Raw genomic sequence first — 108,851 nt, 5'->3', positions numbered from 1 at the left:
ATAAAGATGGGACTTTAGGAGGTTTGGGGAGTGAAGGAGTGAAGATGCAAAAAGGGGTGAGGGTGCGAAGGGGCTGAGATGCGAGCAGCTGAGATGAGGGGAGGGCTGGGAAAAGAGAGAGACATGCGAAGGGGCAGAGATGCGAAGGGGAGGGAGGGAAATGGGAGAGGTGCAAAGGGGGAGGTGAAAAGGGAGGGATGCAAAGGGGAGGGATGAGAAGAGGAGGGATGCAGAGGGAAGAGGTGGACGGGACGGGACGGACGTGCAAAGGAGAGAGATGTAAAAGGGTGGAGATGCAGAGGGCAAAGCACTGCCCTCACTGGGCATCCCCTGAACGCACTGGGAACATTGGCAGTACCCAGGGCTCGGGGAGGTGGAGGAAGGTCTTGTGGGGATGGCAGGGACTGCGAGGGAGATGCCAGATCCCACTTTCCATTTCCTTTCCTAGAAGCCCTCAACTCTTTTCCAAATGTAGCTAGCTGGTGAGAAAGGTAAAAGGAAAGAGCCGGATCTCTCCGTGGTCACTTCCCACCGTTTCTCCCTAGAGCCGTGGCACTCCGGGGCATCTCCAGCTTTCTGGCAGATGGATCTGCCCCTCTTCTGGCACACGCACTGCTGCAGAGCTCCCGAGCATCCCCAGGGGCCCCGCACCATCTGCAGCCCGAAATAGCTCCTTCCAGTTCAGTTTTGTCCTTTTCCCACATTAGATCTCACTGGCAATAATAGGGCCAAGAAAGAGCTTGGGATGCTGAAAAAAAACTTCTGTTGGAATATGAATATCATGCAGATGTGTCCTGGTTAAATCTCTCCCTGATGTCGACAACTACTGAAAGTTTGACTGTAAGTCCTGGCTGATTCCTTTAATCTCCTCTGTCTGTCTCCATCTGCTTCTGCTCTCCAGAAGGACTGGAAGCATTCAGGAGCAGAAGTTGTCTTTTTTGTTCCTTGGTGCTGTGCCTGGCGTGGGGGGTCCCCGTGCATGGCCGGGGTTGGAAGCAATGTGCTAAACAATGAATCACAAGTTAAACAACGCTAAGCCAGCTTCATGACAGTGAGACATTTCCAGTGACAAGTGTCTCCCTAGGGAATAAGTTCATTAGATTCAGCTGTTTGTAGAAAACAGTCTGAGTTTAATAAAGGTGATGTTCATATTTCATGATGGCACGGTCCCATGATGAATTTAATTGTAGTTTTATGCAAGAGCAGCGAAGTTGCTAAAACAGAAGCAGACTTTTTTTTTTTTCCTAACAAATCCTCCAGAATGATAAATGTAGCTTTTATAGTATTTTTCACAATCTGTTTCTTGGAAATCAACAAATTGTTTCATAACTTTCGGAAAAATCTGAGCAGGCAATCTGAAAAGACTTCTTTGAAGAAAACATCCTCAGGAAATCCCAACAGATCTACAAGTTTAACTTTTATTTTTTTAGTGTTAACCACCAGGAAAAACTGTTTCTGCTTTGGAAACTGAAGGAAATAAATTGTGGTGGAGGAGGCTTCATTCAGTATGTTTCAGATACGGAACAAAGGAGGAAAATAAAGATCTGAGGCTGTTGCTGACTTAGAATCATGGAATCCTTAATGTTGGAAAGGATCATTAAGTCCATCTAGTCCAAAATCAACCCACTCCCACCATGCCCACTCTCTATGTCCCTCAGTGCCACATCTACCATTATCTTGAATGAGACACTGACTCTACCATCTCCCTGGGCAGCCTGTCCCAGTGCCTCACCACTCTAAGAAGAAGTTATTTCAAATATCCAATCTGAACCTCCCCTGGCACAGCTTAAGGCCATTCCTCTCATCCTATTGCTGTAACCTGGGAGAAGATGCCAACCCCACCTCACATATTCCAGGTAGTCACAAGGCTAGGGCAGTCCTCAAGGCATTTTGTGCAATACAGTGTACACAGAGGCCTTGGCACTAACCTCATAGTTGGGTTTGTTTTAAGAAAGAATGCTTTGAGATATGGGTGAATACATCGGGAGAGAAAAGGAGAAAAGTGCTGCCCATGATGGCAGAGGTGTTCAGACCCTCCATACAGCACATTTGGAGTTGGAGCTTGAGGGCTACATCAGCTTGAATCCCATGTTTGGTGTAGGCAGCAACATGCAGGTGCATCATCACTCCCAGCTTCTGCAGATCCCGAAGAAGCTGATGCTATATTTGCAGCCATACGTTATTTTATTCTGGGAACCAAATTCTTATGGTCGCATGAAACAGAAGTGCTATTTCTTCTGTGTATACGTACATAAGAGATGGATGTCTTCTGGAAAGAAGAGAGCCAGATTTGAGCTCCATCTCCGTTTACTGCGTGTTGCAAATGAGTAATGGTCAACTGTCCCCAAACCAATTGGAAATATTGAATCTCAGCTGAGTCTGTTCTGCTATTGCTCACGTTTTTGTTAGCCACCATGTAATAGCTGGGAAGAGGACAGGGAGAAAGAGAGAGGAACGCAGGCAACTCAGAGCCAAAATGTGGAAGTGTCTTTAATTAACACCACTGTTAATTGTCTGAATTAAACTGCTTACATGTGACCAGAGTCCTGGAATCAGTGAGCCATCTCAGAACAAACAATAGCAATTGCTAGCACACACTGGCTCTGTTTGATGCTTTCCAGTTCTCCTTTTGGCGGTGATTACCAGAGTGTGGAAGCAAGTAATTAGTGTCCTTTGGAATTTCTCTGCGATCCTGCAGAGGTGGTAGTGTCAGCACTGTGAGGACACAGAAGGAGTCCATGGGGCTGATTCAGAGCTGAATGAGCTGAAATGAGGTCTTGGCCCCAATTCTTGAATAGATACAGTACACACAAAATTAAAATACCTCTGACCTTAAAGTGCCTGGCTTGTAAAGGTTTGGAGGGGCTCCTCTTGTGCCCTCTGTGAGATGTCCCCTGCTGGGACCTCTCTCTGTCAGAAGCTCATCAGTGTGTAACTTGTTGCTTCCAAGCAAGCTGCTCCCTTGGGCTGTTTTCCTTGAGTTCATAAACGACGTTCAGATCAGTATTTTAGTAAATAATTACAGCTGTCTGCACTTGGATCACAAAGATTAATGACATTTTGCTCTTAAGTTTTTTCTACCAAAGTCAATTTTCCCTATGCCATCAATTTTCCTCTCCCTCCCTTTGTTTCTGAGGTAGTGAAAAGAAGCACGAGCACATGAATCCTTTCCAGCAGCCCTCTCACAGCTCTTGATAACATGGAATCAGTGACACAAAGTAAGGATTTAGGAACCCTCCCTGGAGGCCACATCCTTCAGATCTGCGTGAGCTTTCTCTGCAGGGACCCACCATCTGATCTGAGACGGACTTCAGTACAGCGTGAATATTTGCTTGCTGTGAACTCAGCATGGGTCTGACAAGTGCTGCAGCCAAAACGAGCTAATCAGAGTAGCGTCAATAGGGCCAATTAGCACTCAGGCCATTCATGCATGTGCCACAGTTACTCGCTTTGAGACAGGCTTGTGGCTTTCCTGGGCAGGAGCTCTTCTTTCTCTTTCACACATCTTTACAGATAATCAGACCAAAGGTTTCTCCCTCCAGACTGGATCATCTTTGCTGTTGATGATACAGATGATCTAAGCCTCTTAATAAAATGTAGTTTGTCTCTGTCTCTTTTTGCCTTTTAAAGTATTGACAGAGCTGAGTGTTAGTCCAGGCATCAAACAAGAGCACAGTACTCAGAGTCTGGTTGCCTTTCTGACGGGTGCAGGTGATGTGAAACCTCAGCTCAGCAATCTTTTATTCATATACCTGCAATGATTTGTAGCCCAGGCTACAGAATATCAAAACCAGATTTCTTCTCCCACATCCACCCCTCTTTAAACTGGCTCAGTTACCAAGAGGAGTATTTGGCTACATTTGTGATCCAACAGGAAGAGATGCTTCCATTAACTTCTGCCTGTGCTTCTCGAAACTGAGTCATTCTTCTCATACATTTTGATGTTTGTTCCATTATATTGAACTATTTTTATGCAACTGTCTGGTCTGGGTGATTTCTATTACAAAAAAAAAAAAAAAAAAAAAAAAGATATTCCCCATAGTTCTTTTGGTCTCTTTCTCTCTTTTGAACAGTAACCATGACTAAGAAGACACAGTCCTTGCCCTTGGGGATCTGCTAGGAATACACTATCTTAAGGAGTTTACATAAATGTACTTTATGCACAGCATTGAGAAGGTCTTTTTAATACTGTTGAGAATTTGGATGGAAAAAGGATTAAAGACCTAGTATGGATTTTTTCCTACACCTTTTTATCATTCTTTCCTTTCTTAGACACTGTATCACAGTGTGCTCTTTCCTGTCTCTACCTTCCTCCGTCAGCCTGGTCATTATGCCTAAAGCTCATGCAGATGGTGAAACTGACAACGATCCTTCTCAGGACTGATAACAATCGAGATAAGGCCCAGACAGATAATGACCACAATACTGCCTCAAACTGGGTACTCAAAGAACCGATAACAGACACTTGGTTCAATGGGTGCCAATTGAACATGAAGAAAATACTATGAATCTTATCCATAAGATAGCAAGGGACTAGGAGCAAATCCAACTGGACATGGGTTCCTTACCTCTGTGGTTCAAGGAGCTTAGAAACCAAAGGGGTTCACTCTGAATCTCATGACTCAATGGGAGGGGCTCCTGGATGAGTATGTTTAGCCCTACCCTATGCTGCAAATAACCAATGGTACCTTGCCATCTTGAACCTTGTTAAGAAGCTGTTTTATTTATGATTAAGCTTTGTTAGATAATTGTATTCTATCAGTCAATATATACTTGCTTATCTCTTATGAGTGAGGTGTATTTTCCATCTGTGACACCCTTTGGTCTTTTCTCTTCCTCACTGTCCATCCTGCACTCATGTATCCACTCAGTCCCAGTCTCTTCTCTCTCTGTCCCCAATCTCTTACAAATCATAGAATCACAGAATGGTTTGAGTTGGAAGGGACCCGTAAAGGTCACCTAGTCCAACTCCTCTGCAATGAACAGGAACATCTACAGCTAGAACAGGGCGCTCAGAGCCCTGTCCAGCCTGATCTTGAATGTCTCTAAGGATGGGACATCTACCATGTCTCTGGGCAACTTGTGCCACTTCCTCAATACCCATATAATAAATAAATAAATAAATAAAGTCTAAATCTCCTCTCCTTTAATTTGAAAGCATTTCCCCTTGTTCTATCACAACAGACCACACTGTCTGTCCCCTTCTTTCTTATAGCTCCCTTTTAGACACTGAAAGTCTGGTATCAGGTTACTTCAGTGCCTTATCCAGGCAGAACAGCCCCAGTTATCTTATCTTGTCCTTGAGAGCGAGGTGTTCCAGCCCTTGGCTCTGGATGCACTCCAACAGGTCCACATCTCTCCTGTACTGAGGACTCCACCTCTGGATGCACTACTCCAGGCAAGGCCTCACCAGTGCAGAGTAGAGGGGCAGCATCACCTCCCTTGATCTGCTGACCATGCTTCTTTAGATGCAGCCCAGGGTACAGTTGGCTTTCTGGGCTGCAAGGGTTCATTGCTGGCTCATGACCAGCTTGCCATCCACCAGTACCACCAGGTCTTTTTTGTCAGGGCTGAGCTCCATCTTCACATCCCCCAGCTTGTACTGTGGGTGGAGTTGCCATGACCCAGGTACAAGACCCTGCACTTGGATGTGCTGAACATCAAGTTTTTTTCCTGGGCCAACTGCTTGAGTCTGTCTAGGTCCCTCCGGATGTTATCCCATCCCTCCGGTGGATTGACTGCACCACGCAGTTTGTGTCATCTGCCAACTTGCTGAGGGTGCACTCAACCCCACTGTCGATGTCACCGATGAAGATGTTAAAGAGCACTGATCCCAGTCCTGACCACTGTGGGACACTATTTGTCACTGATCTCCATCTGGACACTGAGACTTTGCACGCCACTCTCTGGGTGCTGCTAAATTGGAGAGAAGGATGTTATGGGGGATCACATCAAAGGCCTTACTGAAGTTCAGACAGATTACATCAGTGATTCTTTTCTTGCCCACTGATGCAGTTACACTATCATAAAAAGCAAAAAGACTGGTCAGACAGGATCTGCTCTTGGTGAACCCATGCTGGTTATTCCATATCATCCCCTGCTCTCCCATGTACCTTAGCATAGCTTCCAGTAGCATCTGCTCCATGATCTTCCCCAGCACTGATGTGAAGCTAAAAGGTCAGTAGTTCCCTGGGTTCTCCTTTTTAAAAAGGAGTGTGACATTGCTTTTATACAGTCACCAGGGACTTCACCTGACTTCCACGGCTTTTCAAATATCATTAATAGTGGCCTGGTGACTATGTCAGATGATTCCTTCAGGACTCCAGGATGTATCTAATTGGGAGCCATAGACTTAAGGATGTTCAGGTTCTTCAGGTGATCACAAACCTGATTTTTGCTTGCAGCAGAAGCATCACCTCCATTGTTCTCATCTTCTGAACTATACGCTCCAGGGCTACGTGTAGAAGAGTTGCTAGTGAAGACTGAGGCAACAATTTGCTCAATAAATCACCCTTCTCCTTCCCAGTTGTTACCAACCTACCTGTATTGCTCACTAGGGAGGGTACACCCTCCTGGACCTTCCTTTTCTGATTGATGTATCTATAGAAGCCTTTCTTATTCTTCTTTGCATCACTTGCTAAGTCCAGTTCCAGTTGAACCTCAGCCTTCCTGACCCCATCCCTACACAGCCTAGCAGCATCCCTATACTCCTCATAGGTTGCCTGTCCCTGCTTCTATTGCCTGTGTATTTTCCTCTTGCTCTCCAGTTTGACCAGCAGCTCCCAGTTCAACCATGTAGATCTCTTGCATTCTTTTCCTGACTTCCTAAACCTGGGGATGGAGAGATCTTGTGACCTAAGGAAGACTTCTTTATAGAGCTTCCAGCTCTGTTCTGCTACCTTGTCCCTGAGGACAGATTCCTAGAGGGATTTCTTGACTAACTCCCTGAAGAGATGTAAGTTGGCTTTCCTAAAATTAAGCTTACTGATTTTACTCTTTACCTGTCCAATATCCCTCAGGAGTGTGAACTCCACCATCGCATGGTCGCTACAGCCCAGGCAGCCTCCAATCCAGATGTCACCAACCAGTTCATTAGCACTGGTGAGCAACAGGTCCAGCACTGCATCAGCCCCGGTGGGGCTGACTATTACCTGGCTCAGGTTACCCTCAGTACATTCCAAGAGGTTCTTGGATTGCCTACAGATGTTCAGTGTCACTGATGTAAATGCAGTTTCCTTCTGACACAGAACACTCTTCCTCAGCTGTGTCCTTGTACCAAAACTTCATGCTCTTCCTGGTACTCTGACATCTGGGAATGTCTGCCCTCAACCCCCACTCATCATAGCTAAAGAGGAATGGTTACTGTCATTCCAGACCCTTTCTCCCTTTCCCAGGCACTGGCACTCACTTCATCTTACCACCACTTGGACTGATAGCCTGGATGTCATCCTGAGCTTCTTTTCTCTCCATTCTAAGTATCAAGTAGACCAGATGTGACCTTTCTGACCTCTCATATAATTAAGTTGCTGTTCAGGCTCTTTCCTCTGATGTCTTTAGTCCTGCAGCATCTTTTCCTGTGCCCACCACTGTCCACCCAGCTTGCTGCAGTACCTAACAATTTCCTGTTTACAACCCACCTCCATTGTCCACCTACATCCAACCCTTGCTTTATGCAAGCTTCTACAGACAATTTCTGAGTCAAGGACCTCCTCAACTCTGTATTTCTCCAGCATCTGGAACATGAGTCATGACCATAAGTCCAAGAATAAGAATAACAATGTGCAGGCTTATTCCAGCTCAAGTCAGCAGAGGCCAGCAGTGCTGCGCTCAGAAGGCTGTTCATAAATCAATGTGAAATGTGCTGTCTGAACGTAGCCCCCAGTAGACACACATCTGCATAACACATATCACTGACACAACTGGTGATGGGAAAAAATATCTTAACATATCATTCCCACAGCCATGGAGGAATGAATAAAGATGTCTAATTCTCCTGTCCCTGGGGTGAACTCTGGTCCATGTAAATGCAGTTCTTAGGAGGTAGAAGTTTTAAAGGCAGAGGAGAGGCACCATTAGAAAAATCTGATCTAACCACACTGGCTAGAAAATGTCCCTTAGGGATTCTTGTATCACAACCACAACTGAATTTAGAAGAAGAAAGCTGAAATTAAAAAAAAAAATAAATAAAAAAGGCCATCTAACCCTTGCATTAAAAGTTCAGAAGATGAAGAAGCAAGTTCACCACTGGGTGAGTTCTTCCAATGCTAAAATCTTACATTTTCTCCAATTCTGGATTTGTCTATCTTGAGCTTCCAGCTGGGATCACATTGTGCTGTTATCTTCTACATCAAAAGAAAAGAAAAATAATGAAAAGAAACATCAATCACTTACAAGCTGCCCAGGGAAGTGGTGCAGTCCCTGAAGGTGTTCAAGAAATGTGTAGATTCAGCATGGAGGGACATGGTTTAGTGGCAGGGTGGAGATGGGTTGATGGTTGGACAAGATTACCTTAGTGTTTTTTTCTAACCTTAATGATCCTGTGATTTTTTCCTCATCCAGATTCAGCATGTATAATCCAACCACCAAAAATTCTCTTGAACATATTGAATATAACCAGCTTCTGTCACTTGGTGACAGGATAACCAAACTACCAGTCATTCTTGTAGTATGCTTGCACCAGATTTTCAATGTCCTTCCAAAGAGCCACCAACATCCACCCCTCACCCAAGAACGGTATTTATTCTGCTAGTAAGTGCTGCATAAAGATGGAACAGTTAGAATTGGTCACTCCTACAGAAAAAAATTGTACTCAAAAAGTAAAGTTTGCACTTCAATTGTATCTCAGTCAAATGGAGGTAATTCTGACCAAATTTTTCGCCACTTGTGCCCTGCACCCTGTTGCTCACTCTGGGTCTCTTTGGCTATAGGATCATGCAAAGAAAGTAATGCTGGTCAAGTCTGAATCCTAATGCAGGACAGAGACAAGAGGAGAGGCATCTATAGTGAGCAATCTTGGCACAATGTATAGTTAATGCAATTGAACTCACGCTGTGCTCAGTTTTCACAACTGGGTTCTTACTCTGATGAGTTAATTCCCTTTGATGTCTCTTATGATCCTCCCCTGATTTCCCTGAGTCTAAAATAACCTAACTGTCCATCTTGCTTATGGAATTACTGAACTTTTAAGAGAATACAAAGTGCACTCACATGAGGATTTGGGATTAAACCTCTCTTGTTTATGTTAAACATAACATCTTAATTCTTCCACTGCTAGAGGGCAAATGAATCTCCACAGCCCCATAGAAACCTGCTTTCATGCCCTAGAGCAAAGGTCAGTGTGATTTATTTCTCATTAGAGATAGCCCTTCCGGTAAAGTTGTCTCATGGTATATGACAGTCCTCTTACAAAACACCTCAATGCAATTTACCACATTTTTACTTAAATGTAGTCTATTGTAAGGCAACATATGTTTAATATTCACCATGTTTCTCCTCTCCAACTGCAGAAATCAGAGGAGTATCTGACTCTTCAGGGATGTGTTAAGGAACACAACTGCCTGCCAACTGTATCTCACCCAGCACCCAAGGAACTCTGGATTTGGGGAGTGAATCCCTTTGAATCTGGAAGTTATTCCAGAACAGGTTGGGCTCTGGCCTACAAGCTCTGGAGATAGTGAGGCAGAGGGGAGGTGGGAGAAAAGGCAGCAAAAGAATTAGGGTAAGAGAAAAGGGTAGTGAAGGAAGTAAGTGGTCAAGGAGAATTTAAGGCATTGTTGGATTGAGCAGATCTTGCTCTTCTCAGTTATGATAGGGCTTTCTGGATGTTTGGTAGAAGATCCTTGTGTTTGCTGAGCAGCTGAGATAAAAACACATCACCACTGACACTGTGCAGGAGGTTTATTTGGATTTTAGAAACTGTCCTTAGCAAAGGATAAAAAAAAACCTATGCTTTTGAGCTGACCCAAATATGGTAGTGAAACAGCCTCTGATTCGGTGCTCCTGATGGAGGTTGCTCCCTCCTCTCATGAATCAGATGGGTCTCTGCTCATCAAAACTCCTCCTGATGTGGGAGTTGATGACATATGTACAAGACAGGTGATGCTGAAGCTAGGTCTTGATGCTGGAATGAGATCTTGAAACATTTAGAAGGGACTTTTGCAAGGTGGACATCCCGAAGAAAACATCCCCATTACTTGGAAGACCACCATTTTGGAGGTTACTGGAAATCTGAGTACAAAGTCACCCACAGCCCATTTGTCCTCTCACCACTAGTTTGGTGCTGAGGTTCAGCCCTGAATCACATAGGTGATAACATAACCCAAAGAGGAAGGAAAAATCTCTTTTTCACAGAGATGTATGTCAATTCCAGCTCTGATTAAATATATCCCAGCTGCTAGGAACAGCTGTGAAAGGTTTTTCTCCTTTGCTTTTTTCAAGTGTGATGTATTCCTCCTCTTCACCATCACCTCGTGAAGGAGGGGAAGAAGAGCCTCAGATAAAAGCCTTGCTCCAGGGCAAGCAACAATCCCAACTGCAGTTTTGCATAAATCTGTCACTTGGATTCTCTGGAGAGCAACTGCAAACTTGAAAAATAGCGTAGTGCAGTAGGCACAGGTGTGAACTCCTTTATATATATATATATATATATATATATATTTTTTTTTTTTTTTTAATAAAACTTGCTGAGAACAGCCCCAGAACATGATTTTTTCACCCAGCTTTCAGCTCTTTTAGATCTTCAAAAACTAATCCTGTGTTGATAAACATGTTATTAGTGAACCAGAAGTGAAACAATAATGAGAAAATCGTCCTGTAAACAAAAATTGTCCACAGTAAAATCCACAGCAACCACCCCGCAGTGCTTCTGCTGTTTTCTTCTCCCTCTAGAATGATTTGTGAAGTAGCTTGTGCTCTCTCTTACTTTTAAATGCAAATACATCCAAGATTTGCTGGGTTTGGCTTGGGGCTGGGAGGGCAGCTTGTGAGGAAGCTCAGTTATATCTTTCACCCCCGGGGTCAGCTTTGCATCCCACAGTAAATTTGGCTGCTTCACTTGAAACAAAGACACAGTGTTGTAACATAGACTTCTCTCCTCCATCCAGGCACTTTCATCCCCAAGTGCTTTGGCTCCAAGTAGCTGGAAAACGGGCCAGCAGAGGTGGCTGTGTGGGCTGAGCTCATCCCAGGCTCCCGACAGGCTCCTCTGGCCCCCCACACTCTTACCTTTGTCCCTAAATCTTTCATGTTCTCATCAAGCAGGAAAGTGTTTGGTATTTGGTTACTGTCTCCACTGTAGAGGAGGAAATTGCTTTTGCAACTGCAGTCCCAGAGGCTGTACTTTTCTTTTGCAATTAAACCTTTATCAGACCTCATGCTGCAGTGATAATGTTGACTGAATAGGTGTTTGCTGACAGACATTGACCTACAGCCTAAATAATATAAGGAAAATGCTTTTATTTTTTTTTCTTTTAAGTTATTGCCTAGTTCATGGGTGAAACCATGTCTGCAGTAAATAAAGTGAAATTATTTAGGATTGCATTGGGTACTACTAGCATCCATGTCCAAGCCATTCTCTGGGCATGTTGGGGTGACCACTTCTTTGACTGTTGTGGGAGTACAACCTGCCAGGCTGACATCAGTTTCTCACCCCAGCATTTGTACTGAAGAGGCAGAGCACCCTGCTTGCTCTGGCAATGGGAGAGCTATAATCCTACTCAGCTATTGTCTGAGAAAAAGGTCCATCCATCTAAAGGGCAGTTTTGCATTTCAGTGCTGTTGTGTTGAAAGCCAAATTAATAACAACGTTAGGCCAAGTTCTGCAAAAGTTGAAACCTGACTTCTGGCTCACTTTCTGTCTGACAAAGAGCAAAATTTTGATGTTCCTTTCAGCAGCATTGCTTCCCATTCCAGCATGCAAGTTGTGGGTGGCTTCTCTTCAGATTGAGAACTCCAGTGGGTCTCATGAGTCATGGTGAGAAGGTGACATGAGGTTGGATATAAAAATGTGAAGAGTCAACATTTGTGAAGTATCTGCAGCCTGTGCATTTAATCTGTAAGAACAAAGCTAGCAAAAATCCTACCACTGCAGCACAGCACATGGTAGCACCTGGTGATGTGGCTGTGTGGCTGGGAGAAGTGCCAGAAAAACAGAAGAAAGCAAATGTCACTTCTTTCTTCATGAAAGGGCAAGAAGGTGTACCTAGGGAACTGCAGGCCTGTCAGCCTCACTATGATCCCTGGGAAGGTGATGGAAAGCCTAATTCTGGAGACAATTTGTAGGCACATGAAGGAGAAGAAAATCTCCAGGAGTAGTCAGCATGGATTCACAAAGGGCAGGTCACGCCTGACCAGCCAGATAAGCCTCAATAATGAATTCACCAGCCTGATGGATGAAGGAGAAGCAGAGAATATTGTCTTCCCACTCTTCCTTAAGGCCTTTGACAATGTTTCCCATAAGATCCTTGGACCAAGGAGTCGTGACAGACATCAAGATGAACTTGAGGAAGCAATGTGCCCTTGCTACTAAGAAGGCTGATGGTACTCTTGGCTGAATTAGGGACAGTATCAGCAGCAGGTCAAGAGAGGAGAACCTTCTGATCTAATCAGCATTGATGAGGTCCCACCTACAGTGCTGGTTACAATTCTGGGTCACCAGTACAACACAGACATGGACATGCTGGAGGGAGTCCAACAAAGGGACACCAAAATGAGTAAGGGACTGGAGCACTTCTCCTGTGAGCAGAGGATGAGAGCTGGGATTGCTCAGCCTGGGGAAGAGGAGGCTCAGGTGATCCCATCAATGTTTAGAAATACCTGAAGGGCCCAAAGAGAACAGAAGCAGGCTGATTCCAGTGGTGCTCAGTGCCAGGACAAGAGACAGGACAACAGGCACAAACAGGAACACAGAAGATCATCTCTGAAAACCACTAAGCACTTATCTGCTGTGTAGGTGATGGAGCACTGGCACAGGTTACCCAGAGAGATTCTCGAGACTCCTCCTTGGAGGTATTCAGAAACTGTCTGCTCCTGAGCAGCCTGAGCTACGTGTCCCTGCTTGAGCAGAAGTTGGACCTAATGGACCCAGGGGTCCCTTCCAACCTCAAACTTTCTGTGATTTTGTGATTTGGTATTGCCCACTTTATTATGCAAAATATGTTTTTCCACCCAATATTCAGAAGTGCTAAAAGAGGATTCCCCATGAGGAACCCTTGGTTCTTAAAACTGTTTCCCTCTTGGTTCATCTTTCCTTATAGGCATTTGGCAAAGTGATGAGTCCTACACGGGTTGGAAAACGCAGAGCATTTTATGAAGGACAAAAAAAATGCAAAGAAAGAAAGTAAAATAAAGCTGACACAGCTGGGGTGTCATTGTTTTCTCTGCCACTGGCTTCCTGTGACACTTTAGACTGGGGTACTGAAGGATAAATAAGTAAACATATGACTTTGTCTCCTTATATCCCAGATTCTCATTTGTAAAGTAGAGTTAACACCATTTTCTTTGATCAAAATGGTGTGGTAAAGCAGATATCCTGGGGTTTCACAGTAACAACAGAGTCATAGGGACTATATGAAAAAAGCTCTTCTGGTTTTTACTACGACTAACAAAGAATTTATAACTAGCAAATTAAGGAAAAGAAATACAGTAAGGTTCAGAATTACTAACCATGTGTTGAAAGGTTTAGAAAAATGCCTGGAGTTGTGAGTAGGTACCAGAGAAATTAATTATGATAATAAAACTTCTGGGAAGATGTGGAAATGCTAGAATGATCAAATCATGTTTAATTATGAGGAACATTTTTTGTCTTGCTAACACAGCACTGTAAGGAATATGAGCGTTGCCTCCAGAAATGTTAGGGGCCAGGGTGTCATTCTTTCAGAAACAGAACAGACAAGAACTAAAAGGTAATAAAAAAGAAAAAAAATCAAAGAAAAGCCAAACCAAACAAATGCCTCACAGGTCATGACAGAGCACCCAGAGCTTCGTAAGGAAGGCCAGGGAAAATTTCCTGAGAAGATACACTCTGCTCAGATAGGAATTCCTCTTTGCTACCTTTGTAGAAACAGACAAGCCTCTTCCCTTCTTTCTTCCTGTCCTCCTGGCTCTCATAGACAGCTCTTTAAAAACTGGGTTTTGTGCTTGGAGCTTCTTTTCCTCTGACAGAGCCACACTGAATCCCAAGGGCAACGGGCAGGGTCACGAGGCTGACAGTGCTTGCTGCAGTGGAGAACTACACAATCTCTACTTCACTGACATTTGAAGGTGTGTTCAACAAACTGTTATTCATTGCAAAAAATAAAAATAAATCATTCATAAAAAGCCCAAATGGCACGTTGGCAGCACAACTACCTAAACTCTGTGTAGGAAGTCCAGGTCACCAGTGACTGTTGAAGGCCATGCAGTTTCAAGATGAATTAATTGCCTCCTGGGTTTGTAGACAAGTTTGTAGATCGTCCACCCCGTTAGACCAACACAAACCTCAGAGCAGCCACCTGTTCTCAGTATTTATAAGCGTGTTTCACCTGGATTCCCAGAGCCATTCCTTTTAAGGAGGACACCACAAAGGCTGCTTCTATTTGTAAACTGCAAAACAGGGACATCTAGCTGTAGATGTCCCTTCCAACTCAGATGATTCTGTGAATGTATGAATATCCACTGGGCTGGTATGGCAATCTGACATGCCCTCCTACTGCAGCCCTTCCCAATGGTTTACTGTGATTGAGAGACTCTTCCTTTAGCACTGTGCAATTTTACCAGGGTTGTTAGAAGTTCACTGCGATCTCCTCCAGTGATGTTAGCACTTCAGCAAGGCGATGCTGTGAAGCACTGCGTCCTGGTTGTGTTCTCACCCTGCATTGCAAGAAAATGCCCTTCAGAAACTCCTCCCACAGAGTGTCTGTCATTTGCTGCAGGTGTTTATTGCCTTTTTTTTCACTCCCCAAGTTAAAAACTAGTATTTGTTAGGCTCATTTTTTCTTCATGTATGTTATCAGCTCAATGAACACATCATTTAAGGTTTAGGATGAAACATGGAAATAATGCTCAGGTCCCTGGGGAGATCATTCCTAAGGACTAAGAGTGTTTTCAGACCACTCTGCCTGATTGCATCCCAATACCAAATAAATCAAGAGAGCAATCCTTACTCACTTCTGCTGCTCTTACAGTGAGAACCACAATAACGCAGCACAGGGAGGAGCAGGCTGTTTGGCTTTTTAGATGTTGGTGGTTTTATTCTATTTAACTCCTCTCTCTGCACCTAACTCTCAGATATGTTGGCTCAAGCAAGGAATAACTGCTCTGATTTCAATGAGACAGTTTAGTCATCTGGATCCCTGCTTTGCTCAATTATTCGTGTTAGATCACTATTGATTTTGCCTCTCTGAGCTTAGTGGCAAACAACTTCTGAAAAATGAAAGTGGAAAGCAAAAGAACAAGGATAAGGAAGTTTCAGGTTATGTCATGTATAATCCAAGGGGCCCAAGTATTATGTTAATCTATGGAAAAGGGGAAGTTATTTTCTTCTTCTCGGATTTGTTCTGTTACTTTCACTCAGTGCATCCTTCTCCAGGTCCCGTGTTCAAGGATGAGGTGCTTTGGGGTAATAGCTCCAGGAAAATGATACATTTATGAGAGCTGCCTGTAACCGAGGAAGCTTTATGAGGTTTGGTACATAGATACCACACTGAAGCGCATACAGAAGAAATTAGTTATAAAATTAAAGTGATACATCAGCCCAGCTCTCGCTCTCAAAAGCAATCTTCCTCATTCAGTCCCACAGTGCACTTTATCGGCTGCAGTTTCAGGCTGCCCAAAACCTCAGCTGACCCCTTGCTTTCAAAGAATAAAGCAGAGAAAATGTCTCTGAAGTTCACACTCACGAGCTCCCCAAGCCTCAGCCCTAAGCTTACATGTCCTATACAAAAATCATTCAGGGCTACGCAGCAGCTTTCAAAAGGGTATCTCTGCTCTGCAACACATCTCTGCTGCCAAAAACAGTGGTATCCAGCTGGGACTCCAGCCACCAGCTTCAACCTGGAGGAGGAACTGCTGGGGCTTTTAAAGAGGTTTGTTCTAAATCCTCATCCAGAGCACAGCCTATAAACGAAGGAGGTAGCTCCACAGGGAGAGGCATAAGATCAAGGAAAGTTCTTTGCAGAAGTCAGAACTGGATCAGTAGGGTTTTACTATAATATTATGAAATGTCTAGATCCTATGGTGATGTAGTACAGGAAAAACTGCAAATAAAAAAAAATCCCTAAAACTGAAACCCTGTTGCAAATGGTGCTAGATCATAGTAATATTTCACCCTGAGGTCAATCCAGATTTTATCACAGGTCCCATTCCTAAAGAATTGCCTAAGCCAAAGCAATGGGACCTGGATGGGAGCTTTGTCATTTGGGCCTAATTACAACAACATAATATTAATCACTGTATAACATAAAATATATATTAATATCTCAAATGACTATCCAAACCCTTCAGAAAGAATAAGTCCCTAAAAATCATTACACTTCCTTCACTTTTCAGAATGCCTTGCATAAACAACCCTCTTCTCACAGACGTAAGGTATGACATAATGCAATAAAAGACAAGCCTGACTTTTCTCTTTGCAGCACACAGATTGAGGCCAGTTACCCCTTTTCTGCCTTGAGAAAGGAGCCAGCAGAAGAATCAGGAGAAAGGAAAGAGAGTAAAAGAGATGTCTGCAGGTGATACAGTGAGTACCATAGAGATAACTGCAAAGAAGCTGCTTAAGGTCCCGCTCAACTCCACCAAAAACTATGCAACTCTGCACTCTGGGGGAGTTTAGCGAATGGAAATGACCACATCTTTAACCCCTATATCTCCTGTTCATCAATAAAACAATTATTATTATTATTTACAAAAAGGGAAACAAGCAAGTGAAGAAAGGGGAAAAAATAAAATGCATAAAGCAAGCTTCCACTTAGAGATTATAACCTATGGCTTAAAGAGTTTTTAATAAGTTGTTTCTTTGTCCTCACAGAACTCAGCATGTCTAGAAACACGTTTTTTACAACAGGCTTTCTATAACATCAGCTTGTTCTCATGTCTGTGGCTGGTTTATTGCAGAAATTATAATTGATCAACATGTAAACCTGATTATAAAGTCTGCTCCCTCATCTGTTTTGTTCTTTGACTGGCTCTTGTTTTTGAGGGCAGTGAGGATTTACAGTGGAGGCTGTCTGCAGCATCCATCCCCTCCCTGGCTTGCCATTAATGTTGCCTGGTTCAGCTCCCAAGGAGTAGCTGAGGACATCTGGTTACAGAGCCTCCAGCCACTAACCCCACCTTGATCTGGTCCTAGTTGAAAAGTAAATATCAAAGTTGCAAATGGAGTCAGGAAGGCAGGAAGAGGTGAAGAAATGCTTTTGTTTTGTACTCAAACATCTCCCAGTCCTCATGGATCACACTAGTGAGATACTGACACAGAAGTGGATGCTTTTCAAATAGCCCCCAGCATCAGATAGTCATGTCACTGATAAAGGCACCTGAAGAAAGACAATGTATTAAGCAGGAGATGATTGAGAGGAGCCATTTACTCCTGCGGACACCCACAGGCTGTCCCTTGAGATATCCAAACTGAATCACTCCCAGCAGACCTGACAGACATGAACAGCATTCAACAAAGTGTTTGGCATCTGGATATCACTCTGCATCTCTTTAAAAAACTGGACCTGGTGTCTGTGTGCCCCTTCCTTTAGTACCCTCTGGAGAAGCAGATAGTTACTGCACTGCGCTGCTGCACTGGGAGCAACTTTCTGAAGCCATTTTTTATCTCACTGGAAATGCTGAAACGTGTTGGTGGTTCTGGACTGATTACCAGGAAATTGTGTTTCCTCAGCACAAATTGCAGAGAGGCGTGAAAGAGATATCTGCCATTTCTCTGTAGCCCTCACTGGGGAAATGGTGGAGTTGAGTGGCTGAAGAGCTGTGTTCCACACTCAGAGATGATAGTGACAATCCAGCAGTAGGTCTCCATGCCAACTGAAGCTTGGCTGTCTGGTTGGACCTCTCTCACCATCCAGAGAGAGGAAGACATTTGTTTTCCATGACACAGCAACACAGGGACTCAGGTGCTGGGACAGAATGAAGTAGAGTAGCTTCAGTAGTGCTGCCCATGAGGCTTTCACAGCTTATGTTAGGAAGCACTATCACAGCCACCTTCTCATACACAAACTCTAAATTAAGCAATTTATTTCTGCATGAAGGAACTTGCCATGCACACATCTACTTAAAAGAGCTGGATTCCCAGTGTCAACCAGAATTGCCATCAATAGTTGTTTTATTTAATTACCAGCACTTGAAAAGCTAAAGCAAAGTCTCTGTGAATGGGAGAGGTGGTGATGGACTGACGTAATAATCACTAACTCTCCAAAACAAGATGTCCCTTTAGAGATAAAACAGCCATAGAAATAACTGCCATGATAACAAGATCTTTCATCTTGAGGATGTGTGATATCCAACTAGCAAGATTTTCATGGCAATATTGACTTAAATAGACCCCAGGAACTGGAATATGAGAAGTTCCATACTAACACAAGGAAGAAGTTATTCACTGTCAGAGAGATGGAGCACTGGAACAGTCTGCCCAAAGAGGTTATGAAGTTTCCTTCTCTGGAGATATTCAAGACCTGCCTGGATGACCTGCAGTAGGGAACCTGCTTTAGCAAGGGTAGGGGGACTTGACATTCTCTAGAGTTCCCTTCCAACCCCTACAATTCTGTGATTCTGTGAATAAAATAAGTGTATTTAAGAAGTGTACTTCAGTAAAATACACTGATTTTTATTTATGCCACTACTGGTAATACTAATGGTTAACAACTCAGAAGGAAGCATTGTTTCACATCCTGGGGAGCTTTACAAGAACTAACGTCTAAGCATTTGCTCATAAAGAATAGTGAATAAACAAAAATCACAGAGGAATTTTAGAGTGAGCTACATTAATCAACAGAAAATAAATGTGAAGCTAGAGAAATTGGATTAATATAAACCAGGTTTAATTACCTAAAAACAATACTGCAACATGGACTGGGTGAAATTACTCCGTGAGTTTGTTTCCAGAACTGGACAGATGTCCCCACCACACAGAACCCAAAGCAACAGAGGTCCTCTTGCTGAGGTATCTGGAACAGATATAGAGGGTGATTTTGGCTGAGGGGTCTCATGCCAGGAAGCAGATCACAAAGGCAAGAATTGAATCATTATAAGAGAGAAGTCCAAGATGAAAGTCTCTCACTGCATACAAATTTCCAGGTATGTTAGCCTAACACCTTCATCTATGGTTACTTTTATGGAGATACTTGAAACTGTAATAAATAAATAAAATCCTGCTGCTTCATAAGGGTAAATCTTCTTTCAAGGTACCATTAAAATTAAAGCATTAAATGCACGTGTGTGCTGAAGCATGCAAGTAGTTATTTAACAACCTCTGTGTCTTTTGTTTTTCAGTTGCTAGCAGTGTTAGAGCCTAAATCCCTACTCAGGCTTTGTTCATTAGCAGCACAGCATTGGTCCGAGCATGAGAGTACTTCAGCGCTGTGTCTTAATACTCACAGCAACTTCTTTCAAGAAGGGCTGAGCGCCCTCACCTGTCTAAAAAACAGTTCTGCCAACATTTACAGCCTTGAAAAAAATTCACATTCTCTTCCTTTTCTTGCAAACCGAATTCTTCCCAATATTCACTACTATTCCAGCTTCCTTTTGGGATCCAGAGCATCACTGAGAGCTGGGGTACCCCACTGTGTTCTGCAGGGCAGAAATACATCAAAGTCTTCTTGTTCTCGTTCAGTGATGATAACATTTTCCTGATCCCATTGTGTTTCTCTGCCTTGGGATTCACACTGTAGTTTCATGTAGAGTTTATGCTGCCTTACACCAGCACGACTGCTGAAAGAATCATCCCTTCTTCCCCTCTACCCAAAGCTACTTCTTCACAGTCTTCCACTAAATCAGTGTGAGCATGCAGTGAGCCGGCTCAAGGGAAATTGATTTGGGTGAAAACTGAGACAGGTTAAAATCTCTGATCTGGTTCACTCTGATCAAGCTGTCCGTATGCCTCCATCTAAACTTCATCCAGCGGCAGTCCTTAAACTCTAAATAAAAATATGCCTTCTATTCTTTTTTGTTTTGTTTTGTTTTTCCATGTTTGAACTCTGGTTGGCTTGGGAAGAATTCTCAGTGGTTTGTGTCACTGAAGACTTTATTTTTATGTGTGTTATGACTACAAGCCCCACTTGAACACAGGAGCCTCAAGCTCCATGGATTTTGCACTTCAGCAGTTCATGCACTCTACCTACATGCCAAGGCCCAATAAAATGATTGTACTGTGGATAGTCCAGACAGTGCCAGAAAACAAAAAATCTCTGACTGCATTCTGAGAGACAGATTTGCAGTGAGACTTTATAACTCAAAATCAATTGACTTAATAAGAAAAAAAAGCAGCACAATTTACATTCATATCATACATATCAGCTCTTCACTCCTCCAGGTTGTGTAGAAAGGAGAACAGGGGAGAGTGCACCTTCACAACCCACCGAAAGTGGTATTTTCAGACCTTGTAGGAGAGCAGCCTGTGGAGTCACACTGAGCCAGTCAACCAAATACCACAGAAAGATGTCTGAGGTGAAAAAAAAGCAAGATCTGCAACTAAAAACTATTAGATTTTCAAATGGATTTAGATGGTAAGATTGATGAAGAACTGGGTGTCAAAATGCATGTGCCACCAGGCTTTATTTGAGAGTTCTGCCTTTTAAAATCATGCCATCCTTCCATCCAAATGTTGTTGTTTTGACCGTCTCTTTGCACCTCAGTTCTGAATGCTAAAGTGCATGATGGGAGCATGGGTCACCTCTCTCTGTGGCCTGTACAATGGTATGGAGCTACAGACACTGTTCTCTTTCACTGATGAACAGGAGAGCATTTCAGGATAAAGATAGGGTTGTAACAGGGTTATCTGCAAGGGATTTTCTGCTCTCTTGCTTTGCCGTGGTACTTTCAGAAAAGAGGTTTCCTTGGCTTCATTCTGGCTTCTGATTTCTTCTTACAGCTTTAAAGAAGCTACAGTTCTCCACATACAAAATAACACTGGGAAACCACTCCTTCCAAAGGGGAGCATGATGCTCTGGGCCACTGCTCTCCCTCATCGAGGTGCACAGTCATTGCTCTTTGTCGTGAAATCTCCATTTAGCCTGGAATCCCCATGTTTCAGTTTCCTCTTTCCATGATTCTCCAATTCCCAGTCCGTAGCTCCCTAAAATAGTCACACTTTTACTTTTGACCATCCTTAGTCTTGATCTGCCTATGTTTTCCTGGCACAACTGTTCTTGGCAGCAGCACCACATTCCAAAGGGCTTCAGATATTTTCTCAGTCTGCTGCCTTCTTGGTCCAAATTGCATACTCGGATACAGCAAAAGAAAAGGGCAAAGATGCTGCGTTTTTAAACACGTACGGTATTCCGGAGCTCCTGACCTATTCAGCTAACGATGATCTGGAAAGAGAATTGGTGCCACCTATTGGAAGGAGAAAACAAGGACAGCTGTCAATTTGGTTGCCCTTTCTTGCACGTATTTATTTTTATTTTTTCTACTTCCCACTCTATCCTTAAGGGTATAAGGACAAAAGAAAAACCAACCACACTTGCTGGCATAGTAGACGATGACAGAAATTTACTGCTGTCCAAGAGGATTTAGTATCTGTTGAGAGGTCAAGAAAGGAGAAGCTCCTTAGGCCATGGGTCCTATAGCACTGTCAATGGCAGATAGGAGACATTACTTTGGGAGCAATCTACACCTATACACAGACCAAGACTATTCATCTTCACCCAGTGTTCCCCAGACAAGCCAAAAGATTGGACACTCGTGACATAGGACCACCCAAAATTCAAACCCTTTATCTGAAAGTGTCATCCAAACACTCCTTGAGCTCAGGCAGCTCAGGGCTGCACACACTGCCCTTGGATGCTCCCTAATAGTTTCCTGTTTTTATACTATAGTATCTAAAACTGCACCCGGTGCTGGAGTTCAGGCCGCACAGCACAGAGTGGGACAGTCCCTCCCATCAATCACTGGCAGTGCTGAACCTGGGTGCACCCCAGGGTACGGTTGGCCCTTTTGGTGGCCCACCATATCCTGGCTATTCTGTAGTTACCCTATGGTCACAGTTTGTGGTAATTGTTTTGCTATTCTTCTCAGACAAAAACAAAACCAAAAACCTGAGGCATCTAACTGCCAGGCAGCAAATTACATTATCAAGCTTCCTATTGCAGAACATTGTTCTTGAAGGACATTATATGCAGTATTTCCTGTGGATGTGGTGGTTCTTGATGGACTGAGAATAAATGAGGATTTTTTTGACAGTTTTACTTTGATCACTAAATTTATTAAAAAAAAAGAAAAGAAAAAAAAAAGATTGCAGACTTTTTATCTATTTTTTTTTTTTTGAATGGTGACAGAATGAGACACAATGAATCTTCCATCATGGGAGAGCTGATGGTGAGGAATTCCAGCAACTTGGCACAATCAAATCCCAACTCCTCTCAGGGCAGGGGAGAAAGCTGAAAAGGAAAACAGTTACATTACAATTTTTCTACATAGCAGCAAGCCCTGAATTAGATCATCTAAAAGCTGCACTAGAGGCACTATTTTTTGTCTTCTGTGTCATTGCATAGAGACGTTATATAATTGCAGTTGTAAAAGGAGTCATCCATTCAGCTGTATGTGGGAGGGAAAGAGGTCTATAACACGCTGTGTATTCAACTGTGCACAATGAGCCAAAAGCAATCAATTAGACACATTCTTTGTCACTACCATTTGCTTCACATACCCTATAGGGATCCCTGACCATGACAGGTTTATCAGACTAGAAACATGTCCCTTGGTCATTTTTTTCCTACAGTTTTATTTCTGTCTTGGCTCCCTGAGTTCAGCATTTGATAATTCTCTCTTTCAAGGTAATAATAGCATTAATAGACATCAGTTCAATGCTGGACTGGTAATCCATGAGATCTGGGACTGAATATACCATACCATCTGTTCATGGCAGATAAACATTCAGTTCATAACTTTGAATTTCATGTTCTTTGCAGCTGTTCTACTGCAGATCATCCTGTAAGTTATGATACCTTTTAACAGAACTTTTACCAATTGGGTCTGAGCCATCTCCAGGCCATTGTAGGCCTTAATTGTTGTAACAAAAAAATGCACTTCATTATCCCACGTCTCCCTAGGTTATGGTGACATTCATCATGCAATATTGCTGACTATAGAAGTTGGATGCACTTCACAACATCCCTTCTCCCCCACAAGTCTGTGAAGAACATATCTTTATGGTGCTTTCAAATTACCTGCCAATTGAAAATTAACCTCAATCAGCAAATCTGAAGGCACAGCAAACTCTCTAACATTTACTTGGGCAAGGAGCCCAGATATTAATCAAGGGTAGTGGTCCTTCCACAGACCTTCTGTAGATAGAATAAAATAAAGCCCTTTAGGAACCTGAGCTCTTCAGAGGAAGCAATCCAGACTGATGTAGTGCATATTCATAGTGTACTGAAAGAGCAGTCAGTCTTTGGGCTGTCTGTACAGTATCTATGGGATCCTGGCCAAAATCAGGAGTTTCCAGCAGCTACCACAGCACCAGTCAGAAGCAAGAAGGCAACACAGACTGGAAAGACAGGAAGAGCAGAGCCAACATAAGAGAGTCAGAGGCAGAGTAAGTTCCACATCATATAAAACAGGCACAGACAGATAAAACTTAAGCACTCTGTATATATGCACAGAGAAACATATAGATGTTCTTCCTATCCGAGCTTTCTGAAGTTCAAGCCTTCATCCCAGCTTTGTTAGATTCTCAGGGTTCAACTCCTGGACAACTGCAAAAACAGCATCCAAGCCTGGAGTAATGTGAAAATCATTCAGTGCAACCCCCTGTCTTCTCAGACTAAGCTAAGCTGCGTTATCTCACATGTTCTAATACACAATGAGTGTTTCCACAGCTCAGCTGCCACAAGGGAACTTCTTAAGCAACTTGGCTGAATCTGAGCCCTCAGACCTGGAGCTGACCAATGCCTATTTTCACAAATTACTCAGGAAAAGCTAGACCCTTTTACACATCTGTAAGCCATGCCTGACAATATTTACCCTCTGTGCAGTACAGGCAGAAGTAGATGAACTGTTCGTAACTCAGCCCAGTAGTTCAGGCCATCATGGGAAGAGTTAGAGCAGGAGTTTCCTTCCTTCACTGAGTGAACACAGTCCATGTTACTCATAACTGGCAGGATGGACAAAACAAAATGTGACAAGCTGTAATGAAAAAAAGATCTGAATAAACTAGGTTGGCCCAAACAGTTGCTTTCTCAGTTGTATGACCACTATGCTGGATAGAGTATTAAAATAGAGTTTCAGGCAAACACTTTAACATTCCCTAGTTATAAACAATTTTTCTGTTCCTATAAAAAGAAATTAGAAGTTTTGTGTTTGGTTTCTTTTATTTTATTCTTTTTATTTCTCCTCTAGGCTTCTTCAGTTATTTCCCTCCCATATCTAAAAGAACATTCATTTTCTTTTGACTTTTAAAAACTGAAGTGTTCCATTCCAATTAAAATCAGATATATCACTTCTGATACCCAAGGAACCTCCATTCATTTTACAAATGCAAGTGGAAATGTTCTTGCACTTGGATCTCTCCAGAGAGCTGCAAGATACACAGATTGTATCTTGGCTGGCATTGAAGCACATATCTAAATCATAAATTGTTCCCCAAAAACTTGGATATTTTGCTTTCTGCATAAGATCTGTTCCCAAAAATGGACTGTTGGTAGTAAAACTGAATCTGTGAGAACACTATCAGAAGCATGATCAAATAGAACTGCTCTGTCAAGTAAAATTCAGTTGATCTTTGTTGCACTTATTTTGCCTTTGTTTCACATAGAGTAAGGACCTCCAGTTCACAGGAATTTCACTCAGAGTTCAAATAAAAAGTTGCAATGAGCTGCTAGTATTTCTGCTCCTTGATCTCACAGAAGCTACCTTTACTGCCCCTCTATGTCTTACACATTCTCATCTAACATAACAGCCATGGACAACATGATGTGAGACAACAGTAATTTAAAGATCTCATTCCCAAAAGCATAGAAATCACAGTGTATCTACAAGTAAATGGACTCTCTTTGCAGTATAAGCAGAAAGCACATGGATTATAGAAAAAATCTGCTATGAAACCTGTTCTTCACCATGCAGATGGTCCCAACTGTTTGCTGGTTTGATTTCTGTTGGTAACCAGCACAGAGTTTGAATGCTGAAGTTTCTCAGCTGAAAACCTAGTAAAAGGCAGTTATTTAATGAAAGACTGATGTTTTCCATATGGGAAGCTAACATTTTAGCTAAAATGCCTTTCTGCATTGAAAATGAAGGGACCCAAATGCCATAACTGGCCCTAAGAACAGTCACACCATGATAATTCCAGCCCACTGCGCTATTATGGACAGTTTTCACTGTCTCACACATTCCCAGAGTTTATTTTTGTAAGGGGGATGATAGGATGAGAGGAAATGATCTCATGTCATACTGAGGGAGATTTAGGATGAATTTCTTCACAGATGGGGTGGTCAGACACTGGGACAGTACGTCCAGGGAAGCAGTGTTGTTCCCGACCCTGGTGTTATTTAAGAGACAAGTGGATGTAGCACTAAGGGACATAGTTTAGTGATGGGACTCTGTAGGACAGGTTGATGCTTAGACATGATGACACCGAAAGGCTTTTCCAACCTAAGTTATTCTATGATTTTGTGCGTGCTGAAGATTCATATCTTATAGTTTTTGGCTGCATGGGCCTTGGCTGCTCTTCCACCTCCAAGGCTTCTACTCTGACAGGAAAAATACGGAGATCTATGAAGCAACACCCAAAGGGGTGCCTAGGACGTCCTTGGGCAGACATGACCTGTCCCCAGAGAAGTTTGCCTCCCTCTATATTCCCAGGGTTGAACTCAGCAAGATGCTCTGGCCTGGGCACCCCCCCCTCTGCAGGGTATCTGTGACTATTCTTGACACGGACAGTGGGATTGAGAACACCCTTAGAAAGTTAGCAGAGCCGTGCAGCTGATCGACATCCAGCTCTTGGGCCCCAACCTAAGAAGGACATGGACAGGCCACGGTGCACTGAGCAGCCTGGTCTAGCAGAGGGCTTGGAACCGTGTGATCACAGAACAGCTGCTTTGGAAGACACTTTAATAGCACACCCGCTTCCAATAGACCTGAAGGCCTGCCCACCCACTGCTCCGGGTTACATCGGGGCCCCGCGCAAGCCGGCCCCGGCACAGGAAGCGCGGAGCTCGGGAAATCCCCGCGGAGGAGGCGGGGACGGTGCAGTCAGCTGAGCCCGGGCCATGGGCGCGCCGTGAGCGGGTGAGCGCTGCCCGGGGCCGGGACGGGGAAAAGCGGCGGGGAGCGGTGGTCGCGGCCTCGGACCGAGGCCGAGCTTGAGGGCCCGGCAGCCGGGCAGCTTTGCTCGCGCTGCCCGCAGGCGGTGACTCAGCGGCTCCGGGGTGGGCCTGCGGGGAGGTTGGGCCGCGCTGGGGAAGGGCGAGAGGGAAACGGAGTGGCCGTGGCGGAGAAAGGCGGCCGCCTGAACGCTTCCCGTCCCCGGGTGCCGGTTTGGCCCCGGGGGGGAGCGGACGGGGACGGGAGCCGGGAACGTCCGGGGAACAGGTGGGGCCGCTGCGGCCCAGGATGGCGAGTGCCCCTCGTGCGCTTTCTGTGCGTTATTCAGTGAGGAATGGTCTCTAGGGGGATAAGACTGAGTCTGAGAGATGGGTTGGGAGTCTGAGGGGTTAACGCGTTATGGGGGCACGTGGGTGTTCTGGCGGAGTGGGGTCGGGGCCGTTGGCTGATGTGTGTGTATTTGCTGGTCGCATGTGCTGCTTGCTCGTCTGGGTACAACTGAAGTGGGGTTATATTTTGCGCATTAAAAAGAGCGTGGCTAGCAGGTCGAGGGAGGTGATCCTCCCCCTCTACTCTGCCCTGGTGAGGCCTCATCTAGAGTACTGTGTCCAGGTCTGTGCTCCCCAGTATAAAAAAGACAGGGATCACTTGGAAAGAGTCCAGTGCAGGGCCACAAAGATGAAGGGCCTGGAGGATCTCCCCTATGAAGAAAGGCTAAGTGAACTGGGTCTCTTTAGCCTTAAGAAAAGAAGACTGAGAGGGGACCTGATCCAGGTTTATAAATATCTGAGGTGTGGGGGACAAAGTGTCGAGGCCAGACTCTTCAGCAGTGTGTGGAGACAGGACAAGGGGAAACGGACAGAAACTGCAGCACAGGAGGTTCTGCACGAATGTGTGTGGGGACCTCTTTACGGTGAGGGTGACACAGCACTGGCACAGGCTGCCCAGGCGGGTTGTGCAGTCTCCTTCTCTGGAGATATTCAAGACCCGCCTGGATGCCTACCTGTGTGACCTGGTGTAGGGAACTGCTTTGGCAGGGGGGCTGGACTTGATGATCTCTTGAGGTCCCTTCCAACCCCTACGATTCTGTGATATTTTCTGTCCCTCTGCACTCAGCTCTGGTGAGGTCACACCTTGAGTATTGTTCGTTTTTGGGCTTCTCATGGCTACAAATCCTGGAGTGTGCCCAGAGAAGGGCAACAAAGCTGTGAGGGGTCTGCAGCACAAATCTGATGGGGAGTGGCTGAGGAAACTGAGATTGTTCATCTGGAGAAGAGGAGGCTCAGGGGAGACCTTATCGCTCCCTACAGTGCCATGAAAGCAGATCTGGGGGGAGGGGGTCAGCCTCTGCTCCCAGGTAATAGCAATGGAATGAGCGGGAATGGCCTTATGTTGCACCAGAGGAGGATCAGATTGGATATTAGGAAAAATTTCTTCTCAGAGTGGTGACGCATTGGAACAGGCTGCACAGGGAGGGTCATTGATTGGTGGGCATGGTGGTGATCACAGCATCGCAGAACTGTAGGGGTTGGAAGGGACCTCTAGAGATCACTGAGTCCCACACCCCTGCCAGAGCAGCTCCCTAGCCCAGGTTGCACAGGTACGAATGAACTTATGAACTTATGAACTTATGAGGTAGGTGTCCAGGTGGGTCCTAAACATCTCCAGAGAAGGAGACTCCACCACCTCTCTGTGCAGCTGTGCCAGTGCTCTGTCACTGCACTGTGAAGGAGTTCCCACACACATTTGTGCAGAACATCCCATGCTTCACTTTGTGGCCATTTCCCCTCATCCTGTCAGCACACGCTGCTGAGAAGAGTCCAGCCTTGTCCCTTTGCCTCACTCTCCTTAGGTATTTATAGACATGTATCAGATCCCCTCTGAGTCTTCCTTTCTCAAGGCTGAACAGCTCCAGGTCTCTCAGCCTTTCCTCATAAGGGAAGTGTTCCATGCCCTTTATCATCTTTGTAGCCCTCCACTGGACTCTTTGAGGAGATGGCAGTTTCTGGTCTAGGTGTTCTTAGTGGTCTTTTCCAACCTTAATTATTCTATGATTTACTTATCAAAAAAATTGTCTTTGTTAACCTCATAGTGGACTTCAGAGATGTCCAGCAAACCGCAGATCCGTCCTGCTGAAAATGGAGAGCATTGCAGGAGTAAAATGGAGAATGGAATGGACAGTGTGGGTCCCCCCACCCTCAGTACTTACACCCCAGAAGAGATGGTACAGCAGATGAAAGAGCTGATCACTGAAAACAACGAGTTAAAAGGTGATTGTGAATGTGAATCAGTCTTGAAATGCTAAACACCTGAGTCTCTTCTTCAGCTCTCAATCTCTTTTTGACCTATGGGTATGAATTCTGTGTTCATTTGGTCTTTCTAGATAACTTTTTATATACTTTTTATATATTTATTTATATATAACTTTTTATATATAGCATTCTCTCTATAAGCAACTACCTGTCTGCAAATGATAAGGCTGACTTGATAGGGCACAGCAGATGTAATTGGTATGGAGGAGTGGAGTAAGAATACCCCCTAAGCTAAGCTTCAGAACTATACACACAGTGTATTTTAAGAGGCAAAATAAAACATTTCCTGCTAGGATGCACAATTTGATTATCAACTTTTAAAAGTATGTTTTGGTTTGTATTTCACAGTGGTTGGGTCTCTCCATTACAGATAGACTTAACAGTCTGCAATGGCTCCATCAGTGGAGTAGGTACTGTACAGTGCCCAGAGTAGTTTGGGTTAGGATGCTTTCTCTGTCTCTTCACAGACAGAGAAGGGAATTGAAGCAGAGTGTCCTGTGCTGCTGAGTAGTAACCATTAAAGTTTAGATATTGGAGCACCTTCTGTGCTGCTAAGTATGCACCCATGGCTGAGTCTGTCTGGGAGAAACCAATAGGTTTCCCTGAAAACACCTAATGATTGATGCCTTCTAGGTAACATTGCTTTATTTCTGAATCCTTAAAGCTTAAATGTTAGATATGGTTTTTTTAATTATTATTATTGGTAAATGGTTAGAGTGAAACCCAAGGGATATGGGGGATTTCTATGTAAAATACAGGTACCTCACTTTTTATATCGTGACAGGCCAGGAAGTCACATGTCTTGTGTGCTGCTGTTTTGAATTGGTGTTCAAATTCAACCTCATTCTTTTCTGGACCTGATCCGAGTTCTCTCTCTAAGAGTGTCATGGGTACCTGGCAGGAAAGTTGCTTCAGGAAGCACTCCTGGTGTTCTGCTACAGGGTATCATACAAGACAGTGTTCCAGGACAACAGTCACGGTTGCTGTAACTCATGCTGTGCAGAATTATTCTCCAGGAGAGTAACCTATACTTACAAAACATTTTTTGTTATGTCAAGGACTTTTTGGCATTTTATTATATGATGTGAAGGCATAAATTCTGGAAAAAAAAATGTATAGAAGATTTTCAAGCAACTGGCTTCCAGTTTGTTGCTTTAAAAAGCAAGTCTAAGGTACTTTCATTGGCTTCATAAAAATCTTGTCAGCGTTTTGCAATAGTGAGACTGGAGTTGCTGACTCACTGACTTGGTTCCCAGTCAGGGTGAAATGACTTCACTGTAAGTTGCCAGTTACATTTTTTTTAATGCTTTTAATCAAATCTTAACTGAGTATTCAGGCAGAGCATGGTTGGACATATTGGAGACTTTCAGTTTAATAGCAGCTGTTTTCATGTGTTAATTTACCACTCTAGGAAGTTCACTTTCCACAGTGGATCTCAGTAGTTTCAGAATCTTAGTTCACTAGTTTCATTTGTGCTGATTGTATACAAAACATGTGCAAGATAATGAGTGCTTCTTGTAAGCAGTACCTCTTGCTTGTACTCCTTGGTTTAGGAATAACTCAGAGAGACAGTGTGAGCGTGTTATTTCAGCAGCGGTTTTAATGGTATTTATTATAGTCCTAAGGAGCTATAATGAGCTTCAGTTCACTAAGACATATGAGAAGGTGGTTTTCATTTCGTATCTGATTACTGCTTATCCTTTGATATTGAAGGAAGCTGAGGTCGATGTAGAGGAAATCTGCTGTTTCATTGACAGAGCACTAATAGGAATCAATAACTTGTCTCTGGCTATCGTTTAGAAGCAATGAAGTTGCATAACCAAGCAATGAAGGACCGCTATGAGGAGCTCTCCATCTGGCGGGAGAAGCAAAAGGAAGAGCGAGAATTTTACGAGACAAAGTTTAAAGAAGCTAAGCAGTGCTTGCTAGCCAAGTGCGTTGAAAATGAGCAGCTACAGCAACAACTTCAGAGCTTAAAGGAGAGAGAAGAAGGAGCTGAAATGGTAAATAAGAGGAAGTTGTATTTGCTTACGTTCAAATTGAGTGTCAGTGAATGGGTGAGGTCTTACCGACTTACCCTTGGCTCTATAACAAGTAGTTTAACATTGCAGGTGAGTGCTTAGGTAACATCAGCTTGCAAGTTGTACCAAATACACCCATGGAGAAAGTCTGTTAGAACAAAACCTACTTTGTGTCCCGCGTGTGAAGAGATCTTGTTAAAGAAGTCTCATGCAGAGCCAGGTCAGTGAGTCCTGGCATATGGTACTTCCAGAGCTCATGTGGATTCTCTGTTGCCTGTTGGCATATAACTTCATCAGTCTTTTTTCCATGGTCATTGGTAGAGTGTCTTTTCCTCTTGTATGTGCTTGTTTTATGGAACTCTGCAAGAATTCTTGCAGGATATAAATCAGAATTGGCCAGTTGGTTCCAAAGTTATAGAGAGGAAAAAGGCCACGTGTAAGCAGTGTGATTGTGCAAGTATGACTTAGTTAGGAAACCGGGCTAAAAGTTGTTTTTCGGGATTGTCAAGGAAGTTCAGAATTTCATGAATCTGGAATAGATTTTAAGGGGAAGGGGGTACCTATTCTGCCCATACCTCTTTTAGAGGATGTTATTAATACAGTGATCTGGTCTTCTTGATCAATCCAACATCCAGACACGTAAAAATAAATCTCTGTTAATTATCTGTAAGAGCTCCATAAGGTCAGCCTCAGTTCTTCATTGATTCTTTGCAGTTTTACCTGTCAGTGGTAATGGTAATTAAGACAGAAACATTCTCATTTCTGATGATGATGTTCAAGCTGATGTGTCATTTAAACCGCAATGAATTTCTCTTTTGAATGCTTTAGCCATGCTTTAATTCCATTTTTAAATTATTATTATTTCTAAATGAACAAATATTTATCTGAATTTGGAGAAGGCTAACTAGGATTTGTCTAATTTCTCTCACCTCTGTGCTTCACTGTTTACTGAGGTGGACTATAGTCCTTTCCTGCTAAGTGGCACCTGTGTTTCACTCAGAGGAAATCACAGACGTATACTGTTACTTCCCTAGAGGAAAAACCATTACTCACAGGAGGGTTTATCTTGAAACCATACATCTGAGAGTGCTGGTGGATGTAAAGCTCCCTCCTGTTCACTGAAGCTGACTTCTTTTGCATCGCTTCACAGCTTGAGCACAAATTTATAGTGAGTCAGGTGTGTATGGGAGTACTGCAAGGTGAGACACTGTCAGCATAGCACACATTCAGAGATTTGGCATGAATGATAGATTAGAATGTCATTCAAACTCTGTGAGTTATTTGGAATTTATATTGAGGTATGTGGTATAATAAAGCGTTACTGGGAGGCTTGGGTTACAAAATGGGGAAGAAACAAATGCACAACAACTGCAACTTCTTGTTGTCCAGTGAATCAGAGCAGTAGAAAGATTTTTCCAGGCAAACTTCAAAAGAAAAGGACTGTGGAACACCACTGTTATATTCAGGCTCTGCGTTCTTTGGCTGCTGTTTCATTTTGGTTGGTTAATGCAGGTTTTTGTTTATCTCAGGAGGGCTGTGCAGCTCCTGAAAAGGAAGTGAGGCAGCTCAAGTCCAAGGTGCAGCGGCTCCAGGCTGAGAAGGCAGATCTGTTAGCCATTATTTCAGAGCTGCAGCTCAAGCTGAACATCGCCTCAGCAGAAGACTCCTTTGTGGAGATTGGGATGAATGTAAGTAAAGGGAATAAAGCTTGCATGGTGAGCTGCAGCCAGAAGCTTTGTTCCCAGGTTGGTCCTTTTTGCAAGCTGGGTTTTCTTATTGTACCATGCTAACTGATGAGAAAGTTGGGTCTGAAAGTGGTTACAGTGATGGTGTGGTTATTTACCTGATGACGTTTTTACAGTGAATACTTGTCTTCCTTTAGTAAAAAACTTGAATCTATACCAACAGCAGTGATGTATTTTTTTTTTTCCTATTTGAGAGGGAATAGCAAACTGCCAGCAACAGTAGTAACACAAGATACAGGGGGCACAGTGGATGTGGGAGAAGTGTTTCAGGATCTTGTAGACTACCTGACATAGAGCACCTGTATGTTACGAGATGTAGTGATAAAGGACTAGAGAACTCACTTCTGTTCTTCCATTTTCATGCCCAAAGTAAATTTTCATAGAATTTCAGAATATCTCAAGTTGGAAGGGATCACTGAGACCAACTCCTGGCTCCACACAGGACCACCCAAAGTACAAACCCTATGTCTGTGAGCATTGTCCAAATGCTTCCTGAACTCCTGTAGCTCATTCATCACCTGTTCCATGCCCACTGCCCTCTGGTGCATAACCTTTTCCTAGCACCCCCTGCCCCTCCTCTGAGGCAGCTCCATGCCATTCCCTTGGACCCTGTCACTGTCACCAGAGAGCAGAGCTCAGCACTGCCCCTCCACTCTCCTCATGAAGAATGGGGCTTCTTTTTCTGCTGGCAGACGTATACAGATGCAGTCAAGCAAATCGAAGTCTAAAGCTGTAGAGTGTTCCCTAAAGGCACAGAAATGTTACTTTTCTATTGTTCTTGTATCTGAGAAATCTTCAGAGGAAATATGTGAAAATGTGGATCTCTGCTGTCTCCACAATAGCACATCCCTCTCTGGAAAGGACAAGTGCAAGCAGAATTTAATTAATATTTAGTTGGAATTGACAGAGAAAACTTCAGACTGCAGGAAAGCTTCAAGGACACTTCTTTTTCTGCTGCAAAGATAGTCCTTTGAACTACAGAGATCAGAGTGAGCTTTGCAGTGGTAAAGAGGAGCTACATTCAACAGCTGTTGGCAGTGCTGGTTATTGTTGCTGTGTTGTCTTTATAAGAGAGAGTGGCCATGGAGGTTTGTTGATGAAAACAGAAGCCCTAATCTTGCTCGTCTTCCTTAATCAGTCCTGAAGAGATGCAGGGAAAGGCATGAGAAGTATTTCAGTTAAGAATTTACAAACATGATATTTTCTTTCTTAAGTAAATAAAACTGTCCTGCTTAGTTAAAATAACAAGCTAATATTTCGGGGGTGGGGGTTCTTCTTCTCTTTTTTAGGAAGAAGTAAATAGAACTGCAAAAGAAAATGAAGATAATAGCAGTGAAATGGCCAGTAACATCGCAGTCTACATGTATGTAGGTTTTTGTCTGATTCAAACTTGTGCATTGTGTTTTGTTTGCACTGTAAGGGAAGCTTTTTCTTTGAGTAATGTCAATCCTGTTTTTCTGAGGCCTTGCATCCCTCTATTGTAGTAGCTCTGCTTTCCTACCACGTTGGAAAAACCTGCAGTTCTCTGGCGATTTGCCTTCTTGTTTTCACTAGCTGACAGAGTGCATACTGTGACCAGTTGGACAGCTGACTTTGCCAACTGGTTGCTGCTTTTCAGGCTTTTTAAAGAAGTCCAAAAAGGAAAGATAAAGGCTCCCATGCGTGCAGCCACTCTGAACTCTATTACAGTACTGTCCTCTACTCGATGATAATGATATCCATAACAATCAGAGTTCTTATAGCCTTTCAAACACGAACCCTGCTTGCTCAGTTTGTTAGTTGTGGTGTAAACCATATCATGGTCGGGTGGGCACATAGTGCAGTGGCATAGTCCTTATTTTTTAGGTGACTAGACGTAAGATGTGAGCATTCTGTTTCAATTACTTCTCAAAAGTTGCTCTTGACATCAGCTCCAGGGCATAAGGGACTTTCTTGCCCCTAGCACAACCTTTACACCTTATGGACTCAGACAGCTGATACCATGAAACTTTCCATTTTGGATACTGCCCAATTGAAGAGCTAGATGGTTGTGACTGAGCACTCTTATCCACTTAGTGGCCTTTGCTTTTGGAAAGGAGGGATATAGAAAATGCAGAGGGCACAGCAGGCAAGAAGGCTGTGCTCCGTGTATGTTTTCCCCTGAACTCTGTCACCCCTTACCTCACTGCAGAGGCATTCAGCATGTTAATATAAGAACATAAAAAACTTGTCCCTTGGCATGAAGTTAAGATGTTCAAGGAAGAATAGTCAGGGATGTAACAGAGGGATGCTGATCGTAAGCCAGGCTGCAAGCATTCAGATTGTCATTAGCCTGCAAGAGCACTCTGATCATAAGAAGACATCGTCTGTGGGATTTGCTTCCCTTTTGATGAGTATCTGGGTCATGTCTACAAAAACAGGAGGTGTATATATATCTCTTACGCTATTTCCTGTGTCACCACGTGTTTCTGTGCAGCACTGAAACCTTAGAGCGGTGCAGTTAACAGCTCCAGAGGAATGTGATCCACTCAGGATGAGTTTATTTCTGTAACTGTAGACCTGTACGCTAAAAATCCCCTGATAAAAGTTAATTACTTAAAATATCTTGACTGAGAACTGTCTTTGGAGTATTGAATTTTGCTCACCAAATATAGCTAGCTGTCAGAAGCACATGGGGGCCTATGCTTCACATTTTACTCTGAACTATGAAAACAAAGTTGTGTGCACATGCTGCTTCCCAACTGAGCTTCTGAAATGTACAATGTGTAGTATATCGTACCATATAGTTGGGGGATTTTGACCTTCTGTCTAGATAGGCATACAAATAGAGGGTACAGAATGCAATGTCTTATCACCAGGAGATTGACAGACCTTGTTTTTCAGAGCTGTGTATTTGCTTTGGTTTGTCTCTAAGGCAGAATTTTAAAAAGAGCTATAGAATATGATGGAGGAAGAAATTCATCTGATATTTTGCCAAAAAAGAAAGTAATTTCCAATGCCCATTTTTGGTGGAACATGCCTTCTTTTCTTGGAAAGGAATGAGACTGAGATGAGAGATGTTGTCTGTTTCATTGGAAGAAATATTTTGGGACCAGATAGTAGCACTTAGTGGAAGGAGGTGCAAAGTAGGTTGGAATAAATGCTCCAAGCTTTGTTTTGTCTTGATCGTTGTTGTTTTCTTTGCTTAAATTCCAAGTTGTTCACCCAGCTTGATAAAAAGGGACTGTTTGAGCGCTGCAGAAAGCGAGGGCTGCATTTACACACTCAAGGACTCAGGCTAGCAGGTTGTGGGAAGGTCATGCTTCTTGGGAATGAGCTCTTTGCCCAAAATATTGACTTTTTTCAGAACTGTGTGAAATTGTCCAAAAAAAACAGGGGTAAGGGAGTGCTCTAGTAAAATCACAGCTGTCGTTACTTACATCTGGTTTGGTTTGAAGCAGGAGCAAGTCTGCAGATGAATCCAAAAATTTGGAATCTGAGGAGCTGACCGTGAGCCAGCTGCTCTGCTGCCTTAGAAATGAAACTCAGAGGAGGGAAAAACTTGAGAAGGAGCTGCAGGATCACAAAGAGAGGTATGAAATAGGTGCACTGTAAAGTTTTAAGCTGTTTACATTCAAGACTGTTGCAGTTACCAACTTTGGGCCTGGTCAGAGACATCAGAACTATCAGCGTGAACTGGATGGGCAATTCCTGAGCTCTCACTAGTAATAATATTTGTCATAGCTCTGATAGGGATAAACTACGTTCTGTTCTGCGAGCACAACTTTCTCTATTTTCTTATTACCTCCTATAGTACCACAGATCAGGACAAATTACCTGTTGCCTCTTGGGTTTGAACTTTCCACGGGTGATGTGAATCAAAATGAGGACTAGCTGAGAACATTCTTTCTTCTCATTCCTCTGTCATTATTTGCTTTTGTATGAGTCATCTACACGTGGGGCTTAAGCAAATCACTTTGTATTAAACAGCTATTACAGACCTCTTTGTGGTACTGGAAGGCTATGTTTAGGGATGTGAGCCTGGAAAAGATCCCTAGAAATCATAAAATCACAGAATTGTAGGGGTTGGAAGGGAGCTCTGGAGATCGAGTCCAACCCCCTGCCAAAGCAACTCCCTAGCCCAGTTTGCACAGGTAGGCATCCAGGAGGGTCTTGAATATCACCAGAGAAGGAGACCCTACCACCTCTCTGGGCAGCCTGCTCCACTGCTAAGTAGGACCAAGCAGCACAGTAGATTCAGCTGCTGTAAGTACTGCAAAAATGCTTCAAAAAGAGTTTAATTCCAGACTTACCTAAGAGAGAGTTTTTTCTAATGAGTCTTGCATACGTGTCCTTCTCAGCTCAGTCATAGATACATCAGCATGACTGTTCAGGCATGGAAGACTGCCTAAGCAGTAGCTGTTCCAGCTCCATCGTTTGCAGAGACAGTAAGACTTCCTGGACATTACTTATGATGAAAGCTTAGTGTCACAGTAATTGTTTCTGCATGGTCTTCCTAGAAGAGGTAATGAGCCATAGCCAAATGATTCTTAGAAATCTCAGCCTCTGTAAAGATCAAAGGAAAGTAGAGGCAATATTAATCACTGGGTTCAGTGAACAGAGCCATTTTCAGAGGATTAGCAGTTTTGGACTGTATCAAAGATTGATGACAGTGGACTGAATCATTGGCCTCCTCTGCACCTGCACATCCATTGTAATTAAATATACATGCTGAGTGTCCTGTGGTAGTCAGATGCTGCCATGACTGCGCAAGCTTTCCTGCATGTCTGTACTTCCAGTATTTTTCTCTGGTTCACAGCTATGTTAGAAGGACTTGGATGGAATCCTTGGACAGTCACAATCTAAATTTTGTCCAGATCCATTGTTACTGGATTCTTCTGTTTTCCAGACTTTCCAAGATGGAGAATGAAACAAGCAACTGCCTGGAGAGTGGGACGCAAACTAACCAGGAAGAAGAGAGTCCAGAGGCTGTAAGTACCTGTCATCCTGAGCTGAGTTTTAGCAGTGTACAGCTTACTTGTGAGGCCAACAACTTCGGGGCCTGGATTTCCACTTGCACACAGAGTACAAGGGGTAAATATCTTGCATGAGCTATGGAAGTGAATTTTGAAGTCTCCAATCCACATCTTAAAGGTGATTCCTTTCAAATTACACCAGTCTTGTAAAAGGGATAAGACTAATGGCCAAGAATTAGGGAAGTGTGACATAGCTGCAGATATGCTGTGTTATCCTGGCCCTGTCCACTTAATTAGAGGGAGATACAGACATTCCTATCTCCACAGAGTCTTCTGAACAGGTTGAATTTCCTCACTGCTGGCTAGGTCAGCTTCTCGACCAGAATCTACTGGCAGCCTGCTGTAAAACAGACGCTATATGTGGAGCTCATGTGGCACCTGATATGACTTTTCTCCTGGTAAGATGGATTATGATGGTAGAGCATAACTATCCTGGACTGTGACACAGACTCAGGGAAGCTTAACGTGATGGTTTCAGTTTAGGCTTCAAATGGATATTGGGGTTGGAACTGAGCTCCAAGTTCAGCCATCTGAATTTATGTGCCTGCAGTTGTAGCTTCTCCAACTGGGGTAAGCGTGTGAAAATCACAAAGTTAGAGAATGGCTGAGGTTAGAAGGGACACCTGGGTTCATCTAGTCCAATCCCTGCTCAAGCAGGGACACCCAGAGCTAGTTGCCCACAATCACATCCAAGAGGCTTCTGAAAATCTCCAATGAAGAGAGTCTACAGCCACTCTGGGCAACTTGTGCCAGTTCTCCATCAGCCACACAGTGAAGAAGTGTTTCCTAATGTGTTCCTCCTAATGTGTTCCACTTTGTGCCCATTCCCTCTTGTCACTGGGCACGACTGAAAAGAGCCTGGAAAGTTTCCCTGATGGTAGAGGTCCCTTCTAGTTCAATACGATTGCATAATAAAAGCAAATAAGAATGTCTGTAAGGCATTGTGGGTTATCTGAGGTACTACGTGGGTCTAGCAAATATGACATGAAGACCTTCTGAAGGCCATAACAAGTAATATAGAACAGGGCTGGTTAGTTATATGTTCTTGTACCAGTTTGTGGTCAGCCCAAGAGAAGTCCTTTCTACAGAAAGAAGGTGATTTCTCAGTTAATTATTTCCAGTATTTTTTTTCAACTTTGTCTTAGAGTTTGAGCCAGATGCTTCTTATCAAAAATGTTACTATTAAGGTCAGCGTAGATGCTTCTTTCTGATAGCACTCATAGCTTTTGATGTATATGCCTCTTTTCATGTATATGCCCCTTCAGAGGATTCCTGTCATCCAGGCTTGTGTTTTCTGTTCCACACTTCTGCTGTGAAGTGAAAGCTGAAATTGTTCACAGGTCTTCATGGATGAATAACTTCTGTTGTTTCAGTTGCCCAGTGAGGTGGCAGAATTTCCCTGTTAGAAAAGTGGAAGTTCTCACCAGCTCAGGCTGCCCAGGGCCCCATCCCACCTGGCCTTGAGCACCTCCAGGGATGGGGCACCCACAGCTTTTCTGGGCAGCAGTGCCAGTGCCTCACTGCCCTCTGAGTAAAGAATTCCTGCCCAACATCTAACTTAAGTGTCCCCTCTTTTAGACATCTACTTGCAAACTGCTGCTTCTGTTCTATGTCTGCTGTCACACCTCTTTCTAAAGAGGCTCCCTATGGTAGGTGTTCAACAGATCATAACTGCTCAGAGGATTGGCAATAATCACTAGTTGTCTGCTTTTCCCATATGTTTTCAATCTTGAACTCTGAGAATTAGCGTATGCAGGTCACTCTGAAAGCAATATCTGTTATTTATTTCCATGGAAACTACAACTGCTACAAAGAGCACAATAACACTGTTAAATAGAGCAGATTGTCAGCTACAACACACTCTTTTTTTCAACAGTCACTGTCGTTAGCTATGCATTTTTACCAGCAATGAACAAGAGCCTGCATGCCACACTCCTAAAAATCCACAGCAGAGGAGATGTCCCACTGACACCAGTGCAGAAACACACAACCTGCTGCCTCACTGTGCTCACATCCACTTCATAAACGTCCAGTGGACGTCCATGAATGTCAGTGGATGCAATTTGTTCTGCATGGAGTTCGTTGACACACCTTTGCTTCATATGCACTTCCATATCAAACACTGTTTTGTCGCTGTCCCCTTGCTGACATCTGTCACATGGCAACAGAATATGATGGAGAAGAACATCGGTGGGAAGGTTCAGCCCCTACTGTTATACCACCAACATCTGCCTGTGATGTTGTGGGCCAACATAATAAAGGAGGAGACTTTACTTTCAGAGCATCCCTTGTGCATGTGTTACCTGCTTGCATAACAAGAGGAATAGAGTTATCTTTGAGTCACCCAGATTTTGTGTAAGTGTTAAAATCGCAGCATGATTCTGCCACATTTAGGAGAAATTGGTAATTTTGGAGCCGAGCAGAAGGGGCCTTACTGCATAGAGTGTGATGATGCAGACTGACTCATAGCTGTTTTCTCTGGAAAAAGAGTAGTGCTTCCTGGTTAAAATTCTTATTTAGCCTGCAATTTTCCTGTCTCAAATGGTCCATGTGTAATTTTCCTTATTTTTTTTTTCCTAAAAGATCGGCAGCGAAGTAGAAAGTCTGAAGGAGCAGGTTTGTGCCCTGTTTAAGGAGCTCCAGGAGGCCCACGAGAAGTTAAAAGAAGCAGAACTGATTCAGAAGAAACTTCAAGAAAAGTAAGGCTCAGAAGAACAACAGTTGTGCTGTGATACCCAGTGAATGTTTTAATGACAGTTCCCGTCTTGGGAAGCTCACTAGCTCGATAAATATCAAATATCTGTTTCAGGGAAATGCTGCAAATGATTGCTCCTTCTTTTTAAGGGGAGATGAAAGTATGGAAGTACAGTGATTGTCATAAAATCAGAGCTGCCAACCTAGTTCTACAAATAGAACCCCAGTGCTTGGAATTTTAATATTTGGGTTTTAATCCTTGTTGATATAAAAGCAGATCTTGTTTTCTGCTTCATGTCATCACTCCATTTCCTGGCCTGGGGGAAGAAGCTAAGGGACCTAGGGAAGCCTTCTCACATGATCTGTCTGTGCTTTTGAAGAGCAATCTGTAGGTCATTAAAAAGAAACTAAAGCTTCACGTTATTTGCTTAGTTTTCTGTCAGCTTTCAGTTTTTTGAGGTCCATAACAGTAAGAAAAAAACATTCCATTTAGTAGCTTTATTTTCAGGTCATTGTGTAAATATATTTTCGTTTTTCTTTATCAAAATTAGCCTTTGAAATGAAGCACCTAAAGGTTCTTTTTGCGTGATGCCCACCATGCCAAATCCATTGGGGAAAGATGAATGGATAGATCAAGCATTTTCTTTTTCTCCCTTCTTCTGTCAGGTGCCAGGTATTGGAAAGAATAAACTCAACTGCTGCAATGGAATTGGAGGAGAAGCAGCAGCTTGTATACACCGTCAAGAAGCTGGAGCTTCAGGTGGAGAGTGTGCAGGCAGAGGTCAAGCTAGAACAAGCCAAGACACAGGAAGAAAAGTGAGTATTGGTTTTGTATCATGGGGAGATATGGTTAGTGAGAAAGGGAAATGAGAGGAACCTGACAAAAGGGAATTTAAATCTGAAATGCGAGTTTTGTGCTCTACAGTGCTTGAAGCTGTGATGTTTATAGAGTCTAAAGTAGAAACCTCTGTGTCTATCTATGTCACTTTGAATCTGTAGTCTCCACACCAGTCCTAAACTGTATCTTTTGGTGTAGTGAATACTTCCCAGAGGAAAAACTTGAGCTGTAAGCTCTGATTGCTGTCTTCCTTTTCTTCTAAAGCCAAAGCAGGTATAATATGCAAGGAGAGGAAGCAGAAAAGTGCCAGCAGCTTGTCAGTTTGACTAGCAGGGCGTGAATGCATCCGCAGGTTGGAGAGTAGAGCCAAGTCAACCGATGACAGTGATGGGAAAGTTATGTCAGTGGTCTCTACAATATTCTTGCAGTTAGGAGAGGTAAATATGCAGTGAGGTTGAGATAAAGAGATTTGCTGTTTGCTCTGGCTCTCCCCTCTCATGAGTAGTCCATGTAAGGAGTGTGAAAATGTCAGTGTGAGCTGTATGGAGAGGTGGAACTGTGTGAAGGCATTGTCTTCAGCTGCTGGAGAAGCTGAAGGCGCTCATTCCGTTTGGATTCTGTGTCTGGTTCTGCTCCTGATAAATTCTCCATCATTTGAAGTCTCTCAGTCAAGACTGAGCTTTTCTAATCTTAAGTTAAAAAAAGTATTGGATGATAGACTCTTTAATATGACATGCAGACTATCAGTAAGGACATTTGTTTGGACTCAGCCTATGGATGGAGCAGCACGCAGCTCCTTGGAAGAGAGATGATGAAAGACAGAGCACAGTTTCTTATCATCAGAAATGCAGATTCATTTGCAAACAGCTGGGTTATCCTAAAGTCTGAAAGATTTAGATTTGTACATACATTTTAAATATTAAGCCCCTCTGAAATTTTACAAGGAAGGAAAGAAGTCTTCAACTGGGACAAGTAGGATATTTTTGCAAGATGAAAGATGGTAAAAAGAGTACCAGATCTTTCAGAGAACTTTCAGTGTTTCAAAAATTTGCTTCTTTTCATAAACAGGACGAGATACAGCAGCTTGCAGGATGCTTACAACAAACTCCTTCCTGAACTCACTGAAGCAATGAAAACGATCAGTGAGATGAAAGTCAAAGAGGTAAATTCATCAACAGAAGAAATCATAATGAATTAGGGAAGGGATGTGAGAATGCATGTGGGAATAAATTCAGGCAGAAAACAATTATCATCCCTTCACATAATAAAACATGTAACATGGCAGCATTGGTCTGAGAAAAAGAGATCCTGTGATCCAATTACAGATATCTTATCCACAGATCTGTACACAGTGCTTTCTAGATAAGGTTTAACCTGCAGTGCATTATGAAGTCCAATCCTTAGAGAACACTGATATGAAAATGCAGGTAGGTGTTCCTGCAGCATGGTTTGTAAATGTAGAAAGGTAGACTTCTAAACATCTTTGTACTCTTAAATGGAATGTCTACCACAGTGAAGTCCTTTCCCTGACTGAAGATCCATGCAAGTGCGAGATTATTCTCTATGATTTTAGAAAATGTCCTTCCCATTGTTCATTTGGGAGCTCTGTTTTACTTGATACTATGTAGTTTGAAAGCACAAAAATCATCTTTCAGTCCAAAGATGAATCAACATTGCTGTCTTAGCACAGGTCCCTTTGACCACGGAGCTGAATTTTTTTCCAAAGGCAGGAGGATTAAGTAGCAAACTTCTACTCAAAGCGGTGTCACGTGCTGAGCTCATCTCGGGCTTAACTCTTCTGTGCAGCTTGACAGGGTGGATAAAGTTGTGGTGGAAGAACTGAATGCAAAGGTCTTGCTGGCAGAAGAAGCCCTTGCTGCAAAGCAGCTCCAGATGGATGAAATGAAACAGCTAATTGCTAAGCAAGAGGAGGACCTGGAAACCATGGCTGTGCTCCGTGCTCAGGTATGAGTTCTTCAGAAACTAGTTTGCCCACCCAGCATTCAGAAACCAGAAGGAGCTATTTAATGGCTCAGTCTGGAATATTGTTTAACTATTTCCTCAATCCCAAAGCATAATTCCCTTACTCAGCCTGTTTTGCAGATCCCTGCAGGGCCTGAACCGCCGTGTCCTGCGGTTCTGTAGGAGTCCGCTGGAGTCTGCCACAGCAAATACAAGTTGGGAACGGATTTGATATATCTTTTTATATTTAAAATCACTGTATTAAGAATTATCACATATGTTTTGGGAAAAAAAATGCATCTTGGTCTGGTTCCACTACCTGGGCCACTGATTTGTCTGTGTCATACATCATCACCTCCTCACTGCTGTTCTGTACCATTTCAGCCCCTGTACACCAATTGCACTGACCTGGATAAGATCTTAAAATCTAAATGGAGAAGCTTCTTCACTTTCTATATAGTGCAGACTATCACTTTGCAGAGTGTAGGTGCAGTAGGAGTGTTTCAGTAGATGCAGGTTATGATGCAGGTATGCTACATATGACTTGGTTCACTCTATGTTAATTCTCAGCATGATTTAATTTCTCTGATCAGATGGAGGTTTATTGTTCTGATTTCCATGCCGAGAGAGCAGCAAGAGAGAAGATCCACGAGGAGAAGGAGCAGTTGGCTGTCCAGCTGGCATACCTCCTAAAAGAGCAGCAAAACCTGGAAGATCTTGGCCGGTGAGAACAGACTTTGGCTGAGCTGCCTTTGGTTCTGTCTTGTTACCCTGCATGCTGGAGCTAAACAATGTTGTCTTGCTAGCATCTCAGTAAAAAGGAAAACAAGTTTACAGACATTTATTTATTAATTAAATTGAACTTTAAAAGGGAAAAAAATCGGTCAGCTGACTTAGCTATTTTGATTCAGTGACAGAATCTCAAAAGCATGTTAGTGTGAGGCACGTTAGCTCTTATGTGGATACTTAAGCTACACTTCAATTTGGATGATTCATATTTGGTAAATTCTCCTTTCTTCTTTGGGTTGTGTCCTCAGTTTTAACAGAGAATGTGCAGCTAAGCTTGCTGTATGTGTGCCAGGGATATCTGCTGCTTCTCCAAGTAGCAGTAATAAGTGAGTGTGTGCATTTTCAGGTACTGTAATACCCTGTAGTTGCACCATTTTAACATTCTTAGCTGTAAAACTAAAAAAAAAAACCCAAACATTAACCATGTGTCTTTCATTCATCTTATGGAAGCCATGCATACAGGAAGAGTGACCACAGTTTGAAGAAGCAATTTGTATTTCCTCTTAACTGTCCTCTGAACACACTTTCATGTACAACCTGATTTTCTGCTTAAATCACAATATGCCTTGAGTGGCTCAGAGTCCTTGGAGCTTTCCAGAGGAGTGTCTCCCAGATTCATGAGTGTGTAGCTGCCTAAATCCTTCTGGTGTCAGTTGTTCAACCCTGATTTCAACAGGACTCTTGCATTATCTCATAGAGCAGCAGTGTTTTTAGGTCCTGTTTCAGAGCAGCAGTTGTGAGCTAAATGCATGACTAGTTAACATGAGAACGCGACTTACTTGCAAATCTTCTGACTTACTTAAAAGCCTTTTAACTTTTTGTGAGGCAAAAGGAAGATATCTTCTGTTCAGTCTTTGTTTTCAGAACACTTTTAAGTAACTGCCCCATTTCTCCTCAGAAGCTCTTTGGCAGAGATGCAGAATCGCCACGGAGCCAGGGCACCGGATCGGGAGCACTCACCTCACCTGGTCCAAAGAGGTACCATAAGCAGGCTGTCTGGCTCACAGGGCCAAGCCCTGCTGTGTTCAGTTTTAAATACCTTTGCTTGCCCACAGTCAAATCCCCAGCTTCTCTGTGACTATTCTGGCAGCTGGGAGGCTGAAGAGAATGTGATTCTGTGGTTTTTAGAAGCAAGCTAGTTCTCTTTCAACCATTATACAAAATGAGTGAAAAAAAAACCATGTAACACTGTCTCCCACAGCGTCCTTATAACAAAGCTGAGGAAGTGTGGAATAGATGAGTGGATGGTGAGGTGGGTTGAGAACTGGCTGACTGGCAGAGCTCAGAAGGTTGAGATTGGTGGTGCAGAGTCCAGTTGGAGGCCTGTACTTAGCAGTGATCCTCTGGGGTTGGTGCTGGGTCTGGTCCTGTTCAGCATCTTCACCAATGACCGTGATGAGGGGATAGAGTCCACCCTCAGCAAGTTTGCTGCTTATACAAAGCTGGAGGGAATAGCTGACACATCTGAAGGCTGTGCTGCCATTCAGCAAGACCTGGACAGGCTGGAGAGCTGGACAGGAAGGAACCAGATGAGATTTAACAAGAGCAAGTGTACAGTCTTGCACCTAGGGAGGAATGATTGCATGCACCAGTACAGGTTGGGTGGTGACCTGCTGGAGAGGAGCTCTGAGGAGAGGGACCTGGGTGTCCTGGTGGATGACAGGCTGGCCATGAGCCAGCAGTGTGCTCTGGTGGCCAAGAGGCCAGTGGGATCCTGGGGTGCATTAAGAAGACATGGCCAGTAGGTTGAGGGAGGTGATCCTCCCCCTCTACTCTGCCCTGGTGAGGCCTCACCTGGAGTACTGTGTCCAGTTCTGGTCTCCTTGGTACAAAAAAGACAGGGATCTCCTCAAAAGAGTCCATTGGAGGGCTACGAAGATTATAAAGGGCATGGAACACTTCCCTTATGAGGAAAGGCTGAGACCTGGGTCTGTTCAGCCTTGAAAAAAGAAGACTCAGAGGGGATCTGATCCACGTTTATAAATTTCTAAGGAGCGTGAGGCAAAGGGGCGAGGCCGGACTCTTCTCAGCAGCGTGTGCTGACAGGATGAGGGGAAATGGCCACAAACTGAAGCATAGGATGTTCTGCACAAATGTGTGTGGGAACTCCTTCACAGTGCAGTGACGGAGCACTGGCACAGCTGCACAGAGAGGTGGTGGAGTCTCCTTCTCTGGAGACGTTTAGGACCCACCTGGACACCTACCTGTGCAACCTGGGCTAGGGAGCTGCTTTGGCAGGGGGGTTGGACTTAATGATCTCTGGATCTCTAGAGGTCCCTTCCAACCCCTCCAGTTCTGTGATTCTGTGATTCTCTGCTTGCAGGCACTGGTACTCAAGAATGGCCAGAGCAGCGGAATATCTCAATATATTCCTGTCCAAAATGTGAAGAAATTCTGCCCGATCTGGACACACTGCAGATTCATGTTATGGACTGCATTAATTGAATAACGCCCTCTAGCTCTTCATCTACTGGAATTTCACCTGTGAAACACTTTTTTTTTTTTTTCTTTCTGCTCTACATCCAGAGAAGGAGATTGTCAAGGTTTTTGTCCTTTATTCAGTGGGAAAACAGAAAACTTTCTACCCACCCTATACTCACTGAACTTGTTTTAACATGAGTTAGAAAATGAATTCTTATAGGTTAACAACATGGATGCATTAGGAAACTCCCTGTGTGTCTGCTGCAGTGAAATCTTGAAGGAACATTCCCCTGATGTGCTGTGCTCTTCAGCTATCCCACAGAACTGTAGCAAGAAAGAAGATAAATGCTGATCAGTTCAACTACTGTAAGCCTGTAAATACTTCATCTCTCACATACTATTAATCAGGAAACAAACATATTAACAAGCTGTTTGAGAAGCTTCCAGTAAAATGGAGTGTGTCGTATTCATTGAGCATTTAAAATGATCCCGTGTCTTTCTCCAGGTGGCAGTTTTGTTGCTGCCCTCGTGACCATAATAATTTGATGTAATTTTTTTGATGGCTTATGTCACTTCTTGCTTTAGCCAGACGTAGGTAAGGTTTAAGACAGATCACTGAGGTCTGGTATATGTAGCTCCTGGTGTACCCAAGTCACTGGGTTTTATAAAACTTTATTTTTAAGGTGTTGTCTTGATTCTTCTTTATTGTAATAAATTTATTTGAAGTCCTGTACAGTATTGTGTTAGAGAAAGCTGAAATGGATGTAACCTAATTTAAAGAGAGGAGTATAGTGGATTTTCAAATCTCAAAATAAATCTATTGCAAGTATGAAATGGTCAGTGCCTGTTGGTATTTTGGATGCTGGGTGCTGGAAGGGGATTGCCAGTACTGTGGCTGGAAGGCTTCTGTAGAAAGAACCACAGTGAGGCAGTTCTGTTCTTGACCTCACTTGATTTTTGTCCCAACAAATAACAGTTCTTGGCATGCTGTCACATAAGGGAGGAAAAATCCCCTGTGCTGCACATTAAATGCCAATTTAAGAAATCAGCTTTAAAAAAGAAAAGCAGTGACAAAATGTATGGATTTTTATCTTCACTGTGTTCTCAGAGTCTGTGAGAAGATCCCAGCTCTGTGCTTTGACTGCTGGAAAGTCGTATTCACATACATGGGAGAGGGGCTGTGGTTCAGGGATGGCTGTTCTAGCACAACTGCGTACATAGAAAACTCTACCAGGCCTCAGCTTCACACAGCTGTAAGGGAAGGTAATACAAGGTACTCATTAGGTAAAGAAGTGAAGCTGTGTTCCAAAGTCCACTGCTATCCATCAGTGACAGCTAACACAGCTTTTCAGATAGGGGGAAAAGTGCTTTTCTTTCTAAACGAACATGTGACTGTTCAGTACGCTTCTGTTACTCCACCAACATGAAAAGGATGGTACAACCTGTGAGAGAGGTGCACGTGCAGTAAAAGTAATACATATAGATAGCTTATGTCATCTTATGATCTTGAGCTAAGAATGAAACAGCTCTACAGGAGAAAGCCTTAAGGATGCTGCATACTGCAACTGAACGTGCAGTATTATCACAGATATTCTGTACTGGTACATGACAAATTCTCCTGTCAACCTACTTCAATCAATAAGCACTTCTCCAAATTGTCCTGCAGATGATGGAGGAGAAAACACACAGGACAGATCAATAGTGGAATTAGAAATGAAAAAGTCAGTTGACTTGATATTTTGCTTCAGACCTGGCACTGAAAATAGTCTAGAGCTGATAAATTCAAAGTAAAGATCTAAATACTGTCAGATTTATATTTCACTCCGAGCAGATTAATATTCTTAAAATACACACGCGAAAAATGTATGTAGGTGTTCCTTGGGGCAAAGCAAATATTCCTTAGCTGTATTTTAGTGCATGAAGACAAGCATTTCTCATGCCATACTGTCAGTGAACTCTCAGCTACCAGTAGCAGGAAAAAATAATCTCTTTATTGTCTTTATTATTAAAGCAAAGATTGGTTCTTGTTTTTGTGGTTGTCACTATTGTTCTAATTATCTGCTGTAAACTCTGCATTCCTGCTTTCTGTTAGCTATAGCTCACGCTCCCACACGGTCTCATCCATAATTTCAGCTAATGCAAGAGCTGGCTGAAATCTGTTGTGAAGAGAGATTCATCGGCTTGGTTGCACCCTTCTCCATCAATTACTAGCACTCCCAGAAGATGCAATCTCTTATCGACTTTTAATTAGTTCCTCATGACAGTAGGATTTATGAGCTTTTTTCCTTGAATCCAATTTTACTACCAGAGCTTCACAGTAGTTACGGATTCTGCAATGATCAAAAGCTGATGGAAGTGCTACTAGGCCAAAATCAAACTAATAGAAAGACAATAGAGCTGATTTCATCTGAGTAGCATTAACCTTAATGAAAACATAGAAAATCAATGTGAAAGGCCAAAGGAGGAATTACTTATGCATCTGTCAAGCCAAAATTAATCATTTTAAGAGGTTTCAGTAAGAGAAGGGATTTGAGCACAGGAATACCAACAGGAAGACATGGGCATAAGCTGAAGTAGGTCTTCCTAGAAAGATAATATCTAATATTACAAATCAGGAGGGATTGGAAATAATAAAGCCACGATATGCTGCAATGTTAATGCAAGGATTATTTGTGGAGGGAGGGAGGGAGGGAGGATTATTTTTCTGTCACTGACATTATTAAGTACAGTCCATTTAGCACAGTGGACAAAAGATAGGTGAACATGGCCAGCAGATGCTCATTAGCACAAGTTAAAGAGTAATTTGCTTTCCTTTAGATGAAAGATAAAATGTATTTGTTCTTCAAAGTGACTGGACTGCATGCATTAGTGAAATACCACCTGTCACGTACTCCTGTTTTAACTAGACACGTTCCTGCTGTCACAGTCTGTCCCACAGCCAGCAGCCAGTGTGAAACAGGAGACACAACTCCTGGTCTTAAACCCAAACCAAGAAGAGATGGGAAATGGCCCTGGGTTTGCAGACCTCAGTTTGCCGAGGCAGACAAGCCATCATTACTCCAGAGAGGTGGAGAGTGGAGTGACGTGGTGATGGGGCCCACATAGACCATTCGCTGGCAAGATGGAGTTAATAAGTACTAAAAATGTTAACGGGTGAGAGGTAAACCCAAACTAACTTGTGTTACCATCCTCCTGCTTTTGGGAAATGCCTGGGTAGGAGAGCCAGCTATTTCCAAACGTACCATAGCCTGCACAAGGATTTCCACCCACCCAAGACACGCACAAGGGGGTGGATGTGGCAGAGTCACAGACGGTCACCGAAAACCACCACACCGCCTCTTCCCGTGTACCATCTTGCAATTTGGTGCAAAAGACAAGTGATGTGAACCCGCAGCAACTTGAGGATATTCCTGTGTATAATTAATATTCAAAGGGGAAATAACGTAAGGGGAGAGGGACTGAAACAGAAAGCTCGGACGTCGTGGGGAATATCGGTTTCCACAGTCAGCTCGCAGCCAGCCCCGCAGGACGCCTGCCCGCAGCCAAGATGGCGCCCGCGCCGCCAGCACTAAAGATGGCGCTGACGCAGCGAGCGGCTGCGCATGCGCGAGGAGGGCGGAGCGGGCTTGGAGTTTTGGCGGGTGCTTGGAGCCCGCGCGGACGGCGGTGAGTGGGGATGTGAAGAGAAAGCGGTGGGCTCTGAGAGGGAGCGGGGTCGAGAGGGGAGGGGATCCCTGGGATCGGGGGTGCGAGGGGAGAGGGTCCCCTGAGGGGAGTCGGGGGGATCGGGCTGAAGCGGGGAGAGTCCTTTGGTGGGGGGAGCAAGGAGGGATCGCTCTGTATGGGGGTGGGCTCGGCTTTCTCATAGCGCTGCCCTTGTGCTGCATGGGGCTCAGCTCCAGTCAGGCTTCGCGTGTGGAAATACGCCCGTGGGTTTAAGTTCCGTGTTCCCATCGGCAGCTCAGAGCGGTGGTCGCCTCCATCTGTAGTTGGTATCCATTCCAGCGGTGTCTATTTGCTCTCCCGTGATAGAGACGGCTTTACCTTAGGGGGCTCTGGAAGGAATCCTGCTGAGATCATGGACGGTAAGGGATAAAGCACTGCCTTACTTGGGGTGGGGAAGCTTTCTGACCAAGGTGGGTGAGCCTCTTAACAAAGGGAGTCACATTGTGCTCACTGCACTCCCTTTGGCCTTGCCTTTTGCCTTCCTCATCCTTGTGTGAGGCTGCATTTGTGTCTTCCTCGGTGCCAAAGCCTGAATGCATCTCTTGTTTTGTTCTTTATATGCATTTCTGCTCTGTCTGTCCTATTCCTCTCCCTGTTTTTAGACTCATCACGTGTGTAGAGGACTTTTTCCTTATATCCAACCTAAATCTACTCTTTTTAAGCTTTTTGTCCTTTTGCCTCATGTTTCTCTGTTGCCCTGTTCTCTTCCTTGAGCAAGTGTATCTGAGGATATGCTTTCTTTTTTGCCTTGCATCATCCTCTTAAGCTCCTACTGCTAAGAGCCACATGGGTGTTCCTCTGTCCTCTGCAGGTCCCATGGTTATTGTTTTTTTTTAGCAGAAGCAGTCATAAAGGAGCTACATAGGAGGAAATTCCAGTGCTAACAGTCTGCCGAGTTTTCTCCTGCCCAGCCAGCCTGGTTCACAAGCTGAGAGTGTCTGCAATCATGCACCTACCTGACAAGGTGGCAGGAAGCTGCTCTGTCTTCCCTAAGCCAAAGCTGAAGCAGTTTTTCAAAGAGCTGCTCTGGTTTAGTTGTGCTTGTTGTTAGCCTGTGATTTAACTGTCTTGAATGTTTTGTTCTGTGGCAGCTTTCCTCTAAAAGGACAGACGTAACACCGAGTTTAATTTTTGCTTCAGGTGATGATGATTTGGATCTGTTGGTCTCTCTCCTGGAAGAAAATGAGGAAGCCAAAGAGGGGAATTCTCCTGAGCAGGAAGATGCCCCAAAGGATGAGGAGGGAGAACCAGATGAGTATGATGAGCTCTTTGATGCAGAAGATGATGCCTCATACACTGAAGAAGTGGATGCTGACAACAGCATTACTGATGAGCAGAAGGAGAACTTGGCTGTGCTGTTTGGAGATGTGGATGATCTGCTGGAAGAACAGGAAGCAGAAAAAACCGTATCCGCTTCAGTTTCAAATCAGGGAGAAGAGAAAACCAACGAAGAATTACAAGGTTTCTGTTACAGCATCTTTTATCTGCTTTATTTGTTATATAGGGCCTGCTGCTTCCCAGTTTAGAGCAGTACCCAGATAGAAAGTCCTTGTGGAAGTCATTGGATAGAGCATTCTAAATCCAGTTTTCAGCCATACTCACCAAAGCTACTTTCCCAAAAGAAGCACAGAGGAGCTGTGAAGTTTTGACTAGCTCTGGTGAACAGGATAGCAAAGGTTTCCTATTTATTTGGTCTTGTCTGGTGAAGAGCAATGTTGCCTCAGTCCTTAGAGCTGTCATCTTGGTATCTCTTACAAACAAAACTCCTCTGCCTCCTCAGCGTTTAATGGTGGGAGGTTCTGCTGTGGCAGCCAGTGTGGAAGCAGAGCTGATCCCTGAGCCTTCCTGCATTCAGGCCGTGCTTGATTGTGTTGGAAGCACTTCTTCACGTTACGCAGTGTAGTCATCAGCCATTTAAATGGTCTTGTGTTCACTAGAAAAGATATATGCAACACGTCAAGGAACATACCACAAACAAACATTTATATAAGTCAGCTCCAGGCTGCGTGGAAAGGTGTCCCTTCACTGTGAGCTGTGTAGAATCAGAGCTAAATCTACGCTGTGGCTCTAATCTTTTCTTTTTTTCTCTAATCCCTCAGGATTTAATAAATCCCTGTTTACTGTGGCTTACTGCTGTCCTCATTATTGTCCTTTTTTCTTTCTTTCCTAGCCGAGCTGAGAAAATTGCAAGAACAGATGAAGATGTTACAGGAGCAGTTGCAGAAGACTGCCATCAGGCAGCAATCCAGTTCAGGCCCTGAGCAGAAAGCCCCTGGTAACGAGACTAATTAAATGAGTTTCTGATTTGTTAGCCTCCCAATGTGCAAATTACAGGCAGATAATCAGAAGTGGGCACTGAGTAGCAAAGAGGAACGATGGTCTGTTATATTCCCATACGGATTGTTTCTCAGAGTACAGAGTAAATGAGCTGCAGTCTTGTTATCTGCATTGTGGGTTGACTTCTGCATGGGGCAGCTTCTGTGACCGAGGTGCTCCAGTCCTCTGCTGGAAATGTTCCTTCTTACTGGCAGATATTTGTACACTCGGATGTCAGTACACCCAGAAAACACAGCTGTGTTTGTTGCTGCAGTACACTGAGCGTAGTAGTGAAACTAGTGAAACACAGGGAAATTGAGAAACAGGGAAATGCCCCTATTTTTCACAGCTTTCTGGTTTCAGTGAGTTTAAGATCAGAAGGAGTAAGAATCAATGTTTTTTTTCCCCAGATGTTGCATTTGAGATGCTGGCAATTTCGCCAAAGAGTTTTCACGTGCCCCCCTGACTTGGATTTATTCAATTAGTTCAGAGCAACATTTAGTATTTGAGATTGGATCCTGAGATCTGATAAATACTTTTGCTTTCTTGGCTAGGCAAATCTCTCTGTCCACCCTTAAAGGAAAGGAAAGTTCAGAAACTGCAGGAATCACCGTGTTTCTCGGCCCAGTTGGACAATCCTTTACCAACAGCCAAGCGAGGAAACCAGAAATCAAAGGCCTCCTCAGCAGGTACCATCCTCAGTCTGCCTTTCTCTGAAACACATAGGGCTTTTGCTCACAGCCTGTGTAGTTCACAGCAGCAGTTTATAGACACATCCGGGGTAATTTTTATACTAAGCAGTGCAAGAGATTCCTGGATGACTGGGAGACCAATGAGTCCCACTATGACAGTTTTAGACATCTTATTTCTCACTTGCACTGGACTGCTGTGTCTGATCAAGTGTAAGTTAGTGTTATTTGGATTTATGTGTTTTCTTTATCAAGATTTTATTTCTTTTTTTTTTTTTTTTTTGTGCTAAAGAGAGCAAGACTCCTCCACCACGACAAGTCCTCGGTCTGGCGTTCCAGCCTCTCAAGTCTGCCCCAGGGAACACACCCAATAAAGTGACAGGACAGAGGACTCCTCACGTGCCTACATGCTCCAGTACCACACTGCAGCCCGTGTCTGTGGAAACCTTCTCGGGACTGAGGTTAAGGTCAGCAGCTCAGCACCAACCTCTGCCTGGGGAGACCGTGCTCAGGCAGTGGGACTCAGCCCCGTGTCCTGTGATGTGTTGTTAACCACACATCACAGTTGTGAGCAGTTGTGAGTTGTGAGCAGGGGACTGGGTGTGACACAGAGCCACAGCATTGCTTGGTTGCTTGTTAAATAGCTAACGTTAACCTTCTATGTTTCCATTTTTATTTTTACTCTTTTCTAATGGCAATCTGTCATGTTTATTATCACTGCCTTCCCTGGCGTGCCCTTGATAGTGGACACAGTCAGGATCTGATCGTGCCCTGGCTGAGCAGGTTTTGTTTCACACCCAGAAGCCTCAGCACTCAGGATTTCCATACTCGCTGTGGCCACGAGAGGTCTCTGAACACTTACTGTGCCCTCCTTTGCCAGAAACCATGCTGGATTTCTAGCATGTTTCTAGAGAGTTGAGATACTCAGTCCTTCCTGAAGCAAGAAGAGTTACTGAAGGCTCAGGGCTAAGTTGCAGTGCAGCTATTTGCACAAAGAACAACGTGCTTAATTGCTCACTCTCCAATATTTGTGCAGCATCTGGAAGAGATGGCTTTTGTTTCAAGTGAACTCAGGGTGAAATAAGGCACAGAGGCATTTTGCAGTGAGACACACGTTCTCCCCAGGAGAATGCTGAGTGGTTTTGATAATGTCTGTTGGCTTACATAAATGACTGTGATCTCTTATGTGCTGTGTTTGGTGTAGAAAACCCCGTGTTTCATCAGCGGAGATGGACAGGAAGATGGCTAACAGGAAGCTCATCCGCCTGTCCCAGCTGAAGCGCAAACTCGCTACTGAAAATCTAGAGGACACAGACTGGGTAACGTTTGGAGTCATAGTAAAGAAGGTCACTCCTCAGAGCACAAACAGTGTAAGTAACTTTGTTGTGTTCCTTCTGATTACAAATTAATCCTTTACTGATTACAAATAATAATAACTCCTAAAACACGGGTGGGGGGGGATGCAGTCGGTGTCCCCTTGCTGAGCTGAAAGGAAAGTGAACATCTGTTTCAGGGCAGAACCTTCAGCATCTGGCGGCTGAACGACCTGCGTGACCTCAGCCAGTGCGTCTCGCTCTTCTTGTTCGGTGATGTCCACAAGGAGCTCTGGAAGACGGAGCAAGGCACGGTCATCGGGCTGCTCAATGCTAATCCTATGAAACCTAAGGAAGGCTCAGATGAGGTGAGAGGATTTTTCACTTCCCAATCAGCTGTGGGGAAAAAAGCCTGTGGCTGAATATCTTTATATCTACCTGAGATTTAACTTGATAACACATTCAGGTTGGAATGACAACCATCTGCCTAATAAGTCTGAATTGCTCTGAGATACTGGCACGGGCTGTATTTGCTCCCAGCCTTCTGGACACCTGACTTCAAGAAGTCCTATTAAGCATTAAAAGCCAGAGTTTATTCTGGTGTTTAACCCGCTCTTGGTAGGTCAGTCAGCATTTCTGCAGATACAGGGATCGTGTTTTCATGGCTGTTTGTTCAGCTGCTTTCAGCCGCAGTGTCTCCACGAGCTGAAGAACCAGGGGAAGCTCATTTCTCTCCTCGATGTGATTGGAAAATGCTTCCTTGTTCCAAAATTATGATTAAGATGAAGAAGTGTTTGATTTATAAAACAAACGATGTGTTATGTGCAGTAAGTTGATATGTAATACTTAATTTGTTTAATCGATTACTTATAAATGCGGAACGTGACAAATTAATTTTCCCCATGTATCAAAACATTAAAGGTAGCTTCATTTTATTAATAAGTTAAATGCTTTTTTAATATGTTTTTAATTGCACTGGAATGGAAACCGTTTTTACTGACTTCTGTCAAGGGTAATTTCAATCTAGTAGCTGGTGACGGAGTATTTTGCATTTTAAATTCTCCAAATGGAAAAATTAAGAATCTCATTAATTGTCAATTAAACTGTATAATTGCTTAAATGAACATGGATAAGCAGTGGAAAGTCCTGCTGGTGAGTAGAAGGGCATAGCAGAGCAATGCTGAATGGCTCTTAGCTGAGGTGTATGCATTGAGAACTACATTAAAACTGACTTCAGAATTACTTCTTGCCTATAAATCCGAGCCCCACTGTCTGTGGTGAGAAGGTGATGCTCTGGTTGTACTGCAGAGTGAGTGTTGTTTGGCACTCAGCATGTGGAAGGACAAAGGAGTTCCATCTCCTCGTCCTCTATGAGAATGCATTTGTTGAAGTGCAGTTGCTGTGATGACTTCAGAGCTGAGTAGTTGAACGGGAACATCCTTTATACAACATCCAGAGAGAAACGTATCCGGTCCTCCTCGAGGCATTTCTGTTTTCTTTCTAGGTGTGTTTGTCTGTTGACCACCCCCAGAAGATCCTGCTCATGGGTGAAGCTCTGGACATGGGCACCTGCAAAGCCAGGAAGAAGAATGGTGATCCCTGCGCACAGATTGTGAACCTGGTTTGTACTTCAGTAGTTAGAGTGTCCTGTGAGGTGCTGAGGGATGACGTGAGGCGAGGAGGGATGAAGGATTCAAAAGGCACAATGGCAGTAGGACAGATAAAGTGCATGTAGCAAAACAAGGCCGTGGCTGCAGACTCACTGTGCCTGTGCACAGGGCTCAGCATCAGGGAAATATTGCACTGCCACTTTGAGTAAACCATGGATGAAGCAGAAGGTCCTCCTGAAGGAGCTGGCTGCCTGTTCACTTCGTGACAAACCGTGACAAATCATGGGGTAATTACAGTTACGTAAGCATGGGGCAGATCAGTATCAACAAGAGTAATTTCTTTTTGTTGGTAAAAAGCACCCTCTGAGAGTACCTGTATGGCACTGCTGTCCCTGACAGGCAAGTTGATGACCTTTTAGTTTCAAACTGCCTTGGGTTAAGGTTGGAAGCTGGTGAATTAGTTGGAAATTGGTGCATGACACTTCTTGCTCTGGTTTTCCTTTGTGTTCATACTGTTAAGAAGATGGCACACAATTCAGAGTTGTGAGCACAGAATGTGGGCAAGAGGACCTGACACAGGAATTGACTTGAGCCAAGGAGTGGCCTTAAAATTCCTGGGATGGAAGAAGGTATTGCTGCACAAGCTTTTTACCAGTGATTAGCACAGGCAGCTTCAATTTTATATCTTCTTCTTGGAGTATGAGAGTATGATTGCTGATCTGGGCACTTGCTGGAATGCCGTGATGGCAATCCGACTGCAGTTCAGCCACAGGAGGTTACCCCTGGGTTACACGAGGAGAATGAAGCAAATTTTATCTGTCCTACAGCAGACTTCTTCATTGTCTTTTCAGAATGACTGTGAGTACTGCCAGTATCACATACAGTCCCAGTACAAGAAGCTGAGCTCGAAGCGGGCGGATCTGCAGTCCACCTTCTCTGGTGGCCGCGTTCCCAAGAAAGTTGGTCGCAAAAATCCCAGTCTGAAGGAGAGGCTGTGTCAGGATGGATTTCACTACGGAGGAGTCTCTTCAACAGCATATGCAGCTTCAGTGTAAGACAAACCACGTATTTCCCTTGAACTGAAGCACAGTTCTCAGCTTTTCAGCACAGTTTCCCTCCCATATATGAGTCTGAAGCTTTCCTTGTGAGGGCATCTTTGGTTAGAATTCCCCTTACTTAAGTCCATTCTTCAAACAGAAATAGATGTCCCACGTGTGGTGTAATCCTTCTGGCCTCACAGGATAACAGAGCTGCTGCTTGATAGGAAAATTTCATCAGTCAGTGATAAGATGTGAAAAGATGTGTTTTTACCTCCGAGTTATTACTGCATTGTGAAGCCATTGTACTTCAGTAGATAAAATGACCTTTATCGTGAGGTCCCAAGCATTTGAGACTCCAAAGCAATACTTCTCAGTGCCATTCCCTTGCTGTACTTTGTCACGGCTCATTACCTTTTAATCCCAGGCTCAGAGTATTCTGTATTTCCTCCTCCTCCCTTTCTTGACTAAAATGATACAATATCACTGCACGTTAACAAAAAGATGGTGGCACACGGTACCTTGTGTATTTTTAAGTGACCAAGGTCAGTATGCATCTCGTGCTTGAGCAGAGGGGTCAGACCCTTTGTCCAAATCCTACTGAGGACAGCTGTGTCACAGCAGGATCACATGCTGCTTTGATTCCCTTACTGCTGCCATCTGATAACTGCTGTGACCTCCCAGCAATGGAGCAGTTCCAGCCTCCTCTCCCTTCCTGAGCTAACTGTGAGTGAGGCTCAGCAATGATGTATGTTTAGCATTCTCTCCTTGCATAAGAAATGCATATCCCAACCCAGTGAGAAAAAGGATCCTAAACGCTGTGCTGGAATTTGGGTTTAGGTTAATACTCCTAAAGAGAGAGAGATGCCAGGAGAGAAGCACTGATTTGGATTAAACAGCAACTGGAGTTTTAGTGCTGGGTTAACGTTTGAGCTTCCGTCCTTGCTCTAAACTTGGAGAAACTGATGTTCTGGTTTTGTTTTCTCTTTCTAGGGCAGCTGCTGCAGTGCCAAAAAGGAAGGTTCAGACCACTCTCTCCAATATGGTCGTGAGAGGAGCTGATGCAATTGTCCAAGAAACCAGGCAGAAAATTGGTACCTAACTTCTCATGTCGTCTCTTCACCCTCCAGATATTTTCATCTTGAGGTGTAGCTGTGTCCCGGGACTCTGTTTGCCAGTGCATGAATTAGGCAGTGATTGCTACAGACCATTGTAGGCTTTCTCACTTGATGTAAGCTCCTTTCTTCCTGAGATCACAGCTGCAAGGCAAACGTAACTAAGCAACTGTGCAGCTCTGTGCACCTTTCTTCAGCGGTGCCCCTGAATTAAGTCTCCAGTTCTGTCTTTGGACAGTGACAGAAGATCTTTGCAGGATTAATGAGAATTGGAAGTTCTAAGAATTTTGAACCAGAGAATTTAATTGATTTAAAATAGATGACTTCTGTCAGTCTTGGAAACTTCCAAGGAATACTAAGTGTAGATCAGAGATGGGTCTGCAATGCAGGGGATCTGCTGAGTACCCAGCCTGTTTCTGGAGCTTTTCTTTTGTCATCTTCAAAACATGCTCCTTCCATAGCCTTTGATAATTCACTGATCTTCTCTGCCTCCATTTCAGTGTGTGTGTACTGCCTTTAGCTGCTCCTAAGTCTCCAGGGAAGAGATGTGATGGGTAAGGGCCTTTCAGGCAAAAGCCACCCACAGATGGGGGAGGTAGGAACACTACAGGCAGACAAGGCTGGTAGAGGACTGAGCGAGTGATGGAGTTGCTGAAGGGGTAGAAATGTCTGTGGTGTGCAGTGCTCGAGCAACCAAATGTCATGTAGAAGTTGGTCCTGCTTTGCAGGGGGGTGCTTGATCAGGTGACCTGCAAGGGCTGTTTCCAGCCTAGACTACTTTAGGCCAGGTGTGCTTCTTTTCCTGGCTCTGGTTATGTTGGATGTATGCCTGTTCCTCTCCAGGTGCAGCGAAGAGACCTACACTGTGTTCTGAGGAATTCAAGGAGCTGCTGGCACAGCCAACCTTTGGAGCACGAAACCTCTGCAAGCACTGGACCAAAGCAGGTGTGTTGTTGTGCCTGCCAACAGCTCTTTCTGAGCAGATGTTGGTGGGGTTTTTTTACACTGTTCTGGTTTTGCAGATGCTGAAAAGAAGCAAGAGGCTGGTTTCCAGTCAATCTCTGCATCAGCACTGCTCAAGCAACAGAAACAGAAATTGCTGGAGGCCAGGAAAAAGCGATCTGAAGAGATTCAGAGACGGTAATACGTACTGGCTTTCACAGAAAGAGGTCCATTATTGTGGCCCCAAGTTCACTTGTGGAGGAAATCTGCTTTTTTTTTAATATAAACTTCGCAGTATTTATTCAGTGGAAAATCAAATACTGCGTTGTGCTGCCTAGCAACAGGAAGGCGTGGTGGGAAGAGATTGGTTAGAGTAGGAAGCTGGGGTCAGGGCTCCCAAGTTCTGCTCATTGCTGGCCTATAAGAGCCTCCTGGATGTGAGACTCTGCCAAATGCATCTCCTGTTAACAAACCTGAGCAAAATCCCTCGAGGGCCACCCCTGGTGAGAATGAGACTGATGTACCCTAGTGGCCTTAAAAGGCTCAACAGAAGGAGAACCAAAACCTCAAGGATCACACAGAACCTGAGGTACAATCAACGATACTGCCCCACATACTCTCCTGGTCTACAGCAGTTGGTGTCTATCACAGTATTCCTGAAGGGATTTCTTTCTTTTTTTTGCCCCAGACCTGTCCAGCCTCTCCCATGACTTAAGTAAACTTAAGTATTCATGTGACTTGTGAGACAGAGAACCCTCCTGCTGTTCCACAGAAAGCACACTTCTTCACAGTGCTTTCAGATTTCATCTGTCAGCTTCATTTGAAGCCTCTCTGCTGTTGTGGAAAGCGAGTAGTTGTTCACCTCTTCCAGTGACCTCTTCTTTTCTGTGACCTGGTGAATCCTTTACCAGTTTTGCTTTGCTCTCCTGAACGCCTGAATCGCTGCATGTTTTTCTAGCAACAAAAGGGCAGTTAGGTAAAAAAGAAAATCACCACCTGCATCCCTCTGTTCCTCTGTTTCTCAGACCTTTCTGTCTCTGACTCGTGTCCCTTTTTCAGTGGATTATTTTGTCTTCATAAGGTTTCTCCAGAACACAAGTAAAGCTGGAAGCCCTGCTCTGCCATCCACCTCTGGACAGTCTTCACTTCTGTCCCCAAAACCCGGGGCAGAATTCCCCAAAGCTGCAAAGACATCAATTCCTCAAAGGCCCAGGCTGGGCACGGGCTTCTCAGAAGGAGAAGATATCCTTTTCTTCGACGGATCTGCACCTCCAGCACCGAAGCTGGACAGCTTGGCAGAAGCCAAAAAGGTAACAGCTCTTCGACTGAGCAGGCTTTGACTATGAAAGGGGGGAGGTTAAGGGAACTGTGAGTGCAGGCTGCTCACCGACGTGCTTGCTGCTGTCTCCTGTGTTCTAGCTGGCTGCAATACGCCGACTGCGAGCAAAAGGCCGCGCCCTCACTAAAAGTGATCCCAACAGTGTCAAGAGGAAAAGAGCTGAACTCGATGACGTCCTGGAAATCGTTGAAAGAGTCGAGAAAAGCGTTGCTCAGTCACAGAATGCAGGACAGAATGGTAAGCCTGTCATGTTAGCTTGTAGAAAGGGAAAAAAATACTCTTAAATCCTGCTGAACAGAGCGCTGTTAACTGGGTCAAGCTGTGCCAGAGTGGCTGAGTTGGGTCTATTTAGAAGTTCAGGGTTGTTTGGTTTTTTGCAGTGGTTTGGACTCAAAGGCTGAATGATCTCTAACCCTATTGGAGAGAGTGTGTGAGGCCATCTCTGATGGCTCCTTATCCTCATCCCTGTTCTTTCCACACTTTAGCACCAGCAAAGCATGGCAAACTCAATCAAGGGAAATGAAGTAATCCCACCTGGGACAGTAGACTTTTGTATGGGACTTGAGTTTCCCTGATGGTGATACGCTGTGGGATCTTCTTGGATGTATTCTTCCATTTCTTACAGAGCTTCATCTGGAAGGGAGTAATGCTTACTCCTGTGGGAGTGGTGTGAAACTTTCTATGCTTCAAGAGAAGATGCGATGTTGTGTATAACATGCTTTTATTTTCTGAAGCCAGCTTTGAACTTCACACTATCCTGAACTACTAAAGGCTGCTGTCTGACCTCAGCATCTGCCTTCCAAAATCTCCTCCAGTGATCACGCTTAGAAATCACAACCTTTTCCTGAACCTAGGACTCAGCTGTTCTGTTTTTCTTAGACGTGGATGAACAGGAGCCTGCCCAGAAGAAACGACGTGAGCAGCTGGCCTATCTGGAGTCAGAAGAGTTCCAGAAAATTCTGAATGCCAAATCCAAGCACACGAGTGTCCTGAAAGAGGTATGGCCTCGATCCAGCCATGGCTAATAGCTTAGAACTAGGTTGCCGTTAGGACTCCTGGTAATGATTTCAGCAAGGAGCAGGCACCCCAATGAGTCATAGCTGCCAAGTCAGCACGATGAGCAGCAGCAGGTGTCCCTGAGCACACAGGCAATCCTGGCTAGACAGTTATTACCCCAGCTGTAGAATGCTCAGGTTGTCATCTCTCTTTTTTCTTTTGATGTGTTTGGAAGAATGAGCAACGCTTCTGGTGGGTGATCAAAGAAATCTTTCTGCCACATTAACCATGTGCTTACCTAGTATCTCATTGTGTCACTTTGGCCCCATGAAGGCAGCCATGACTTTGTGACTTGTGTCAGTTGTGGAGCTGTGACGTGCTGGTGGTTGCACTGAGGAGTTGAGAGGTCGGATTTCTCCCATCAGGATCCTTGCTGAGCATTTCTAGGAATACTGTATCTCCAGGGGACGTGGTAGTGTGAATTCCTAGTTGTTTTAAGGTCTGCTGACCTGTAATATTTTGGCTAAGAAACACTCCTATTCATGACATCTGCCCACCTGAGCTCTACCTGCACTGTCACACGTGCGTGCTCGTTTCACTTGTGCCTGCTGTTGGTGAGCACTCCCACTCAGACATCTCAGAGGTGACTGGTTTCAGTGGTGATGGAGTACAGTATGTTCCCTGTATGGATTTTCTGAAGCAAGAAATACTTGCTGTTTCTCTGGTTTTCAGACTGCAGTTTACTCTGAACAGGCCCAGTAGTTTAAAGGCCACGTGTGGAGTGGCTTCTTGCATCTTTTTCTCCCCACATCCCTTCTCCTGTGCCCCTGCAGGCTGAGGCTGAGCTACAAGAACAATACTTTCAGCCACTGGTGAAAAAAGAAGAAATGGAAGAGAAGATGAGGAGCATTAAAGAAGTGAAGTGTCGAGTGGTGACGTGTAAAACGGTGAGTGAGGTGGAGCCGGGGTGACAGCAGGCAATTAGGACACAGACTGCACAGAATGATCCCAGGCCATCCCTCCTGCAGACCCCCACCCCTCGTTTGGCTGTAGTTCAGTGCAGGTATCAGATGCAGACTGCTTAATTCCTCGTGGCTGTTGCTGAGAGCAGCGTGTGCACTGAGTGACTTTGAGATATAAAGGTGCTGTCAAGGCTATGCTCATCATCTGTTTGTTACGGTGGGTTCCCTGGATGTTGGTGTTTTGGTCCATTTCTCAGTTCTGTCCCTGAAAAGCATTGTACCAGGACCCTCAGCTCCCTGAATCCCATGTGAAATGAAGCCTCGTGCCTTGAAAAACACAACACTGTGATGCCTTTGTCTGCATTTCCTGGAACTTTGCTATCAAGAAAAGGAGCAGTGTTTAAAAGATCCTAAATGTGCTTTTCTTGATTTTTTCAGCCTCTGCTATACCCTTCCCCTGCCTTTCCTACTTCCCCAGGGCAGCACAGAGGGTGAGCACGTGCCCTGCAGGGTGCCAGGAGCAGGGCTGCAGGGCACAGCAGGCGGGAGGGCATTAGAAGGAGCAGTGGCAAAGCCTGGGGTGGTGGCTGCTCACATTGGTGGGCACCTCCAGATGGGAGAGGACACACGAGTGCTTTGCTCTGGGATGATCAGCTGTCCTCATCTCAGAGCCTGGGCCTTACACGCTGGCTCTCTTTTTCTCCTCCCTGACAGTGTAATTACACCTACTTCAAGCCTCTGGAGACCTGTGTGCAGGATCAGCACGACTACCACTGGCACGATGCCATCAAGAGGTTTTTCAAATGTCCTTGTGGCAACCGAGCTGTTGCCCTTGACCGGCTCCCAAAAAAGCCCTGCAGGTAAGGAGTGAGCCTGGTGAAATAGTACTTTGGGCTTTTGTGCTGCTCGTTGCTGAGTAACGTGCTGGAGTCGGATGATCGCGTCCTGAAACTGGCGTGTCAGTCCTTCCTGCTAAGTAAAAGCGTGGGGGTGGTTTTGGATCCTGTTTTCACCTGCCTCCTTTACCTTTCAGTGCCTGTGGCCTCTTCAAGTGGGAGCGAGATGGGATGCTGAAGGTGAGTGTGAAGCTGGTGCTTCTGTGCCCTTATGAGCTGCCAGCACAGCCAAGCAGCTCTGTGTCTTCCCAGTTGCCTGCAGATACATACAGGCTGTGCTGTGTCTTAGTGGAGCTTCTTCTTCCTTTCACCTTCTGTTCTCGAAGCTTTGTTTTAATTAGCCACAGAGAATTTCCTTTTTTTCCATCTCTGTAAGTAGTCAGAATGTGGAAAATCTCTGCGGTGTCTGCCAGCACTTAATCAGATAAATGAGTCCCAGCTCTGCTATAAAACTGGGAAACAGCTTGGCGTGCTGTAACTTCTCTCTGTGATTCATATTTCTAGGAGAAAAAAGGTCCAAAGATTGGTGGAGAAACACTTCTACCGAGAGGGGAAGAACAACCAAAGTTCCTCAATAGCCTCAAGTGACCTCAAGTTGATGTTTTCCCAACACACGGATGAACTTTCATGTCTAACCCACACATTTCTTTACTGGAACGCCAGGAGGGTTCTGGCTTCAGGGATGAATGAGCAGAGAAATCAATTCCTCCTGAGGACAGCCACAAAGACTTTGCCAAACCACTGCGTGGATATCCAGCTTGGATCTTAAAAGTGACCCAATGAGGCTGCATGTGAAATACACATTTGTCTGTTCTTAGTAACAACTTGTTTGCAGGACTTAGCCTAGAAAAGAGAGTGGTAGTGTGGAATCTGTACTGAGAAAAGCCTAGGATTCCCCCAGTTTACACTGGATGACTCTACTAGATTTTTTAAGGGAAGGAATTGCCATGCAGTGGGAGGAGTACAGCCTCCATAGGCACTGGTGAAGTTAGTGCTGTGGGGGGCAGTGCCAGCCTCGTGCTTTTTCAGCTGGGGGCAGAAAAAGGGATTTATGAGCATTTTACCCACCCACTAGTCCTCGTTGGCTCCAAACCTACTTGCTTTTTGACTGCTCAAGAACAGATTTTATGTGGTTCCTGGATTCTCATCTTGGTTTATATGACTTCAAATGTCCATCTGTGCCTTCAGCAGTGCAAGCCTGCAGTGCCTGCACCGTGGACTGGCCAGAACTCTGGCAAAAGCCTTTTCCTTCCCACTTTGAAAAGGGTGTTTTAATGAATCTGGCACTGCTTTGGGAGCACTTTTAAAGAGCAGAGTGGTTACGTTTCATAGCTTTTACCCTTATTTTAACTAAAAATCCTTCCCAGTTATTACCATGCAGACCTCTGATGCTGGCACAGCTGCTGGGGGCAGGAGCTGTCTCACATGGAGCAGGGTTCCCCTGGGTGGTGGCTCAGCAGGAGAGCTCGTGCAGGCAGCTTCTCTGAGCACGTGGCCAGCTCTCCCTGGACTTCATCTTCCTGCTGCCTCTAACTGTAGGTGTTTTTAGGTACCTCAGATCACAGTCTCCTGTCCCTGTGGCCTCACTGATGCCTCTTCTGTTTGCTTGCACACAGGCTGCAAGTAAGTGGCTCTGTTTTAAGCAGCTGTGCCAGTTCACCTCCCCACTCCCTCATCTCTGAATGGTGCTTTTGCTGGGCAGATCTGCTCAGCATATTACGTTCCTTTCAGTCTCATTGTGATACTGGTTGTTGGTGACTGCAAATATGGAACTGGGACTGGACTCATTCAGAATAAACACTGCAATAGAGTACGCCCTGGGTTTGCCTGGGTTCATTTCTCTAAGGAAGAGGATGAGCGAGGTGCTTGCTCAGCATCTGTTGGGCCTGAGAGCTGGCTGCTGAATTACCAAACGTATGGGTTCACAGTCCATAACCAGCTCCCACACGGTTGTTTTTCATTCAGACAGGCGGGCGTTACTCAGTTGGAGCCCACAGAAGCAGAGTGAAATTCTGCACTGGCCTTCAGGCAGCAAGCTGGGAGCTGCAGGGCTGTGCCACTGGAAAGGAAGTCCTGCAGAAATCAAGCTGCCATCTTCACAGAGAGCACACTGTGCTATGTGGATGCCTCCTGCAGAGGGAAGGGCTGAAAGCAACGGTCTCCACTGCTCCCTGTATGCCAAGTGTGGTGCAGGTACCAAACCAGCTGCGGTCGTGTTTTATTCCTCTGCTCTAACCAGCATAGGCCTATCAACCCTCAAGCCAGAATAATCAAAATTAACACCCTTTCAAGTAAATGCACTACTGAAGGATCTTCCTTTTTGCCCTTCAGTGTTTCATGGCAGAGCCTGGGCTGGCTTCTTCCACAGCCTGATGGGAAGCAGTGAAATGGGGACTGGCCCCTTGTGCCCTGGGGAGGGGCTGCCTCCTGCAGGGTACAAACCTCCCTTGCTGCACTGGGGTTGCTGTGGGGTCAGGGTGCTGTGCATTAGCTGGACAAAGCTGCCTGGGAAGCCTTAACACAATATTGCATAGATCTTCCAGTAATGATTTCATCTAATTGTAAATGTTGCTATGTTAGTAAGATGATGATTAATCATACATTGTTGATACTATGTTAATATATATCAGGAGATATGTTAGAGGGGAAAAAAAAAACAAGAACTGAAGCACATCTCCTGTCATCATTTTCCTTCGTAGGTCAGGTTTCCTTTGAAGTGCAGCAGCTGTTCAGCCTCAGTGCAATTATTCTGCATTAGCATAAAAAGATTTTGCAGTGCAGTATTTGGTTAAGGTTACTCACACAGAGGGCAGAAAGCCCCAGGCAGTGGCACCCCCTGCTCAGAGGCTGATGCTCAGGCACACGTTTTCCATCCTGGCCTTGGGAGGTCACTTTGAGGATTCTTCCTCCTTGCACCTCCCACAGGCAACTGGTTTTGTAACCAGCCCTTGGTTAAGCAGACCTTAATGGTGTTCATTGTATAAGCTGAAGAAATAACCCTGATAACTGCGTTTAGAGGTAGTTCCCTGCCTTTAGGAACCACAATGGCTTGGTTTCCTCAGAGCTGTGAATACACGGGGTGAGAAGAACACTGTGTCCCCTTGCTCTGTGACAAGGTGAGCCCTGGGGCTCATGCAGAAGTGATGAAGAGTCCACGCTTCCCATTGGAGAAGGCCAAGGATATCCCCAATGCTGGGTCAGGTCAGCTATCCATCAGGAAGCATCCTGGCTTAGGAGAAAGGTACAGCCTGCAATTAAATCGTGGTCAGCTGCTCATCTTCCAGCTCTTCACACACCTGAGCTATTTCCAAGGGCAAATCTAAGCATGCTCTTTGCTGACACAGTTCTGAGGCCAAGTGACTTTAAATCTCACTCTGTGGCACAGTCAGGGCCCAGATTTGGCTTTTAGGTCCACAGCTGTGCTGTGGAGTTACCGGGAACAACACCAACAAACTGTACTCGATGCACAATGTGCCTGCACAGTCTGGATGCCTCAGCATAGGAAACAGCTCGGGTCTCAGCTTCCTTAAACTGCAAAAGCTTCTGAAGAGCTGCATCACCTTTGAAAGCCTGTAATACGGTTCATTAAGCTTCCTTTTTTTCCCCATTTCTCTTGTACGAAGGTACAACTTTGATCTGCAGCAACAGGCACCAAAACCAGGCTTCAAAACCTCCCTCTGGCTCCCGTTCAAGTGCCTTCCTATCAAAGCACTGAGCACGCAGCAGCTGTCACAGAGGTCAGGAAGCACAGGATTCAATCTGACATCTGAACTCCTGGTCTGGAAAAACACATCTGAACTTTAAGGAAGGACTTCCTCTGCATTTACTGTCCTTTACCAGGCTTCACAGAAGCACTTATTTACAGCACGTAAAGCCTCACGAAGCGCCTTAACCAGCGGGGCCTCCTGCAAGCACAGACAGCTGAATAAGGGCAAATGCATTGGCAGCCAAGCCCTGGCTTCCCTTCCACCAGTCCTAAACCATCAGCACCTCATAAGCTGTGTCCGCACAGCATGGAGGCTGACTGACTTCACCACACCTGCAGAGGTCTGTGTCTTGAAAACCCATCACTGTGGAATCTTTTCTGGGCAGAAGAACAACCAGGAAGCACTCCCAGATCCCAGCTGCCCTCCTGTGCATGAGGAGAAGCCAAGGAGCCCTGGTGAACCTGGCTAAGCCCAGAGCCTTTTAAGTCTGGAAGTCAGCCCTTCCTCTTAAGACTGCAGAGGTTAGATGATCTAAGAGGCCTTCAGCATCTCTGTACCTCTGAAAGAAGAAACGTAAGCCTAAACCCATTGATGCACAAACTTCCAAAAAAACAAACCTCTTCCCTTCTCTGTCACAGTCCCTGTATTAGAAACTCAATGTGGAAACTCAAAAACAGGGACTCGGGTGGACACCTGCAGCTCTTCCTTGTGGCCATAGGTCCCTCTGCAGTCAGCTCAGCCACACGTGCAGCACCAACAGCACAGACCCCATCCCAAGAACGATGGGACACCCAAGGTGCTCACAGAGACCCCAGAGCGTATGGAGCAGCACTGACCAGAGCCTCCAGGCATCACAATTCATTTGCTCAGGTCGTGCAGGAAGCAAAGAGCACACTGAGAGGGTTCGGGGCATTCTGGAGCAGGATGTGGGGTGCAGCAGCACAGTCTGGTGCCTTTTTCAGGTGGAAGGGCAGAGGGGAAAAGGACTGAGGTCTGCAATTTTTTTATACTGGGGTACACAACTCCGTATCCATCAACAGGATTTCTGCATGGCAGCAATAACACAACGCAACCTCCCAGGGTCATTCAGCTCGAGTTTAATCATCGCTTCCAAAATCATCGCTTCCAAAACCAGATTCTGAAAGCAGAAGGATCTTTCAGAAGTCAAGGGAAAAATAAATCATGTGAAAGGTGCAAGATCATTTTGGTACACGTCACTCCAACCCTGCCACCCCGTACATCCTGAGGACAGCCCGAGCACCCTGTGAGCAGGCAGGGCCAAAAGGCACACACACCAAACCACCTTCCTCAGAGCAGGACTGCCCTGCTTTACACAGCCCCACAGCACTTGTGTGAGGCCAACAGCACGATGCTCTGCACGCACAGGAGTTCCCAGCTCTATCACACATTTGTGCCAGTGCTGCTCAGTTAACTACCCACACCACAGCAGGCCACGTACCAGCAGTAATACTCTGCTCCATCAGTGCCATTCTTCCATCCAAGCTGCTGCTTCACCCAGTTCCTTGTAGGCTCCTGCTGGCATCGGTAGGGCTTCCCACGTCAGCACACCCCGTACTGAAGGCTCACACAAAGCTGATTCCTTGTGCTTTGTGTGGAACACAAAGTTGGGTAGTTTAAAAATCACATACTCCAACATAAATCCTTGCATAAAGATATTAATACAGCGTCAGCTCAAAGGCATGGCACAGAAGAAACTTTTAAAAGCAAAATGAGAGTGAAAACATCAAAAAAGATCGAGGTGATCTTTAAAGACTACAATTCTTTCAGTGTCTAGAAGAACCAAAGCAAATCTGATTTTCTAAGTTAGGTATTCTTTGATGAACATCAGCTGCCCAACCTTAGTGCAGTTTCTTTGTAGTAGCATAAAACCATTCAGCAGTGCAGTGTTTGGCTGCGTTACCAATACAGAGGTCAGCACAGTGCACACAACTCCAACTGCTCACATGGGGTCTGCACTCTCCCATCACAGCAGCTCATACAGCCACGATTTCCCATCCTGGTCTTCGCAGGTTGTTCTACAGATTAATTCTTTCCCCTTGCACGAGTCGTGCTCTGAAGGTCCAAATATCCTTCAAAACAAAAATGAAGGAAAGAAAATCATACCAAGACACCGAGCATCCTTTCATATTCTAAAGATCAAGAGCCAAAATACATCCAAAATTAGGACCGAGGCGCAGCTTCTACCTGCAGAAAGGAAATTGTTTGCAGCTCTGACATGGACTGCAAGATTCCTATATTCACTTCTGGAAGGTGGCAGAAGAGGAAACAACCAGCAGCACAATGAGAGCGACCCCAACCTGCCTGAGCACACAGTGCCTCCCTCGTGCACTTCTGGGTGCCTGAAAAAGCTCCCGGACTGACAACCTGGGTAGTGCCACACGTGAGCGTGCAGCACTCCTCCTGCAACAGAAAGCAGCTGGAAGTGTTGCATACAAACACAATCCCTCAGCCAGGAACCGGGTGCTGGGCAGACACTGCTGCAGACTGCAAAGCACAGACAGGAATGCTGCTTCCCTCACAGTGGTAAGCCTTGGGCAAGTTCTTGTCTCTGTTTCCCAAGGATTACTGAGTTCTCATCACTCGTCTCAGGAAGGTAAAGTTTGATAGCTGGGCACTCCTTGGGAGAGAGCTTTAAAGAAGAGCACAAAGCTACAAAAAAGCAGACTCATCTAAGACATACGGGCACACACTTATTTCCAACTCGTGAGCAGGAACGAGCCTCCCTGAGCATCCATTCACTGCAAACTTCACTAACTCCAGCTATCAAAAGTCCATCAGCTGGAACTTTACAAACAATAATTAAGTCCAGGCTTGCAAAACAGAGGCCGACACCCAGCCCTACCCTGGCACACTATGGGAAAATAAACAACAAAGCCAACGTGTAAAGAAAAGCCCTCTCCTCCACAACAGCCCTGCAGGGATTTGAATGGAACTCTGCTGCCTGTCACACGTAGGCTTTACTGCCTTGTTATTGGATGTGTGTGTTTGGGAGCTGCTGTGGATTAAGGAATTCCTGAAACAAAGTTGGTTTTTTTCCTTCCAGTGTCTGAACCTTTAGAATTTGTTTGCCGGTGAACTTCAGATTTGTTTTCTATCTTATGCAACAGTTTCAATTATTTAGCAAGAATCCATTACACCCATTTGTTTATCTTCTTTATGTATGTCATCACCAGCATTCCTGCTGCAGTCCTGAGTCTGAACAATGGATATGGTATCTAACAACAACCACCACCACCTTCTGCAACGAGATGTGGCTCCGTGTTTTTAAAAAGAAAATGCACCTGCCAGGAGGAGCTGAGACCACGAGCACTGCAGCCACACCACTGTGGACAAGCACAGAATTCACTGCACCTTATTACTGCACATTCAGGGTGAGAGATAAACACATCTTCCTGCTTATATCGTGTAGCCCAAGCACAACTGCAAAGATTCAGGTTCAGGTTCACTCCCTGTGACAAACCTGGAGCCAGGGGATGCAGGGAAGGGCAGACTTTATAGGCCTCCTTGCTTTGTGTCCCTTCCTGCTCCCTGCTGGGGTGCGTGGTCAGAAAGCCTAAAGCCCCCAAATGGTGTAAGCAGCAAATGTGAGCAGCCTCAGAGCTGCAGGGCCCAGGGCTCCTCCTCACTTCAACAACTCCAACTGCAGACACCCACAGAAGTGCTGACAGCCTGCACAAACTCAAGATGAACTCTAAGGTTCCTTTCAACCTGAGCCATTCCGGTTCAGTGATAACCCTGCTTGCACAGAAACGGATCAAGGTACGTTCATAAAATCCATTTTGATAAGCAGGGCAGCAGGAAGAACTTCTAGAGCTCAAGAGACATGAAAAGAGCAGCCTAGAGAGCAAGAGCCCTTCTGCAGAGGCAGCGAGACAGCAAGAAGCAGTCTTAACAGCAAAAAGGTCAAAAAATCCCTGCAGCCACTTCCAGAACTCCACATATTTTATTCTGCCACGCACCTCAGCTGCATCTGTGACAGAAGAGCAAAAAGCACCAAACGAGAGAAAGTGACCAAAGGGAACTGAACTGGATACGTAATGAAGGATACACAAAACCTTACCTTGAGATCCAGAGAAGGCATGTCATATCTCTTGTGTACCATTTCTTGCAGCTCCTTCTCCAGGTCTGCTTGGGTCGTGTTCTTGACGTCAATATAGTGGCCATTGGAGCTGGCAAAGTGGCAGCTTATGCTCTGTGTGAGGAAATGGGCCATCACTCACTCGAGTTGATTGCAAAACAAGACAATGGTAGAAAAAGCTCCCATGGCCCAGATCATAGGCACCCCACTCCTTCCTCGCTGACCAAGTCAGCAGATTCCTTCCTCCTTTCAGTTTATTCCTGTAACTGTACCCCTCTCTCTTGCACACACGCTCTTCTTACTCACTAATTCACACCAAACGCAGAGTAACATTTGGATTATTTGCTGGATACTGGAGGCTCTGGATATTCAGAGATGCTTCAGGGGGCAGGGGAAAGAACTTTTCTAATCCAAATACCAGGGGGAGAGGTGAGGTATTGTTCTGATCAGTTCATGTATAAATAAACAGAGCATGAGTTGGTTTCCTACCTTCCGGAAACCCGATGTCTTGTTTATCCCAGAGCCGTGAATGAGCAGGGGATGGAAGAACACTGTGTCTCCCTTCTCCATGACAAGGTGAACCTTGGGAGTCTTCTCGTTGTAATCAAGTATCCCATGGAAAAGTTTGTTTGTTTTACCCTAGGAAAAATAAAATAAATAAATAAATTCCTTAAAATCATTCAGTTAAAGATGGAGCAAGTGCACACTCCCAGTGCAAGGAAAAGCAGAGTGCTCCTGATCTGCACTCCTCTGGGCAGTATACTCAGGATGCTCAACTCAGAGCCTGCCAACAAGTCCTACTACAAGTCTGAGGTGCAGCAAAATAACAACACTTCTGTCTTCTGAAGCCATATGCTGACAACCAAGAGTTTATCTGCTGGAGAAAACAGAGAAGAGCACCTCTGGAGTCCAGCTGTCTGCTCCCCATAGAACCAACACCAGTGCCAGGCCAGGTTAAGATGAAGGTAACATTAGATTCAACTCCAGCCAGTTGTTTATTTTCCATTTCTCTTCTACAAGAAAGCACGTGTGCACACCAAGCTAGAATAGATTCACAGGAGGAGAGTCCTCAGACTTGGCAAGGACACTGGAAAATGTTTGCATGTGTTCATGCAGTTACACCACAATGTGCCAGACTACACAGAAGCCTTAGGCCCTGGCCCTGAACTGGGGTGCAGTTCAGCTCCCCTCCAACACCTAGGTCCACAGCTTTGGGGTGTGTCTTGAAGAAACAGAGTAACCTCACTCCATAGGACTTCAGGTGAAGCTGGGTACAGGAACAAATCTGCCCAGGTTCAGCTGAGCCACTGCTGAGTCACACGGAGTTAGCGCTGACCTGTGCACCACCCGCCCTTGTGAACCCTCCCCAGCTGCAGTGTGGCCACAACACACACACCCCCGGTGCCTCCAATGCAACTCTACCTCCCACTCCGGGTAGCCGTGAGGCTTCAGGGGCAGTGTGTGTGTCCCCGGCAGCACAACCAGGCACCCGTTGTTCTCATCAGCCCTCTCCATGGCAGTCCAGGAGCACACGATGCGGTCTGCTGGCCGGAACGGGAAATAGTGCAAGTCCTGGTGCATGGGGTGGAGAAAGGTCTGTTTATCTGCAACACAAGGTTAAAATCTTCAACCTCATAAATCATCACACAGCCTCTTCCTTCCTATTGAGACACTGCACTTCTATTGTGTCTTAGGGAGGCACTGCTTGCCAGTGTGAAGCCTGCTGAGTGCTGACTGGAAATGATTGGGAACTGATTTGGAAACCAAATGAGTTCACTTGCACTCTCATCCTGAGTCCAAGACACAGTTGTGCTCTTGGGTCAGCGTGTGCTAGGAGGCCGCCTGGCCACGCGAGCCTTCAGAAGATCCCTCCTTTTAGAGGCCTTCACCACCCACACAACAAGCTTTTGCCTTCCACTGGCTGCACTCCAGTTTGTGAACGTTTAACCTACACAGCATTGCATAAACTTTTCCCAGTACAGAGACTTTCAACAGCAGCGCTGGAAAGGCTATCAGCAATTTGATCTACTGCTGCTGTAAGCAGAATCAATCCTCCCTGGGCTGTGCCAACAGATGTTTATTCAGTCTTCTCTTGTTGTTGAATCCTCACAGAAAGCCTATCCAGCACTCCACGAGCCTTCCTCCTAAAGATTTCTTTTCCCCCCTGAAGCCTAAAGAACTTCTACTGAAAATGTGCTTGCTGCTTCTCACTACAGAAACTGAAACAAATCATCCCCTTCCACACCAAAAGCTTTCACACATTTGATGATTGCTGCCATGGAGTTTACTCCTCAGGTGGAGGCATAGCCAGGGTGCTTCTACTTGCCTCTTCCGACACGTTATTTAGATCTCAGGCAGCCTCAAAAACTCCCCTGAGGACTGCATCTCTCCTAAAGAGCTCTGAAGCATGGAGCAGCTTCTGATTTCTTGACTGCTACTGTTTTCTTTTTGCATTAAGAATGCCTGCTCTCCTGCTGGATCCCCAAACAAAACTAACACACCTTTCTGTGGTGTTTCTAAGATGACAGCTGGGGACGACTTTCACAAGGTCGGTATTTTTAACACCTCAACACACTGTGTGTGTGCTCAGAATCTGCACACCCGAGCACAGGAAGCATAGCTCAGGTCTCACCACTCCTGAACCGAAGCAGCTCGAGCAGAGCAACAACAAAAAACACTTAAAACTGAAACACAATAAATGTCATTACAATAAGATACAATCAAAAGAAAGCACTGTACCAAAGGTGCCTCAATTCTGGCCAGATAAACAACACAGACACATTGATTTCTGTACTGCTGTTTTCCAAGATCTTACCCGAATCTGGAAGTTTATTTATCAGCATGGTGTGCATTGCCATTATGTTTGGCCCCGTGAAGCACTCAACGTACTTGAGGATCTACAGGGAAGAAGACATTAGAAAAACAAAACATCAGGAACATGAGAGACAAGAGGACAGATGGCCGAGGGTAGCAGATCTAGCCTAAGCAGAACCAAAGAAAGCTTTTGGTAGGCGTTCAAACCCAGATCAATTCATATATGCTTCTCCACAACCATTCCATTTTTATTCATTTTCTACCTGTGGCAGAGTACAGTATCTGAACAACTCCTGGTCTTCCTGGAAGTCCTGCACTTTATTGACGACACTTTCAGTCTGGCCGTACTGAGATTTCAGGGCCTCTTTTTTCATGATCATAGCTCCCGGGACTCTCACCTCCTTCTTACAGATCCTTACAAATTCTTTCCTGAAAAGGAAGGCATTTGCTAGAGCATGTTCCCTCTCACCTCAAACACACCAAACCCAGCAACGCTACGCACACATGTTCAGTTACAGCCCAACTTCACTTTGCTCCCCAGAGCTTCCCCTGTGCTATGCAGAAAACCCACCAGCACCTCAGGGAAGCGTCCTGTACCTGAAGCGCTCAATGTCTTCCTCAGAAACAAGCTTCCTAATGAGCAGATAACCATTGTCTTCATAGAACTGCCTTTGCTCTGTGGTGAGGATGCCATTGTCCAGAGTAAAGCTGAGAAACACAGGGCAAACACGTTAGTGCAGAGCAGGTGCAATGGGAGCACCAGCTCCTCAACCAGGGACAGGGGGGAAAATCGGTGAGAAACCCCCGTGGCAGGTGCTGTGGCTGTTTTAGTTATGTTTTTGTTTGTTAGTTTGGGTTTTCCTCTCTCTACAAAGGAAGGTATAACTTACCGAAACCTCCCTGGCTGATGAGCAGCACTAACTTGTGCTGAAGTAGGAATGAATGTCTGGAACAAAAGTGAAGGAATATATACAAAAGAATAAAACAGCTAAGTGTCCTGAATCATACAACATGGTTCACCTCAAAAACACAAGATGTGCTGGACACCCCGATCCTGTTCTGGCTTATTCTGCCTTCAAGGGATCTCTCCCATATTCTGAGTAGCATGCCTGGCAAAGAACTATATCATAGCACAACAGTACAGCCCTGACCATACGTATAGGAAAGTCACAACAAAATGCCTGAGACTGCAGAGGAGGGCTGGAGGCTTGGGTTCATCTCCAAGAATGTAAAGACAATTAATGAGGTGCTCACTGGAGATGTTTACTGGCCTAGTTTCCTTACGCTCCAAACCCAGCCAGGGCCTGCACTGTCCCCCGGATGTGCTTCTCCATCTCCCCCCTCCAATCACTGCTGTTCCAAATTCAGAGCCAGAATTCAAATGAGATGAACCTTCACATTCACACACAGCAAACCTGCTCTGCCTCTGGTGACTGCCGAGAGCAGATCCCTCCAAACCTCTCAGGGAAAGCACAGACAGAGGAAACCCTAAGGGCCTGTCCTCCAGCACAGCTAGTTTCAACTGGTTCAACTGAACACAACTGCATTCTCTCACACAGAGTACAATCTCACAATCCACAGAACAATTAAGCATCGATCACTCTCACAACAGCTTTGCACAGTGCTACTGAAACCTCACCCAGGGGAAAGGACAAAAGAAAAAAGGCATTTTCAAGTGGGCCTCTGGGTCTGTGCTTTGTGGTTATTTTATAGAAACTGAAGCCCTTCCTGCATGGCCCACCACCTTTTTCACCTGCCATAAAAGCTTCTCTAGTTTAATAGGTTTTGTCATCAGTTCTATACCTATAGTCCACACACTGAGAATTGAATACAGAGGGAGAAAAGCATAATGCACACAGAAGTGTAAAAAAATAATAAGAGCCAGGAGGAAAAAGTGCTGAAAACTGAATGGAAGAGAGAGGATGAGGACAGAGGGGATCCATCTGGAAAGCACCCGGCAGGTCCCACCACAACGGGGTCCCTAAAGGAGGGCACTACTGCTCCACACAGTGAACTTCAGATCCCAGCTTTACTCCAATCTGGAACTCATGGTCATCCACCTTCCTCACTGCTCACACCTGACAAATCCTACCGTGCCCTCCTGAGCACACCTCCACCTCCTTGAAGCAGGAGTCAAAAAACAAGCCCACCGAGCTCCTGGATGCACTCCTCCTGCACTTTGCAGTACCTGTCCCTCTGCCTGGCTTCGTTTTTGCCACCTCCACAGACAAGTGTGAGTTAATGGGGTTGCTCCACATTATTTACATTACTCAGAACAAGAGGTGCACACGATGGAAAGGAGCTGTGACCTCTGGCATCTCATTTTTGAGAAGACACGGAGCATTTAAAGCATCCCCTTCCCCTCACACACCCTCAGCTGGGAATCATGCTCACAGCACGGACACGCTGACAAACAGCAGCCAGCACAGCACCTGGGAGCACCCAAATGCATCTGGAAAAGGCTGAACCACACAGGCACTGTCAAGATCCCTTCCAGCCTGAGCCATTTTAGGACTCAGCTACCATCCTTACACCTTCATAGTTCTTACAGGTCTGGAGCCTCTAACATCCCACTGAATCGCACCCTCTTCACCAGAGTTCATTACAGTTCAGAACACTTGCCAGCATTTAGATGAGAATCAGCAGCATTTTTAATTATTATTATTTTGTTAAGTAATATACTGTCAGCCTCTCTAGCAGCAGCAGCAGGCAGTCCTTCACTTCACTTTTGGAGACCAGGAACTTTCTGTCCCAGTCACGGTTCCTTAATGCCTCCGAAGTCTGCTCGTTTCCCGCTCACAACTCTGGCACAAACAGCAGCTCTGTGCTGCCGCTGCTCCAGCGGTCAGGTCCAACCTGCACGGTTCGTTTCCCTCGAGCCCATTAATCTTTAGGACAGACGCCAAGAGGCGGCCACACGTCAGGGCCGCACGCAGCTATGGGGCTGAAGCCCGGGGAGGAAAAGCAGACAGCAAGGGGATTTGGGGGCGGGACGGCCACGCAGAGCTCCAGGGCACGCACGGTCCGAGCGGATCCCCACCCCCAGGAGCACCGACATCCACACCCGACGCAGAAAGGATACGAGAGCAGGGTTTGTCCGCGGGGACAGATGCCGCAGGATGGCGTCCAGCCGCGCCGCGGGCCCCGACCGCTTCCCCAGCAGCTCCATGGCGCCCGGCCGCCACAGCGGGCGTCCCGCGGCCTGACCCTAAATACGCAGCCGGGGCGGGGCTACGGCCCCACAGTGCTCCGCCGCCTTCTCCCGCGCTGCGCATGCGCGGGAAACGGCCGCGCGTTCCCGAAGCGGCGGCGTCAGGGCTGGGAAACTGTGCTAAGAGATTGCGTTACTGTTGCAAGCCGGGGTACGCCAACCTTCACACCTGCTCAGCGCGCATCACCGTTCCCTTCCGCGTGAGCAGTCCAGCCAGGTCCTGCTCCTGAGGACACAGCGTTACTGCTTCAGCACAGCTCCAGGAGATTAGGTCTGCTGTTGCCCCAGGCCATCTCATGATGATAGGGCGTACCCCAAAACTGCATTACAGCTACTTCACGGGCTTGTAATCAACAAGCACCTTACAAAACAAGAGCTCAACGTCCAAACTTGCAGTGAGTTAGTGCTACAGATAAACAGAAACCGGGGTGTGGATGGTAAGCGATTCTGAACTTCACCTGTATATCCCCCAGCCCTGAATCCCTTCAAAAACCAGCGGCAAAACTCCCAATGATTTAAGTGAGGGTGTAGCAGAGCAGGGCGGGCAGACCACTAGTGGTGGCTGCATTCCAGTTCGTGGCTCCTGTGGCTGGCAGATGCACGGTTCAATCAGCTTGGAGCTCATCCGGTCTGCAGCTCCCTTCTGGGACTGCAAGGGAACAAGGGTGTTCACACAAGTGGGACAAGCAAGATGAGGAGCCCAAAAAACGAATCTCACATGACAAAACTATTGTGTGTAGTCAGAGGAAGGTACACAGGCATGATGAAGGGACAACAGCAGCAGCTTCGACAGCACACATCCCTTTATTGCCAATAAAAATCAGACCTTTGACTCTTGATCTATAGGATAACTTAGTCATAGGTAAACAGAAAGTTAATAGAAGTCTCTCGAATAAAATTCAAGCAAGGAGGAAGGGGAAGGTAAAAAAGCAATACAGGCAACAGCTGTACTGAAATCCCAATTATAACTGCACTGAAAGCTTTGCTTTTAATTCAGGTAAATGCTATATATATATATATACACACACACACACGCAGATGCACCTTAGCAATCCAGACTGAAACAGGAACTCAACTGTTCCAAAATTCAAGTAAGAGTCCCATCAAAGAGATAAAGCCACTCAACACAGCTTAGCAGTTACGACACAGACCTGTTGCAACGCAGCTCTTCCTTCCCATCCCATGTGCTTAACAGCATCTCATGTGAAAGTGCTTCTCGTGTCTGAAAGAAACAGAATGTATAGTTAGAAACTCTGCTGTGCTGATGAAGGAGCTTGAAAACTAAGATGCTTTCATATATACATGCGTATTGACATACAGACAAGTATATATATGTATACATTTATAAGCAAGAATAGTTCGAGCTTCAGAAAGCCCATCTCCTGTGCACTGATTGCAATTATTCCTTGTTAATTATTGTTTTTCTGGTAACGCTGCTGCACAAGCCAGTGTTACTGCACATTAGCAGTAGTGTTAGCAACTTCTGTGTTACTGGGTCACCCAGTTACACCACATCCCAGAGTGACTGAGGAGACCTCATCCACCTGAGCACGGGGGAAGGGATGGCCAGGTGACCACCCTTTGTACCATCACATTAATACAGTGCACGACCAAAGCATTTCACACGTGCACTCTGAGATGGCAGAACACTGATCTCAGGCACTGCCACTGCTCTGTGCTGCAGCACTGAGAAACACAGAGATGCAGATGGCAAGACTGCTGTATTCACACTCTAAATACTGGACAACTGTTCTGTCATAAGTGACACGATACTCTGTTTAACTGAGAAAAAATAAATAAGTCCTATTTTATTCAAGAATTTACAAAGAACTCTACAGAACGAATCATTTCCAAACCTACTGATAAGCTTCACTGAAGTACAGACTGAATGCCATGAACCTGTGAGAAGAAACAAGGAAGAGGTTCTATTTGTTAAGACAACCAATGATTAAAACCAGTGGTATTTAACAGCAGCTGTGTCTTTTCAAAGTATTTTTAGTGCTGCCAGTTTACCAAGTTTTATAGAACATTTTTATAAGGCTGTTTTGCATTTGGCTTTTAGTTTTAATGCTTTCTCTTCATTAAATCACAAAACTAATAAAAATGAAACAATCAAGATTTCTCCGGTGGTACTGAGATGCTTCTAATGCACAGCATTATAACTTAATAAGCATCTCAACTGACTATTAAATCCACACTGTGATCAGAACTGTAATTCCAAAGATGAGGTCTTCTGAAACCTAATTTACTGCAGTGGCAAGTGGCAGCTGCTGCAGTTCAGCAAAATGAGCCTTTTAAACTTAGATGTGAAGGAAAACAGATGTAGATGAGACAGTAACACCAAAATCTACCACCAACACTTGAAGTTCATTTTTCATCAACAGAAGCTTCAAGAAGGGCTTACATGGACACAGCAGCAGCAGAAGGGAGACAAAGGAAAATGTAGACCCTGAGTAGAATAACTAGAGGGAGGGGAGAAATAAAGGGCATGGAAGAAGTCAAGGGACCCGATACCTTTCCTGCCTTGGGCATTGCTGGCAGGGTCTGTCCTCTGGCTTGCCAGGTTCCTAAGCAGTGAGATCCCAGAGCACAAAGCATCACCTGTGCAGCAGAAGGATGAGGTAGGGACCAGTTCAGCAAACTGGTCGTTCTCAGATCCATGGGACCACATGGGATGTGTCAGGAGGAGCCAGTGCAACTGTAAAGCTTTCTCTCCTGCTGCTAAGACAGTCTCATGATGACTGGGAAAAGGTAGATGTTGTAGCTGTCTTCATAAAGGGCAATAAAAAGGGTGTGGGGAACTACAAGTGATAACTCAGCCTCCAAAAAGATGAAGTTCTCTTGGATTTGCCACGTTCAGCTGTACCAAGGACAAGACGAGTGACTGGAAACAACCTGTGCAGATTTACCGAAGGCAAGCTGGGCCTGACTGACTCCTCACCATCTGTGAGAACAGCTGTGACAGAACAGCTCTGTGCACCAGGGAAGGGCAATGTTTACTGTGACAACGGGAAGGATTTTGCCCTGTTGGGACAGGCAGACTAAAAAATGGGTGGAATGCTGGCTGAGCTGCTGGGCTCAAAGGGCTGTGCTCAGCAGTACAAAGTGCAGCTGGCTCCAAAGCAGCTTTGCAGAAGTCTCAACAGATGAGGTGAATATGAGCAAGCAGTGCACACCTGCAATTACAGAACAGTTTGGAAACCTAGAACGGTTTGGAAACCGTTTTTAAAGAACATTAGCCCAACCCTATTCCCGTGGGGTTGGAAAGGGTCAACAGCATTAGCAAGAGTACAGCCAGATTGCCAAGAGAGGAGTCTTTCCTTCCAGTAGGCACTTGGCAAGATTGCATTGTCACCATGTCTAGTTTTGTGCTCCCTAGTACAGGGAAAACACAGGCATAGCAAAGCAAGTCCAGTGGAGAGCCATCAAAATGAGGGGGCTGAAGTATATAAAGCACAAGGAAAAGCTGAGAGAAGAGTTCACCTGAAAGGAGAGAAGGCTGCAGAGAGATCCTACAGTTTTCTGCAGGTAATTCATGGGGGATGAGAGAAGAAAGCCAAACACTTTCGGAAGATTTGTAGTAAAATAGGCACAAGCCACAGCAAAGACAATTCCTGTTAGACGTAAGGAGAAAACTGCAGGATGGGAATGGCCAAACGTTGGTATGGAGGGAATGAGAAGTGTCCATGACTAGAGATATTCGACTGCACATAGGCCTGAGCAACCTAGAGTGACATCAAGGTTGTCCTTGCTTTGGACCAGGAAACTGCAAGACAGCTGTTCCATACCAAATTCCTTTTCATAAGGAATGTGTGTCTAAGAGACAGATTTTTACCTCAGAAATATCAGGATTATTTTCCTGTTGTTACCATAGCTCCCTCTTTCAAGGTTGGAGAATTGGGGCAACTCAAAGTGTTCTTGTATCTCACAAATACACAGCAGAAGGTACTGTCAACGTGGCTAACAAAAGCACAAAGCAGCACAGGCTGAAACGTCAGCATTAGCTTCAACACAACTCAGGCAACAGAAGGAAAAGGTACTGCCTTCTACAGAAGCAGCATCCTGCCCCCAGCTCCTGGCTCCAGCTGAAACTTCAGGCTTAGGGCAACCCCTACCCACCCACCGAGGCACTGCAGCCCAGCATCTCTCAAAGGTGAGGAGTACACTGAGAATTACAGCTGGCCCCAACTGAGGCACTGCGGGTGGGCACCCGTTCAGGCTCACCGTGTAACTCCCAAGCAGAAAACAGCTGGTGAGCCCTCGATTTCTAGCAAAACTTAAGTTCAAAAGAATACCTTAAAAATAAAATCTAACTTTATATACCACGATAGATAATTTCATGTGTTATTTTCCCCTTATGCAGGAGAAAAGGGAAAAGCTGAGGAAACCCAACACATTAGACAGAGATTATAACAGATACCAGCTAAGTATGCTACTTATCAATCGTGCTAGTTGAGTTTTCCAATTACCAAAATTCCTCCTTCTTGCTCTCTGCTGCTCTCACAGCTCTGATGGAATTTTACAGGTAGCCTCCTCCTCAAGGCTGTTATGGAAGCTGGTGCGTGCACATACCTGTGTATGTAAATGAAAGTATATTACACTTCTGTGACTGCACAAGGCTAAGCAACAAACTTCTATTCCTTGTGTCTTTTTGATGCCAGAATCCCCCCAAAATTCTATTTAAAAGGCTCTCAGAGTGCTAGAAATATCTACCCATTGCTTAAAGCCTTCAACTTGCTAGCCCTCTTCATATGCAGTGCTATGTAGCACCCCATGGTTCAGACTTGACTACAGTGTTTTATTTAGCAAACAAGAGTTCTTACACACATCACAGCAGTCCTTATCTGATAAAGCAAGGACAGCAGAAGACTTAGAACATCATCATTCACTCTGGAATGGTACATTCAGAAATGCTCATAGCAGCAGAAATAACGCTGCATCTCAGCTGCCCAGAGCCAGGAAGCACTTCAGAATGCAAATTCCTGCCATCAGAAAATAAGAGAGGCTTTGGCATTTCACCTGGAAGTGCTTTTGCTCACAGCTGGGTTCAGCTGCAAGGTGAAGTTTTCTCCAGTCAAAAAGAAAGATTTTGGTTTTAGTAACACAAGAACTCGATTGATGTGAACGTTCACTTACCCTGCCCGTGAAGCAGCCTTCCTCCACACCGTTCAAAGCACATTTACCAACAGAAGAGTTATTTTCACACCTGGCTGCTGGCATCTTATCAACAGAACGATTGAAAACAATTACCTAAAACCCAGTACATTTTCCTGCCCAGTACACGCTTCCAGGACGTATCTAGCACCTGCTGAAACCACAACCAATCTTTGTAACAAACGCACACAGCACTGACCATTTCATAAACATCTGATCTTTTCTTTTTAATCTCATGAAGCAACGCATATAGCGAGTCTTTTCCTTGACTGTAAAGGACAGCAGCCCCACAACATGACTTTGTATCAGAATACAGAACTTCATAAAGCTACAGGGGGATAAAAAAATAAATCATGACTTTTTTGCATAGACAACCAGTTTTGATCCTTTATTTTGGCGCTCAGAGCTGCTGTGAAAACTCCTAAGAGTTATCCTTCCAGAGCAGCAAAGTCAAAAGTTCAGTTACTGCTTTCAGGTTGTGTTGTGAACATAACACTTACAGGCCTATTTTCCAGGAAAAGAAGAGCGATGTTCTGATTGCTTCGCATTACTCACAAAAGAAAAAGTAAAAAACATTCTAGCTCTGTACAAGGTGACTGTTGAGAGTACTACTGAATGGAAAAAGATGAGCCAAGTTTGGCCCCAGGTGTCACTCGCAGCAACACTGGATGTGTAAGCCTTGCTTGATGCTCAGGACAGATTCACCTGGAGCGAGTCATTTTTCAAAGACAGAAGCCCTTGTTATTCTTGCTGGTAGTGGTATTGGTTATCAAAGGTTTTCTTCTTCCTGGTCTGAATATCAAGGAGCTAATTCCACCATTTGGGAAGCTTTGTATAAAAGCTGCTTCTGTAGAACGCACTCAGGTCCACAACGCAGAAGAATTGCACGGCACGTCCTGGCTCCTGTGGGCTGGCAGAGCAGAGTTAGCAGTGAACGTGCTACCAGCAGGGAGCTCAACAAACCCCCACAGGAAGGATGGGCTCAGCACTCACTGGATTTGCAGGACTGCTCACCAACCTTTGCTCAGGTTAGAGGAGGCACAGCCAGGAGACTCACAGAGGACACAGAAGAAAATTCAAAATCCAGTTTAAAATCATTGCATATTCTGTGCTGACAAGCAAAACAAACAAAATGAAGTGGACAAAAGTCTTGGAGATAACCTATCTGCCCCCAGTTCTGGCATGCAAGAGATATTCTAGATTACCACGGGACGTCACAGCTTGCAGAATCAACCAAAGGAGTAATAGCAACGATCAGTACCGTTACACTTGCAAGAAAATAAAATAAAATAAAAAATAAGGAGGACTTCTCCTCTTTCCAGTTTGTAATTCAGGCAGGAATCAAGAGTTCATGCTTTTATACAAGAGCAATAAAAAAAATTAAATATTTATTTTGAATAACAAGCTAAAATTCAAGCTGCAATGTTGGCAATGTAGATTTTAAACACAGATCACAAAAGCGTGCACAAAAATGTATTTGAGCAAAGAACAAAATAATACTAAGAATTATACTAAACAGCTGCTGATTTTAAAGAAACAAAAAAAGGCTTGTAATCACTATACAAAATATAAAATGTATTAAACACTACCATCCACAGAACAGAGGTTTATTTTAGCTTGATTATATTTAAAAATTATTTGTGAAGTTATTTATATAGTGAATTGTGAATGAATATCATACAGTAACCTCCTTTTGGTCTGCAAAACCTTTGCTGCACTATAGCATACCCAATCACATTGCAAAAGGATTATTTTTTTTTCCTTACCATCAATAAAGAAAATCATTGATAACACAGTAAATGTTGTCAGGCCTACAAATAATGAAATTAAAAATGACTCCTTCGACTCTGAAGCTATTTCCATGCAAAGTCAGCACTTGCTCGATTCAACAGAGTGCACTACACCAAGCAACGTCCGGGCTCATAGATGCTCTTGGTAAGACTAAACCTTACAAAAATAAAAAATGGAAATCAAAGATTGAATGTAGTCATGCAACCCTCCTACTACTGGGCACACCCACCGTGTCGCCTGTCAAATTTATTGCCTTTCCGGAGTATCACTGAAGGCATCAAAATTAGACTTATGATAAATACACATATAATGAAAGGACACAAAATGCTATTTGACACTACTACTGGTAATGTCTGTGCTACGTGAAAGCACCTTTAAAAAGAGCCTATGCGGCAAGAGATAAGTGTCTAAAGATTCAAAATGAATCAACAGTATTGGATAACAATATAATTCTCAACTCAGAAGCTGCCTCAAGATTAGGTGCATCTTCAGTTAATGTAACAGGAAAAAAAGGCAATGGATTTTATTTCATTAATTGTATCCACTCATGAACTGACCTAAGGCCACCAGATGTGCAGACACAACGGATTTTCTTTTCTTTTTTTTTTTTTAAACAGTTCTTTCAGTTGCAGGGTGATAAAGGAATAGACCTATTTAAAAACAAACAGCTATTTCATCTACATTAAGAGGTGGCCCCGGGCGTCGGGTTCACGTTCTGGGTGGCCACCTGTGGTGCAACTTCAATGATCCGTGGTTTGTCTATAATCCTGGCCATGCGGTTGCCCTTCTCTACAATGCCAATAATCCACGCTTGGTGGCCCTCGCCGTATTTTGGAGACTTGATCTCGGCACAGAATCGCGCTGCCTGTTCCCGCGGTAAGCAGATGAGAAGCCCTCCTGCAAAGACAGAAAGCAGAGCGTTCAGTGCCCGGCTGCACGGCATTCCAACTCGCTCCTGCCAAATTCCTACTCTGACAAGCACTCGGTGACTCCACGGGGTTCTGTCAAACTGCAGGACTCCAAGAAAGGATGTGCTGGAGGTCTGCGAGCTCCGGCTTTACAGACAGAAGTTGGTTGCTGAATTCGGTACTTGGCACGTACGCCATCCCAAATGCACACAAAAGATGCTGGCAGAAGGACACCGCACTGCCGCCAACGAGTGACATCGAGAACAACACCAGCACTGCGAACTTCCAGCAGAGGACTGCAGAGTGCCTCTGCAAGAAGTACATGCAGAAATGTTTTAGATAAAGGTCATGTTCAGACAGCTATAACCACACGCTGGGAGCAGCTGATTCTGCTATAATCCTATTGCTTTTGATGACATCGTTCATCGAAACAGAGACTGTTACAAGAGAGTGAAAGGCAGAAAACCAAACCCAGGCACGATCCTGAGCTCCTTCCGACAGTCAGTCCCTTTGACCCCTTTGCTAGAGGGGAACTCTAACCTTTTTTTTTATACCCTTTCCCATAAAATCTTCTCTTATAGAGACAAAAAAAAAGCATCTCTTCATAAATGCTTCTCAGAAGTAGCACAATTGGTTAGCAAAGTTGTTCAGTTAGCAAACTAAAGATCCTCTGCATTGCAAGACTCCCAAAGCACTGATGACTCTGCAAGCTGAAGTACCAGAGAATGAGTTGTACTGTCAGCCCTAGCACACACTTGCAGGAGGCACTGATCAAGTCATTACACATTTTGCTGCTGTCCTCTACTACAAAAAGTTACGTGCTTTCTGTGTTGCTTGGCTTTCCTGCCATTTATGCTTCTCTGCAGATTTGTGAAGAACTGCAAGGCAGAGCAGCAAATTCACCTACAGGTGCCTCATTAAACCTCCAAGTGGCACAGGCTACACACAATTGATGCAGCTCGTGTCTGTAATGTGCTGTATTCCAACAGAAGCAGCCTCCTGTAGGGAACATCCAAGTATTTCCCACTGGAAGACGTTTGGAGAATGCAGACAATAGCATAGATTCACCTCTAAAGGGAATTTGGGCTTGCTTACTCTTAAACACCATGATATCACCAAAATGTCTGTGAGCTATTTGACAGCCTTCTTGTTCAGGTGAAGGGCAGCAGATCAGCAGCACAAATTGTGCCAGTGAGCTCTGAGCCAGCCCTGGGCACAAAGTGCCTTATGCTGAGCCAGCCACTCCAGGCTTGGTGCCATCACCTCCTCCCCTGCTGCCTCGTGCCTCAGTGGCACATGTGCCCGAGGTGCTAAGATGTGCCCTTTATGTTTGCTTTTCCAAGCTACAGGGAAGGAGCAACTACTGAACAAGAAAATTTATAAGGATACGTGGACACAAAGTAATGTTTTTAGTTCTGTACAAAGCAAATGAGGGTGGCACCTAGAAAACAGAAAAGCACCTGCCTCTCTTACAGACCTCTGAACTTAACACCCAGCCAAAAGCAGAAACATTACTGTGTTACTCCAGAGGTAACAGACAAATCAACTGCAAAGAAATTACGTGCCATTCCCACGACAGGCTCTAAATCAGACTGAAGAACAACTCGTGCCATGTGCAGGCAGATCAGGGAAGAGGTTTATGAGCTGTAGTGCACGCAGTGCTAAGCAGGCAGAACTGAGGAGCTGAAGCGTAGCTGAGAAAGTACTAAGAAAGAGCAGAACAACCTTTAATGCCTTTTTCCCATGCAGTCCTCCTGCAATTTTGTATCACTTGTATGTCCACCCTGTTACCATTCCTAAGCAAGATCAGAAAAAACATGCCTAAATCCAGTTTCCAGCTGAAACACAATACCTCCCATCTCCTGGCTGCTGCTCACACCTTGATCCACAGCCCTTCAGGAAGGCTATGGGCCTATCAGCAGTAGGACTCGTCTGCGGGAATTACAATTACCTCTCTGGCACACTGACCAGTCTTATTAATCTTTTGCTGTTAATATTGCTGATTTAAATCGTACTGCAGGCAGGGAACGGTCTATAGAACACTTCAAAAGCACAGACAAGACAAAACTTTGCAATTAAGAGCTGATTTATAAACAGTTTATGAACCAAAGCTTCCTGGCTTGTGTCAACAGCTCTCCCATCGTCACACAGCCCTTCCTTTCTCTCCATTTACTTTCTCAAAATGCATGGAAACTCCGCATTGTTGAGATACCTCTACTACACTGAAGAAGCTGCCTGCCACCTGTTATCAGCTCCAACAGCAGAGCAGGACTGGCAAAAACACGCACATGCAAGAGTATCCCACACAGAATGTTTCTGTAACTTGTATCTGCCAGCAGTCTGTCTGACAAACAGTTAAGGTTTTTAACCACCTGACTGCAACTTTAACTGTTACCAAAGAGTTACCTAAAAGGGAGCACAGAATCACAAAGCACTGGAATTTACAGGAAACACACCATAAGCAGCAGTGCCTGGAGGACGGAACCGATGACATGAGATCTTTCCAACACTGACTTTTGTCAACAGGTGCCCAGCAAATGTGCACTGGGAAAAAAACAACAGTCTTAAAATCCATTCAAATTGTTTTCCAGTGCGTTTCTCACTGCCTGCCCACTCTGCTGAAAAAACATCTGTTCACAGATGAAAAAGCTACAGACAGAGAATTTCTGGAAGTTTAAGACAAAAGAGTAAAAATGCACATTATGTATTACAGTATGAACAGCCCTGAGCAGCCTCCCTAAAAGGCATCATACCAACTGGATATACAGGTACTATAGGGCACATACTTGCCTTTGTGTACATCAACTCTAGGACACGAAGCATGCCAACAGTGCTGAATGCTAACCAGCCACAGCAGCACATGTGTGTGCCCAAGCTGATAGGGGCTGCTGCAATGTGTCCCACTACGCAGTGCTGAGCACAAAGCCAACACACACACTGTATAGCTTTCAGACCACAGCTATCTCATCCAGCTCTTACTTGGCTGACACCACCTGCTAACAAATCCCTGCAGTAGTTTTTAACCCAGGAATGCAGTGCTATGATGAAATCCGTGTATGTGTTTCGAGGTACCCAGTGCTCACAAACAACCAGATGTGCCTCACTGTTTTATTCATCACTATCTATCTCTGCTGAAAGGTAAGCCAACTCAGAGTTTCAAAGGCACCTCTTACTCTCATTCCCAAGAAGGACTTGGAAGTTGGCTGTTCTCCTCTTTCAAGTACTCCTGCACTGTTTTTACACTCTTTTAGTGAAATGACAGCCTTGTCCCCAGGGTGCAAAACGAGTCACCAATCCCAAGATTCAGGCACTCAGTTTGCAGCTAAACCATTCCCAAGACAACTGCCACTTGGCTAAAAGAGCACCTTGCCTTTCCAGTTCTGTGCCTCAGCTATTTTTTAGCCTCTTTGTAACCTATAACAAATGCTCTGTATTCAGGGCAGGCAGCAGCATTACTTGCACACTGGTTACATGGATTTGTAGGTAGGAAGAACCTGTCTGGTGGTACCAACTGTATTTACAGCTTGCCAAGCAGCCATCAGACATTTCTGCTCTCAGCTGACTGAAGCTGGATTTAAACTCTTCAAAGGGTTCACGTCCTATATCCTATTACACATCATCTGAACTGCACACTCTCTGTAGGACAGAGCATCTGTTATAAACACAGATGGCCACGGAGAAATTGAGCAGATCACAGTAAGTCGTGTATTCACTAGGGGAAAAGTTTATAGCTCTCACTGTGAAACTCCTTTCCAGATCTTCAGACTGTTTTGCTTCAAGGGGCCCCCTCTGTCGGGTACTGCAGGGAACTTGGATAATACTTCTGGAGAGCAGGAAGAGGGACAGGAAAGGAGATAAAAGATAGATTTGTTACTGCATCTTTTTCATTTCCCCAAGTGAAAAACAATGACACTGAAGAAGAAAAACAAAATGGAACAGAAGATTTGAGGGGAAACTGAAATGTAGTGACTTCCAGCAGAAGATAATGATTATTCCAGTGGGCAAAGTGGCCTACGCTTACTAAGAAGACAACATTCAAACACAGCATCGGAAGATTTTAATCACCTGAAGACTTTAAATGTTCACCTGAAACAAACTTGACATTCACAGCCTGATTCCCATTTTGTGTGTACTCACTGCCACTGCTAAGTGGCAGCTTTATTCAACAGAAAACTCAAGAACTGAATGGGTCAGAGGAGAAATAACTTTCTTGCTGCTGCTTACAGTCCCTCCCATCAGGTTTCATATGCTTACAGGAATAACATCTGTGTTCTTGATGATCATGGACAGCAGCAGCTTCCCTCAGTGCCTGAGACCGGCCCACTCAGCACTCAGCTTCACACACTCATAATGAGAAACAAAAATACACCTCATTTGATGAGGAAACCTCTACTGCACGTGGCTTGGCCTTTCAAGAACACCATGCCAGCTCTGCTGAGATGCTCAAGTATTCACTGTTCTGGAGTTAATAACTATGAGAATAATAGGTATCAAAATAATTCAGAACCATCACTGACTTTCAACTGCAAAACGTTCCAGATGCCAAACACAGCCATGGTTTCCATAGAAGTGTTTCATAAGAAAGGAGAAGGCATTCAGAACAGGATGGTAGTTTGGAGATTTGGCTGAAAAACTTGACTGTGAACAGCTCTATGGCTTATGCTCGTTAACTTGATCATAACTCAAAGCAATCATGACCCTGAATGCAAGTACAGCATTTGTACATTGGAAATGTTCTTATATCCTTCCCTTCAAATCCATGTTAGAATAAGGGAGGTGTAACTGTCACCTACCTGAAGTCTCTGGACAAGTCCCATGCATAAGGCCAAACATGTTGCCACAAGCCTTACTGACTGCAGCCATCTTAGCAAGAACAGGAAGGTTATGAATAACAAAGGACACCTCATTTCTCTGCTGCTTGGCAAGGTTTTGTGCATGCCCCAGAATTCCAAATCCTGTGATGTCCGTAGCTGCATGTGCATTGAAAGTGTGCATAAGTCCAGCAGCTTCAAAACAGGGAGAAAAACAAACAGAATTAAAAATAGATAAATAACTCAGGGAAGAAGTATTAAGGAAAGCAGTGTTACGGCAGCATTGTGCACAGTCTGAATGTACACCTGTAATTTGAAATAAACTATATAGGTCTCATAACAAAAAACAACAAAAAAATACCCATCCCAAAACTGTATCTGAAAGGAACTGGAATGTAACCAAAACCACACGCAGCCTTTAGGAAAATTCCATTTGTATTTAAGATACTAAACGATGCTGAAAATGGAATAATGAAGTTATATTTACGAGCACGCCCTATTAGGCATGCACTACTTGTTTATATTAGCAGTCCACAATAACGGGGTTTGCTCCAGTTTCAAACTTTCCCAAGTTGAGGGTGATAGAGTCTTTAGATTCTGAGTTCAGCTTTGCTCTAAGGGCAAGAACAAGATTCATCCTGTAGCAGTTTTCCCCACATCTGCCTTCCCTGACAGAAAAATAAAATAAGTCACACCGGAACTTAAGCTCTGGACACTTAGCTTAAGAGCTTGAGAACAAATCCTGCAGTTCATGGGGGGGAAGGAAGAAGAGCTGGAGGATGGACAGGCACAGGCAGCCCTAAGCCGCAGCCTCCCCACCTATGCATTCGTGAAATTCTTGGACGAGGGAAACGGCCTCAAGTTGCACCAGGGGATGTTTAGGTTGGGTATAAGGAAAAACTTGACAGAAAAGGTCGTTAGGCACTGGAACAGGCTCCCAGGGTGGGGGTGGAGCCACCATCCCTGAATGTGTTTAAAACCCGACTGGATGTGGTGCTCAGGGACAGGATGTAGCAGTGGGCTGTTAGTTAGGATAGTGTGGGTAGGTTGAGGTTGGACTTGATGATCTTGAAGATCTTTTCCAACCTGAGCAGATCTACGACTCTATGATTTGCAACTACAGAGCCCTGGGTACGACTGAGGCATCTCTGCATGCAGGACAATAGCTCCAGTTCTGAATATGTAAGCACTGTTAAAAATGCCTGACAGAAGTGAGGGCAGAATGTTTTGCCTGTCTTTGTTGCATCCCAACACATCATCAGGACTGAGTTACCTTCCACAAGGCAATCCTGGTCACTTATTTTTCCTGGAAGATTTTGTAAAAGAATGAAAAACCAGAGGGATGATGTAATAAATACCAAATGAGATCTGAATAAATAGAAGATATATTTAACTATCCCCGTTCGTTCAACTGAGAAGGAAACATCTAATTTAGTTCTTGGCTTATCTAAAGATAAAGTCAGGTCCTTGTGACTCCTGCAGGCACAAAAAAATAGAAGAGAACAAATCCAATATATTTCCCTTTAAAAAAAACGTACTAATTCACTCTTGCTGTTACACACAATGCTCACATGAGTCATAATCATCTCCAGCAGCATTTGTGATTTTGCTGTATAATTAAAAGAGGGCGTTTGATTTTAATTTGCTTGCTTCACAAACACTGAACAGCAGAAAGATGTGGCAGAAGGAAGTGATAACACAGTTGTGCCACATTTCCCCACGGCAGTGAAATGAAATTAAGTATGGAATTTGGAAAAAAAAATAACAACAGAAAAACAACCCCCCCACAACCCTTCCCCTCCCACAGTAGATATTCCTTCTTACCTGTTCTGTTCAGCCTTGCCATATTCATCATTGCTTCCTGGTATGCTAGTTCTACATCTTCCTGTGTTACCACTAGCTTGATTTTGTTCCACTTTTCTGGCTAATGGATGAAAGTGAGACAATTTGCTTAGGTTTTTGTCTACATATATTTTAAAACACATTCTTATTACTGAAAATTCTAATGCAAAATGCACTTGTATTTTTAAACCTCAGCTTAAGAGGTGCTGAAGCCCCCTGTATGTGCTTTACCCTGCTTGTACCCATCTGAAGTTCATCTAAAGACCTATGAAGCTCTTAAGGACTTCAAATATTGCTCTCAGTGGGGTGGAATAACCTACTATAGGCAAACAACTCCTTCAGCACAACTCTGTGGCTTGAACTCTGCAGCCAAATAAAAATAACTTTTTTGCTGGATGTTGAAATTTTTCATCTCCGGTTTGTTTGTTTTTAAATATATAGTTCTTCAATTCACATCTGGACCCTTTGATCAAGAAAGGCCACTGATATCCAGAAGTCTAGCTCTCAAGGATGCACACTGCAGCAGGATGTAATCACTCCACTGAATTAGGATTAAGACAGTTTCAGAAAATTTATTTAGTTTATTCAACACATCCTTCCAGCCCTGCTCAAATCTCACGTGGTTCATGCCTTCACCGTGTGCTAAGCAACACTTCTCATCCCAAAAGGCTCTCATGATAGTTTAGGAAATGGTACCTTATAAAGAGCAATTGTTTTGTTCAATGCTGAAGTAATTCCAGACCCAGAAGGAAACAAAGCAACCATTTAACTGTTTAGATCAACACCACATACTACTTGAACTTTCTTCCTTTTGCAAATAAAATAAAATTACAGAGAACTGGAGAAAGAAAGACTTTTTTTTTTTTTTTTTAGAGCCACAAAGCCTATGCTGCTATTGCAAAGCATAGATGCATTAAGAAATTCTTACTTAAACAAAGTTGGAAAAACTGCTGAGAATTGTTGTATGATGCTGCACTGGCATCAAAAGAAGCTTGTCAAAGAGGATCTTATCCTTAACAAATGAGAACTGAGTTCTAGTGGTGTAAGAAGGAATCCAGAAATGGAAAGAAGGGAAAGAGGCTGGTCAACCAAAACAGATCATTTTTAAAAAGACCAAGGAAGCACAGAAGTAAGATCAGGGTTTTCTAAAATCAGGTTGAACTTGGTTTGACCAAGTAAGGAAAGCATGACTATTACACCTAGGACAGAACAGAGATTATTCTTATTTCTGGTATGACTGAAAAACCTGAACAGTCATTTTATATTAGTTTTCAAATAATGCTTTCAAAACTGACCATGGAATGGGAACAGGTCAGGTAGGAATGGAAATCGCAAATAAATATTATTCATGGTGAAAGCAGGACTCCAGGCTGGGAGGGCCACAAACACAGGCAGGCTGCAAATTAGAAACAAAGTACTCCCATTATGATATCACACCATCAGATATAGGCACAATGGGATTAGCAGACAAGAAACAAAGCCAGAACGTCCACCCAAAAAACTTCAGAAGGCAAGTTCAGATAGACCCTTCCTGTTTGGAAGTCTACCATAGCAAGGACTAGCAAACCTATTCCAGAAGGGCACATGGAAGCAACAACCCCTTCATGCTGTCCAGCTGGAAGAGGCAAAGGGTTGCCAGTTCCCAGCTGCTGACTGACTAACCACTGCACATGAGTAACTTGGTAGCCAAATTCACACAGCTTCATCACCTCTAGCACATCCCTGACTGTGCTCCCCTATAGAGCCCTGCTCCCTGCAGCCTCTTTACAGCTTCCTTCATTTTCATCCTACAGCAGCTGCTGCCAGCAACTTAACTGGGGCTTGACTGCAGCAATGCTGCCAGTAACCAAACAAAGAGGAGAAATCCTGCCCGTGTTTGGATCATCCTCTCATTAAAGCAGCTCTCATATGGCTCTTGCCATAAATCATCCTTTAATTAGTCACCAGAACTCACTCACTACTGCTCTGTTTATTTTTCATTTCTTCCCTTCCAAATTCGTTTTGCAGTTGCATATCTCCTTACACCTTACTTTTCCTTCCTGGCCTAGGGATAAGCTTACAGTACTACGTACCCTCTCCCACATTCTTTTCAATACAAAGTCAAATTCCACCCTGAAGCTTGATTTACAGGTGGGTTTGAGATGGCTAAGTCTAGTTTTATTTCCCTTACTCTTTCACAAGACAAAGCTAAAGAAAGGGCAGCACTGATACTCAGAAATTTTCCACTACAAGCAAAGATATATGCTGTTTACTGTAATAAGAAAATTGATTTCCTTCTGTCCCCATTTTTCAGACCAGAAAGTGTTTCTGGTTGACAGTCAAGGAAATTACAAGTACTTGAAATATGTGGAAATTCAGAATATTGTTAATTTGCAAGTTGGTTTGTCAGTAAAATAATAGATATGTAAAGGAGTGAGATTATGGCCACACTACAAAACGTGCATCTTGTTTAATTTGATTTTCTTATCAAGATTATCTAGAGCTTGATCCTTGTATCTGATTGGAAAATGCGGGATTCTGCAGAGGCCAAGAAGACTAGGTCATACCCTGGCCATTTTTGGGGAAACTTTACTTATCCGGTTGCCCACACTTCAGATTCCAGCTAAGGTTTAAGCTGGTTCCCTCGCACTTCTGCTAACACAGGTTTTGGAATTAAAATCCAGACTAAATGGACTTCAGCTCATTTCTCTGCCTGTCCACTGGCTCAGCAGTCCCAAGAGCAGAAAAGAAGCATTAAAAGAAAACATAAACTGAGCAGCTATAATTCTGAAGACATGTTCTGGGAGCCAGACAACATAAGCAGATGCCAATTTTGCAGTCACTTTTCAGTTCAATAGTTACATTTTTGCCTGAAGTAACAGATGGAAATACATCTACATACATAATGCAGCCAGTATCATTCCTACTGAATGCACAGGGTAATACATGTGAAAGGTAGAGATATTTCTGCGTACACAAGCAGAAAGCCTATGAATCCAGATAGCAGCCTTGGCCTAGCTGACACCAATAAGCTTTTGCCAACTACTTTGGCATGTGCAACAGGGCATCATTTTACCCAGGGTGCTAGTCTGTTGTACTGTTAGTCACCAACTCAGTTTATTACAGCAATGCCTGAGAAGTGGCTAAGAATTAGATAGGTTCACTAAACACAAAATGGTAAACTGTCTTGCTTCCAGAAGAGCTTTACGTGTAAGAAGAGAAGGCTGACACAAACACAAGGAGAAAGATGAGGAATGATTCTCTATCATTCCTGGCTGAGCGCTCGATAAACTCTTCGTACTGAAAAGTATACACTGTGCTTTTTCATTCTGAGGTTTTGAGGGAATGGGGAAGGTCACCTTTACCTCCTGCCTCTTTTCCCCTTTTTGATTTTGGCAGTGTACTCACAATATCTAGCCACTGGTGGACAGCTACAGCCACTTGTGTTCCCAAGGGTTTAGTTAATACAAGCACATCTCCTGGCACTGCATTGTCTGGCCTGAAAGCAAAAAATTCATATATTAATTACAGAGTGAGAGTCACACTTTATTAGGAATAAGTGCTGATAATTAGATTTTCACAGACCCATGTATCTTATTGTTCAGACCAAAAAAAAAGACTAATTGCCGAATTACCCTTTGGGATTCATTGCCAAGGGGTATCACTGAGCAAAAACGCTGCAAACTTACTTAAAAGTGCTAATCCTTCCTTCTTGGAAAAGAACAACACTTGCAATCAGACAACACAAAATTACACCTCTTCTTTCAATGTACTGAAGATGTAGTATAGAATAGTGGAGGAAAACAAGCAACTATTTTGCTTACTCAGGACATAAAATAAGCATCACCAGGATGATAAATAAATTCCTTTGTACAGTGCAGCATGCCACAGTGGGACATTCAAGATCAGCCACTGTTAATCAGGCAGAATGATGTAAACACAGCAACTCTCCAGTTCTCTTTAGCAATTAGGAGGTTAACTGGGAGATATTTATACATGCATTTTAAACACTGATAGATATTTATATGCCACAACTGTCTTCCAAACATTTAAAGGTTAGAAGCTTAATTCCCCTGTCAAAAGGAGAACAAGACCAAATGATACAGGGGGAAAGCAAAAGGACATGCTGCATGAAAAAGCAAATAACAGACAGAAGAGATGTGGCATCTGATCAGTGCTAAGGACAAATGCAAAGAAGAGAAGGTACTGCTTTACTCATCAGGAGACAGATCATAACACAGTGTTTGAAGGATTTTTACTGTATCCTGTTACACCAATGCCTTTGATTGTTGAGTGATTTAACTTACATTATAAATTCATTAGGCTGACAGACTGTTGTGGCCACTCCTCCTAAAACAATCCAGGGATTTAACACTGTTTGGCCACCAGTAACAGATGTTCCTGCCTCTTCTGCTGCATCTTTGAAACCCTGGATAATTAGAGGCATCACCTTGTCTCTTTCCTAGAGATCAAAACAGAAGTCAGAGTTCCATACACAGCAGTGCTAGTCATTTCAAAACTGGCCTATGGCTTTAATCACTCAAGTCAAATCCCCTCATGGCAAAAAGCTAATGACAGAAAAGCCAGCCTTGGGAAGAAGTCAGCCTGCAGAAACCACACGTCATCCCACAAAGCTCTGGTTTTACAGTTCCCTTCAAAATGCTGAAGAAACATTCTCCAAAAGGTCATATAAAAGTAGAGAGTTCAGAGAGCTCTGCAAACTCAGAACAATCATTCTGCTATTGTAATCAAGTACTTGCAGCATACTGCAATAAGGCAAAGTTAAATCAAGCTGAGTTTGGCCTCCACTAAACCTGTAAAATTTCAACTTAGTTTCTTTTAAGAATGATTTTTTTTTTTGCTAGAGCAAATAAACATATGTGCTAGTAACTTCCATCAAATAGAAAAAATAAATGAAGAAAAAAAGGACCTATTTCAGTTTCTTCTGCTGCAAAGCTGGCATAAGGAAACCAAAAGTAACTATCCAAATTACAGATCAACTGATAATCAATTCCTGCCTTGGAGCTCAGTAAACAGGAGCACAGACTCCATTTCTGTGGGAATCATAAAGGAGAAGTAGAGTATGATACCACAGAAAACTGAAGGTTTAGCAAAAAATCTGAGACTTTATGAGGCAAGAACTGAGGAACTGACTAAACCGTCTCTTCTTTAAAAAGGTTCAGAATTTGAGGAGAAAATACACTAAAGCTGCATCCATTCTAAGTATTTATAGTTGTTTGGGTCCTTACTTCAGAAAGGGATACCCCAAATCTTACCCTGTCTGTCATTTTATTGCTGATTCCAAGGAGCATCAACATGTTGTCGCATTCCGTGACCCCCATGGCATAAAGGTCACTTAAGACATTGGCACATGCTATCCGTCCCTGAAAAAGAAAGAAGAAAGGAAGAAAGAAAAAAATCTGCATAAGTTCAGACAGTTTGGATTCAGACAGCTGCTTATTCTACTGGTTCCTCAACTCCTGAAATCCATCCAGAGACATGGTGTAATCCGTAACACGCAAAGTAGCCATGCAGAAATGCAGACACCAGCTCCTTTGCCAGGTAAGGAGAGAACTCGTAACAGAAGCTATGGTGCATTAATTTACAGCTGCAAGGAAGCTCATCTGAGAAGTGAAAAGTAGTTTCTTCTGAACTGAAGTACACAGGAGACAGTGACCTGGATGAGAAAGCCACCCCTGAGACCACGCTTTCTTTCAAGTTCCCAGGACTCTTCCTTCCAGAGGACACGGCTTGCTAGCAGCACACAGGCCCACTCAGGTGCTTTTCCTGTTAGGAGGTCACTAACGAGCTGCCTACAGAAGGCACACATGCTCACATCTCCCACATGTGGCCCTGCTGCCACTAAGGAGCATGCACAGCTGCTGAGATGATGCATCAGTCTGTCCCCCATCACCTGTATGGTGAGAGATGTGCCTACTCTGTCACTTTTTCAAGCAACAGGGCAAGGCTGAATTTTGCTACGACAAATACACTTGTATTAACTTCTGTGTGAGCAAACATCACTAACAAAACTTTGTTCAAGAGACCCTGCCTTCTGCCAAAGATTCCTCTAAGAAATCTCAGCACTGACAGGACTGAGAGGGGTTCACTTGGGTGACATGAGCTTAACTTCTCCAATTTTGCTAAGTTAATGGATCTGAGTTTCTCAACAAGTCAGGTTGTGTTGGGTTATAAACCCAGTAAAAATGAGACATCAAGTGTCCTGATGAAGACACACGACTTTCCAACACAGGATGTGTCTTTAGGGATGGGAAATGATTTTAAAACACATATTCTGTTTTGTTAATCTGGAGGACTCCATGCATTTTGTCTAAAGCTTCAGGTTTACAGCTGCAAAACTCTAATTGACATCTGGTTCTGTGATCTTAAACCTGTGTTTTTCATAAAGTTCAGAGGCAATGTCATCACGATAAAAGCAACGTGCTTATTCAACACCATGTGGGCAACAGAAATATGCTTTAGTTGAAGACAGATTTATGGGGCAGAGGAAGAAAAAGAAGAAAGACATTTACACACATTTCAACCACCTCCAAGACACTAAAATCTAATCACACATTCAGAGTTCTCTGCAATAATTAGTATTAGCAGGCAGTTGCTTTACTTTCTGATGACATGAAATAACATCTCCGAATCACAATTAAATATAATCCAGTTTTCATAAATTCAAGAGCTTCCAGTGGCATCAGGGGAGCTGCTTGTACATTTAGAAATCAGAATATGTTTTAGTAATTTATATTTCACACCATTACGAGAAGAATGAGCCACAGACCTCATAGCTTGATGGATATTTGCTGCTACACTTCTGGATGTTTACGAATACTAGAACCTGTTGTTTTCCTTTTTTGGAAGGGGACTATCAAACCATTCTCCACTATCTTCAGTATTTATCAAACCAACTGCTGGTTTACGCCCTCTACGGAATGACAGATAAGTTTCTAAAGCCACACTGACAACAGCTCTGTATTCTCGTGGTCCAAGGTCAGTGTGACGTTGCTTTGCCAGTTGGCAATTCCATTAAGGGAACTTGGACAGTGCAAGTCACAAGTCCAAAGCAGCACAGAGAACAACGCACAGCTTGTGAATACTGATAAACGGAACGGGATTCACAGATGGGTTATACCTAAGCACATGACTCACTGAAAGACAAGAACCCACTGGCAGGAGTAAAAGCTATAAGGGCAAAAAAAAAAAAAGGCCTATCAGCCTCCTGTCCTCAGTGTTCAGTGAAGGTTCTTAAAAGAGCACCAAGAAGTTCCCTGTAAGAGAAAGGAATGGAGCCCACCCTCACATCAGCCAGTTCCCTGCTGCTGTACTCCAAAAGGCCCCTATAGTGCCACAAGGGGGACCAGTACCAGTCCTGCTACTGGATCCCTTATACCACTGAGCCTAATTTCCATTGCTTTCAACTTTTCCAGTCTCAAGTCACATAAACTGAAAAGCCTTATGGTGGATACACGTTTTACAGGCGTGCATTCTAGTGATACTTCAGACAACACAAAGCAGGTGCTCTCAAGAACAGAGCTGAAGAAAAAGGGTCAGGAGAGATGTAGGCTGGCAACAGGGAAAGCAGCAGCTGGAGAAACAGGGCAGCAGCAGCCTGTCCTGAAATGCACAGGTGTGTCCAGAGCAGCCTGGATATGAACTCAGAACTCTTTGAGTCTCACCATCCCTCAGCTCACACAATTTGCTAAGGGTTTTATGAACAGCTGTGTTTGCCTCTCCTTCAAATCATGCTGGTCCACAAAAGAAAAAAAGGCACCATGTGAAATTAAGAACGAAAACAAAGGACCTGAAAGTCAGGAAATGCTGAAGTTACAGCTGATGGTGTCTGTGGATCACAGACTGACTAACATGCAATCACAGGTGCTGGACTAAGGCCAAGTTTACATTCCACTCCTGTCACACTGGCCTAAACCTCATCTGCACACAAACCCTCTTTCTCTTCTGCATTACCTCAATCCCTTTGTATCCCCAAGGGAAACAACCCGTGTCCTTCACCATAACCTTCTTATGCCTTAAAAACTTCTGTTGCAAGGCAAGAAAAGAGTTTCTCAGTTCACTGAATTACAGAATCGTAGGGGTTGGAAGGGACCTCTAGAGATCAAGTCCAACCCCCCTGAAGTTGCAAACTGTTCTCCAACAAGATGGGTTTTTCCCCCCATGTAGTCTCTGCTTAAGCAAACACCTGATGCTAAAGCAAGTCACTTGAGTTAGACTTCCAAAGGAAGCCCAGCAACTATGTACTCTAGGAGCTAGTCAGAAATCTTGGTTGCTCAGTTTGCAGAAAGAGAGCTCAGCTGTAAATAAAAGGAGCTACGTGCATATACACGCATGCACAACACCTGGTCAAGCAAGCTGAAAAAAAGTGAGTTGGCCCCAGTCTCCAACTGCATGGTTCAAACCTACTGAACAGGTCTCACAGAACAGTCAATAAAACAACAAAAGAACATGCAATCTTAAAAAGTAAAAGCATTCTCTAATGCAAAGTAATCAAATTCAAACTACAGGAAACACAGCTCTTAACTTTCATTTAGGCAACATTTGTTGGAGAGTTCCTTACAGCTTTACTAGGACCTTTTAATGTTTGTTTCCTCACTATCAAGGCTCAGTGTTCAAGTCAATGCTGATCACTACCCCACAGCACCACAGAGGAATGAACTACCATGAATTAAATGAAACACAGACACAGAAGGAACCAAAGTCAAACAGCATGTGAATTCTGACAAGTAACTTCAACTCATTCATCTGCAAGTGAAGAGACTACAATGGGAAAACTGGAGTTCACAAATCACTCTGAAGTTGCCAGGTGCTATTACCAACTCCTGTCATTTAGGCCTTTCCAGCTGTAATGTGTTACCTGGTTATTTCAGAACCTCCAAAAAAGCAAACTACTGTGAGGTTCTCTAAAGCAGAGCTCAATGTCTGCTGCTCTGTAGCTCCCCTTTGGTCCTTTTTCAAGCCAAATCTCACAGAACAGTTGGAGGGAAATTTAAGTTCAGCTTTCACCTACAGCCAAAGTACTGCAGCACTCGTGGCTGACAGGGAAAGGACTGCAGGATAAAACAGTGCCCTTCCCTTTTCACTTGCATTTAGCAAAGACCCTGAATGCAGTTAATCAAAAAGTTACTGCTACATATCTAGAAAAAGAAAAAAAATGGTTGAAATTGCCATCAGATAGGTGATGATAAACCAAATCAACAATATATTCAACTAACAATTCAGTTTAGCCAACTTACCATCATATAAGGATCATCCACAATAGGATAAATATAATCTGTTGTCTGAACCAACGACAAACCTCCATGTCTTAATGGAATAACACAAGTGTCCATCCCAATTCCTGCAAAGAGAGAAGTCCATCACAGAGGTGAGTAACTTTATCTTGTCTGTTGGTCCTTACAAGAGACCTTACAGAACGTTTCTGGGCTATACAGCTCCCAGTACCTCCCCAGCAAAGGCAACAAATTCCTTCTTCGGGAAAGCATGTTACACAAGTGAAGAAGAACAGGCAAAGAACGAGAACTCCTGACCAGAACAGAGCAGAGGTGTAAAGAACTGAAAGCAAGAATGAAACTACAACGTTTTTCAGTTTACTGCAGTACAATGAAGTGCACTCCTTTTAAGAATGTGTACGCATGTTAAAAGTTAGGAGAACTCTATAAACAGTGCTGACAAAAGTAAATGGGGTTTCCTGTCACTCCCAACTCAACAAAAACAAGGTGACAGTTTTAAAAGGGAGCAGTCTCTCATAAAGAGCACTTCCTCACTTCGGGTGAGACAAAAAGCACCACAAATCACAGTGAGGTCTTTGGTGAAAGAGGATTCACCCAGCTGGAGATCCTGCAACAGCGTACCCCTCACCTTGCTTCTGAGAGAATGAAAGGCAGAAAGCTCACCTGCCACACAGGGAAGCACTTGGGAAAACAGCAATACCACAAATGCAGCCTTCCCTAACCGTGGATACTTCAAACAGAATAAGCAATATTAAAACCTCCAGGCACTTGCTGTGATGTAAGAGTGTCTACAAAAGTGACAGGTCTCAGAGCAAAGCACACTAGCTGCCCATGCCCCCTGTCGATTATCTGTAGCCTTGCAGCAGCAGCAGGTAGCCTGCCTCCTTCCCAGGCTGACAGCAAGCTGCCTGGCACCACTTTGTATACCCAACAGGGCAGGGCTCTTAAAAACAAGAACTCTTCAGGGAGCAGATGTCACACAGCATCTTTCCACCAGGTACTAACAAAACATGCTCCTACCAAGAGCTCCAAACAAGCATTTGGCAGCATCCTGCCCAGGAACAGTCAGCTACTGTCATCTGATCTCCTGCTGAGGGCATGGAGCAGAAGGCCTGCAGCACGGAGCTGCAGAGGCACAATGCCTTGCCTCAGAAAACAAGGGATACTCAGAAGCAGTCATTTCAGGCTGCTCATCCTCTGCTTAAGCTAGCAAGCCACGAAGCATGATGCTCAGCCTGTCCAGAGAAGAGCATACAAGCAGTTAAAGACGACGGGCTCACACACACAGCCCTCAGTTCACCTTTTCGTGTCATAACATTGCATGACTGACTTTGTGAAGTTTCCAACACTCCAGCAGAAGCACTGCTTGACAGTCAGGCACCACGGGCCTTCAGGTTACATTTATGTTCCATGCAAAACAAATAAAATAACAAAGAGGGCTGACTGCAAATAAGAAACTACTCAAAGAGATGACTGAAAACAGTGACCTGAAGGTCTGTACCAGTTCAGGGAATTACTAGCAAACCTGCCATTTCTGACCCATATATACTCACAGCCACAGGTAAGATTGCTCTGGGTAACATCACTCGTAAAAAGGAGGGATGCTGAGCCCCTAAGAGGTAATTTCCCCTCTGACTGTCCCTCAAAAGAACCGTGCATACCACAAAGGCCGCAAAGTTACCTGTCTATCCCTTGTAAGCAAAAGGCAGTAGAGGCAATTAACACCTAACTTACCTAGAGACAAGTTTATTTAAGGGATGCTCACACTGAAAATACCTGTTTAAGAGATCTGATTTCTCCACCTTCCAGTTCTGAGAGATTTCCTCTTATATAATAACATACTTGTGTATTGATGGCACTATTTTGCTTTTTACCCTTTCATATAGCTGGACAAGAAAAAACTATTAGTAATTCCATTACTCCCTAAAGCCTGTAAGTTTACAAGGAAAAAAAGCTACAAAATTAAACCAAACTATTACTGAAATTAGAAATTTGCCAAAATGAAATGTTGCTGCGAATGATATTTACTTAGAGAAACTTAGAGATACTTAGAGAAAACACACATAAAAGGCAATGTAGGAATAAAAGAAACAAGAAGTGTCCCTCGTTAGGCAACATTAACTTGTAGTGCCACCCCACTTTGACACACAATTACTGCTTTGATATTTCATAAAAAGATTGCTATTGTCTCAGTAGGAACACGGGCCCCTACTCATCTCTCATTGAGTTCAATACAAGAATAATGGTTTGCAACCTGTTACTCTGCTAATAGGTAATTAGCTACATTAAAATTATTTCAAATAATGCTACTGGATACTAAATTGACAATCAACTTCTAAATAAATACTACACTTGATATTCCTAAGTTGATGAAAATATCCATTCTGCATTACAAAGCAGAGATGGACTACACAGGGTCGAGTACATAGGCAAATAGAATATAAAATGTCATAAACACACTACATACATTTATCTACATCAATATTAGGTACAGTAGCTGGTATCAAAATACCTACATTTGCCCTGCTCCCCATGTAGGTAGCTTGTGCAGGTTGTTTTCCCTTATTGCTTGCATCACTGTGCAAATACCAAAGAGAAAGCGAAGCTGGCAAGAGCACAGATCTTGGGAAGAGCCCTTCCCAGGCAGCTTCTACAGGTGAGCAAAAATTAAGAGTGGGGTACAACGAGAGGACTGAAAGGAAAAAAATCAGAGCTGTGAAACAATCCACTCCCAGTCCCTCACGTTCTCTGCCCTGGGAATGAGGGGAAGGGAAGGGAGGTGGAGATTTCACCTTTAAGTCAACTAAAGTCTGTTCATCTCATAGATTTAAGAGGCCAGTGTATTACTTTAATGCTCCAGACAGTAACTGAAACTACTTGGGTTCGGACAGCATCTACTGCAAAGCAGGAGGAGGAGACCAATTCCTAAGCCTGTCCCTGTCGCTCTGGCCATTCCTGACCATTTTTTGTTCGTAGTTGAGTGCACTGCAGGACATTCAACAATATTGTTCTGGTATCTCAGATGCCAAGCAGATTAACTCTTCAGATTTCTGGACAATGTGCATGCATTACACAGCGTGCAAATCTCAAACATTAAACAGCAAATGAGAACAAGCCACGACACACACAAAACAGGCAGGATCACATGCAACTGAAGGAGCAACTACTTACCCAGCCTGGGCATAACTGCCCCCAGGAACTGTTCATCTTCCTGAAAATGGTTTTCTTGTAGAGATTCAAGCAGCTTCTGTAAGACATCCTGAGGCACTTTACAGCCCGTGCCTTTCAGTTCTGTGAATCGGGTCAAGCGGAAGCTCTTGTCCAGTTCGAAGCTCTCTGGGTTAAACGTCTCCCGAACAGACATGGTTCTCTCCCACAAAGTGCTGGCCTTTCCCTCCCCAGAACAGTGGTATCAGTCTCTCTGCTGATCAGTCTAATTGAAAAAATTGGGAACATTAGAAAATCCCAGGACCTGCAGTACAACAGTATTCTGTGTAGAGCAAGTTAAAAAGACAAAAGTGCAAGAAACATCAGCTCCCAAAGCACTGAGGTTGATCACCAAATGGAAACGTGGGCCCTGATCCCGCAACACGTTCAGCAGAGACATCTATTTGTACTCAACACAGTGCAGGACTGTAGTTTCAGCCATTAATATATTAACCACGCAAGTAAGACTTTCCAAATAATGGCTCAGCAATCAGTTCTGATGTAAGAAGCTGAAACTCCACAATACACCTGTTCTCCTTGGGGGAAAACATCACTGGTGTAATGTTGGTACATGTAACAGAGGAACAAAGGCTGTATGTAGTCAGCTTGCTTTACCTACAAACATGCTGTTTTACCTTTTAGCATGCTCACAGACATAAGAACACTGAAACATTCCTGGCCCCTCTAGCCCTTTCTTAACGTTACCACAGGATACTGAGAATACGAAATTGGCCATCAGACTGGTAATGTAAAAAGACACTGATGCAACTCATTTAATAAAATTCTTAACAATGCACGTCTAATTTTAGAACGTTTTTCCACTCTGACTCACATACAGCACAGTCCAAAACTAACAGAGGCCTAAGAGAAAGGCTGACTTCTAAACAGGAACGGATGGGATACAACACCATCCATCTGCCCCAGAGAAAAAGCTTTCAGGAATCCCTACAAGTGACAAGCACACCACGGTTTCCTAGAAAGCCAGGATCCTGCCTCGCAACAGCAAGAACAGAGATGGTTTCTCAGTGAGATGATCGTGATCTTAGGAGCTGAAGATGAAAAGGAAAAAAATGACAGCAGTATTCAATGAGTTCGACAGCACTAAAAGTAAGAAAGAAGTAAACCTATGTGCTGTGCAACCAGTTCACCCTATCCACTGCTTATTACTGTTGACATCAGTTACATGCACCTTGAAGTCCACCAGTTTGCTGGATATATTTTCTAAGTTTTAGGTAAGGAGCCCCGTGCAGGGCTTTCCCTCCTTTTCTGAGAGGCGTGGCACATCCTTACAACAAATCCCACAGCCTGGGCTCGGCTGGGATCCAAACTCAGTTACCCAGACGTGTCTTGGAAGAGCAATGAGTTCAGCTCATAATTGGAAGGCAGCAGCATGAGGCACTGAGCACTTGCAATAAAGAAAAAAAAAAAGATATACAAGCTGGAAAACAACAGAAAGCAGAGATGAGAGCTTTTCAAGTAGGGTTGGGCTGTGTGCTTTTTGTTTTTAAATGCTCCATTCCAATGGACTCCAGCAGTGTACAAGCAGCAGCAACGTATGCACTGTCCCACAGGGACCCCCGCGTTTCTGTGCTCAGCAGGCACCCCCTGCCCACTTACATGGGGAATCAATCAGAGTAGGTTGAAAAGACCACTAAAAGCATCTAGCTCAACCTATGCCCACCGACCTATCCCCACTGACCACATCCCTCAGTGTCACTTCTACATTTTCCTTGAACACCTCCAGGGACAGTGACCCCACCACCTCCCTGGGCAGCCTGTGCCAATCCCTCAACGCTCTTCCTTTTTTTTTTTTCTAATATGCCACTTGAATGTCCTGTGGTGCAACTTGAGGCCATCCCCTCTCATCCTCGTGCTGTAACCTCGGAGAAGAAGCCAACCCCACCTCCCCACAGCCTCCTTTCAGGCAGTGTAGGCAGCGATAAGGTCTCCCCTGAGCTTCCTTCTTCTCCACACCGCACAACCCTCTCTCCCTCAGCCCACCAGCCTCGTGCTGCACACCCCTCGCTGCTTCGCATCCCTTCGTGCACGCAGACGGAGCCGAGGCGCGGCCTACACGCTCCCATCCCACACCACGAGCAGCAAGACACAACCGAAGCTCAGCCACCCGACAGCAAAGCCTCAAAGAGCCAACAAGACTTCATCGAAAGCATCCACCGCCTCCTCCTAGCGAAAAGGACGCGGCTCCTGGAAGGACCCTCCTCGTGCAGCCCTCCCGCTCCTCCCCGGCTCGTCGCCGCTTGAATGAACCCTCGCTTTCCCTACGGAGCGCAACGATCGCCGGGTACGTACCGCTGAGCGGGCGCCGGGCACCGAGCGGGGCCGGGCGGCTCCGAGCGGCCGAGCGCTGCGGCGGGACATGGCTCGGGGACACCGCAACCCCGCGGGCGGGCAAGGCGAGCCGGGCCTGCTTTGTGCAGGGGGAGGGAGAGAGAGAGCGGCCCTCGCGAAGCAAAAGCGGAGGGGGAGGGAAATGAAAGATGTCGGCGGCTGAAACACGTAACCCTTCCGCTGCCGGCGCTCCCGGGGGCTCTGCAGCTCACATCCGCCACTCAGATCCCGCTCCCCCCCCCCCCTCCCCCCCCCGGGCACCTCAGGCGAATTCCCCTTTAAATCTCCCCGCCTCGCCCCCTCCCTCTCTCCCCCCCTCCCTCCCCAGGTCTCCCTCTTACCGGCTATCCTCCTCCTCCTCCTCCTCCCGCGAACGGGACTCCCGGCCCAATCCCACAATGCACCGGGCGCGCCGGGCTCCCTCAGCGCCGCCTGAATAGAAATGCCGCCACCGCCGGGCATGGGGGGGTTAAACCGCTTCCCCCCCCCCCCCCAGACACATACAGCCTCCCCCTCCCCTTCCTCCTCCTCCTCCTCGCTTCCCGCCCCCCGCAGTCCCGCGCGGGCTTACTGCGCATGCGCGCTCGCGCCCGGTTGGCGGCCGCGGCTCCGGGCACGTGCGTGGCTGTGGTACTGTTGAGAGCGGGGCGCGTGTGGGGTCGCTGCTGTGGCAAGGGCTGTTGTGAGGGGTGCCGTGGCTGGGGAGCCCCAGGCAAGGAGGCTGCGCCCCTCTGAGCGTTTGGGGTTGCTGTGCACCAAGAGTCCGTACCGAAACTCCGTCATAGCACAAGGGCCAGGAGAAGGCATCTGGGGAGGTTCCCGTGCTCTCCGTCACACGCTCCAGAGCTGATGCGCTGTTGTTTTCCCACCTCGCAGGGGATCTGTGCTGATCAAGTCCAATTTCCCAACCGACATGATGCCAAACTCGCATGGTTTTCCCTTAAACCTCACTTGCCAGGCAAGTTCTGCTCAGCAGCGGATGCTCCCTTGCTACGGGTTGCGTAGGGCCCCATTTTATAACGCAGAATAAGTTATTAAGGAAAAATAAATAAATAAAAAGGCAGCTAGCTTCTTGGAATTTGCAATTAAGTCCCTAATTAAGTAATTGCCCGTTTGTTCAAAGACTGCCTTTTGTGCAGCCGCCTTTGACAAACTCCTGCTTAAAAAGAAGCAGGAAGGGAAGGGAAACGAAAATGGTGCATTTCTCGCTTGGTTTTTAATTACTCTTTTTATCTGCAGCTCCCCACAAGTGCGGAGCTGAGCACCAGGAGCTGAGCTCCTTCAGGAGGTCAGTGATTGTGCAGTTAATTGATTTTTTCAGCCTCTCCTGTGCTTCTCTCTGATGTATTCCGTGCACAGATGTCTGCTCACAGAGAGCTAAAGAACATCGACCCAGTGTTGTTCTTGGATGTCCAAGGCCATTATGCCCTCAGTCTTCAGGTGGAGTCTGAGCCCACCTTCCTCCTGTCCTTTCTCCTCCTCCTTCTCCTCCTCCTCCTCTTTTGGGGCAGCACAGTGGGAAGCAAACCATTAGGGAGAGGTTCTGCAGCAGAGGGTGGTGGGCATCGAGTGTTCTGCCCAGGGCAGTGCCCTGAGCTGCTGGAATTCAAGGGACATTTGGACAACACTCTCAGACATAGGGTTTGGATGTGGGGTGATGCTGTGTGGAGCTGGGAGTTGGACTCAGCGATCCTTGAGGGTCCTTTCCAACTCGGGATATGCTATGGGGCTGGGCAGATATTTCTTTCATACAGCAAAAAACAAACAAAAAAGGGATTGAGATTTCCACGTGACACTAGAGCCAAAGGAGAACCAGCATACATGACAATTCACACTAAGACATGAAGGTGCCGTGATGCCATCCCGTGTTGATGGGAGGGAGGTGACCTCCCCATGGCGTAAGCAAAACTCAAAAGGAAAAGGGGAGGTGCAAGGAGCATCTGCAGGGTTCTGCACAGGAGAGGAGGGGGAAGCATGAGGTTGTGCTCACAGAGGTGATCTGCAGGGCAGGGATGCAAACAGCAGCCTCCTGCACACCAAAACTGAGTATGTAGCATTCTCATTAAATAATGCTTTTCCAGGATGAAACAAAAAAAGAATTAAAAGGCTTTTATTTTCTTTTTCCCCGCTTTTAAATGTGGATGTTGTGGGTTGTTTTTTTTTTTTTTCTTTTGGCATACAATTCTGCAGAAATTCCTCAAGCTGGAGTGGTTGGGTCCATTGCCAAGTGGATTGAGTCTGCTCTGCACACCTGAGGAGGTACAAAAATGTGGAGAAAACAAAGAAAAAAAGAAAAGGAGATAAAGAGCCCTCTGTGCTCCCAGGTGCTGTCAGATGCTGTCACACCACAGCCAGCTGCCTGCTGCTCCAAGCACAGGGGACCCCTTCAGCTTTGCAGGTGCAGCAGGTCATTCTCTTCTCTTTGATGGCACGAGGAAGGGCTGGAAGCAGCTCTGATGTCTTCCTGACTGTGCTTCTGACTGCTGGAGGCTTCAGGTTTGGTTCTGCACATCGGTGCCTTTCCAGATGAGCAGCACTTGAACTCTTCCCCCTT

The 108,851-nt window shown here is 44.7% G+C and overlaps 4 protein-coding genes across 7 annotated transcripts; 2 read left to right on the top strand and 2 right to left on the bottom strand.

Moving 5' to 3' along the window:
* The first annotated feature begins 26,312 nt into the window (after nt 1-26,312).
* OPTN (optineurin) lies at nt 26,313-46,317 on the top strand. 3 transcript variants are annotated; one of them, XM_065743741.1, is made up of 14 exons: nt 26,313-26,418; nt 28,547-28,724; nt 30,567-30,769; nt 32,317-32,475; nt 33,822-33,895; nt 35,952-36,083; nt 37,400-37,481; nt 40,110-40,225; nt 40,887-41,036; nt 42,127-42,220; nt 42,865-43,023; nt 43,614-43,744; nt 44,708-44,787; nt 46,133-46,317. In XM_065743741.1, exons 2-14 carry the CDS (start codon nt 28,559-28,561, stop codon nt 46,252-46,254), a joined length of 1,668 nt encoding a protein of 555 aa, XP_065599813.1. In that variant the 5' UTR covers nt 26,313-26,418; nt 28,547-28,558; the 3' UTR covers nt 46,255-46,317. The 3 variants fall into 3 exon arrangements, with proteins under 3 accessions (XP_065599813.1, XP_065599812.1, XP_065599811.1); XM_065743740.1 differs by having other exon boundaries at nt 35,949-36,083; XM_065743739.1 differs by having other exon boundaries at nt 26,393-26,418; nt 28,557-28,724; nt 35,949-36,083.
* Nucleotides 46,318-50,245: 3,928 nt separating this feature from the next.
* Nucleotides 50,246-63,781, top strand: MCM10 (minichromosome maintenance 10 replication initiation factor). The gene is made up of 19 exons (XM_065741596.1): nt 50,246-50,315; nt 51,097-51,417; nt 52,127-52,231; nt 52,827-52,961; nt 53,254-53,428; nt 54,166-54,331; nt 54,475-54,642; nt 55,779-55,895; nt 56,736-56,935; nt 57,915-58,015; nt 58,880-58,981; nt 59,059-59,176; nt 60,060-60,288; nt 60,398-60,554; nt 61,197-61,315; nt 62,147-62,260; nt 62,990-63,135; nt 63,309-63,351; nt 63,676-63,781. Exons 1-19 carry the CDS (start codon nt 50,309-50,311, stop codon nt 63,757-63,759), a joined length of 2,607 nt encoding a protein of 868 aa, XP_065597668.1. The 5' UTR covers nt 50,246-50,308; the 3' UTR covers nt 63,760-63,781.
* A 4,227-nt stretch (nt 63,782-68,008) lies between these two features.
* PHYH (phytanoyl-CoA 2-hydroxylase) lies at nt 68,009-76,967 on the bottom strand. The gene is made up of 9 exons (XM_065743717.1): nt 76,874-76,967; nt 74,682-74,737; nt 74,389-74,499; nt 74,055-74,220; nt 73,793-73,874; nt 72,400-72,581; nt 71,467-71,616; nt 70,960-71,091; nt 68,009-68,968 (listed from the first exon to the last, which is right to left on the bottom strand). The coding sequence occupies exons 1-9, from the start codon at nt 76,958-76,960 to the stop codon at nt 68,915-68,917; spliced, it is 1,020 nt and encodes a 339-aa protein (XP_065599789.1). The 5' UTR covers nt 76,961-76,967; the 3' UTR covers nt 68,009-68,914.
* A 6,561-nt stretch (nt 76,968-83,528) lies between these two features.
* On the bottom strand, nt 83,529-106,769 carry SEPHS1 (selenophosphate synthetase 1). 2 transcript variants are annotated; one of them, XM_065743760.1, is made up of 9 exons: nt 106,639-106,769; nt 103,913-104,174; nt 100,745-100,848; nt 96,764-96,871; nt 95,795-95,949; nt 94,896-94,986; nt 91,491-91,590; nt 89,649-89,861; nt 83,529-84,844 (listed from the first exon to the last, which is right to left on the bottom strand). In XM_065743760.1, exons 2-9 carry the CDS (start codon nt 104,103-104,105, stop codon nt 84,630-84,632), a joined length of 1,179 nt encoding a protein of 392 aa, XP_065599832.1. In that variant the 5' UTR covers nt 104,106-104,174; nt 106,639-106,769; the 3' UTR covers nt 83,529-84,629. The 2 variants fall into 2 exon arrangements, with proteins under 2 accessions (XP_065599832.1, XP_065599831.1); XM_065743759.1 differs by lacking the exon at nt 106,639-106,769 and adding an exon at nt 106,259-106,371.
* Nucleotides 106,770-108,851: the final 2,082 nt, after the last annotated feature.

Source organism: Cyrtonyx montezumae, unplaced genomic scaffold (assembly GCF_038088225.1).
Source record: "Cyrtonyx montezumae isolate F1298 unplaced genomic scaffold, pur_monq_1.0 scaffold_3, whole genome shotgun sequence".
In the NCBI taxonomy this organism is placed as follows: domain Eukaryota; kingdom Metazoa; phylum Chordata; class Aves; order Galliformes; family Odontophoridae; genus Cyrtonyx; species Cyrtonyx montezumae.
The sequence above is the reverse complement of the archived record's forward strand: the minus strand, read 5'-3'. Positions and strand labels throughout refer to the sequence as shown.

Bases quoted from the DNA above. Each gene is read 5' to 3' on its own strand.
- OPTN (XM_065743740.1), top strand. From the start codon at position 28,559: ATGTCCAGCAAACCGCAGATCCGTCCTGCTGAAAATGGAGAGCATTGC. The intron at 42,221-42,864 runs GTAAATTCATCA...TCTTCTGTGCAG, and splicing joins GTGAGATGAAAGTCAAAGAG to CTTGACAGGGTGGATAAAGT. The intron at 44,788-46,132 runs GTACCATAAGCA...CTCTGCTTGCAG, and splicing joins ACCTCACCTGGTCCAAAGAG to GCACTGGTACTCAAGAATGG.
- MCM10 (XM_065741596.1), top strand. The intron at 56,936-57,914 runs GTAAGACAAACC...TTCTCTTTCTAG, and splicing joins ACAGCATATGCAGCTTCAGT to GGCAGCTGCTGCAGTGCCAA. The intron at 60,289-60,397 runs GTAACAGCTCTT...CCTGTGTTCTAG, and splicing joins GCTTGGCAGAAGCCAAAAAG to CTGGCTGCAATACGCCGACT.
- PHYH (XM_065743717.1), bottom strand. From the start codon at position 76,960: ATGGAGCTGCTGGGGAAGCGGTCGGGGCCCGCGGCGCGGCTGGACGCC. The intron at 74,221-74,388 runs GTACAGGACGCT...CTTCCTTTTCAG, and splicing joins GAAGACATTGAGCGCTTCAG to GAAAGAATTTGTAAGGATCT. The intron at 71,617-72,399 runs GTAGAGTTGCAT...TATTTTTCCTAG, and splicing joins ACGGCTACCCGGAGTGGGAG to GGTAAAACAAACAAACTTTT.
- SEPHS1 (XM_065743760.1), bottom strand. From the start codon at position 104,105: ATGTCTGTTCGGGAGACGTTTAACCCAGAGAGCTTCGAACTGGACAAG. The intron at 96,872-100,744 runs GTAAGTTGGCTA...TTTCTTTTTCAG, and splicing joins TGGATGATCCTTATATGATG to GGACGGATAGCATGTGCCAA. The intron at 94,987-95,794 runs GTAAGTTAAATC...TTTTGCTTTCAG, and splicing joins CAGCCTAATGAATTTATAAT to GCCAGACAATGCAGTGCCAG.